The sequence below is a fragment of the Triturus cristatus genome, chromosome 11, assembly GCF_964204655.1.
Source record: "Triturus cristatus chromosome 11, aTriCri1.1, whole genome shotgun sequence".
Lineage (NCBI taxonomy): Eukaryota > Metazoa > Chordata > Amphibia > Caudata > Salamandridae > Triturus > Triturus cristatus.
Genome location: NC_140594.1, coordinates 38,838,794 through 38,982,972, shown reverse-complemented (window position 1 = coordinate 38,982,972; position 144,179 = coordinate 38,838,794).

Below are 144,179 nucleotides of genomic sequence, written 5' to 3'. Positions count from 1 at the left end.
GACGGAACAGGTATACCTTTTAAAACACAAGCAATATTCGGGTCGTAAGGTTACACGCGCCATGCAACTGGATGTTTTTACAAACAAGGGAATTACCTATTGTGGTGTCACATAATTCCCCAGTAAGGTATACTTCTTTGTCATCCCTAAGGCATCTGTATGTGAAAGGTAATGACCAAACTTCGTGTAGAAATGCACTGCCTAAGGGATGAAAGCGGCCAAGTGGAGAGTGTTTCATGCATGATGTAAATTTAAACAAAAAAAACAGGAGAGTTATCACCCCTTGGATGAGTCAGACACCTGAGTCTGTTTCCGCCACAGAGAATGGTAATGGGTCTAACCTTTCAATATGCAAAAGAGAATACGTAGCATCTTTCATGGACATAATTGTTGTTTTGTTGTCAAATTAAATGGCAAAAATAAAGATGACGCGTTCAAGTAATCCCATGGAACTTTACCCATCTTCAGAGTCTGTAAAGTCCATGCAAATTGCATAACTGAACGCAATTGATTCTGACCATGATACAAAACAGAAACATCCTCTTGCACGATGTCAACAACAGACGAAACAATATTGGCCAATGTGTAAATGTGGGAAGAAAGGGTGTGAATACAATTTTCAATAACAGCAAGCATTTTTTCAAGATTAGCCTGATCTATTGCGCTTAAACGTGAAGCTTCAATTTGGGATAGCTTCCACATTTCATTTTAAGCTGCATAAATAAATCTTTTTGATCTAGGACCAGCAGGTCCCTTTACAAAATCTGTCAAATCAATGTCACCTGATAATAACGACAAATGTTGTTTAACTGAAGCTAGTGTCAAGTGTTGTAACCAATTTTGACAAAGTTTTCCAACGGAATATGAAGTAACTGAATGGGTATTAGAAAAACGAGGATCAGGCCTATCCTATGTGTAACCAGGAGCCTTGTCATGGAAACGAAGTTGGCAAGCATCTGAACTAGTCTGCCAAAATAACCGACCTAGGGGGTCCAGACTAGACAAATTAAAGGTGTCATTTTTAAAAAGTGATTGTAATTCGGCCATGGAATAATTAGTAAAACTGCTCCCGTTCTGATATGCTGCCAGAGCAGGGATTGCAGGGGCATTCATTTGCTTAGAAGTTGCCAAACCAAAACAGGTATTTTGATAAAATGAGTCATTTAAAAATAAAATCTGTGTTGGGATGAGGCATGCACGGTGTAACGCCTCTGTGCCTCGCACCTGCCAAGATTTAGAACCCCAGACAGATTTAAGATCAATTGTTGACTTCCACAGCTCATAGCCCCCAACTGTTAAATCATCTATAAAGTATTTAGAATATAACAATTTAGTGTGGGTGAGCATCACTTTAGAATTAGAAGAAACATTTAATTTAAAATAGAACGACCCAGAGTTTGATGTGTCAAAATCTGTAAAATAGGTGACATTTTTCCAAAAACGTTTTAGCGCTGCCTCCCAAAGGAGCTGGGCAATGTTCTCATTGTGTGTAATTAAAAACATTTCTAAATGTGTTAGCTTTACGCAGATAATTAATGATGACCATAGTGCTGATAGCAAAACAAATCGGCATAATTTGCAGTATTCAAATACAAATCTTCAGAATCAAAAGCAGCATACTATTTCAAAACTGAGAACAAGGATTGGACAACTTGTACGTCACAATCATCTGATCTTATGTTATGTTTCACTACATCACCCATTGAAACACGAAGTACATTTGGGACATTAATGATCTCTGTAGGGCCATGGATTTGAAAATCTACAGCATCCCAAACTATGCAGTCGACAACTGGCCAGGCAGTGATGTTGACAAAAGTCTGGTCTCTTTTCATGATGTTAGAAGAAGAGTGCGGAGCCAAAGTTCCATCAGCCAGTTTAACAGCAAAGAGTTCCGGGAGATAGTGCCCATTGATCAGAAGGAAAAAGAATGTTACAAAACCAACGGACATGAACAAAAAAATTGAGATGAGCACCAACCAGATGTAAGTCCAAGGTGGAAATAAATAAGTGCTTTTAAACCAGGCGACAAAAATGAAAAATTTGGAAGGGGCCTTTGATGCTGTGGAATGTGAGCCAAAGGAAACACGTGATTAATTAATGGCCTCAGGTCGCAAGCCAGGCAATGACATTGTAGTGGGATATGCATATTCAGTTTCTTCATTGATAGTGGAAGCAGTCGGTAACAGCAAAGGATTCTTTTTTTTTTTGGGAAACATTTTATTATCATTAACAAAATAAAATAATACAAAAGAAATAGCATGGTACAGTAGGTATTGCCTTCGTCGCATGAATCCAATTCGGGTCAGTTACACAGGAATAATAATGTCACAAAGTGTTGTAAGTTACATACTGGGATGTATCAAAAGAAAACTTTTGGTGCGCCGATCCCGGCCATTGTTTCGCCTCCTTGTTGGACCCTATGGGTTAATCGCTCAGGTCAAGGTCCGAGTCTGGTGTTGGAGGAGCACAGATGTTACCACAAAATGAGTTCCATCTTCCCCATACCCATTCCCACTTTTTGGGACACCCTCTGTGTATAAAAACTGCTTTTTCGGCCACCATTGAACTATCCATGTCCTGACACCATCGTCGCCTCTGGGGAGCTGTCGGTACCCCCCAGTGTTGTGCAATATTGCGTTTTGCCAGCATGATCCCCAAAGTTGCCCAGTCTTGTGCTGCATGATTCAGGTCTGTTGGTTCCCATATATTGAGGAGGCACCGCTTTGGTTAGGGAGGAACCGGGAAACCACTCACCCGCGTAATTGTGTCCATCACCTACTCCCAAAAGATTGCTATGTGTGGGCATTCCCAGAATGTATGGTAGAATGTACCCATTGCCCCACAGCCGCGCAGACAAAGTGGTGTTGTAGCTCGGCCGATTTTGTGGAGCATAGCCCTAATGTATTATGTCCTGTGTAAGACCTTCAGCTGTACCAGCCGTAGCCGGGACGGGATCGCCACCTCCCTCGGGGACGCTAGTGCTTCCTGCCAGTCCTGTTCATCTATGTCTCCAAGTTCTGCCCGGCATTTACCCCGCAGAGCTAGTGTGGGGTCTTTTTGGTTATTAATAAGTTTACGATAGGTGAGGGAAATGGCTTTCTTAGTAAGGTGGTCTGTAAGGAGACGGTCATCGAGGGGGGATGATTCGGGATGAGCCGTGCCTCTAGCTATTTCCCTTGTAAGTGCATGCTTAATTTGTGTATAACGGAAGAGTTCTGTATCGGCCATTTGATATGTCGTCTGTAGTTGAGTAAAACTCACCAAATCTCCTTTTTTCCACAGGTCCCCAACTTTGGAGATTCCAATCAAGTCCCATTGTGCAAACCCCTTGCTGTTGCGGAGGGTACCATGTTTTGGTGTATCCCACAATGGTGTGTGTTGTGTCATGACTCCTTCCCACCCGATCGCTCGTTGCGCTATGAACCATGTGTGTATTGTATGTGTGGTGGGACCCCTCCATATATCTTTTTTGTTCTTGTGGTAAAGTGCCCTCAGCGGTCCCCCAGTCCCAAGAGCATGCCGGTCGAGCCGGAGAGCCGGCTCATCCCAAGGGGCGTGAAGCCATTGGTTCACTATAATAAGTTGTGAGGCCCAGTAGTACTGTCGTATACTAGGCAAGGCTATTCCACCATCATACCAGCTCCTTGTAAGTTTGGACAGAGCTATGCGGGGGGGGTTTTCCACCCCAGAGGAGCAGTCCCACCTCCGCCTCGACTGCCTTAAAATAGGAATCCGGGACAGGGGTGGGTGTATTTTGCAGGGCGTATAGGAATCTCGGGAGAGCCATGATTTTGTATAGGGCTGCCCGGCCCGGCCAATGCTTCACGTCGTCTTTAAATCTCCTGAGTGGGGGCCGGAGGTTTTGCTCATAAAATAGAGTGGGAGCTGGAGTAATGTGGATACCCAGGTATTTAAATCCGTCCCTCCCCAGCTGTATTGACACACCCCCTGGTAGACGTGGAGGGGACCCGTGGAGAGGAAACAGAACCGATTTCTCCCAGTTAATCGCATAACCCGAATATCTGCCATAGGCAGCACATATGTCTAATAGACAGTTGATGGAGCGGCTGGGGGAGGCCATATATAATAATATATCGTCTGCGTACAGTGATATACGGTCCTCCCACCCCTCCGCCCATCGCAGCCCTCGTATCACTGGGTCATTTCGTATCCAGGCCGCCAGGGGCTCGAGTACCAGAGCGAATAGGAGCTGGGACAGAGAACATTCCTGTCTGGTCCCACGCCCCAGAGAGAAGTCCTCTGAGATGTGCCCATTGACCACAACATGCGTTAGGGGTTGTGTGTATAATAATTGGATCCAAGCATGGAAGTTGGGCCCAAAGCCAAAGCGTTGGAGTACTACGAACATAAAGGGCCACTCCACCCGATCAAAAGCCATGCTGACATCTAACGAGAGAATAACTGCGTCCTCTCGGATAGTAGACATTCTAGCCAATACCCCGTGGAGCCTTCGTAAGTTCATTGCCGTGTTGCGGCCAGGCATAAACCCTGACTGATCCGGGTGGATAAGTGACGTGAGGTGTGGTTGAAGCCTAGTGGCCAGCACTTTTGCTAAGATTTTCACATTGAGGAGTGAGATGGGACGGTATGAGGCACACTCCTGAGGGGGTTTGCCAGCTTTTGGGATCGTCACTAGGGTTGCTGTCCTTTGATCTTTTGGCAATATTCCCTTATCTAGGCTATCTTCGTACATTTTCAGTAAGTGGGGTCCCAGTCTTTCTGCCTCTGTTTTATACATTTCTACGGGGATGCCGTTGGGACCGAGAGCTTTGCCGGATTGGAGACCTCTAATTGTGGCGATGATTTCATCTGCCGTAAAGGGCTCGTCTAATGGTTCGGCGTCTCCGGGTGTCAAGGTGGGCAGCCGAATGTCTCTAAGAAATTCTAAATTCTCCGCCACTGTGGCGTTAGTGGATGGTGTGTAGACTGCCTCGTAGTGGCTTGCAAAGGCAGTCACTATATCTTGTGGGTCCGTTACGTCCTCCCCCGAAGATAAGTGCAGATGGGCCACCCAACGACTGGCGCGCTCTTTCTTGTCCAGCCAGGCCAGCAGCTTACTGGCCTTGTCCCCCATCTCATAAATTGTGTGTTGTGTTTTCCGGACTCTCCCCCTGGCTTCCTCCCATGTGTAGTCCCTAAACGCTTGCTTGGCCAGATCTAGTCTATGTGTAGTCTCAACAGTCTGTGTTTTGGTATGTTCTTCTTCAGCCTTGCCAACTGCTCTCTCCAATTCCAGCATGTGGTGGGCCCTGTCATGTTTGGGCAATGTTATTATAGATATTGCTTGCCCTCGTAGGACCGACTTGTACGCCTCTCATAGAATACCAGGGGAGTCAACGGAATGCGTGTTTTCACGGAAGTATTGTTCTGTGGTTTTTCGCAGCTGTTTCTTAATAGTTGGGACTTTGAGGTACCCTGGGTAAATCGGGTAAATGCGTCTACGTGTCGCGTGCCGTGATGCATATGTCACTAATAAGGGGGAATGATCGGATATCCCTCTGGGAAGGTGCTTGATTTCAGAGAAAGCCGCTAGGCTTGTCGGGGATGAGAGGATGTAGTCTATCCTGGACAGACTGTTGTGAACACCTGAATGATATGTGTATTGATGCGCCACCGGGTACCGGGTACGCCAGACGTCTATAAGGCCCATCGCGTCCACAAAGTCCCGTAAATGTGTAGGGGCCTTCCCTTGATCTCGCGTTGGCAACCTATCCTGAGAGGCATCAAGGACTGTGTTGAAGTCCCCCCCTATAATAAGTTCCCCGGGAGGGAGAGTGAGCAGGAACTCGCCTAAAGCGGAGAGGGCCAATGCGTGAAGTGCAGGCGGTATGTATACTGCGACAAAGTTGTAGGTTCGCCCCTTCCATTGACATGACAGTGCAGCAAAACGTCCCTGATCATCCGTCTGAGTCTCTTGTATGATCAGTGGGCAGCCTTTACGTATTAAAATTCCCACCCCTCTGGATCCCGTGATGAATTCGGAGTGTACGACCATTTTGAAACCCCAGCAGTCGAGCGCTTTAGTGGAGGTCCCTACTAAATGGGTTTCTTGTAGGAGGACAACAGATGGGGTGTGTCTCTTAAGGTGGTGTAGCACAAGCCCTCGCTTGATTTTATCGCCTAGGCCGTTGACATTTCCGGATATGAGAGTGAGGGAGGGGCAGGGTTTACGATTGTCGTCCAGACCCACTTGCGTGGGGCCGGGCAACTCGCCCCCCGGACTCTAAGGTCGTTCCGAGGCATTAGATTTGTGTATGTGAGGTGTTGAAATCCACGTGAGTAACCCCAATGTACCTGATGCCAGCCCGTGGCCACTGAACCTATTCAAAAAAAGAAAAATACAAATTCCAACTGTACCGAACTCAAATTCCCCCCACCCTGCCTCCCTGCTGGACGGACTTCCAACTACCCGCCACCCCAACTGTGCAGAGCGCTTTAATCCCATTAACAGTACTTGCGTGTAGGGGGATAGAGTATCCGGAGCATGCCAGACATCCCTTCTCTTCAGGACTTTGCAGAGGTTTAAATTATTATGTCAATCGAGGCATCTCAAACTCAGGTTCAGTAGGTCGTTTTATATCAGTATCTTATCACTGTTGGATCTTCACAGGGCGACTCGCGCAGGGCCAGGTCTCTCAGTAGGAGACGAACCGATGTGGCATTTTGAAAGTCTGAACTTTATTGAAGTGGGGACAGACATCCAGTGAGGGTCAGTCCTCTGCATCCGTGCGGCGGCGGTCGGGTTCCTTGTCCATATGTCTCTGCCCATGTGTCGTTGCTTCCGTTGTTGGACGTTGTTGCTGGCTTTTACCGTTTGTCGGCTTGAGAACTTGTCGCCAGCCTTCTAGCCAGTCATGGGCGTCCTTTGGCCTATTGAAGAAGAGGGTCTTACCATCCGCCACTACTCAGAGTTTTGCTGGGTACAGCATGGAGTATGCCAGTTCTCTACGCTGAAGTTCCTTTTTTACCTCTAGAAAACTCCTCCTCTGCTTGGTGACTGTTGCCGTGAAGTCTGGGAAGAAAGCGAAAACAGAGTTCTCTATGCTCAGAGGCGGAGCCACTCTAGCTGTTTGGAGAATGGCGTCGCGGTCCCTAAAATTGAAGATCCTGGCCAGGATCGGTCGAGGGGGAGCCCCGGGTTTCGGTTTACCTCCTGGAATTCTGTGCGCGCGTTCCATTGAGAAGAAGCCGGAGAGACCCCTTGGGTGGAGGTGATTCTTGATGACGTCTTCCACGTAGAGGTCCATGGCTGGCATCCCTTGAGACTCCAGAACTCCCATGATACGGACGTTGTTGCGTCTCGATCTACCTTCTTGGTCATCTAGTTTGGCTGCCATCATACGGTTCTGTTCTTCCAAGTGATGGACCTTCCGCTGGAGGTCGGCCGTATCCCCGACGAGGGACGTGGTTTTGGTCTCGACTTCCTTCATTCTTGAGGTCCTCTTTTGAAAGTCCGCCCTGAGGAACGAAACATCTGAGGAAATGGAACCCACTGTAGTCTGGACGTTTGTCAGTGTGGACATGATGTCTAGTAATGTGACTTCTGACTGGCCTTCCGAAACGGCGCCTCCGGTCGCAGGCGTCTGCCGAGTCGTCGCCTCCGTCGCATCCTTTGAGAAGGCATATTTGTCGAGCTTTGCTTGTTGAGTCGTCCGGGGTCCCCGGCCCCCCATTGGGCCTCGATCGCGGGGTCGCAGTCCCTGCGCAGTACTCACCGCCGCCTGCCACGGGACTACATGTCACCCTGCGGCCTGTCGGGTTTCCTGCTCAGGTCTGGGGCACCACTGACTCAGGTCAGTGTCAGGCCTTTCCAGCCTGACAGAATTAAAATCTTTGGTGCAGCGTGCCCTGGAAATGTCACCGTCCAGCACGCCGATCCGGGGGGAGGAGTGGCTCTCCGCGCGTGGGTCCCAGGGCCTCCCTCTTGGTGTCTGTACAACTCTGGTACGATCCCCCTTACTGTTTGGAGGTACTCAGGGGGAAATCAGCCGTCTCGTGTTGACCTCTTGTTCACCGCTCCCCTTTCGTTCTCATCCTTTCCTGGATTAACTATGTGGGCGCCTCCCCAACCGACACCATTCACACTCCCTCTGTGCAGGTAGGCGGGGCAGGGTTCTTTAGGATTGCCGGGGGTACTTTAATCTGGGCAATCAGGACCCAGGGTTCTCAGTTGGGCCCATCATTGTTCCACGCACCTCCTCCAGCCCCCATGATCAGCCCTCACCTCAAGAGGGACGGAGGGAAGGGCCGGCCCTCCAGGGCCACTGTCACTTCTCACACCTCTGCCTCCTTACTTCTGAGTATTTCTTCCTTGGGAGGGGAGTACCCCGCACCAGTAATATTGTGCCCTGAGATCCCACAGACTCCTCCACTCAGGTGGCCGTCGCTGTGCCGAGCGTGACCAGGGCGCTCCCGGCGTCCCAGGCTGTTTCCCCGCTGGTGTGCGCAACACTGGCATGGACGGCCCCAACCGTGATGCAGCACGCTGTCTCCCAAGGGCAGCCTCCCAAGCATCGCATCCCCACAGCTCGTCCTCTTGCCAGTCCAGGCGGGCCACAGGTCTTCTAGTAACGCGAGACCCCGGATCCGTTCCCAGCCTCAGGCCCCACGTCGTCACTCGCCCGTAGATTGATGATGCCGCTGCCGCTCCTCTTCAGACTCGACCCGGAGGTTGCCGCTGAGGTCTGATGCCCATAGCAGTCCTGGGGGGTAAGTTTCAGCAGGATATGTGTCCGGATTATTGAGGGATGTGGTTGCGCTGGCCGGAGCTCGGCTAGGTTGCGGCCATTACGTTCGGCTGCAAGCCACGCCCCAGCAAAGGATTAATAACAGAATCCATCTCAATGGCGGATTCATCCTGCGTGGTGTTAGAAGCAGGCAAACCGGGATCTCTAGATACAGTTGTTGTAGACACCGCTGTTGTGATGCTATTCAGGATCAGCCAAATGTTGTAGCTTGACATTGTCAACTGAGATGCATCGGTTGTCTTTTCAACCAGGAAGTGGTCGCAAAATGACTGTATGAGTACCCTGCACTCCAAGCACTGAGACCGGTGCTCGATAAGAGGTGCCAAACTCTTTTTTGTTCTCCACCTTCTCTCGGACCAGTTCTCCGATTTTTGGTAGCCAGCTGACTACCGGAATCTGCAGCGCAGCATCAGTGGGTGAGGGCAAATGTTCATTTGCAAGACTGTCACGGGTCTCTTGTAGTTTCTGTAATACAGCAGAATGATTATCTATGTCAAAGGATGCGGCAGATGCCACTATGTCTGGAGACGAAAATTTGACCTGCAACCCCAAAGACCGCATGGTATCCTTGTATGCCTTAGAGGCAAATGCAGGACCTTGGTCCGAATGGAAGGTGCCACATGCAAAAATTCCCACAAAGACACGCAAATCCCTGATGACAGTTCGGTCATCAACACTGCTTGTGGGCAAACCCAAAGAAAGTGTGTGCACAAATCAACTGAAACTAAGACGAACTTATCTGAAGAAAAAGGACCGCAGTGAACTAAGTAAACACAACCAAAAAGTTTATTAGAAATGCATAGCTGTGTTTGCGGTGGGCGCATTGCCGTTGACGGTTTAATCTGCTGACAAATGTCACAAGAAAGCACGTAATTACGGGTTTGTTTATATAAGCCACGCCACCAGTAACCCTTCTGCAAGATAGAAACATTCGCAGAAACTCCAGCATGTGTCGAGGCCATGCCCTCATGTGCGGCTGTTATCAGTACAGGCCTGCGGTCCGTGTTGGAAATCAACCTGTCACCAACGTCATTAATTCTCATGTAAGGAACATTATCAGGACTTAAATGAAAAGAGTATTTGGATGGGAAACCCTGCGGGTAATTATCACTACTGATTTGGCAGCTTGATCTGCCAATCTGTTGCCAACGGTGTGTACTCCTATGTGCTGATGACCTAGAGTATGAATTACATGTGTGAGGGGCAGACGGTCTTTAAGATCTGCGACTCAAACCCAAAGCATTTTATGTTTAATTGTGCTGCCCTTAGAATCACGATAGTCATTTTGAGACCAAATTAACAAGTTGTCATTGAAAGACTGAACACAGTAGTAAGAATCGCTTACAATTAAAGTAGTCACTTTTGGATCTGCAAACTCCAGAGCAAGTACCAAAGCGCGCAACTCGGCTAATTGAGCGGTACAGTCACCTAGTGCCTGTGTATGAACAACATTGGACTTGAACTCTCCGTTCACTATGGCACCTGCTACTATAGCACGGGTCGCTGAATAAGAATGTTTAGACCCGGTTGCTGGTTGCGCTGAACCATCAGTGTAAATGATACATTGGTACTGTTCAATTGGGCGCATTGACAGAGGAGGAGGATGAACAAATTCATACTGTAAAAACTCCTGCGTCCGCAATGAAGAGTAAAAAATAATCGTGACATCCAGAGAGGTCAACGATGTGGCCCATTGTATCCAACGGGATGCAAAGCCTTTGAGTTTGGTATACTTGCCTTTGTCAACGCTTCAAGCGCGGGTCATGGTGTTACAACCAAAATTGTTTCCCTTGTGCCAGTGTGCGTTCCTTTTGGATCGCCCTCTGGACAGCTGTTAAAACCTTCTCAATATTGGAAAACCTCAATTCTGCTGAAGTGTACAAATGTGACTTGTAAGCAATAGGCACTGTGTCTCCTTCATTAAACATCAAGTATGTGGTACCATTCTTATCATCAGGTTAGTATGGTTATCACGAGTCAATAAGAATTTTGATTCAATAAGATCAGACTGCAAAGCTTGCAGTATAGTGGAATGTTCCAGAAGCCAGCAGGACTTTGAAAAAGAAGGTTGTCATATGAAGAAGTTATATTTTGCCCAAAAAATCCCTTTTATTACAAGTTGTATGTCACCTCCAATAGAAGAACTATGTCATATAATCTGTCAGGCGGGCCACTCGGGTGTCAGCTGTCTCAACTGTGATGAAAGTTTCAGTTGCTGCCACCTCCAGAAACGGACACAGTTCTTGCCACACTATGGTAACTTCCGCTGCGCTGTCTAGCAGCGTTACTGCCCATGTTAAGTTCCGGAGCCGGGTTCTCACCGTCTGTGGCATATCTCACTGTTAGTGCAGCAAATATCTTTTTCTGAAATGGCGGACGCTGGCGAGGAAAATTGTCTTATTTCCCTTTGCCCTCAGTCTGACGAGACTGCTCACGTCCTTGCGGGGCACCTCCACCTCTGCCGCAATCCTGGCGTTTCCATCCACCGGCTTGTGAGCCCGATGTAGCCTGTGAAGAATGAGGAGAATGCTGATCAGGAACATGAAACCTGTCAGGAGACCTAATTCTATTTCTCACACAGTAGCGCAAATCATAAGTGCGCTCAGAAGGTTCGGGAACCGGTGATGCTGCAAGCGACCCCTGTGTCTGTTGTTGCTTCCCCTGTTTCTTATTTTTCCAATTCTTTTTAGGAAAATTGGGACGGTCGTCTTTAGCAGACTGAGCAGTCTGTGTCTGCTGTTGTGCTGGCATTCTAGCGAAAGGCTTAACTCCCAAACTATTGTTCCCAATTGTTCTATAAGGTTCTGCTATAATGTTTGGTAATTCGCGGGATTTCTCTTCATCCCGGACAAGGTGCAAAGCATTAGACACTTGAAAGTTAACTGCATCTCCCTTGACATTTGAAAGGATCAGATCAGCAACTACGTCAAACACTCAGACTAACCTCATCCCTAACTCCACAGCCGCCTCCGGTCCGTGTTCTTCCTGAACACGCTAAATCATGGAGGGGAGCACAGTCATAGATGGTGTGCCAAAACGTTTTGCATACACCGCCGCAAACACTTTACCCCAATTTTCACAATCAGTTACTTTGGGTTTTAAGTCTTTCTGCAAACTAATAGTAAGAATCCTGTGTTTCTCCACATGAGTTGTATTTGGAAATACTGCTTCCAGCTGGTCAAATTTCTCCACAAGCCAATAAGGTAAATCTTCCTTATTCTGTGGATGCTTGCACATAACCGAATTAACCATAACCGGACTAATAGTTAGTCCTACAGGTCCAGCTGGTTGTGCAGAAAACCCAGGTGCTCTCACCTGAAGATTGTGTGAGACGTATTGTACTAGAGCCCTGTGCACCTCAATCAAGGAGGTGTGTAAGATGGGTAACTCGTCTACAGTGACCACTAGATAATGTGGATGTGGTGAGTACCCGGCCAAAACTGGCCAAGTGGCCCCTGAAATTGACAAAGGGCCTAACCAAACCGGTGTCATGGTGTGGGGTAGGGTGCCATTAAACCAAATACAATGTTGCCAAGCTGAAATCGGTACCTCCAGAGTTGTATATGGCCATTACGATATAGGTGTTGCAGTGTGAGTGTAGGTTTGGAACAAGCCATCATCTCCATCCACTGCCGGAAACATAACCCAAGAATAAAACACATCAAAGTGGTGAGCCGGATCAGCTCCTACCACAAAAATGAGTGTGATACCCGCGTTGGGCACTTCATAAGCAGTCAAATGACAATGGAGCACCCGTGGCTATGTGCCGCAATATCTACCTCAGCCATATCGAGTAAAAAGAAGAACAACCTAAATGCATGGCAGCGCAATGGGCAAGTAACTCAAAAGAACTATAAAGCCATTTAATGTATCAAGCTTGAATATAAACCGATAAAAACATCGATATAGGTAGGTTATGCCGTCACAGTTGTTTACCGGAAAACAGAAGTGAGGGTATCATAGACAAGCACAAGTACTACTAAAGCATCTCGTAAGTAAGACCCAGACCAAATGTTAGGTGCGACACTTCTTATGGAGGAGTCGTTGGAAATATAGTGATTGTTTGTAGTTGTATGATGGTACACTAGAACAACTTGTATTTGTTGACTAATCTTTGGTGTACTACCTGGACTACCTCTTAGTGGTCCTTCCAGATCTGTAAGGAGGACACTAGTGAGAATAATTTTCTTAGGGTTATTATGCTACATTGATGTCCTTTTTGGTTTATGTATAGAATGTTGTGATTTATGTCATGTTTTTGTGTATATATGTTTTTTTCTTCTTGATTAGGTGCTATCCTATGTAGATTATAAATACGTTTTGATATAATTCATCAAGAATAATACTTGTGGGGAGGGTAATTAAATGTGCTCTACTCAGAAACCTTCTTGTATTTATTCCTTTATACCATTTGTATAAAAAGGGTTATTTGGGTATACCCCTGTTATTTTTGACATGTTGCAGGGATTCTGCACACATACAGAACTATGCGCAGGAAACCAGAACCTCAGTGTGTAGTGGTGTGCCAAAATACTCACCTCGGTACCCAGATCCCCTATCCGACTAGCTATAGTGTCTCATTCGTTCTCCGTACTACAGCAAAGCTACCAATGATTAGACATCCTAGAACAAGCTACTCCGTCCCTCTTAGGATACGTGGGAACAAGAACACTCTTTCATTCAAACTCTCGTACTTGTCCACACCATGAGTAAATAGAGTTGAAATATAGTTTAAAATGTTTATTTTAACTAACGTGCTCTGTGATGCATTACATGAGCCAATACTAGCAGCAAAATGCATAAGATCAAACAAATCAGCATAGTTACAATTCCATATAGAACAAAAGGGGAAATCATATTATAATGATAGTGGAAACAGGACTATAGCGCCTTGCACCCTCCCCGTGCTAGAAGCTAGTTTATTATAATTACAGAAGACCTCCAGGCTTTGTCAGGGAGACCCCATACCTCCGAGAGCAGATGCAGGAATGTACATCTCCGAACAAGCACAGCTCTTCTATCCTGGAAAGCATTTTCTCCAAGTGTGTTAACATGCATGCAAGGCAATATTAAAAGCACCAGATTTCCAGGGTTGCAGCTGTGTTCTATGTTATGGCTATGGACGTGAGACTGACCAAAGCAATTCAACAGAGCTCATTGTATTTTTACCTTGAACACGCTGTGCAGACGAGAAGCAGAGTGTTCAACTAAATATATTGTGAAGGATGGTATGGAGGGGGGTTGGAAGCAAAGCACCGTGACTCGTTAATGGACTGAGTAATCGGGTTTTATTGAGTTCAAACGCCTTTATTTCTCTCTTTACAAGGGTTCTGAACGTTGCAGGGTCGTCTGGCTTGTGGAAGTCCGGGTCAAGGGTTCCGCCGTAGGGACCGTCTCCTCGTCCGTCCGTTGCCCAGGGAAGAAACACACAGGGACACAAAGGTAAGTAGGGTTGAAGGGGCCGTAGGCGATTTGAGGGGGAAAGGATTGTGAGGGATCACCGGGGCTACCACCAACTGCCGTGTCTCACTTAACACAAAATAAACAACAAGAAGTTCCTAGGCACAGAGGTGTGGTTGTGGGGTGAGTGCTGTTAACCAAAAAGAACACCCAACACTCAGGCTCCCCGCGTCTCCGTGACCTCCCTCGTACTAATCACCCCGTCCCTCCCCGTGATTGTGAGAGGCTCAAGATACGATCACGTACCTTTCCCAGCCACACTCCTCCAGGAACGTGGCGGGGCGAGTAGCGTATCCGTTGGCCTCCTGGCTCCGTCGGCGACGCACCTCGGATTCCGCTCTCCTCTTCCATCGTGGTCTCTCGTTCTCCGCTGCTTTCTCGCTCCTGCTCCGTCTCCTTCTCTCTGCTCTCGCTGCTCCCTTCGGCTTTCGCACTCTCCTCTTCTTCTGGGTTCCCCTTACGAGGGCTCGGGGCCTCTGATTGGACGGCGGCCTCTGACCTACTTTTCATCAACTCCTCCCCGAGGGATTCTCTGGTTGGGTTAAAGGGACTGTACGAGTCTTGTGGCCAGGGCGGAAAGGAACAGTCAGGTATCCCTCCGGCTCGTTCGTCCGTAGCAGTGACCCCGTGACAATTCCCTCCCCTAGGTGTGCCCCGATCGGGGGAACAAGGGAACCGGGAAAGGAAATCGGCATTACCCTGGTTCACCCCTTTTCGATGTCGGATGTCTATCTGATAAGGTTGGAGGGCAAGGAACCATCGGAGGATCCTGTCATTGTGGCCATGATTCCTTTGTAGCCAGGGAAGGGGAGCATGGTCCGTGTAAAGGATAAAGGGTCTGCCTTCCAAATAATACCGAAGTTTCCCAACCCCCCATTTGACCGCGAGGCATTCTTTTTCTATGGTTGAGTAGGCTTGCTCCCTAGGAAACAGCTTCCTGCTGAGGAAAAGAAGGAGGCATTCGTGACCGCCGTCGGGGTCTTGTTGAGAGAGAACCGCCCCGATCCCAATACCTGAGGCATCTGTTTGCAGGATAAAAGTTTTACTGAAGTCCGGGGTCACTAGCACAGGGGAGGTTGTTAAAGCATCCTTCAGGGCTTGAAACGCAGAAGCTTCTTGGTCAGAAGGGGCGTGTAACCTGGGCGATGTGTGTGTTTTGCGTAGCAGGTCAGTGAGGGGGCCCGCTATGGTAGCGAACTGGGCGATGAATCTTCTATAATACAACAATAACTGTAAGAACGCCGTCAAGTCCCTTTTCGTCTTTGGATAAGGAACGGACTGTATGGCGGCCACTTTCTCGGTTTGGGGTGCTATGCGTCCCTCCCCCAGGAGATACCCCAAATACCTAACCTTCTGAAAGGCCACCCGGGTCTTCTTTGCGTTGACGTGCAAACCTGATCGTCTAAGGCTGTCCAGGATGTTCCCTAAGTGTCTTATGTGCTCCTCCCAGGTCTTGCTATAGACCACAATGTCATCTAAATAAGCCCCTGAATATGGTAGGTGAGGGGCCAGGAGTGCGTCCATGGCACGTTGAAAGGTGGCGGGAGCCCCGTGCAACCCAAAGGGAAGGACTGTGAAGTGATAGTGGCCGGAAGGGGTGGAGAACGCTGTCTTTTCCTGGTCTGCGGGGGCCAAAGGGATCTGCCAGTAACCCTTGGTGAGGTCGATAGTGGTAATGTATCGGGCCTCACCAAGGCGTTCTATGAGTTCATCCACCCGGGGAAGAGGATAGGCGTCTTGCTTGGATACCTTGTTCACGGCCCGGAAGTCTATGCAAAACCGGATGCTGCCATCCGGTTTGGGTACAAGCACCACGGGGGAACACCAATTGCTATGTGAGGGCACGATAACCCCTGATGCCAACATTATGGAGACCTCCTCCTGAAAGGCGGCTCGTCGGGCCTCAGGAATCCGATAAGGTTTTTGTTTCACCACAACCCCCGGGGGTGTGGAGATGAAATGCTCGGCTAGGTGGGTCCTACCTGGTTGATCAGAAAATATGTCTGAAAAGTCCATAAGCAGAGACTGTCTCTCTCTGGTTTGGGTGGTGGTGAGATCAGGATTGATAGGGGTCTCTAGGGTAGTATGAGAGGGAGAGGAGATTATGGAGACCGCGTGAACCCCTGAAGGAGGGGGTTCCAACCACTTCTTCAGTAAGTTAATATGGAACATTTGGGTCCTCTTTCCTCTCATCTGTAGTATGTATGTAGTTTTCCCTATCTTTCTTATAATCTTGAAAGGCCCTTGCCACTCTTTTTTTAACTTGTGGGTGGAGGTGGGTAAGAGTATCAGTGCCCAGTCACCTATATCCAACTCCCTCCACTTCGTGCCTCAGTCATAAAATGTTTTCTGTTTGTCCTGTGCAACCGACAACTGTGTATGGGCCAAGGTTCGCAGTTTATGTAGTCGGCTCTGTAACTGTTGAGTGTAATCCAGTAGGGTTTCGGCCTCTTGTAGCCCCTCCCATTCCCAACTGTCTTTAGTGATCTCGAGTAATGTTCGAGGTTTATGCCCAAACAATAATTCAAAGGAAGAGGTCCCTAAACTGGATTGTTTTTGGCTACGCAGTACAAAGAGGGCCAAGGGGAGCAATTGGTCCCAGTGCCGTCCATCCCCAGACAGAAGTTTCTTCAAGGTAAGTTTAAGACTACCATTGTATCGTTCAACTAGCCCATCTGTCTGGGGGTGATACACAGAGGTGGTGATATGTTTAATGCGCAACTGGTCACAGACTTGCCTCATTAAACGGGACACGAACGGGGTGCCTTGATCAGTGATGATCTCTCTCGGAAACCCCATGCGAGAGAACACCTCTACGAGTCATTGTGCGATAGCACTGGAGGTTGCGGCACGAAGTAGGAAGGCCTCTGGGTACCTGGTGGCGTAGTCAATTAACACCAGAGCATACTGGTGACCCCTAGCGGATTTGGGCAAGGGTCCTATAAGGTCCATACCTAGGCGGTCGAAGGGAGTCCCAATGATGAGTAGGGGATTTAAGGGAACAGGAGGGGGAACATAGGGATTGTGTCTCTGGCATATTTGGCACTCCGGGCAGTATTTCTGTATTTGAGCGTACACCCCCGGCCAAAAAAAATGTTGTAAAATGGCTTGACCAGTTTTTTCTGCCCCGGAATGCCCCGCCAAAAGATGAGCATGGGCAAAGAACAGAATTTGGTCTCTGAAACCTACGGGAACCAACAGTTGGGGAATGGCGTCAGGTTTGGCTAGGCGGTAGAGGAGACCGTTTTGTTCCAGGAAGGTAGGATAGGTACAAGCCCCTGAATCCTGTTGGTCTCGGGCTTTTTGCCAAGCATGCGTGAGACTGGCATCGTTCAACTGGGCAAGCCGAAAGTGATTGTCCCTAGCCCAGGGTTCAGGTGTAAGACACACGTTAAATTTTGTGGGGTTTATAGCAGCCTGTAAAAGGGGGGTAAAGGACGGGGTGTCAATCCCTATAATTAGTGATTCGGGGAGATCTTCCACCACCCCCACCACTACCTCTGACTGTATACGGTCATCGACCCCCAGGGCAATTCTAGCCAACGGGTATTCTCTTACGTCCCCATGTATACATCGTATATGTACTGTCTTCCCTGGTAAAAGCCAAGAAGGTGCTATCAGTTCCCGTTTTATGACAGAATGCCTGCATCCCGAGTCAAGAAGAGCCCTTACCCTTCTGCCATTGAGACTCACACTTACGTAGAATATGGGGCCTGTTTCCTGGGCGAACAGGACAGAGCGGGGTGCATAGCTGATATCCATGGGTTCGTCTTCTTTCTCTCTTTTCTTGCGACAGAACCGTGCAATGTGTCCCCACTCTCCACAGTCGTAACACTGGGGGGACGAGTAAGCAGGATTCTCGGGTCGGGAGATATGGGGTCGGTTTCCCTCTGGTGGGGGTCGTAGGGTCTTCCTTTCAAGTTTCACCGGGGCCGGAGGACGGTTGTGTTTCTCTGGTTCTTTTATAGGTGGTCGACCCTGGGCCCTGGAATAAGCAGTCGCCATTTCAATAGCTTGTTCCAATGACAGACCGGCGTGTTGTTTTAACCACCGTTGAGTGGCATATGGGAGAGCCTCCAGAAACTGTTCTAAATAGATTTTATTCATGACCTCGTCCATATTGTCCTCATGTGGTTTGAGCCAGAGGTCAGCGGCTCCCTTTAATTTGAAGAACAAAGTTTTTGGCAGATCACCCGTAGATCCTCGCTCCTGTCTGAACCTCAGGCGGTGGGTCTCGTCATCCACACCCAAGCGATCCAGCACATATTGTTTTACGGCTGTATAGGTGGATGTCCCGTCTTGGTTGATTGTCTGGTATGCTGCCTAGGCTTCTCCCGTTAGGAGGGGGGCGAGATAAAATGGCCACCGTTCAGCCGGCCAGGCACTGGCCCTTGCGGCTCTTTCAAAATTCAGGAAAAACGCCAAGGGGTCCTCTCCTGGTACGAACTTCTGGAGGGGAACCATGGTTCCAGGGGGGTTGCTCGCTCTTCCCTGTCCCAACGCGACCAGGAGTTGGGCATGTCACTCGGCCAATTTTACTAAACTGTCAGCTTGGTTCTGGATTGCTGACGTAAAGACTGCACGGTCTGCCTCCGCCTGACTGGAGGATTTTTCCACCGCCCACTCGAGTTTAGCCTGGCCCTCCTTCATCTGGTGGATGAGGGCCTCCATCCTGTTTCGGATGCCGGTTCCCCAAGGCTCCTATCTGGCTCGCCACTTGTGAAGGATGGTGTGGAGGGGGGTTGGAAGCAAAGCACCGTGACTCATTAATGGACTGAGTAATCGGGTTTTATTGAGTTCAAACGCCTTTATTTCTCTCTTTAGAAGGGTTCTGGACGTTGCAGGGTCGTCTGGCTTGTGGAAGTCCGGGTCAAGGGTTCCGCCGTAGGGACCGTCTCCTCGTCCGTCCGTTGCCCAGGGAAGAAACACACAGGGACACAAAGGTAAGTAGGGTTGAAGGGGCCGTAGGCGATTTGAGGGGGAAAGGATTGTGAGGGATCACCGGGGCTACCACCAACTGCCGTGTCTCACTTAACACAAAAGAAACAACAAGAAGTTCCTAGGCACAGAGGTGTGGTTGTGGGGTGAGTGCTGTTAACCAAAAAGAACACCCAACACTCAGGCTCCCCGCGTCTCCGTGACCTCCCTCGTACTAATCACCCCGTCCCTCCCCGTGATTGTGAAAGGCTCAAGATACGATCACGTACCTTTCCCAGCCACGCTCCTCCAGGAACGGGGCGGGGCGAGTAGCGTATCCGTTGGCCTCCTGGCTCCGTCGGCGACGCACCTCGGATTCCGCTCTCCTCTTCCGTCGTGGTCTCTCGTTCTCCGCTGCTTTCTCGCTCCTGCTCCGTCTCCTTCTCTCTGCTCTCGCTGCTCCCTCCGGCTTTCGCGCTCTCCTCTTCTTCCGGGTTTCCCTTACGAGGGCTCGGGGCCTCTGATTGGACGGCGGCCTCTGACGTACTTTTCGTCAACTCCTCCCCGAGGGATTCTCTGGTTGGGTTAAAGGGACCGTACGAGTCCTGTGGCCAGGGCGGAAAGGAACAGTCAGGTATCCCTCCGGCTCGTTCGTCCGTAGCAGTGACCCCGTGACATATATGAAATACAGACAGTTCTCATGTGAAAGTGAGCAACAAAAATGTTTACGAGAAATGTGCCATGTCGTAACATGAGCAAAAGCAGCAAAATGGCAGGCAAGCATATACTAACTTATGCCAATTTAGCAATGTCCTCAGGTGTGTCCATATCCTCACTACAAAGGTGCGTGGAATGTGAGATGGTCCCTAGGACCCAGCTGCTTGATAACACTAAAAAATACAGTCAGTGGGTGACCATCAATGGCCATAGAGTGGAGGCTCTAAGAGACACCGGGGCCAGTGTGACAGCTGTCAGTTGTTGACTGGTGTCTAAGGAGCAGGTGATCCCCCATGCATTCTTCCCTGTAGTTAACGCGGACAACTCAGAGAGCCAGTGTGAGGTGGCTCAGGTTCCTTTTGAATGGGGGGGATGTCTCAGGTACTCTTCAAGTAGCTGTGAGGCCAGCTATGACTGTTGATTGTCTATTGGGCAATGATTTAGAGAACTCCCCTTGGGCTAAAGTGGAGAGAAGGTCTCATTTGGAGATGTTGCGTCTGCCTGAGTGGGCGTGTGGGACCACTCGGTCTATGGCAGCCAGTCGGGGTGTTCAAGGGGGCCTGGAGCCTGAAAATATGGCCCAGGCACCTGCCTTAAAGAGAAGAGGTAGTGGGCGTGGAAAACCAGCCCCATAGTTCCCATAGTCCAGGAGGAGGCAGACCTTGAGTGGGATGTCCTGGAACCTACAGGGGAACAAGTGGCCGAACTGGGGACCTGCCTGAGCTGACCCATTGGCAGCAAGAAGGAGGACCCTCCAGGGAGGAATTTTGCAGGGAGCAGAAGAAGTTCCCTTCTCTTCAGGGTTTGCGGCAACAGGCCACAAACCAGGCAAAAGGTGATCTGTCTGGATCACATTGGATCTACTGGGAGAATGATCTCCTGTATAGCGAGCCTAAGGTTGCTGAGCCTGGGTCAGCCCGTCTGCTGGTGTTACCCCAGCGCTTCAGAGCCTTCCTACTGGGTTTGGCTCATGGTGTACCTTTGGCAGGGCATCTGGGGCAGAACAAGACCTTTGAAAGGCTTGTTTCCCACTTTCGTTGGCCTCAGATGTGCAAGAGTTCAGATACCTATTGCAGAACCTACCAGACTTGCCAGGCAAGTGGTATAACTGGAAGGAAGCACAAGGCTCCTCTCCAACCTTTCACTGAAGTCAGTACCCCCTTTGAACGGGTGGACATTGACATTGTGGGGCCACTGGACCCCAAGACAGCCATGGGCTACCGGTTTATCCTGGTCTTGGTGGACCATGCTACCCGGTACCCAGAAGCCATCCCACTCAGGACGGTGATGGCCCCTGTGGTGGGACGTGCACTGATAGGGATTTTCTCCCGTGTGGGGTTTCCCAGAGAGGTGTTGTCAGACCACAGTACAAACTTCATATCTAAGTATATGAAGTCCCTGTGGCAGGAGTGTGGTGTGACATACAAGTTTACCACTCCTTACCAACCCCAAGGTAATGGGTTGGTTGAGAGATTCAACAAGACCCTCAAAGGCATGATTATGGGTCTTGAGGAACCTATGAGGTGCAAGTGGGACGTCCTTTTGCCATGTCTTCTCTTCGCTCACCGTGAGGTGCCACAGAAGTCCCTTGAGTTCAGCCCCTTTGAACTGCTGTATGGTCACCGGGTAAGAGGACCTCTGAGTCTGGTCAAGGAAAGCTGGGAGAAAGCTCTCAGGAAACCTCCCCAGGATGAATATAGGTACATCCTAGCCTTCAGGAACCAGACTAGGCGATTCAGACAACTCGCTCAGGTGAATCTGGAAGCCAGACAGGAGGAGATGAAGCAGTGGTACGGCCATAATGTCACTCTGGTTGAGCTTCAGCCTTGTCAGAAAGTTGGTGTCATGTTCCCAGTGGAGCCCTATGTGCTCCAGGATGAGTGGACCGGACCATTTGAGGTAGTGGAGCGCAAGAGTGATATCACCTACTTGGTGGACTTGCGGTCTCCCAGGAACCCTTCTTGGGTCCTGCATTTTAACCGCCTGAAGCCCAACTTAGAGAGGTCCGAAGTGGGCATGCTCTTAGTGACAGATGCTGGAATGGAGGAGGAGACTGAGCTTCTTCCTGACCTCCTGTCTGCAACAGAGCAAGATGGGTCAGTGGATAGTGTTATCCTCTCTGCCACACTGACCCCTGAGCAGCAGAATGATTGTCGCCAACTGTTAGGACAATTCTCTGATTTGTTCTCTCTGGTTCCTGGTGTCACTGAGTGGTGCACCCATGATGTGGACACTGGGGACAGACCTCCTGTTAAACACAAGGCTTACAGAGTGACTGACAGGGTCAGTGCGTACATCAATGAGGAGGTCTCCGAGATGTTTGCCTTAGGGGTGATTGAGTCCTCTAACAGCCCTTGGGCCAGCCCAGTGGTCTTGGTCCCAAATGCTGCAGCGCCTGGTGCCACCACAAACTCCGGTTCTGTGTGGACTACCGAGGACTCAATTCAGTCACCAAGACTGACGCGTCATCATCCCCAGAGCTGATGACCTCATTGATCAGCTAGGGGCTGCACGGTACCTCAGTATGTTTGATTTGACGGCTGGGTACCTGCAGATCACCCTAACTGATGGGGACAAAGAGAGATCAGCATTCTCCACATCAGATGGGCACTACGAATTCCGGGTTATGCCCTATGGGATGAAGAATGCCCCTGCCACCTTTCAGAGGCTGGTCAACCCGGTGTTGGCTGGGCTGGAGGATTTCAGTGCCGCTTACCTTGATTGTTGGGAAGAACATCTGCACCACCTCTGGGAAGTGTTGATGGCACTGCGGAAAGCAGGCTTCACGATCAAGGCAAGTAAGTGCCAGATCGGGCAGGGTTCTGTGGTGAACTTGGGGAACCAGGTAGGAAGTGGCCAGGTGGCGCCCCTACAACCCAAGATCGATACCATCCTGGCATGGGAACCACCCAAAACCCAGACACAGGTGAGAGTCTTTTTAGGACTCACAGGGTACTACAGGAGGTTTGTCAAGGGGTATGGCAGCATTGTTGCACCCTTGACTGAGCTGACTTCCAGGAAGTAGCCCACGAAAGTGAACTGGACTGACACCTGTCAGAAAGCTTTTGATGCCCTGAAGACTGCCATGTGTACAGCGCCCATGCTTCAGGCGCCCAACTTCTCAAAGGAATTCATTGTCCAAACAGACGCTTCAGAGCATGGTGTGGGGGCTGTTTTGTCACAGATCAATGAGGAGGGCATACACTAACCTGCAGCCTTCATCAGTAGGAGGTTACTTCCACAGGAACAGAGGTGGAGTGCAATTGAGCGTGAGGCATTTGCTGTGGTCTGGGCATTGAAGAACTTGAGACCATACCTGTTTGGAACTCACTGCCGGGTTCAGACAGACCAGAGGCCCCTCAGATGGTTGATGCAGATGAGGGGTGAGAATCCAAAGCTGTTGAGGTGGTCCATTTCCCTACAGGGAATGGACTTCATGGTGGAACACTGCCCTGGTACAGAACACGCCAATGCTGATGGTCTGTCCAGATTTTTCTGACTTAGTGAAGAGAACTCCCAAGGGGAAGGGTAGTTCTCCCCGCATTTTAGCTGGAAGGGACACGTGTTAGACCTGGTACCATTGGCGTGAGTCTCCCTCCCATTTTTCGCTGTTGTCTCCTCTGTTTTTGGTATGTTTTGTTGATGTTAGATGCTTTGGGCACTGTGCCACTGCTATTCAGTGTCACAGTGCAAGTGCTCCCTATGTTAAATTGTTGTAATGAATTAGTGACTCCACGATTGGCTTATTTGATTTACTTGTCAGACCCTAGTACAGTGCACCATGTGTGCCCAGGGCCTGTAAATCAAATGCTGCTATTGGGCTTGCAGCACTCCACCCACAGAAGCAGCTTGTAAAGTGTGTCTCAGGCCTGCCATTGCAGAGCCTGTGTGCAGTCTAGTACTAGTGAGCTTGCAGCACTAATTGTGCCACCCACAGAAGCAGCTTGTAAAGTGTCTCCGGCCTGCCATTGCAGAGCCTGTGTGCAGTATAGTACTGCCATGTTGACTTGGTAAGTGCACCCACTTACCAGTCCCTAAACCTTCCCTTTACTACATGTTAACCACCACTAAGGTAGGCCCAAGGTCAGGGTGCATTGTAAGTATAAGGTAGGACATGCCCTGATGTGTGTGGCATGTCCTGATAGTGAATTACAGCCAATTTTGTTTTTCACTATTGCAAGGCTACCTGTCCCCATAGGCCAGAATGGGCAGTTTGATTATAACATCTTATAATCCTAACTTTCCCAGGGAACATGGTAGAAAAACAAATTTAGTATGTCTGAACTCAGAATCTTAAAATACATATTTTAGTGAAGTTGGTTTTAACATTCTGTGTTTGTAAATACCACTTTTATAAAGTAGGTATTTTCTTACCTAACCATGCAGCCTGCCTCTTCTAGGTTGTGTATTGCATGTCTGGTTTGTGAGTGACAGGGGCTGAGGTGGCTCCAGGAGACAGGGTGAGTCAGCCTAAGCTGAATAGACCTATCTGCATTGGAAGTGGTGGGAGGAGTAGCACCTGGGTCTGAAAAGAGCTGTGCCTGCCTTCCACAATGCTGGCTGCACCTCCTGTGGTGCCTCTGATGTCCCTGGCCCACACTGATAAAGGAAGAAGTTGTGCACTGGCAGAATGCACCCAGAACTGGTTTGGACTAGGTACAGGACCCTCTGCCTTCAGAGGACAAAGGATTTACTGGTATAAATATTGGGGCCCAGACCCCAGGACTTTAGATCACTTCTGGGAATCAAGATGGACCTTTTGCCAAGGAGAAGAACCAGAGAATCTGCATGAGTTTTTGACTGCCCCTCTGCCAGTGTGTTGCATGCTGGGGTTGGCCTGCAGTGGTTTCTTTATTGCCAAGGAAAGGAAAAATGACTTTTATTGCAAATTTCATCATCTTGAAGAAGAATCTCCAAGGGCTTGAATTGTGCTTGCCTCCTGCTGATGTCTCAGGGATACAAGACTTCACCACCAGCTCCCCTCTGAATATTCCTTGCTGGGGATTCTGTCTGCAGAAGCCTGCATGTCGCTGGGAGAAGCGTGTCTCCGTCTCAGCTGTTCATCGACGCATCACCGGAGAAGCGTGTCGCCACGACAAGGGTCACCGTCGCATCACCATAGAAGCGTGTCGCAGGGCCTGTTGTGGCTCCAACGTTACAGAGTTCAACACAAAGCCCCCGGGCATGCACGCCTTGTCTTCATGTCGTTGCATCGAATCAAGGGCAGCATCTTATCGCATTGCATCGAGGCGCCATCTTGTCGCATCGTAACCGGAACGCATCTGAGATTGTGGCGTCACCTCCTCTCCGGTAAGGAACAGACGCATAGCCTACTTTGCGCAAGCACTGAGGAACTGATGCATCGCCTCCCCCGAATCAAGGAACCAACACATCGTTCTCCCAGCGAACCTTTTGCTTATTTTGAGTGACGCATCCCAGGTACTTTTGTGAAAAACGTGTTGCATGTACCAGCAACTTGAACTAAGCTAATTCTACCATCTAAAAGCCTATTTTCATTACAGTATTGTGTATCTTTGTTGTTTAGGTCTTGTGTTACGTCTATATAACGAATACTTATTTTTATAAAACCTGTGTGGTATCCATCTGTAGTGTTTCACTGTATTACTGTATGTGTTTACAAATTCTTTACACACTGCCTCTGAGATAAGCCTGCTGTAGTGTAATTCCTTAATACCCTTAGTTCAGTACCTGCGCTGTTTACGGATAACATAAACTGTGGGTCTGGTGGCAGACTGACTCTGTACAACCCCGCCGAGTATGTTAGCCTGTTTTTGCATTAGCTAGCTCGCAGTGCCACTAGAATCTCCTTTTATCAGAGATTAGTTTTTGGCAACCTCAGAACACAACAAACCCTGATTCCTCAGAATCATGGAAACAATATACTTCTTTTCACCCAGTCAATCGTGCTTGCTCGTTTTCTCTCAGAAAGATACACAGGAGAAACAGCCGGGCGTGTTTACAATAAGAATTTATTGTACCGTTGTTCTTCTCATGTAAAATATATGTGCTGCTACAACTGTTACACAGTAGAAGAAATATAGAATCAGCAGCACAGTGAATAAAAAGGAATAGTACAGCTCTATCATTTTTCAATAGACATGAACATATACATGAATATAAAATGCATTTATAAAATAAAGTGCGTACTCCTAGGATGCCTGCCTAGATGTACCTGAGTGTACCTAGCATGTGCGTAGGTTCTAAAGAGCTACTGAGCCTAAGAGCCTAATAGTCTAATAGCCTAATAGTCTATGAGTCTAGAGCCAAGAATCCCACTAGGATTTAGTCGAACCCCATTACCTGAATAGTGAGATTGTGGGACTTCGTCTTGGACTTGAGTTGGACACCCCGCAAGGGATAGTCAGACCACTGTCAGCTGGAGTGATGGCATGTCGGAGCCGCAGCGTCTCCGGTCAGTGTGTTGGCCTTGAAATCTCGGTTCCCTCCTGCTTACTGATAGCAAGAGGTGCTGTATTTATACAGTTGTGGGAGGCTTGGGCGGAAACAGAAGTGAGGAGGCCTTAGGGGGTTAATAATGGATTTTATTTATTGTGGCGCCCAAGTCAAAACAGGAAAATGTTATGGAAGCACGAGGTGTCTATATAGTTCGAAAGATACGGTCGTGTGGCAGAGTATTATGATGTCCACAGTTGCCTCACTGGGCTCTTCTCTCTTCCTCTCTCTTCTTCTGGTTGTTCCTCGTCAGCAAGGAGGGGAGTGAGTAAAACAACAAGAGAGAGATGGGCGGTAAGTATTGTGATCTTTCTTCCTGGCTATCCTTTCACCACACCCAAGGGATAGTGTGTGAGGAGTAGTGAGGGAAAAGGGATCTCCTTGTGCTCTCTTTTGCTTCTTTCTTTGGTGAGGGAAGTCCAGGGTTAGGGTATCTTGTGCAGTGGTAGACAAATAAAGAAAAGGAAAACACATATATATATAGTGCGCACCAGACCCGATAAAAAAAGGGGGGGCGTGAGTAGCGCTAATTTCCAAGCAGCGGACCCTCTTACTCTCACCCTCTCTTTAAATCAGTTTCTCCCTCCCCGGGTCACATCTCCTGAGTTGCGGCGGACTTCTCGCCTCCTCCGGTGACCACCACTCCTCGGATGAGCTGTCTCCCTGGATGAGGCGGTCATCCTTTCTTCTTCTGTTCACCGCGTTCATTCTCTCTGCACCCTCCTGTACATCGGCGTTCTCCTTCCGGCGTCTGTCGTCCCTCGTCGTTGCTCCTACCTCCTTTTCTCCTCCCTCTCCGCCTCCTGATTGGTTCCCGTCTCGTCCCTCATTCTCCTGTGGGGAGGAACAATAGTCCGTCTTCACTTGTGCTCCCATTCCCCAGCCCCTGTTGACGTCATCGGGGCAAGGCAGCAACGCGAACGTCTGTGGCGTGTTTGTAGGTTAGGGAGTAGTTTGGGGGGGAAAACAGGGGTGTCCTCTCACAACAGTCTATGTGCTTGTGTTAGCCATTGTTCAGTATGAGGATTACGTTGAGGATCAAACCTTTGTGCGTAGATAGGAGAGGTGGAGTATGCATCCTGGAGAGTGTTCTCATAAATTATTCATATGTGCTAAGGATGACATCTTAGCAATATCAATTGGGAAAAACCCACCCTCGGCATGGAACTAGGTAAAAGGTTTAAAAGGCGTCAGTCCTTATAAGGCGTTCAGTCCCTATAAGGCATTCTGTCATTATTTGAAGTTATGTCCTTATAAGGCTTGTTCATATGAAATGAAGGGGAGATGATGTAGGGAAAGAGTACGATGTTCTCTAAACCTATATTAGGGTACTGATATAAAATATAACACCCACTCCACCTTATACTTAACGATAATAATTTTTTTACCACAGTTGCTAAGGCACACAACAATTATAATAAACCAGGGAAGCTGGTATCCACAATGTGTTTGAGCATGTCAGAAATTAGAGTCCATCAATAGCTTTGGAATTTCACTTGCACGTTTCTTTAATATATCTTCTTGTAAAATCCAGATATGTGTACACAACAGCCGACACGTGTTTCGTCCTAAACTGACTTTTTCAAGGCTGCAAACAATACATAAAAAGAACAATCACAAACATAAAACAGTCACCCATCCTATAAGATCTCATTGTCACAGCTGTGATCCTATGGGTAAACAGTTAGTGCACTTACAATGTTATGCCTATTTCATTATTTAAGAGAATAAATAAGTCATGTTTTCCATTATATATACCATCCAACACATATTATACATCAAAAAATATAATGTTGTGGCAAACCAAAGTGTTATTAACTCACCCTAGTCAACTGACCAATACCAAAGGAAAAAGTGTGTGTCCCTACTGTCAAAAAGCCGAAACCACCACCAAGGACCAGTGAAGAAAACAAAACAAGAAAAGGGATAGAAAATAGACCCTAATCAAATTGTTCTCACCTAAACGCAATTCGACCGATCCATTGAAGAAATCCATGAATCGTCAAGTATCAATCACGGGCAATGTAGGCCAACCGGGTGTTATAGATCCCTTGAGGTATATTGGTGATCCTTCTCCACGGCACAAATGACTAGCGTAAAAGATGCACGCTATTCTCAGGTCCTGATAAACCTAAGTGTGATAAACATGCATCATATCGTTCTACTATCCCAAAACAAACCATGTTGGCTAATACGAAACAGTTGTACTCTTGAAAAAAAGCCACATGAAATATAATGTGTCCCAGAACTATGCTATCATCAAGATAGTAACTAAAACAAATATTAACATAATCCAAAAAAAGAAAGAGAGAAACACGAACGGAAACATGGCAACAAATATTTAAAAGATGTTTTTTTGTGATATTTACTTATTTTAGTAACCCACAAATACAAGTCTTATGTAGTGCTGCAAGCCAACAGACGCTGATAGCATCCCATTTACTGGCTATTTTCGGAATGAATAATAGCCTTAACAATCAATGGCCAGGCATAATGCCCCAATTATAACTCTGGTTGTGCAAATGAGCATTTGCTGATTTATGGCCTTGATCCCTTGATCCCTTTTTGGGGTTGTTAGAAAAGCGAAGAATTCGGCAATACGGCTGTACAGACTGAGCTCCTGGGAAGGAGGGGAGACTGGGGAGAGAGGAAACGGTTTGACGTGGAGGAGTTTGGCGTGCCGGTAAGCTGGTGAATCGAGTTGGAAAGGCACCGCTCCCGCTTTCTGGTTCATTGTATAAGGGGGAGGGTACAGAGAAACTTTTGTACCTCGGCTCCTGTCTTTACCCTCAGCGTCTGTTAACAACTTGAAGTGTTAACGCGATGATGTCCTCCGTTTAAAGATACGAAGGAGCATAGGGGAGGAGAGACTTTCAATAATAACTCTGTGCAAAGACATTTTCTGGAAGAAATGGACAGTTTTTTTTTGTTGTTTTTTTTTAAGTTGAAAGCAGGAACAGCAGGGAAAACAGGAGAGGTGAAGAGGGACAAAGGATAGAGAGGAGTAGAGGAAAATCGATAGTAAGACAAGAGGAGGGGAGTTTAAAAAAAATGGGAAAACCGTTGAAACAAGGAGGCACGGCGGCGAAATTTGACACGGCGCGGTTAAAGACTAAAACTCGCCGAGCCCAGGCAAAAGAAATTTCACGCTTAGCCACAAAAGGAATTGGAGAAAACAATATCAACCCTCAAGGGCTTGACAGTACTCTGGAGAGCTCAGAAGAAGAACAACCCTCTACTGTATTTTTGGAAACTGAGGGGATAGGGATTGATTCAGACAATGTGGTTTTAGACAGCCCAAGGAGCAACTCTAACGGGTCTAAACAGTTCCCATTATTCCTCAAAAAGGTTATCCCTCCATCGCCCTTGCTAGAGCCAATTTTAGATAAAACTCGGCCAGTTGAACCAGCACCCTCCTCGGCAGCTCCAGTCTCCCTAAATGCAGAAAGAATTCAACTTGACAAGGACATTATCTATCAAGTCACCCCAGAAGCAGTTCAGGGTCAAGTTCAAAGTCAGGCTAGCTATCAAAGCCAAGAGCCTAACACTATACTGACATCTGCAAATTCCTCAGAGCTAGAATTACAGAATGCAATCTCGCTTAAACATCAACCTACTCAGGGAGAAGCTCCAAATGGAGAAATAACTATTGGTACAATCGAAATGCAGAGCCATTCTGATCTGATTATTGATACAGCAAGCACACATCAATTGGATGTCAAGGATATGCTGAATCTAATATTAGAGGAAGTTCGCGAAATAAAAAGGACTCAGAAAATGGAAATCGCGGCCTTACATGCACGCCTGGGGAAGATCGAGGAGGTAATGTCTGGTTTCCCTGTCAGACTTCAGGAGGCAGAAGCTAGGATCTCAGTGCTTGAGGACCAAGTCAACATGGTTATGTGTGAAGTGAAGGTAGCGACAAAAAAAAGGAAATATCTGGAAAATAGACTTGAAGATATCGAGGGACACTCACGGAGGTCAAATCTAAGAATAGTGGGGGTTCCGGAAGGCATTGAAGAATCGCAGACGCTACAATGGGTAAACTCATTCATCAAAAGGGTTTTGCTTCTTGAATTCGAAGGGGATCTCACAATCACCAGGGCCCATCGGGTCCCTGCACATCCCTTCCCGAACTCTACTATACCGCGGACAATCCTGTTGAATTTTGCTGATTTTCGAATCCAGGAGAGAATATTGATGAAAGCTATTCAGCAGAGACAGTTTTCTGTCAATGCAACTTCTAATATTCATATTTGCAGACATGACTGCCTCTGCTGCACGAAGACGGAAAGAATTTGTAAAACTTCTCCAGCTATTTAAAACCCATGGTGCCCAAGCCTCTATAGCACAGCAGTCCACATTAAGAGTGCTAGTAAAGGGCAAGTTTTTTATGTTCTCAGATCTGGAGGAGGCTCAGGCATTATTCAAGGAGATTTCACAGGGTTAATAATTTGAAGAGAAACCGCCCATTATAAAGGAAAAGGGAGAAGAAGGGAGGGGGTTGAGATGAGATTGGGAGGGTGAGGTGAGGAAGGAGGGAGAAGAGAGGGAGAAGAAAAAAAGCATAATGGTATTATATAATTCTGATTTTTGAATATTTTTTTTTTTTTAATTTATTTTTTTCTTTTACGACGCATCCACCTAGTCTACCGACACTCCGTGGCTGGGTTTGGAGACTCTACAGTCAATTGAAGTTTCTTTTTAAAAATCACAAGTGTGTGTCTCACCACAGCACCTGTACATTGTGTTCCTGGCAGGTCTAACCGCTGGTTTTATCCCCTTTCACTTTGTCTCTCTCCAACAGGTCTTGGTACATCCCAGTACCAGTTCTCCTTTAACTTCCTCCAGCTGTAATCAGCAACTAGTGCGATACGGCGGTGCACTTAATTCACACTTATTTGGTCCTGACGAAGTGCCATTGACCCCTTCTGGGGCAGATGGGGCACGAAACATGTTGACCACACTCACTTAAGACTTAGCCCTTAGGGAACATTATTTCCTATACAGGGCTTCTTCACAATTTTAATAAGGTTGGAGCTACCTCAATAATTAAAACTTGAATTTAGTAGGACTGCTCAAAACCTTTTTTATCCACTCCTAGTGCACCACCTGGCCCTCACACCCACACGCACCCATACGGCTTTTTCAAAAGATCCCCGATAAAGAGCCCCGGTTTCGGGAGCCCGTCAGGCATTGCAGCGCCGGCCAGACAAGGGGCAAATGCCCAAATGATGAAGCATGACATCCCTTGGGGTGTGGAGGGCATTTCGAAGAAAGACCTGTGCTTCCCCTTCCCCCCTTTCCCCCTGTCTTAGACAGTACCCCTAGGAACTGCTCATTCCTTATCTACAAGTTTTTTATGTTCTCAGATCTGGAGGAGGCTCAGTTTTTTTGTTCTCCTTTTTTTCTGTTTTCTCTCTGGTCTTGGGGCATATGGGGGGGGTCACAGGGGCAGCAGGGTCACTCAGGGTGTAGCACCATGACACCCATGAGTAGAAGGGAGGGGGGAAATGTGGCTGGCATGGTTGGGGAGGGTGTTTCCACATTTCAAGGGGAGGAAGGGTGGGAGGGGGTAGTGAAAATTGGGGCAAAAAAGAAAAGGAGCAAGAGTAAACGATATAGAAATTACATTATTAGAAACTTAAGGTTATTTGTAATTAGAAATTTTGATGAATTTTAGCAATTGCAGAATCCTATCAGTCAATGCCAATGGCATGTTAAATAAGCAAAAGTATGGCGCTCTCATAAAATGGTTAATATCATCTGACACCCAAATGGTATATTTTCAAGAGACACACGTGAAATCAAATTGTGCCAAACTATTCCTACCTAGATTCTTCTCCCACGCATTTTTTGCATCAGCTGGTCTGGTTCGGAGGGAAGTCGCAATTTATCTTTCCAGAAAAATACCTTGGGAAATCCTACAAGTGCAGAGAGATGCACAGGGGAGATGGATATGGGTAATGGTTAAGTTGCAGGGGAAAATTATAAACTTGGTAAATTATTATGGTCCGGTTACGGACGAGATTGAAAGCCTGGTTAAAATTAGTGAGCTTTTGAGGGGAGTACCAGGGCAGATCATAGTAGGAGGGGACTTTAATTTTTTACAAGATCTGAAGAAGGACACATCGAATAAAAATAAAAAACAACTAAAACCAAATACTTTAAGAATTGTGGAGGCCCTTAAAATAGAATACCAACTGGTAGATCCTTGGCGACTTAGAAATCCCGAAGTAACTAAGTTTACTTGTTATTCATATAGTTTTTCAACGGCATCTCAAATTGATTTTTATCTTATATCAAGATCCTTCCGAATTTTAAAAATTGATTGTGGTTGCAACCCTTTTTCTGATCACACCAGAATTGAACTTAAGATTGCATTAGATGGCGGGAAAGGGGAGTGGCCTAGGTGGCAGCTAGACCGCACTCTTCTCCAAAATCAGGACTGGGTAAAGGATTTTAAGGAATGGATCTTAGAATTTTTTAAGATAAATGAAAACACCGCTGTTAGACCTGTCAGCCCTTTGGGTGGTCCCTCCTCATCATTATTTATTTTGTCCCACTTTTGCCTCAAACCCTGTTTGAATTTTTCCTTTTTGGGAACCATCAGACTTTTTAGTGTTGCTGCAGATTCAGGGAGCCATTTTAGCTACCCCTGAAACTTCTGTCTGAGGGCCTGGAGCACAAAATGGTGGCCACCTGTGACATCACCAGCATCCACTGGAACCTGCTAGCACCTTCCAGAACATTCCAGAACCCTGTGACAGTTGGAGGCGGTTTAGAATGTTGGGAAGCTAAGACAGAGAGTTGGCAGTTGGAGCTGGCAGTTGGCACCTGACTGGTGAAGAGTGAGCAGCAGAAACTTGAAGGAGGAAGGAGTGAAGCAGCAGGGGTGGAAACTTGTGCCTGGAGTGGGGTCCATAAACCCACCCTTGATACTAGTCCCTACTGACTGAGCCCAGCCTGGAGCCCTGTGTGGGAAGAAGCCAGAAAAACCATCCTAAGGACCTGGACAGCAGGAACAGGCCTTAGAAACAGAGAACAGCAAGATCCTGACCTGGAAACTGGTTTCCCTGGAGTCCGACGTCGAGTAGCCTGAGACCTGGAGCCCGAGGTGGAGAAGCGGCGCTGACTGGAAAAGCAGACGTCGTACCCGGAGCCGCCGGAGGTCGAGAGAGGGCGCCGTCAGAGGTCGTGAGGAGTACCAGAGGTCGAGGAGGAAGTCACCCGAGGTCGAGTGAGCGGCGTCATCGGAGGAGTGAAGTCCGCCCTCCGGAGTCGTCGGAGACCGAGGTGAAGTGTAACGGAGGTCGGGAGTGAGGATCGCACTCCGGAGTCGCCGGAACCTGTGAGAATCGTGCCGGAGGTCGGGAGTGGAGGTCGCACTCCGGAGTCGCCGGAAACCTAAGGAGAGGAGCACCGGAGGTCGGGAGTGAGGATCGCACGCCGGAGCCGCCGGAAGTCGACATCGAGTCAAGGCCGGCCGACGTCATCGAAGTTGAGGTCGCCAGCGGACCGGAGCCGCCCGAAGTCGACATCGAGTAAAGACTGCCCGACGCCATCGAATCGGAGGTCGAGATCGAGCCGAGGCCGCCGACATCGAACCGGAACCACCTACCGGCGTCGTCAAGAACTGACATTGTGCCGAGGCCGCCGACATCGAACCAGAATCGCCTCACGGCGTCGACACGACTCCAGCGGCGTCGGAGCATCAGAAAAAGGGCAGTAAGTGGAGTAGAGGGCGCCTAAGGCCCTGTGGAGACCTGAGAGACTGCTCTAAGCGGCTAGGGAGGTGCTGGAACCAACCTGACTGTGCCAGGGGTGAGCTGGGACTAATCTAGAGAAGTTGTGTGGAGGGAGAGAGCCAGGTCTCTGGTATTCCCCCCTTGATCTACCTCAGTTTAGGCCTCAGCCTTGTCCAAGCCAGGGAGTAGACCCCCCCAAGCCTTCCACATCCCCACAAGCTGTGCCTGGGCCAAATCAGCCTTTAGGAATTCAAAAGTGATCTGATTCTATGAGTGTCACTGTCAGCTTTTAAGTATTTATTAGGGGCACTGTATTTATTGTATTTAACCTATTTATTGCTTCACTGTATTTATTGGTCCACAGTATTTATTGATGCACAATATTTATTGGTTTACAGTATTTATTGCCTCAGAATATTTAATTGCCTGTATGTATTTCACTTTTATTTATGCCTTCAGTATTTATGATCACCCCTATTTATTGAATCATTAAGCCAGTATTTATTTGACCCGCCGTATTTAAAAAGTTTGTATATTGTGATTGTTATTTATTTTATCCAATCAGCAACTAAGAGAAAAAGAAGATAAAGAAAGATATTTTCATAATTTTTACGGTGTAGAGTCGTTTTTGGAACGGATGCACGCATGGTTATTGTTTGGGTATGTCGTATGCTTAGCACGGAGCCTGATTCCTGACCACTCGAGCCAAGCTACCACAGTGTGTCCGGTAGACCACCACCACCCTTTCAGAGTGGGAGTGTGGTTTTCCAACATAAATTGGTGTTCAGTGGTGGGATAGAGCTGTGCCTACGTATACTCAACAATAACTGTGGGTAGTCCATAGGCCTACACCGGGAGTTTTCTCAAAGCGGCCTTCCTAATTGTGGGTTTTTGTTTTTTCCAAATTTACTCTGGTGGTGGGAGGAGGTATTATTAAAGGTACCCCCCTGCATAGTTACTGCACAAAACCTGTCCTCTAACCTGAGTGGGCGAGATGGAATTTGTACTAGAAAATCTAGAAACGTACACTGTGGCCCAACTCAGGGAGTTTTGCCAGCGGGAGGGGGTGTACTGTCCCCCAGGAGCAAAGAAGGGTGCACTCCAAACCAGCTTAAGGGCTTGGGGGGAGGCACGCCGAGAAAGCAAGGCTGAGGAGGAGGACAGGGATAGAGAGCCTGACACCGAGGGGGCTGAGATGTACCAACCTGAGGTGGGGAACCTGTCAGCGGGGCCCAGAACCATTTCTAGGAAGGGCAGCAGTGCCTCTAGCGGTGGCTTGTCTGAAGTGGAGTTAACAGACCGGAGGGAGAAAAGACAGCTCACATGGGACTTAGCAAGGCTGGAGAAGGAGAAGGAGGAGCAGAGGATGGCCCATGAATTACGACTGAAAGAAATAGATCTTCAGATCCTGAGAATCGGGGCACAACCTGTTCCTAATGGTGGCAGCCAAACCCAAGAGATCACCAGGGAACCTAAACCATACCTGCCAAAGGACATAGCTAGCTATGGAGTGGGCGACGATATCGCCAAGTGGCTAGCGGCCTATGAGGTCTCGTTGAGGGCCCATGGGGTTCCAGAGAAGTACCGGGGAGGGGGATTGTACAAGTACATGCCTCCAGCTGGTAGGGATGCTTTATTGGCGCTCATCAGAAAGTTTGGACTAACACCTGAAAAGTACAGACAGAAGTTCAGGGGTAGTCACAAACTGGGCACACAGAATTGGGTGGACTTCCTGGACTATGCAAAGAAGGCACTGGAAGGTTGGATTCAGGGCAGTGAAGTGAGGAACTACGAGGGGTTGTTTGACCTAGTACTGAAGGAACACCTGCTCGAGAAATGTTTCCCTGAACTGCGGCAACACCTGGTGGATAGCAAGCTGACCAGTCCCCGGAAGCTTGCTGAGGAGGCGGACATTTGGGCTAGTACCCGGGTGTCCACAAGGGGGACTGGAGGGGATACTCAAAAGGCCGGACAGGGCGCCCCCCAGAAGAAAGAGGGAGGGGAAAAGAAAAAGGAGTTCTCCAAAGGCCCCCAAAATAACTTCCAAGGGAAGGGAACAGGATTCACCCCTAGGGCGAACCCACCCAGAAACCCTAATCCTGGCCAGAGTCAGCAGCCAAGGGTTGTCCATTGTTATGAGTGCGGTGGCGTTGGACACTATAAAGGAGATCCGAAGTGCTTGAAACGACCACCCCCTCCCACTGGAGGAAAGACCCCCGGAGTAGCTAGTGTAGTGCTCGGGGAGGAGATGCCCTTAACTAAGGGAAGGGAGTGGGCGGGTGTCACTTTAGTGTCCCTGGGAGAACGGGAGATGGTTCCCAAGATCCAGGTGCCCGCAAATACCGCAAAGTATGGGCAGTGGGTCACCATCAACGGCCAAAGAGGGGAGGCTCTGAGAGACACAGGAGCCAGTATGACTATGGTGCGTAGCCAACTGGTGTCTCCAGAGCAGGTAATTCCCGATGTACTCCACCCAGCCGCGATGGCTGACGGCAGAACAGGCCACTATCCCGTGGCCGAGGTTCCCTTTGAATGGGGGGGGTTGCAGGTTCACTTCGAGTTGCCGTAAGCCCTGCCGTGCCAGTCGATTGTCTGCTGGGGAATGACATGGAGCACAACGCTTGGAAGGAGGTGGAATACCGGACTCACACCGAGATGCTGGGTACACCTGATTGGGCCTGTGTTAGCACAAGGTCCGCGACTACCCGAAGAGGGAGTTCATTTCGGCTGGAGCCTGGAACAAAGGCCCAGCCAGCTGCCAGTCAAGGGAAGAACCGAGGACAGGAGGAGCCTGCCTCGGCGTCCCCACCCCGTAGGACGGATAGGCCACCGGAGGTGGTGGACCAGGAGTCTGCGGTGGGGGACGTTACCAACCTGGAGGACCTACCCATCCCGGCCGAGTGGCACGTGGAGGGAGGCCCGTCCAGGGAGGAATTCTGCCAGGGCCAGAGGGAGTGCCCTACCCTTGAGGGGCTAAGGCGACAGGCCGAAGCCCAGGCAGCAGGGAACGTTGAAGGGAACTACAGTGTTTACTGGGAGGATGGCCTCCTCTACAGTGAACCCAAGGCACCCCTACATGGATCGTCACGAGCCTTGGTGGTTCCTCAACGTTATCGAGCCTTCCTTCTGGAGTTGGCTCACGAGATACCATTGGCAGGACACCTGGGGCAAGACAAGACCTTCGCCCGTCTTGTCCCACACTTTTATTGGCCTCAGATGAAAGTGTCGTCCGATACCTACTGCCGGACATGTGTGTCTTGCCAAGCCAGTGGGAAAACAGGGGTGAAGCTGAAAGCTCCCCTGGAACCACTTCCTGTCGTTAGCACCCCCTTTGAAAGGGTGGGCATCGACATTGTGGGTCCGTTAGATCCACCGACTACAGCTGGTCACAGGTTTATCCTGGTTCTGGTGGATCATGCCACACGGTACCCAGAGGCAATACCTCTGAGGACCATAACAGCACCTGTTGTGGCTAGGGCCCTGATGGGAATCTTTACCCGAGTGGGTTTTCCCAAGGAAGTTGTGTCCGACAGGGGGACCAACTTCATGTCAGCGTACATGCGGGCCATGTGGAAGGAGTGTGGAGTGACATACCGGTTCACCACTCCTTACCACCCCCAGACAAATGGTCTGGAGGAGAGGTTTAACAAAACCTTGAAGGGCATGATCAGAAGTCTGCCTGAAAGCCTGCGGAGGAAATGGGACGTCCTCCTACCCTGTTTACTTTTTTCCTACAGGGAAGTGCCACAGAAGGGAGTGGGCTTCAGCCCCTTCGAGCTTCTGTATGGGCACCCTGCACGTGGACCTCTCAACCTGGTGAGAGACGGATGGGAAAGAACTCCCAGAAAGCTTCCCCAGGATGTGGTGAGCTACATGCTGGCCTTCCGGAGCCAAATGGCTAAGTTGTGGAAGCAAGCTTCTGACAACTTGGAAGCCAGCCAAGCAGTGATGAAGGCGTGGTATGACCACAATGCTCACCCGGTGGAGTTGGAGCCTGGCCAGAAGGTGTGGGTGATCGAACCAGGAGAGCTTAGCGCCCTCCAGGATCGCTGGTCAGGACCCTTTGAGGTGTTGGAGAAGAAGGGTAAGGCTACCTACTTGGTGGACCTGAAGACCCCTCGTCAGCCCCTGCGGGTGCTGCATGCCAACCGCCTCAAACCCCACCACGAGAGGCCCGAAGTCATCTTGATGATGGTGACTGACGGAGGAGAGGACGTGGAAAGCGAGCCTCTCCCCGATTTGTTTGCGTCTCAAGAGAAGGATGGGTCGGTGGAGGGAGTGATTCTCTCCCCATCTCTAACTCCTGAACAGCAGGAGGACTGTCGCCAGGTCCTGGGGCAGTACTCTTCGTTGTTCTCCCTTGTCCCGGGTAGGACTCACCTGTGCGTCCATGACGTGGACACAGGAGACAGCCCACCTGTGAAGTCCAAGATCTACCGGATGTCAGACAAGGTGAAGGCCAGCATTCACAGTGAAGTCACTAAGATGCTGGAGCTAGGAGTGATCGAACCTTCTAGCAGCCCCTGGTCCAGTCCGGTGGTGTTAGTACCAAAAGCTGCACCACCGGGTGCCCAACCAGAACTGAGGTTCTGTGTGGACTATCGGGGACTGAATTCAGTGACCAAAACTGATGCTCATCCGATCCCTAGGGCGGATGAATTGATTGACCGGCTGGGAGCTGCCCAATATCTAAGTACCTTTGACCTTACTTCAGGGTACTGGCAGATCTCTTTGACTGATGGAGCAAAGGAAAGGTCAGCCTTCTCCACGCCCAATGGCCACTACCAGTTCTGTGTGATGCCCTTTGGGCTCAAGAACGCACCTGCCACGTTTCAGCGCCTGGTAAACCAGATCCTCACCGGAATGGAGAGTTTCTCTGCTGCTTATCTGGATGACATAGCCGTCTTCAGTAACAGCTGGGAGGATCACTTGCGTCACCTGCAAGCTGTTCTCCAGGCCCTGAGACAAGCTGGATTGACGATCAAGGCCAGCAAGTGCCAGATCGGGCAGGGGTCGGTAGTGTACCTTGGACACTTGGTGGGTAGGGGAGCGGTGCAACCCCTCCAGGCGAAGATCGAGGCCATCATGGCCTGGGAACCCCCCAAGACACAGACTGAGGTCCGAGCATTTTTGGGCCTCACGGGATACTACCGCCGCTTCGTGAAGGGATACGGTACCATCGTAGCCCCCCTCACGGAGCTCACGTCCAAGAAACAACCTCGACGGGTAGTCTGGACGGAGGCTTGTCAGCAAGCCTTTGAGAGATTGAAGAAAGCCATGTGCGAGGCCCCGGTCTTAAGGGCCCCAGACTTTTCCAAGGAGTTCATTGTCCAGACAGATGCATCAGAACATGGCATTGGGGCAGTGTTATCGCAACTCAACGAAGAGGGTCTGGATCAACCCGTGGTCTTCCTATCCCGGAGACTACTTCCCAGGGAACAGAAGTGGAGTGCAATAGAGCGTGAAGCCTTTGCAGTGGTATGGGCTCTGAAGAAGTTGCGGCCATACCTGTTTGGCTCGCACTTCCTGGTTCAGACCGACCACAGACCCCTTCGTTGGCTGATGCAAATGAAGGGGGAGAATCCCAAGTTGTTGAGGTGGTCTATTTCCCTACAGGGAATGGACTTTCAGGTGGAACATCGGCCTGGAGTGGACCACGCCAATGCAGACGGTCTCTCAAGGTATTTCCGCCTTAGTGATGAGAACTCCCAAGGGGTTGGGTAGCTCTCCCCACTTTCAGCTGGGGGGGACGCGTGTTAGACCTGTCAGCCCTTTGGGTGGTCCCTCCTCATCATTATTTATTTTGTCCCACTTTTGCCTCAAACCCTGTTTGAATTTTTCCTTTTTGGGAACCATCAGACTTTTTAGTGTTGCTGCAGATTCAGGGAGCCATTTTAGCTACCCCTGAAACTTCTGTCTGAGGGCCTGGAGCACAAAATGGTGGCCACCTGTGACATCACCAGCATCCACTGGAACCTGCTAGCACCTTCCAGAACATTCCAGAACCCTGTGACAGTTGGAGGCGGTTTAGAATGTTGGGAAGCTAAGACAGAGAGTTGGCAGTTGGAGCTGGCAGTTGGCACCTGACTGGTGAAGAGTGAGCAGCAGAAACTTGAAGGAGGAAGGAGTGAAGCAGCAGGGGTGGAAACTTGTGCCTGGAGTGGGGTCCATAAACCCACCCTTGATACTAGTCCCTACTGACTGAGCCCAGCCTGGAGCCCTGTGTGGGAAGAAGCCAGAAAAACCATCCTAAGGACCTGGACAGCAGGAACAGGCCTTAGAAACAGAGAACAGCAAGATCCTGACCTGGAAACTGGTTTCCCTGGAGTCCGACGTCGAGTAGCCTGAGACCTGGAGCCCGAGGTGGAGAAGCGGCGCTGACTGGAAAAGCAGACGTCGTACCCGGAGCCGCCGGAGGTCGAGAGAGGGCGCCGTCAGAGGTCGTGAGGAGTACCAGAGGTCGAGGAGGAAGTCACCCGAGGTCGAGTGAGCGGCGTCATCGGAGGAGTGAAGTCCGCCCTCCGGAGTCGTCGGAGACCGAGGTGAAGTGTAACGGAGGTCGGGAGTGAGGATCGCACTCCGGAGTCGCCGGAACCTGTGAGAATCGTGCCGGAGGTCGGGAGTGGAGGTCGCACTCCGGAGTCGCCGGAAACCTAAGGAGAGGAGCACCGGAGGTCGGGAGTGAGGATCGCACGCCGGAGCCGCCGGAAGTCGACATCGAGTCAAGGCCGGCCGACGTCATCGAAGTTGAGGTCGCCATCGGACCGGAGCCGCCCGAAGTCGACATCGAGTAAAGACTGCCCGACGCCATCGAATCGGAGGTCGAGATCGAGCCGAGGCCGCCGACATCGAACCGGAACCGCCTACCGGCGTCGTCAAGAACTGACATTGTGCCGAGGCCGCCGACATCGAACCAGAATCGCCTCACGGCGTCGACACGACTCCAGCGGCGTCGGAGCATCAGAAAAAGGGCAGTAAGTGGAGTAGAGGGCGCCTAAGGCCCTGTGGAGACCTGAGAGACTGCTCTAAGGGGCTAGGGAGGTGCTGGAACCAACCTGACTGTGCCAGGGGTGAGCTGGGACTAATCTAGAGAAGTTGTGTGGAGGGAGAGAGCCAGGTCTCTGGTATTCCCCCCTTGATCTACCTCAGTTTAGGCCTCAGCCTTGTCCAAGCCAGGGAGTAGACCCCCCCAAGCCTTCCACATCCCCACAAGCTGTGCCTGGGCCAAATCAGCCCTTAGGAATTCAAAAGTGATCTGATTCTATGAGTGTCACTGTCAGCTTTTAAGTATTTATTAGGGGCACTGTATTTATTGTATTTAACCTATTTATTGCTTCACTGTATTTATTGGTCCACAGTATTTATTGATGCACAATATTTATTGGTTTACAGTATTTATTGCCTCAGAATATTTAATTGCCTGTATGTATTTCACTTTTATTTATGCCTTCAGTATTTATGATCACCCCTATTTATTGAATCATTAAGCCAGTATTTATTTGACCCGCCCTATTTAAAAAGTTTGTATATTGTGATTGTTATTTATTTTATCCAATCAGCAACTAAGAGAAAAAGAAGATAAAGAAAGATATTTTCATAATTTTTACGGTGTAGAGTCGTTTTTGGAACGGATGCACGCATGGTTATTGTTTGGGTATGTCGTATGCTTAGCACGGAGCCTGATTCCTGACCACTCGAGCCAAGCTACCACAGTGTGTCCGGTAGACCACCACCACCCTTTCAGAGTGGGAGTGTGGTTTTCCAACAACCGCTGATGTGTTTTCAGTATGGGGTGGGTTTAAAGCGGCAGCCCGTGGCCAGATTATCGCCTTTACGGCGGCCCAGGCAAGAGTAAGATCGCTTAAAATAACTCAACTTCATGCTGCAGTCGAAAAAGAACTTGCCCTTCGGGACCGGCAATGTCCTAATGAATTTGAACAGGCAAAAACTGCCTTGCGGGACTTTTTCGTCTTAGAAGAAATTTGTAGCTCTAAAATGTACCAGCAAAAGGTTTACGAAGAAAATTAGTTAATAGGCAAGTTGCTGGCAAATATAACAAGAAAAAAACAGGAGTCAGCTTTAATTTTAAAAATACAAAACCGTCAGTCTGGACGAAATGAAGTCGATAGGGAAAGGATCTCACAGATTTTTGTCGAACATTATCACTCTATTTATTCAACAGAATATTCAACAAGGGACGATATGATTCTTCAGTATTTCTCTAATGTGGCTATGCCCAAATTTTCAGAGAGTCGGACCTCCCAATTAGAATTGGAGATAGAAACAGCAGAAATATCAACTTCTGTAAAAGAAACAGATGGGGGGAAAGCTTGCGGGCAAGATGGATTTCCCATCGAATTTTATAAATTATTTTTAAATGAATTGCTGACACCTTTGAAACAACTATTGAATCACATTAAAGAGGGAGGTTTTTTACCGGAAACTTTTAAAGAGGCGATAATTGTGTCATTCGTAAAGAAAGATAAAAATCCCGAAGATATTAATTCCTACCGGCCCATAAGTCTTTTAAACTCAGACTATAAGATTTTAATGAAAATATGGGCCAAACGTTTTACATTCGCGGCTCAAGAGGTTATTCACACTGACCAGACTGGATTCATAGCCGGAAGATCTATGGCAGCAAACACCGAGTTTTTAGTACAAGCTTTAGATTATTTTAATATAAACTTAACTCCGGCATGTATTGTTATGGTAGATCCCGAAAAAGCTTTTGACTTAGTTAATTGGAATACCCTGTTTTTTACTTTGGGAAAATTTGGATTCCCCGCCCAGATTGTTGATATGTTACGTAACATTTATCAAGGGGCCTCGGCTCAGGTTTTTATTAACACGAAAATAGCTGGCTCAATAAAAATAAATAGAGGGACTAGGCAGGGATGTCCTCTTTAGCCGTTGCTTTTTACCTTTTTTATTGAACCTTTAGTAATTAAGATAAGAAATAACGCTGCTATTCGATCCCCTGTCCCCCGAATGTCCAAACTAAAATTGTTTGCAGACGATATTATTTTATATTTGATGCCTAATAAAGAAAATATAGAGAATGTGTTGAGAGAATTTAGAGAATTTGAGCAAATCGGCGGCTATAAAATAAATTCTAATAAAACAGAAATATTGGCATTGAATATCGATTTAAATTGTCTGCCATCTGGTTTGAGGACACAAGCAGCCAAAAAAGATCCAATTAGGTATCTAGGAATTTACATCAATTCTCAATACCATCAGTTGTATGAACTAAATTATACCAGAATGAAAGATAAAATTAAGAAACTTTTTGATCAATGGCTCTTATTACCCCTTTCAATAGTGGGCAGGATATCATTAATTAAAATGTCGATACTACCGCTGCTCATCTTTTTATTTTGTAACATTCCTATAAAAATGAATCTCTCCTTTTTTAAAGAAATGGAGATGTTGTTTAGAAGTTTTGTTTGGGGGAGAAAGTTGTCTAGGGTTAAACTCCTAATAGTACAATTAAGTACTGCACAGGGAGGTTTAGCACTACCCAATGTGAAAATATATTATGAGGCCGCCTTCTTAGACATAGTGGCGGGTCTGATGGGATCGACATATAAGCTAGATAGCTTTTTTTTGGATAAAATGTTACAGGAAAATGGCTCCCAACTACAAGTGTTTTTAAAAACTTCCAAATATCCAAAAAAAACTCGATATAAGACTTTAAGGGAATATTCTTTTAGACTTCAGTTTGTTTTTTAAAAACGGACTGCTCCGGCATGCAATATTTGAGCTTGAGGGAATGCTTTGATCTCGGTCTCCAATTGAATAAAAACCATCTAATTAAGTGGGAAAAATGTGGACTAAAAGAATTAAGACACTTTTTTATTCTGAATAGAATGATCTCGTGGCAAGAGGTGATGACCAGGGCAAATAGCTTGAACAGACCTACATTTTTTGAGTATATACAAATTGTATATTTCATAAGGAATATGCATGGCCTTTTCAATTCCCCGTCTGAACTAGCGGTAGCCCTTTATGGGGTCAAAATAAAGGGCATAGGGAATTGGTATAGGTTGCTACATCGACAGAAACAAATGGCACTGGTTGAAAGCCACCTACAAAACATAGACCATGTGACACAATGCAGCTTTTCATGTAAAGACTGGGAAATGATTTGCCATCTAGGTAATAAATCATTACGTGCGGCTAACTTCAAAAGGATGGCTTTTTTATCACGCTGGTTGGCCTATTTAACTCCGGAGGCCCTGGGGAAAAGATACCCGGAAGTTGAAAATAAGTGTTTTAGATGTCTTGCTAATGGTTATGGTGGTTGGCATCATATTTTCTTTTCTTGCCCAAAACTAGAATCAATCTGGAAAGCAATTTTTGTGGACCTAGGAAGGGCAACGGGCAAGTATATTCAGCCCGAGGCCGAATTGGCTTTGTTCGGCATCTCTAAAAATAGAACAATATTGAGTAGGGCCGAAGAGACTTTTGTATTTATTTCTTGTACGGTTGCCCGCTCCTTAATCCTACAGAATTGGAAGTCTACTGATGCTCCCTCTCATTTGAAGTGGTGGAGGAAAATGAGAAGAACTTGTAACTTTGAAAAAGCATATGCAAGCCGGGTGGGGACCATTAAGAAATTTGAAAAAAATTGGAAGTATTTTGGAGATTTGGAAAAAGCAAAAGGGAATTGAACAATGCATTGGTGGTGTTGTTGAAATTGTCATAGCTTCTACAATTAAGAGCACTAGCACTTTTTCTGGGATCATATTTGCGAAATATCAATACTTTGTTTTTTGCGATTTTTGCACATTATTAAAAGATACTATATGTATTACAGTGGTATTTTATGGTAAAGTATGGGAAATTGAATTATATCTTGCTGAAAGCTGAAAATTGTAGCAGTTTTTGCAAATAGACGCACCAGCACTTTCCTCAAGTGATATCTGAGAAGCATTAGCACTTTCTTTTTTTGCAATTGCTGCACATTATCATAGATATTATATCTTTGACAATAGCACTTTATTGTAGCTGATTTGCACATTATGTCTCTTCTTAAATATGGTTGAGATCATTGATTATTACAATATTTAGTAAGATGAAGGAAGGAAAGAAAGATCATAGAAGGGAAGGTGGGGGAAAAAGGCTATTTAATATATATTTCTTTGTAATTTTATGTCAACATAAATTGTATATTGTATATGGATGTTATGTTTATGCTCTGCTCTATCCAATAAAAAGAATTATAAAAAAAAAAAAAAGTAACTCAAATGCTGGCATGATTACGGCAACTGGAGTTCCTTTCATGTGGCAAGATAGATTCACAATTGAACCATTACAAGCTCCGTGCAAAACAATATCTTGGCACATGAGAGAACCGCTTAAAGCGTTCTTGCAGTTAGTACCACTAAGAAACACTTCTTGATCCCCACTCCGGCATCGAAAACTATATGGTAAATCCCAGGATTTCTTAATGTATTCTTTACCCAGTTTTTCATATCTGCCTTTGCTCAAGGCAATAGTGAAACTGAAAGGTCGTGACCGGGAGAGTGATTTGGCCATGAAGTAGACATTCTGTTGATGATAATTCAGCCACTGTGAATCGTAGCCTATCCAGTTTTCCAATTTGCAGCACTGTATATGTAGCTCCCCTTTGTGCCATTTCTATCTGTGTATCACTTAGATTGTATTCTGAAAACAGAGACGTACTGTTTATAAAACGCCAAGGCACTAAGCCTGCACGCAAAGATTGCCGCGCCCAGCTCAATAACATAATAGAACGTAACTGTGATTGGCCGTGTTGTAATTTGGCTAAATCTTGTACCAGTATGTCAATAGCAGAAGATACAATGTTGCCCAATGAATATATTCTGGAGGTCAAAGTTGTTAAACCATTATCTACCACAGCAAAAGCTTTTTCTAAGATTATGCGGCCTATTTCCCGTATTCTCTCTGCGGCTTCTTGTTGGGAAATCTTCCAGATTTCATTATAGGCAGCATAAATGCCTGCATATATGAAACGTTTTTGGCGTTGTTTCTTAGTTTTTAGTAAAAAGTCCCTAAGATCCATGTCATGTGAGAGTAAAGATAAGTGTTGTTTCACTTCTGCAAGTGCTGAGGTTTCTAGCCAATCTAGGCACAACTTCCCAGCACTATAGGATGTCACTACCCCTGGATGTTCTCTCTGTACATAACGTGGGTCTGGCCTATGCATGCTGAGTCCCTTGGTGATGTTCAGGAACTGGTTATGATATGTGTTTGTGTCTAAGGGTCAAACCACCCACTCCTTCCAATTTGGGTCTGATCTATTGTACTTTAGTATGTCATCAATTATTGCCCCTTCCTTTATAGAAGAATTCTGCCCCCCATGTGTTGGTGTTGGTAACCTAGGAGCATTCAGGTCCTTTATCTTGGCTATTCCAAGACAGGAATCACAGTCTCATTTAAAAAGAGCATCTGCTGTGGACTGAGGCATGCTCTAAATAGTGCCTCTGTACCCTGGACTTGCCAGTCCCTTGAAACCCAAATTGATTGCGATTAAATTTCCTCTTTCCATAGGTTGAAACCCTGTTTAGACAATTGGGCCAAAAAGGAAGCAGAGTAAATCTGTTTAGGGTTTGTCAACATAATTTTCAGTGCTGATGTTGGTGCAACCTTATAATAAAATGAGGCTGGATCTGTTGGGTTAAACCCTGAAAAATATGCAAATTCCTGTACAAACGCATGTGAACTAGTTTTTGGTGGTGTTGGGCAATGTTCCCACTGATGGTACTCAAATACATTCCTAGGTGAAATGGATTTGTGCAGGAAATGATTACCATAATGTTGCTAACAGTACAATTTGTCATAGTATGAAGAACCCTCTAACATTTCATTATTAGAAAATGCTGCAGTTTTTTCTAAATCAGACAACATGTTATTTACTGTTTCAGTGTCCAAATCATCAGAAAATGTTATGGAGGTAATGATATCACGTAATGATATTTTAAATACATGATTAATTTTTTTAAGTTCTGTTGGTCCGAATATGTTGAAATGAACCTTGTCCCATACTATACCATCGGGTAAAGGAACTGCTGTAATGTTCACTGATGACAAGTTTTTTTGTTCACTATGTGATGATGTATGTGGCTTCAGCAGGATGTTGAACTTTTGGGCTGTGGAACTTTGTTGAAGATAGTGTCCATTAATAAGCATACTAAAAGTCAATACTAAGACTAGCCAGAAAACAAAAAACAATACCCCAGAAATTACCCAGAGTTCAATCCAAGGTGATACCAGGTTTGTCTTTTGAAGAAAGAGAAGAACGTTCTTTGCTTGCTGCTTGAATGGTGTTTTGGCTGACGTCACTTCCAGCTCACTTGGATCCAGAGAAAACATATCAAAGTTAAAGAAATAGCCAGAAGCAGTTTGATCAATTGTTAGAATTGCATCGGGGTTAGTTGAAATTGTATTTTCCTCTCGATGAGGCAAGTTGATGTAGACGTCTGTATTAGGTCTAATTGCAACTTGTGAATTATTCAGATTTTCATTTTGAATTTGAATGTCTTTTTCAAGTGCAACAAGTTCCATAGCATTGTTGCTTAGTCCTTCATTCTTTACAGGTGGCTCTTCAAACATGATGAATCTTTCTGTTTGAACTTCTTGGATTGTAGCTAGAAGAGGGCGTCTGCTACAGCGGAGTCCACTAGGCCTACTGTTTAGTATCGGCCACATAGTGTGGTTTGATTAAGTCGATTGAGACAAATCTTTTCTCCTTTTTTCCAGCAAGAGGCGGGAGCAGCACAGTTCTTGTTCCTTGTACTGCAAGGACTGGTATAGATTTTCTGTATGATGGTCCAAATTCCTTTTTGTCTGCATTTTTCTCTCTGACCAGATCCCCGACTTTTGGGATCCAGACAGGTCTTGCTGCGACTACCTTGACGTCTTCAGTTGTGGTCTGCCTTAGATGGAAATTGCTTAGTTTTGTCCTGGATTCATTTAGATCCTGTAAAACAGCCAAACGATCATGGATATCAAATGGTTTTTCTTCCGCCACTGTGCCTTCACAATCAAGATCAGGTACCCACATTCATTTCCCAAAGAGGACCTCATATGGAGTGACACCTCCTAGAGAGTTTCTTGGCTGGTTGTTTAATGCCCGCTGAACCCGATAAAGGTGTGTGACCCAACTACTGCCCTTGCTTAATACCCTAGCTGTTAAAGATTGCTTTAAGTCCCGTTTTCTTCTCTCCACAACCGAATTTCCCTCAGGATGGTATGGAGATGAGAACCGCAATGCTACGCCCATTCCTTCCATGGCCTCTTTATAAGCCTGAGAGCTAAATGCAGGGCCGCAGTCAGAATGTAACGTGCTAACTACATATGTATGTACCGATAAAAACTCGCAAATCTTTTATAACAGTTCGAGTGTCAGCCGAATGCTGAGGCCATACCCATAGGAATCTCGAGCAGGAATCCACTGCAACCATGATATATCTTTAAGCCCTGTCCGTTTGTTAGGGGCCACAGTGGTCCAAGTACACACATGCGAGAGGTTTGTCTGATTTTAGTAATGGCGTCTGCCGGGCGTGTAATGGTGGAGCCTTTCATCTGCTGGCAGATGTCGCATTTCAAGACATAGTCTTTAGTTTACTTAGTTAACCCTGGCCACCAATAGCGCTGTTTCAGTAAAGAAATCGTCGCTGTAACGCCTGTGTGTGCAGAGCCCAATCCCTCATGTGCAGCTAGTATTAGACCTTGCCTACGATCCATATTTGGTATTACTCTATCCCCCACTCCAGGAATCTGAGCATATGGAATGTTTTGTGCATCTAACTTGTAGGAGTATTTGAGTGGAAATGTTTTAGGTACTGCTGTGCTGCCTTTGCGTGATGCAATGATAGCTACCATTATATCTCCGTCTATTCTCGTTTTTTAAATAGTCAGCGCAGTTATGGAAGCTGTGCATACAGCCCCCTTTGCGGCTTCATCAGCCAATGAATTCCCTGCAACATGAACGCCATCACGTTGATGACTCAGTGTATGGATCACATGCGTCCTCGGTAGCTCGGTTTTCAACTCTGCTACCTGTTCCCATAGCATTTTATGTTTAATTGTGCCACCTTTTGATCGCTTGTCTTTAGAGTCTTCTCTTTTATTATCCCACTTTTTTTTAGAAGAAGTAGGTGTCTGCTTAGAAGTGTCCTTCTCAGGACTGCCCTGTAGTTGAGGTTTTAAAGCTTTTCTCCCCAAACTATCCCTGACTAATTCTGCATACGCAGTTTAAATTATTTTGGGTAGTTCAGCCTCCTGTATTAACAGGCCGGCCTCCCTTAGGCGTTGGCAGATTGCCACTGATGCTACTTCCCCATTAATGTTAGCTAGTATTATGGCTGATACCTGGTCGTAGTTATTTAATAACTTCATCCCTGAGTTTAGGGCAGGTTCTGCTCCGTAGTTATTTTGTATTTGTCTTAATACATCTGGTATTACTGCTAATGAAGGAATACCATGAGTTCTGGTATATATGGCAGCAAAGACTGTACTCCAGAAGGTGCAATCCTCTATTATGTGGTGTAATCACCATGGGAAACAGATTGTTAACATTCTGTGCTTTTCAAATGGTGTTGTATTTGGGAATACTGCTTCTAACTGGGTTATTTTCTGAGCTACTCAAAAAGGAATTTGTTCACGTTTTGTGGGCACTTTGCCCATTACCACGTGTAATGTTTGTGGAGTAATTTTAGTACCTGAGCTCTGTGTAGGAGCTGCATTTGGTGTAATTACTGTTGGTTGGACCGCTAGTGTCCTCAAGACTAAGGTGCCGATCACGATCCGGTAAAAAATGTCCCCGTACGACTCGTATCGGGTCTTTTTACCGTACGAATCGTACAAGTGCCGTACGAACTGGCAATCACGATTCGCATGGTAAAAAGTCCATACGAACCGCACTGGGAATATTTCCCCACACGTCCTTGGGTCGGAAAATGTGTCCGACACGTCCTCGGACGATTCACCGTACAAACGTGAAAGGTGAACTCCGACCGGGGAATCACGATCCATCCCGGGCGTCCGAATGTACAACCGTATGGTGAAAAGGCCGTCCGCACCGAACTCCCATAACAACCATGGAGACGTCCAAACAGGTGCCCGGTACGTGCCGTACCCCCCCCAGCTCCCGTAGGTACGCGCCGCCCCCCCCCCCAGCCCCCGTAGGTACGCGCCGACCCCCCCCAGCCCCCGTAGGCACGCGCCGACCCCCCCCCAGCCCCCATAGGTACGCGCCGACCCCCCCCAGCCCCCGTAGGTACGCGCCGACCCCCCCCCAGCCCCCGTAGGTACGCGCCGACCCCCCCCAGCCCCCGTAGGTACGCGCCGACCCCCCCCAGCCCCCGTAGGTACGTGCCGACCCCCCCTGTGTGTACACCCGTGTACGGTGCGTACCCCCCGTGTACGCTCGAGTCGAACCCCCCCGTGTACGCTCGAGTCGAACCCCCCCGTGTACGTTCGAGTCGTACCCCCACCCGTGTATGTACGGTGCGTACCCCCCCGTGTACGCTCGAGTCGAACCCCCCCATGTACGCTCGAGTCGGACCCCCCCGTGTACGTTCGAGTCGAACCCCCCCGTGTATGTACGGTGCGTACCCCCCCGTGTACGCTGGGGGTACGCACCGTACATACACGGGTGGGGGTACGACTCGAACGTACACGGGGGGGTCCGACTCGAGCGTACACGGGGGGGTTCGACTCGAGCGTACACGGGGGGGTACGCACCGTACATACACGGGGGGGTTCGACTCGAGCGTACACGGGGGGGTACGCACCGTACATACACGGGGGGGTTCGACTCGAACGTACACGGGGGGGTCCGACTCGAGCGTACACGGGGGGGTTCAACTCGAGCGTACACGGGGGGGGTACGCACCGTACATACACGGGTGGGGGTACGACTCGAACGTACACGGGGGGGTCCGACTCGAGCGTACACGGGGGGTACGCACCGTACACGGGTGTACACACAGGGGGGGTCGGCACGTACCTACGGGGGCTGGGGGGGGGTCGGCGCGTACCTACGGGGGCTGGGGGGGGGTCGGCGCGTACCTACGGGGGCTGGGGGGGGTCGGCGCGTACCTACGGGGGCTGGGGGGGGGTCGGCGCGTACCTACGGGGGCTGGGGGGGGTCGGCGCGTACCTACGGGGGCTGGGGGGGGGGTCGGCGCGTACCGGGCCACCTACTCTGGTCGATTCGCGCCGTACTTCGCTTTTGCGGCACTTTTTGGGTGCCGTGAAAATATTGCCGTCCGGACTGCTGTCGGTTCGAATCGTAATTCCTGGTTCGTGAAACGCTGCCTGAAAGCGTCCCGACGTCACGTCGCAGCATTCCCGGATCACATTCGTATGTATATTTTCGTCGGTCGGTGTTTTTTACGATTCGTACGGAAATGGTGTTTCCGTGCGAATCGTAATTCCATGTTTGTAAAGTTTTACAACCGGGTACGAGTCGGACGGGGAATTCGCTCCGACCGACGGTTCGTACGCGGTTTTTAACGGATCGTGATCGGCACCTTTTTGTTGAACAAGCAGTTCATCACCTGGCATTGTGTCAATGTCAGGATGTGGTGCATAGGTCGCTAATATCGGCCATGTTGCTCCTGTTCTTCCTAAAGGACCAAGCCTTGCTCTTGTTCGTGTGGGGTAGGGCACCATTAAATCAGAAAATATGTTCCTGATAGGTAAGCGGGATCTCAATCTCCTCAAAACGGAGTGTAGGCCGCTGGAACTGCTTCATGTGTGTAATAATGAAAAGTTTTTGTTACAGCATCTGCTTCTGTGAATATAGTAGTAGAATACCTCTGTTTTGAAATCTTCGTGTGCCTTTATCACGAATATTACTACACCTCCTCTGGGTGATAACCCATGTTTGACGAGTTTAACTGTCAGAGTTTGTCTTACTTTGGCTGCAATTTGTATTGCATTTTCATATTCCTCACCAGACTGATTAAGATGGTTTAAGACTTCCTCTTCGTTAGCCCTCATGTATAAAACACAGACTAACTGTCCAAGGAAATTATGAAAAAGGTTTTATGCACAATTTTGGGAATATTTGTCCTTTCAAGCTTGAATAACCAACAGCTGATAAATAGGATATCTCTCCTACTCAGTTGTGGCGGAGTTTTTGCCCACTTACTCCAGACGTCTCTGGGATTTGTAAGTAGGGTCTCTGAGAATAAGCGCGACTGAGCTACTCAGATTCTACTGTTAAATAAGTGCCTAACCACGTGGGGTGCCATGTAGTGTAATTCCTTAATACCAGGGTGATGAACATTATGGGATGATGCGTGTAGGATTGGGTACCAGAGGAGAAACAGGCTTGGCTCACACCCTTAATAGTCACTCCCCTATAGGAGTGCACCACTCAGATCATTTCTTGCACTGTCACTAGTATTGAACTTGACTGCAATTATAATCCTTGGTAAATCAAAAGTTGAGGGTTCTCCTTTAAAGTGCATTGAGGGGCCCCCATGCACGGGACCTAGTCCGGAGATCCCAGGCCTACTCCTGCACAGTGACAGAGGGGGCCCCTGGAGTTTGGGAGCCTTCCCCCACTGCGGGGGCTATTGTTACGCCACTGGATACGTTCCTCCTGCTCTACCCAGAGGTACAGAGCTGTGATTCTTGGCAGGCCTCCCACTAGTGTCCTACTCATGCACCTGTTCCAGCCCACTCCGACTTCACATGCAAGGTAGTGAAGACAGACCCTATACTGCACTTGGACACATTCATCCTTCCTTTTTACAAATCTACTATAATACCTTGACATTGTTAAATAGAAGGAAACTGGTTTTCTCTGGCGCTGTACATTGCAAAGAGCAGGTAACTGCTACTTTTGTATGCATGCAATTGTCCGTTAAAACCTCCCTTCTCTGATTTATTTCTCTATGTTTTGGGGTCCAATGTGTATTCTACCAGTCCATGTTTCTTGTTTTGTATTGCCCTTAAATCCTGTGATTACTTTTTATAAGAACTCGGAAATTTGCCAAGTCAGGGTGCAGGGGCAAAGAGAAAACGGGTGATTTTTTGAAGGTCACATTAACTCTGTAAGAAGGAAAGATTGGATTATAACTCTGAACTTGTGGCTGCACAGCTGGTACAGTACATCCCAGTCCACATTTTTACCAAGTTCCTTTTTTCCCTTTTAATAGTCAATATTTGCCAGGGGCGAGCTCTCGCTCCACACAAGATGTCCCTTGTGTGTCTAGTCATATCTGATGAGAGCTCTAGCATCTTTTAGAGTCCTGATGTGACGTCACACTCTTCTGTACAGGGTGATGCCTTCTCTCAGATTCATTCTATGATTTCACAGTCTTTCTTGGAGTCCAATCTTACCGCCACATATTTCAGGCTTCTCTCAGGTTCCATCTGTGATGTCACAGCCTTACCTCCATAGAGCACTGACTGGTCTCAGATTCCACCTTTGATGTCACAGCCTTTTCTACATGGAGCACTGACTGGTCTCAGATTCCACCTGTGATGTCACAGCTGTACCTGCGTAAAGCACTGACTGGTCTCAGATTCCACCTGTGATGTCACAGCCTTACCTGAATAGAGCACTGACTTGTCTCAGATTCTACCTGTGATGTCACAGCATTACCTGAATAGAGCACTGACTTGTCTCAGATTCTACCTGTGATTTCACAGCCGTACCTCTATACAGCACTCACTGGTCTCAGATTCCACCTGTGATGTCACAGCCTTACCTGCGCAAAGCACTGACTGGTCTCAGATTCTACCTGTGATGTCACAGCCTTTCCTACATGGAACACTGACTGGTCTCAGATTCCACCTGTGATGTCACAGCCGTACCTGCATAGAGCACTGACTGGTCTCAGATTCCACCTGTGATGTCGCAGCCGTACCCGCATACTGCACTGGCTAGTCTTATATTCCACCTGTGATGTCATAGCCTTACATGCATACTGCACTGACTGGTCTCAGATTCCACCTTTGATGTCACAGCCTTTTCTACATGGAGCACTGACTGGTCTCAGATTCCACCTGTGATGTCACAGCCTTACCTGAATAGAGCACTGACTTGTCTCAGATTCTACCTGTGATGTCACAGCCTTACCTGAATAGAGCACTGACTTGTCTCAGATTCCACCTATGATGTCACAGGCTTACCTCCATAGAGCACTGACTGGTCTCAGATTCCACCTGTGATCTCACAGCCTTACCTGCATAGAGAACTGACTGGTCTCAGATTCCACCTGTGATGTCACAGCCGTACCTCCATACAGCACTGACAGGTCTCAGATTCCACCTGTGATATCACAGCCTTACCTGCATAGAGCACTGAATGGTCTTAGATTCCACCTGTGATGTAACAGCCTTACCTGCATAGAGCACTGAATGGTCTTAGATTCCACCTGTGATGTGACAGCCGTACCTCCATACAGCACTGACTGGTCTCAGATTCCACCTGTGATGTCACAGCCTTACCTGAATAGAGCACTGACTTGTCTCAGATTCCACCTGTGATGTCACAGCCTTACCTGCATAGAGCACTGAATGGTCTTAGATTCCACCTGTGATCTCACAGCCTTACCTGCATACAGCACTGACTGGTCTCAGATTCCACCTGTGATGTCACAGCCTTACCTGCATACAGCACTGACTGGTCGTAGATTCCACCTGTGATGTCACAGACTTACCTTTGTGGAGCACTGACTGGTCTCAGATTCCACATGTGACGTCACAGCCTGACATACATGGAACACAACGGCTCAATCCAGCCTCACGTTGCACCATGAGAGTGAGCAGAGTAAGTGAACCGCACAATCTGCAGAGGAATTTGGCGAGTGGGGCTCGCTTCAAGAGTACTGAAAGTCTGAAGTCAAACGGTGCATGAAATTCACTATTTTCAAATAAAAAGGTAATACAGTCACTGGCCATTCAGAAAGGGAGCCAATGACATTTTCTAGTTCTTCAGGCAGAAGTAGTGTGTAAAGCTCTGCATCATGCATGTCCCAGAGCATCACCTGAAGGACAGATGCAAAGCATCCTTGGTGCAGTGTAGGCAAACACGTGTGCCACATTCAGTGCCAGTCTGACAAAGTGATAAATGTGGCTAGGAAAGCCTATGGCAAGAGGACACATCCGTATCAAATTCCGTCTCACGAGTCATGTGCCACGTTAAGAGCCCACCAACACGTGTGTGCAGAACACGATGGTGAATCTGCCACCCTGCAAGGGGTGCCTCTACGAAATTCAAAATGGGTAAAGTGCTTAGTGGTGCTGAGAAAGAACATGCCTGCTCCTTGGCTCCTTGTTCCCTGGGGTAGCCCAGTTTGTCAGGGAGCTGCTGAGATTGTCATGACCTCTAAGGTAATAAATAGAACATATAAAATATAAAGAAGCTGTAAAAATGTATCAAAAAGAAATAAAAGCAGCGCAAGCAACCTATTATGGAGAGATCATTACATCAGCTAATAACGCTCCCAGGGAAATCTTCCGGGTCGCACAGGATCTTCTAGAGCTCCCTACAACTGACAGATCCATTGAGGCCACGCACTCGCAGAGTTCTTCAAGGGAAAAGTTAATAAACTTTATAACACATTCCCTAAGCCTCCTTGCCCTATCGATCTGGCAGACACGGAGATGCCTGTACAAAATACAGAGCATGCACTTAAAGAATTCGCAATGTATCTGGACCAGCTGACAGAAATCTATCCACAAATCAAATCAGGCTCCCCATTAGAGCCTGCTCCCCCACATATTCTACATAAAGTAGGGAAGGTGATCCTACCAACCCTCCTGGAAATGATAAATCTTTGTTTGTCCACAGGATTTGTTGCAGGCCCCTGGAAGCATGCGATGGTCAAGGCTTTATTGAAAAAACCTATCCTAGACCCACGCGACCTAGGAAATTCCCGTCCAATATCACTGCTACCGGTGACTATAAACATTTTGGAGAAATATGTGAACACTCTGCTCTCGAATGTCTTAGAGACCCATGATCTTCTACACGCCCCCCATACGGGGTTTCGTCCTAACCATGGTACCGAGACTGCCCTTCTTACGGTGGTAGAGGACGCCAAGCAGATCCTGGTTCAGGAAGGAGCAGTTGCCATCATCCTCCTTGATCTAAGCTCTGCCTTTGATACGGTTAACCTCTCCACTCTTGCAGAGAGACTTAGAAGACTGGGGATACAAGCTGATGCTATCGCCTGGATACAATCTTACCTAGATAAAAGATCTTTCCAAGTCTTTTCAGGCGTTGCTACATCTCAGAGATTCAAGCTCAACTGTGGAGTCCCACAGGGATCCACGTTCAGCCCTACTGTTTTTAATGTATAAATGCGGCCATTGGCCGATATCATCCTGCCCCATAGAATTAAGATTGTGACCTATGCGGATGTCACGCAGCTGATCATAACTCTTAATGGGGCCGGAAACTTCCCTTCGGACTTTGAATTATGTGTAGAAAAAGTCGCTGCGTGGATGGAGCATTCTTGCCACAGACTCAACGGAGGAAAACTCGAGTTGATGTTTCTAGGTAACCACCCCAGAGTAGGCACCATTCAAACCTGGCCTAAGTGCCTATGCTCGCCCCGATTCCTAAAACCAAGATTAAGCATCTGGGTGTCTGGTTAGACAACTCGCTCAAGTTCGATCATCAAGCAATGAAGGTAACCGGGACTTGCTTTGGTATTCTGAGATCTCTCCGGAAAATCCTCCGTATGCTCCCAATGGCCGCAAGGAGAATTCTTATCCAGGCATTGGTTTTGTCACGTCTGGACTATGGAAACTCCCTCTATTTAGGTGCACCCATGGCAACACTAAGAAAGCTTCAAGTCGCTCAAACTTGCGCAGGAAGGATGTTACTTGGAATCCCAAAAACACAGTCAGCCAAACCAGCCTTAAAAACCCTTCATTGGCTGGCGATCAGCGAGAGAATAAAATTTAACGCCTAGTATATCGCCCACAAGACTATGTGGGGAACAGGAAAACACACAAGATGATGGGCGGAATGTTGCACATTGGCAAAACATTCACCCCCAGTCACAGATCTGGGTCTAATCCATCGTTATTTTGCTCACCACGCCACCCCAGTTCAGACATGGCCATATGCAAATCAGTCTTGACCCTGTGCCTTATGGGAACAGTCCAGCCCGAACTGCCAAGCCATGTCGTCCCTGGACCGGAATCAAGCATCCTAGGACCGGTTTCGAGGTTTCACCCTTCTTCAGCCAGCACGGGACCCATGTCTGGGCATACCCTTCCCACATAGGGCGAACTGCAAAACACATAAGATGATGGACGGAATGTTGCACATTGGCAAAACATTCACCCCCAGTCACAGATCTGGGTTTAATCCATCGTTATTTTGCTCACCACGCCACCCCAGTTCAGACATGGCCATATGCAAATCAGTCTTGACCCTGTGCCTTATGGGAACAGGCCCTGGCAATCAATAAACCACTCATCTCTCGGTCTCACCCCAAGAGAAACCTGCGATCGCTTAACCTTAACCTCGCAGTTGTTCCCAAAGTCAGGCGGACAAGAAGCGGAGGAAGATCTTTCCCCCACAATGTGGCGAAACTGTGGAACATACTTTCATTACACCTCCACTGTGACATGTACATCCTACCATTCTGGAAGCTTTTAAAAACATGGCTATTCCAACAAATAGCTTCTTAAATGTATCGGTCTCTCCACTCAGTTGTCTAGCGCTGGGAGGCCTGAGGGTAGCCATGCGCTCTATAAATGTTTATTAATATTAATAATAATAAACAGGCTGATGCAGGTAACTCTATCGTCCGAGAGTTAGGTCTAAGTCATAAACTAGATTCATTAGATTTCAGGTGGTGCATTGATGCCAGTTTCCACATTGCCTCAGTGTAAGCAGTGTTCCACTGCACACTCTAGATTGACCTGCAATGGAAAGCACGCGTGCATTCCAGGCACCTCTTTGCCTGTGTGTGAAAAGTGCCACTGGGTCTCCACATCACCCAGGGGTGCATCACACTGCTGTAATGCCCCCAAATAGTTGAATCCAGGCATAGATATTGCCCTGGTTCGTACAGTGCCACTCATGGCTGAATCCACCTTGGTCAGGTTTGTTTACCACCACTGGTACTGCTTGGTTCAAGGACCCATCAAAGTTAATACTCGGGACTTGGCTACATATCCCCACCCCTCATCCGGGTGCACCCACTTTGCATGTTGGTACTGATTTCTATGTCACAGAGGTACCGGCGTCTCAGTTCACTCCCTCTTCCTTAACGCTGCTGGCTGCTGGTGTGCAGGCGCAAAAGCAATGTTTGTTTTTGTCTAGGTAGGAAGACAAAATATAAATGCGAATTTTACTTTTGCAAACCACCACTCACCTGCCCAAAAACACTTAAGCGAACGAACGTAGCAAGTTAAGTAAGGACCACGGTGTTAACTGATACCGGCATGCAATCTATCACTTCCTGGTCAGTGTAGATAACTCGGAAGTGCCCACCAGACTGCTGTGATCGTGGAGGCCATTTTCTAGCCTCTAATGTGACACTTTTCTGAGTCATTCACATTTTGTGAGCCATTCAGAAAAGCACATTGTGCTAACCAATCAATTTCTGTGATCTTTGTCAATTAAAACCTTTATGATCATGACAACACTCTTTTTAGGTCTCGCCTGAGCCAGCGCTTTAGCGCTGCTCTGGCGAGAGCTATAGAAGCGGGATTTGGAAGTGCAAACTAGTGCTTTTCAGGCCGCCAACTACAGTGCATGTGCGCCGGGCGCGCGCACCATTTGGTAGCCTGCTGATCACTTTCGCGGCCGCTTTGATGTTCTCAGTGAGCCGCGCGGCCACTAAGAACATCAAAGAGGCCGCTAAAGTGCTTACCATATGCCAGCCTTCCCTGTGTTGCTTTAGCACTCTCTGAAAAACATTGCTGCCCAGTTGACGGCACTGAAAGTTTGGCTCAATATCACCTCCACTGTATGAGAGAATCAAACTGCGGTGTCCCTTGTTGCTTTACCAAGAGGTTCCACGTTACATGCATTTCGCACTGGTGTGATAATAGGAGAAACATGCTCGTTTGGCACCCTTTTAATGCCTGTTTCATATCGAACCAGCCCCATAGCGTCTCCCTCAGTACACACTACACACAGATTGTTTCACCCGTGCAAAAAAAGGAACAAACGTAGCTTTGCTCTGCTTTGGTTTGTTTACATACTAAGGAATGCAACGTGTTTTCCCCACTTCTAAATGATAAAGAACATATTTTTTGGAAACCAAATCAGCTTGCTTCATTTTTTAACAATTGTTAATCACAGGTGGGCTTTTGTGTTGTTAAAAATTGCGTGATGTAACAGTATGGATAGGCAAAAGTTGTGCCGTATATTTTTTGCAATTTTTCCAGATCCGGATAAACGTATTTATAGAATGCCTAGCGAGGCGAAACAGAATTGTGGCCTATTTAAAAACGTTGAAAACTGCAGTTAGGCGATTTCTTTTTGCTCCATTCCGAAGACTAACTGGTGCCCAAATTAGCCTCTTATTTGCTGAGAAATGTTGTTAATTTCATTATATTTTCTTTTCATTTTTGTACTTGCTCCAAAAAGGCCATGTGACCAAAAGTGTAAATAAAGAACAAAACAAGGGAATCATTTTCGTAACCTCGGAAAGGTGAAAGGCTGGGTCAGCACGACTGGACTGAGTAGGGGTTTGAACCGGTGTTGTTTCTGCTGGTACCTCTGGTCTAATCCCACTGTGCCATCCCATCTGGAAAGAGAGACGTTGCAAGGCAGGGATGGGCATTTCATGGTATCTCATGTTTAACGAGTGGGGTCCTTTCTTACGCAGTGATTAGTCGGGCACGCACCACCCCTTTCTACACAATGCCTACTGTTCCAACACGCTCTGAGGGGCATCATTACACCTTTAATTAACCTGCTTGTTCTCCAAGCCACTGAAGTCAAACTCCTGTCTCGATAGGTCAAAACCGCCTATTAAAATCAGTTTTTTTAATGTCATAACAAGTCGGTGCCTCTCAAAGACAAGGGTGAGTAAAGTCAGCCACTCTCTAATTTCTCCCAAAGCAGGGAAAGTTCTTATTTGTGGCGAGGTAAAGCAGCAGCCTTTGGGTGACACCACAAAGCTGCACCAAATTACAAGAAACAGATAGGAAAAAATGCATTTTTATTCGAGGTTGGGGAGCGCTCCAGCAACAAAATGCTATTTTGCATGGAGTGATTAAAGTTCTTTCAGGTCCCAGGCCCACACCCTTGTCCCAACAGCTCTTTGTAGGTTAGAAGTCACTGTACAAACAAGCATTGGCATAGCCAATAGGTCTCGCTTTTGGGACCTTATAAGTATTTAGGTATGCAGCACAATATCCCTGGTGCAACAACATCAACTGTTGCATGGCTAAACACTTATAAGGTCCCAAAAGCGAGACCTATTGGCTATGCCAATGCTTGTTTATAATCTTGGGGATATAGTGTAATTTACATACTTGCAGGTTTTCCTCACTCTGAGTATCTGATTATAACTGTATGTCTGTTACTTAAATTAATGATTGCTGGGCGTTCAGTTTCCATAAGCTTATTTTGCTGTCTTTGTCCCTTCTCTGTATCTTTATACATTTCCTTTTCAAGCGTTACCACTGTGGAATGCACCTCCACTGTTGATGGGCTGATTCTCCATTTTGTATTTTTGTTTAACTATTTATGCATTTGCAGTTTTACATAGCACAAAGCAGACCTTTTGGGGTAGCAGTGAACTTTACACAGCAGTCATTGATATTACTAATAGGAGGCGTGTGAGTAGCAGTGTGGAAGGCACAGCTATGAGGCATGTCTTAATATGTACAGCATACGGGGCAAAGGGATGCTCCCGGGAAGAAAACTCTAGAGTGAGGTGTGGTGGAAGACGAGGGGTAAAGATATGTACCAAGGATGGGTGCCCACCACCCTTTAGAAGCAGTCCTGGACTGAATCAAGGCATCCTATTGGTAGTTGGATTGGTATGTCTCAAAGTATCTTTGGAAGAGCAACGCCTTGAGTTCTTTCATGAAGGGAATGTTTCTTTTTTTGTGTTGCTAACAGAAGTTATACAGCATAGACACCATCTGACACCTAGATCTAATAATTCCGTACAATAATAGACGGGGTGATGCGGTACAGTGCACCGAAGAGAGAAGGGAGGGATAAATGAACATTTGAAGAAGAAAGAAAAAGTTAATATCCGAGAGAGACTAACGCCCAATATTGATAAGCTGGAGGGAGAGACCCACTTTCCCAGTATAAGTCAGTCCCTTAGAGGTCATATGCAGAAAGGGGCTGGTGGTTCTGGGCTCTCGTGTGGGAGAAGAGGGGTGGGAGTACGGAGGGGGGGGGTCTCCTGTGATGAGGAGTGGCGGGTTGATGGGGTGTGTTCGTGTTGCAGACAGCAGGGCAGGGCTGGGTGGAGGCCGGAGTCATGTCGAAGGGGGGGTGAAAGCCTTCCGTGTTTGGTGTGGGTGGGTCCCACGTATATTGCTAGGAGGGTGGGTGAATTCTTGGTGAAGGATGGGATGAGTGGGACTGGTGGCAGTGTAAGGCTGCCCGGGGGGGGGGGGTTGCGCAGCGGCCCGCCCCTTGGAGGGCGGCCGCCTTAGTGCCACAGGAAGGCACAGGGGTGGGAGGTCGAGTCCCTGGGCTAGTCCGGGGGAGACCCCAACTGATAGCGGCTTCCGGCGAGGGCAGGGAGGAGACAGGGGTACATATACTGTCTCCGCCCCCTCCTCGTCCTCTTGTCCGCTCGTTCACCTTGGAAGTCGGTCGTCGCGGATCCGCGTAGTCGTGCTCCCTCCTTCTTCATCTCCTGGTGAGTCCTGCCGGCTACCTTCCTCTCGCCCCGGCCCTGTCCCTGGGCAGCTCCAGGAGACGGGGCCCTGTGGTTGGTGTACCACGGGCGGGGGGGAGGGCCGTGCGCGGAGGGCTGGTTGTGTTCCGCGTTATGGGGGCAGCAGGGGAACTGCGTGGTGGAGAGTTGACCCGGTCGCACACGGTTTGGGTGCGTTACTACGTTGTTGGTGGTTTGCCCCATCGTTCGATCAGCATCGGGCCTGTTTCGGGAGGTAGGCATGATGACCTTTCCATCTTAGGCCTCTGGCCGGTTACTCCCTGTCCTCCCATCCCCTTTGGTTCGTCGCGGGCTACGCGCCAGGAGAGAGCATACGGTCCTGTCCGGAGCTCCTAGTATCGAGGCCAGGCCTTGCTGGTGGCAGCGGGAACTAGAGATATCCGCTCCTCCCGCGGAACGGGCCGAAACGTAGGTGTTGTGTACAGCCACCCTCTGGGTGTGACACGGGAGCTGTTAGGGGCTGGGCCGAAGGTGCTTTCTGAGACTCGGTTCTGCACAGGGCGTGAGAGCACCGTGACATATGATTGGAAAAATAGGATGTACCTGGAAATAATATTTGCGGTAAGGTTTTAATTATTTTGCGGGTCGCGGTGCATTGGGGAGGAGGGGCCTCGGGGTCGCGTCCACATTCTGGGATTCTTGGTCAAATCACTTAATGTCCCCGTGTATGTATGTGCAAGGTAATTACGGTGCTATGCAAAGTGCTACAATACCTTTGGGTACCATGTAACCCTCAGGCTGTTACAATGTGCCAAGTATTGGGGCGCGCCTGACCACAGCCAACGCGCCTGACCACAGCCAACGCGCGCTGGCCTGCCTCCTCCACGGGCTGTTGTGAGGGGGAGCTTGGGACGGCGGGGAAGATATGGTTGTGCGGGCGGAATTCCGGCGTGAGCGGCGGGGGCCTCCCGTGTGATCCTTTATCTTCCTGGAGAGCGAGCAGGTTTTGTATGTGCGGTTTTGACTTCTGTGAAGTTTGTGCTGAGGGTTAATATGCCTGCTGCAAAGAACGTGTGTCAAGTAGATTACAGAGTGCGTCTGATGTAAATAAGGCCACATCCTGTGTTGCTGGCAATACAATTTAATTTTTCAAGATGCTTATTAAATTATGGCCACTACTCCTCTGTCTCGCCTTGTGTGGTCATGCGTCGGCGCCGTGCAGGTTGCTGGCCTGTCTCGTGGTTGATGGCCGGCCTCTTCTGTATTGCGGTGAGTCGGGCCCCTGCCTCACGCATTGGGGGGCCCAGGGTCTGGCGGCGAGGACTGTCGTGCCCACGTCGGGGGCGATGGATCCCATGGGTTTCGGGCATGGTGCGGTCGGGTTAACCGGTGTTGGATGTGGCAGGAGTGTTGAGGCGGATTTGGGTTTCTCGCGCCTTGGAAGGGGCAGGGGTGTGCCTGGGGGACTGGCTCGGAGCAAGTTTCGGACTGTTGTGGTGAGACGGGATCAGGGGTCTGGCAGGGGTGTGTGCCGGGGTGAGCGGCTCCCATTTGGTATTTGGCACGCCGACGTCATGTTTTCGGCTCAGTTAAACAAAATAAAAAAAGGAGAACGAGAGCGGAGCAGGTCCGTCGTCGTCGGGGGTGGCTGCCGTGTCCGTGATGGTCTTCTGTCTTGGGTTTGGCTTGCCATTGCCCTCAGCAGCAGGGTAGCAATCCCGGCGGCCGCATATAGCAAAACAGCCTAAACAGCCTTGGATGTGAGTTTGGGACCGCCTTGTGGCTGAGGTGGCTGTGGGATTAGCCCGGTTTGGCACGGTAGGACGTTGTTTGGCCGCTCAATTCTCAGGTGTTTCCCCGAGGGCCTCGTGCCCGCCTTAGTTTCATGGCATCCCTCCCCAAGGGCCTGGGGCGGACCGCCGTTCTGGCCAGTAGGGGCAGCGGACCTGCCTTGTCCGCCGGCGGGGTGGTGCCGGGCTGCCGCTCTGGTCTCGGCCTCTTGCCATTAGAGCAGCATGTGGGCATCGGCCCTGTTGTGGCACGCCGGTTTCCTTGCCGAAGTCTTTGAATTATTGCCTCTGGGCGATTTCTAGTGTGGAAGGGGTTTCCCTTAACTTGTGTGGCTTGGATGCCGGAGTTACAGGGTGTGGTCACCAAGCGGCACGCGACCCGGAGGCGCTGGGGTTTGCCCCCTCCCGCACGCGACACTATTTTGAAATGTAGCCGCTCGCCAGGGGCATAGCGGCGCGGTCGGTGTTGGGGACACAGCAGGGGCCCCAGTTGGGGGACCCGCGGGTATTGGGATGCTGCGTGTGTATTCTCAATGTGCCAATGGCTTGGTGAATAGCCGTAGTTCTTTATTTCGAGTGTCTCATCTATAGGCCAAATCCTATTTAGAGGCCGCCATATCTTGATTGCAGTAGAATGCCGCGGGTGGGTGCTCCATGGGGGACCTCATCGGCTCTGCGCGCTCGTCATGTTTGGGGGGGCCAGCTGGGCACCTGCTGCCACATGTGGGGATGGCGCGGTGTGCCGGGCCTTTGCTGGTTGTTTCTTGTTTATGAAGTACCAAGGTGTGACGAAGGGCCACTTCGTTCGACAGTGTTTAAATACTTTTAAATAAAGTGCTGCGTTCACTACTCCTTCCCCTATGTGCTCATAAGGGTATAATTATGACGAGTGGACCTTGAGCTACCGGTTCGAGTCCTGCTTTTGGCTGTGCGGTGCGCAGGAACTGGGCCCCATCCTCCGGGCCATGGCGCGGTGGTCAGTGGAGACGGCATCTCAGCGACGTGGGCCGGGACAGATCCCCCACTTGTGCTGTGCTACAGGGAGGAGGGGCACAGATGTAAATGGTTGTAAATTAGGGGTTGCCGCGCCACTGTAAGTCACAAATGACTGTAAGGCCTGCTGGTCTGACCTTCGCCGTGAGGAATGAACTATTATGGCCCTGCTGCAGGGGTGTGAAATGATTTTCATCTGGCAAGGAAATATAGGGAAAGGGCTTTTAGGGGACAAGATAATCTGATTGGCACAAATTAGAAATAACTTTGGTGAGAAAGGTAGGGGCATGTTATCTCTGCCTTGTTTTTGTGAAAGATGGTATATGGCTTAATGAAACATAGGGGCTCCATCACACTAATTATGGGCTGAAGGAGTAGCAACTCAGCACAAACGGTGACCTGCAGCTATATGCAGGGGCTTTGTAGTGGAAGGCATTTGTTTAAATAGCTCACTGTTCAGATCCCTGGGAGAACCCAACATATTTGGAGAGGGAACCTTGTACAAACTTCCATAAAATCCTTACTACTGGGAGAGGGAGAAAGAAGTAGGGGAGGAACTTGTTTATATGCAGCAATAGCTGCAAAGAGAGCTAACAGTTGCACTCAATGAATTACTAAACATGGCCTAGTACTGTCTCTTTTAGGCCCTTTAGTGAATCACCTGACCTCTTGGCAAGCTTGATGCACTGCTTCTTCTATTTGCAGGTGGAGGATGGCCAGATGCTCTTGGGAATTATACGTCAACTATTATGCCCTAACCACTCTCCATAATGAAGGAACTGATTAAGTCCACGGTTCCTCTATTCTAAAATACTGTGCTGGTGGTCAGACTATCTTGTGTATTGCACACTGCATATAGCATTGATTGGAATGGTCACTCAATGAGGTGATTTATCCCATCATTAAAATACCTGAACTTGCTCATACTCTTATTCGTATCGCAGGATTCGTTGAACTGCATTTCCCTGCCTTCCTGCCTAATTTCCCCTTAATGATTGACTTTGGAATACCTCTAATATCCATGGCTTCATACCCTGTGCCATTGGAAGGCAGTGCCCCTGTTCTTTATTAGGATGTTGCATCTTAGCACAGTGACATTTGAAATGTTGGATATGTGTATGGGTATTTTGGCATCCTCTAAATGTTTGCCTCTGTGACAGAACCTGTTTCAGTCGGCCACAGGGCTCTGTTCACTTCAACACCTGCTACCATAGTAAAAGGCTTGTGCTCTCCCACTTAAACCTGGTGAATTCCAAACACCTATTTCGCACACTTAATTTACTATTAAGTACTGATTATATGGTGCTATTTGTACCGAGGACCTGTAAATTAAATGCTACAAGTGGCCTGCAGGACTTATCGCGTCTCCCTACTTCGGAAACCTGAGCCAGTTGGGGAGCCCTGCAGACCAGTTTTTAATTCTTATCCAATACTTGTAGCTCGCGCTGTTGGTGTCTTTCCAAAGAATTAGCTGTTTACTGGTGTGGGGGGACAGCCCAGCTGTCGTACACGCAGGCAGGCTGACATGAGGTAGAATAGCTCTTGGTGGGCCTTGCAACAAAGCTTGATGGTGAATTATTTCACTATATGCAACGAAAAGCACTGACCAACCGATAGATGGGCTTGGGTAGGTAGTGCCCTTCGCGTTGTAAATATAGAGTGCGATGCTAGGGCGCGGTATGTCATGTAACTGGAGCTGCTCCCCACCACTATGGTCGGGAGCAGGGGGAGGTGTCACTTTGCATCCAGCACCTAGGCGAAGCAAAGAGTTACGCCTAGTGTTGAGTGAGTGTTAATGTTACCTGGTCGTTCTTGGCCTCCTGAGGGTAGGATGACCTAGCGGCCGGCAAGGAACAGCTAGGGTGGTTTCCGTGTGCTTCAGTGATCAAAAAAAAAAAAAATGCAACGGGGGCCCCGGCTCACACGGTAGTGGGCAAAGATCACACACGCCACTGGTGCCGAGGCCTGTCCTGATGCCTGACGTTGGGCTCCCAGGTTACTTCTGTAGGGCTAGGCCTTCAGATGCTGAAAGGATGTCCGTTGTTATTTATCCGATTGTTAAACGATGGGTTATTTCCTGGGTCATCCGCGGTGTAGAGCGTTAGGCGCTTGTCTTTCCATTGTGTCGGTTTGTTGCGGGATGGTGGTTTTGGGGCAGGTCACAGGCTGCTTCCTCTCGCTGTGTTTGTTCTTCTAGGTGTGGTCGGGTCAAGTGACGGAGGAGAGCAACCATCGCGTGGGATATCTGGGCATGAAGGCACGCCAGGAAGATTGTAGCGTAGGCAGATAGTGGTACTTATCGGGGACTGGATGTTGGTCTCAATGGCATGCCGCCATGCATGGGGACCATGTACCTAGGTCACGTCGACCAGGCAGTGACAGGTGAACTGGGACCATGTGTACTAGAATATACAGGAGTGGTTCCCACCACGGTCGGTCAGATGGGAAGCTGTCATCTTGATTCTCACTGGATACCCTCACTACATCACGCCTATTGTAAGCTGAGGATGCCTGTTGATGCTGTTAGACCTGCTATTAGTTAGTACACTCACTGTTGTGCCTTGGCCCGGTTTGTCTCGCATCAGGGAGAGTTTGGGGGTTACTGGCGAGTTGTTTGCTCTACGGCTGAAGCGGGCGCTTCTAGAACAGGGCAATATTGATTAGGCCAGGCAGCATGACAAAGGTCTTTTCGGCACTGGCAGAATGGTGCAGGCTGCGAAGTAGTGCCAGTACAGAACATGGATTTGTCAACATTCAGCTAGGAAATGATTAGCGGCAGGAAGGTATTGAACCATGGTGAGCAATTTGTTTTGGGTTCGTGCTCAACAGGAGCAAGGGAATTGCATTCTGTTCCATCAGGTGTCAATGTCATCCAACTTTGCAGCCAGACTCGGAGCAGGCAAAGCAAAGGCATACTTGCGATGGTGCAACAGGCACTCAGCAGTAGAGTTAAATGTGTCATCATACCCCGGTATGACGCAGTGATGAAACATATGTTGTGGCTACACACGACCAGGCACTCGAGGGCAGCTGGGGCGGGGATGTGCCAGTGCCAAGAGGGTGCGGGTTGCCTGGGTAGGGCTGCTGGCTTGGAGGGAGCACTATTCGGATCGCCACTAGGGCACGTTTTGTTTCATAGAAGGCTAAATTGTTACTTTTATGGCATGGTGCAAGTTGCTTTAGTTATGCGCATGTTTCTTGGCAGTGCCAGAAACATTCAGAACGCAATGCTGGTGGTTAGCCTGTTGTCTTGCTGTTCAGAGGTATTTTAGCTCAGGCAGGGCCAAGCATGGGTTATAGGCCGGTGGTCTGCCCTGGGTGTCCTGTTAACAGGCAGGTGAAGCAGCAGAACTTGGAGGGGCTTGGGTTTGACCTCTGGATACTAGGGCGGAGCCTGGTTGCTCACTTAGCAGCCCGCCCTTGAGTTCGACGAAACGGGTACCTTTGATGCGAGTATTGGTTCAGGGCAACTTCTCCCGCCCTCCAGCACTGGCTGGCAGCTATGCAGGTTGTGGAAGGGGCCTTCCAACAGGGGCGTATGGTCCATATGATTAAGGGAAACACCGGGGTAACACTTTTGGGCTACAAATCAGCAGGAGAACAATTGGCTTTCCCAGTATTCAATTAGAGAAGAATTTTACACGTTGTTCTCCTCTGTGGTCACCCTGACCTGTCTCTCCCTGGTATACTAGCAGAATTTTGGGAGGGCAAGGCTTTACATTTGGTGGTGACTGATGGAATACGACGGGCGTACTCCAACGGAGTGAAAGAGGAAGTAAGGCGGGCTTGCCAACTCTTACCTCCTTCCGCATGGGCACTGCCAGGCAGGAGTGTCCTGTCAAAGGGATTGTTCCATGCAAAGGCAACTTTGGACCATCGCCTATTTTAGGTTTAAGGTCATTTCAGTCAAATCCACTGGGGAGTGAGAAAGGATGGGGGAACCTGTCCTGATTGTGCCCGCTGGCCGCCGGCCCGGTTGGGAGTAGACTTGTTTTGGCTGGACCTGGGAGAAGCCCGGTATCAGTATGCTGTAGGTATAAAGGCCTACCGGGAGCCATGCGCAGTTGCGCAGAGCAAAGAGGTCTTAGCTTCATCAGGCATGGTCTTATACACGACAAGTGCACAGGGTGCCAGGAGGGAGAGGGGGTGCACCTCTCTAGTTTAGGCATGGATCTTTTCCTACTGGACCTAGGGGAAGCTTTGGCTGCAGCAGGTTGTAAGTAAATAGGTCTACCTTGGTGGGGGGCCCTGGTAGTGACGGTGGCCACTCCCAAGGCTGTGGAGGAGTTACAGGGCGATCCAGGGTCTGCACATACCAAGGGGTACGTCATGAGGCAGCACCGCGGGGTGGTAAGCCAGGATACCCAGGGATGTTTTAGCGTGTCCCCTGGAAGAACGACGGCGCCCCGTTAACCGAAAGGCGGTTGTGGGTCTGAGCAACCGGGGGCTGCCATGTATGCTCCGCCCACCCATCACGGGGGGGCGTGTGAAGCAAGTGGACTGGTGGTCCACGGATGGGAGGGGTGGACCCTCCCAATATTTGGTATACACCAGTTGGCGTTGCCATGGTGACTCTAGGCTTATCAGACGGGCAGGCGGCATAGGTGCTGGCCTGCCCTGGGATCGCCCGTAAGATAACCCACCTTGTTTGCATATTGGTTATGCTAATAAACCTGCAGCAATATTTCTCCACTTACATTACAGTGTCGTGTGTTTATTTATGTACTTATGTGTTTTGTGATAACTGTTACTGATGTGTTTTGTGATAACTGTTGCCGATATTGGCACTATGTAAGGCTGCATGGGGGGGGTTGCGCAGCGGCCCGCCCCTTGGAGGGCGGCCGCCTTAGTGCCACAGGAAGGCACAGGGGTGGGAGGTCGAGTCCCTGGGCTAGTCCGGGGGAGACCCCAACTGATAGCGGCTTCCGGCGAGGGCAGGGAGGAGACAGGGGTACATATACTGTCTCCGCCCCCTCCTCGTCCTCTTGTCCGCTCGTTCGCCTTGCCCGCCCCTCCGCTTACCCGGCGTCCGGAGGGACAAAGGGGGGGCCAGGTCTTCTAACAATTTTACTTTGTGTTGCAGGAGGAGTTACAGGGCGATCCAGGGTCTGCACATACCAAGGGGTACGTCATGTAGCAGCACCACGGGGTGGTAAGCCAGGATACCCAGGGATGTTTTAGCGTGTCCCCTGGAAGAACGACGGCGCCCCATTAACCGAAAGGCGGTTGTGGGTCTGAGCAACCGGGGGCTGCCATGTATGCTCCGCCCACCCATCACAGGGGGGGTGTGAAGCAAGTGGACTGGTGGTCCACGGATGGGAGGGGTGGACCCTCCCAATATTTGGTATATACCAGTTGGCGTTGCCATGGTGACTCTAGGCTTATCAGACGGGCAGGCGGCATAGGTGCTGGCCTGCCCTGGGATCGCCCGTAAGATAACCCACCTTGTTTGCATATTGGTTATGCTAATAAACCTGCAGCAATATTTCTCCACTTACATTACAGTGTCGTGTGTTTATTTATGTACTTATGTGTTTTGTGATAACTGTTACTGATGTGTTTTGTGATAACTGTTGCCGATATTGGCACTATGTCGGGTACCCTTGGGGAAGTTGGTAGTCCAGTCGCCTTATTGACCTGCGTGTCCGGAGGGAGGGAGGGGGAGAGAATGATTAAAGAAGGGGGTGAGGAGGATGAGGAGGACGGAGGGAAAAGGGATGAGATGGGGAAGAAAAGGATGTAGGAGAGGCTGTAGGGAGAGGTATGTAAATACAAGGGGGGAGGGGGAGGAGCTTGAGGGTGGGGAGAGGGTGTATGGGGGAGTCCGAGAAGGTGGGGAGACAGGATGGGGCAGGGTGGGAGGGAAAGGAGTGGGGTCACCATTGTTACATGGATTGCGAGGGAAGGGGGAGAGGGAGGTAACAATCATTCGGTAAGACAGCAGGAGTTTGTTGTGCGATTCAAGGGGGTGGAGGGCTTGTGGCAGGGTGCCTATCATCGGTTTCATCACCGAGGAAGGACGCCCATGTCTGTAAGAAGAGCTCAGTCTGGTTCTGCAAGTTGTAAATGTCTCATTTGTGTGATGCTGTTGAATCATCGCCACCAACCAAGCTTCCTGAGATCAGGGATTGGCGTCATCCACTGGCGGAGAATACATATTTTGGCTGTAGTCAGGGCTGTATGTAGGAGGTGGTGCTGCAGACGGGAGAGTTCCGGTGAGTCCCCCATATCGTGGAGGAGGATGACTGAGGGGGTGAGTGGGAGACACAGTGGCATGGAGGCACCCAAAACAGTTCTAATGGGCAACCAGAAGTGTTGGATCGAGGAGAATTCGCAGATGATGTGTGCTATATCGCAGTGGGTATTTGTGCATTGCCAGCAGTTTGTGTGGGGGAGGAGGCCTGCTCTGTTCAGTTTTGTTGGTGTCTAATGCCAGTTGGGTAGTGTTTTGAAAAGGCAGAACTTCAGGCTGGCCTGTCTCATTCCCTTATCAGAACTTCCAGGATGACAACCCATTCTTCGTCCTCGTAGGAGGCACATTTGCCATTTGATGCGGAGAGTTAGTGAAAGAGGTTATGAGAAAAGGTGGTTTGAGAGCGTGCCGTAGAAACCCAACATTACTCTCTGGCAGCGCCCCCACACGGTCAGAAAAGTCACTATAGGCGAGGACTGTAAGAGCCAGGGACGAGGGCCCAAGCATATCCTTAGGCAATGCTGTAGTTGCATGTAGCACCAGATTTGACGTAGCTGGAGGCTGAATTCCTCTCTCAACTGGTCAGACGGTTCAAGGTCTCTAGTAAGCAGAAGTTGGTCCTAAGAATGTATACCTCCCTCTCTCTAGTAATTCCAAGATAGGGTCCGGCCTTTAATGCATATACTATCATTGCCCCATAGAGGGGCCTTGTCATTTATTTATGAGTCTGCCCTGAGTAGATGGTGAGTGTGTACCCAGGCCTTGTGCATAATGCGTAACACAGGGTGCGAAGGATAGCCCACGTGCAGGATGGCGAGTATTTTGTCAGCAGAGAGTGGCACCCATTCAACATGAACCCATTGCAGTGAGTCTTAGACGCCGGGGAGCATGTATGCCAACTGGGATAGCTGGAGGACACTAGGGCGTAATGCTCTATAAATGGGAGGACCAGGCCACCTCATGAACAGCGCACCATGAGTTTGGACGCGGCTAGTCTGGGTCTCGACGTCCCCATACAAAGGATCAAATTTGGGAGTCAATAAGGCGCAGTGTGGACAAGGGCACATGTATGGTGAGAATCCCAAGCGTAAATATGGAGCACGGCAAATTAACCATCCTTTCTGCCTGTATCCTGCCCAGTTGGAGAACCCTAGGTTTGACCATTTACTCAAAGGTTCTTTTCATCTGGACTATTAATGGATCCATGTTGTCGGAAACCATCCCCTCCATGCCCCTGTTTACCAGTATCCCTAGGCATTTGAGTCGTGAGGGCTGCCAGCAAAAGGAGCATTCATGTATGGCCGCTTTGGTGGTTCCGGCTGAGATTGGGAGGGACTCGCTCTTGTCCCAATTCACTTTATACCCAGATAGGGTCCCAAAATCAGCAATAACATCCAGCAGGGAGCGGTTAAGATCTGTTAGATAAGCAGGACGTCAGCCACTTAGAGATAGATCTTGGAGTAGGTGTTTACGAGTGGGACTCCCACTATGCTGGCGGAGTTGCATATGGTAGAGTCCGTGGGTTCCATGGGCAGGAGGAATAGGAGTGGTGAGAGGGGCACCCCTGGCATATGTCCCTCCGTATCTGAAAAGAGTCAGAAAGGAATCCCCCACAGTTAAAATGGGCAGTCCTACAGCAACTGCACATTAGCAATGAATTGGTCTCCCAGGACAAAACGATCTATTGCAGCAAAGGTAGTACCATTCGATGCGGTAGAACTCTTTTTTGCCATCAAGGGACAGGGCCATCGCATCTGCTGGGAGGTCTTTGGCCGTCCAAAGGGTGTGTGCCGGGGTGCAAAGGTGGTTTGTGGAGGAGCGGCTCGGCACAAAGTCTACCTGCGTGTGGTGAATCAGGGAGGGGATAACCGTGCCCAGGCATGTTGCCAAAATGCTGGCCAGGATTTTAAAGTCGCAGTTTAGTAGAGAGATGGGCTTGTAACTGCCACACAGTAGAGGGTCTCTCCCAGGTTTGGGTAAAACTGCAATCACTGCTTTGTTAGATAGGGTCCCAGAGAGGTCATCTGCTCCGTCTCCCGAAAGGCGACTTACAGGGTATCAACCGTCTCTTCTCCCGACCACCTGTAGTCCTCCCCAGGGGCTTTGTGATAGGGCAGTTTGAATAAAGCAAGCACCATCTCTTCTTTGCTGATTTTACCCTCTAAAAGTCCCCTGCCGTTGTCCAAGAGACATGCGAGTTCTAACCCCCCCAGGATCCACACCGGCCGATTTCCCTGGTGCATACAATTTCTTGTAGAATGAGGCAAACTTGTTTACAATGTCCTGGGGGTGGGTGTGTACCTTTCATCTTGCTGATTGTATGGCAGGGATGGCCATGGTGGCCTCTCGTTGCTGCAGTTGGGCCGCCAACTGTTGACCAGCCTTTTCCCCCTGCCCATAGTGTTGACCCTTCAGACGTTACAGAGCATACTCTGCCTTAGAGGTACAAAAAAACTGTTAAGGGCCATCCACGCTTGTTCTAGTCATCTGCAGTGGTGCAAGGTGGGATGAGTGGAGTAGATACAGGTGAGCAAAGCAATATCCCTCCCCAATTCCTTCTGGCGGGTAATCGCCTGCCTATTAGCCACAGCAGCATCTTTCATGAGTTGGCCTCTGATGGTGCGTTCACGGCATCCCAGAGTAGTCTGTGAGAGTTCACTGAGCTGTTATTGTCTGAAAGATATATGGAGACATGAGCTTTCAGTTGGGATTTGCCCTGAGGTGTGCGGTATCGCTGTATGTTCATGCGCCATGGTTTGTGTCCTGGGGAGGCCAGTTCCACCTCTAATGACTATAAACTCGGGGAATGATGAGATAGTGCTGCCTCTAGTATTTGAGACTCCCTGACGAGTGCCACCGTTTTCTGGGATATAAGAAAATAGTCCAGTCTGGACAGCATGCTGTGGACCAAGGAGACAAAAGTATACTCTGTCTGTTGGGTGACTGAGGCACCAGTGGTCCACTAGTCCATTGTCTGAAGTCACATCGCCCAGCAGGGCCCTGTCCGCATCATTACCTCTGTCAAGGGGACCTGTTTTGTCCAGGACCAAGTACTGTGCAAGATTCCAGTCCCCACCAATAATATACTGTGAAGCCCCAATCTCGTTGTAACCGGTTCCAATGGAGGAGGACTGGCTGCTGTGCCCCAGTCATTGCATAGATAGATCCCACACATAAGGAGCTGTCTCCGAGGTTTAGTTTGACAAATGCGTATCTGCCGCCAGGGTCGGACCATGCCATTTTATGGTGATGGGCAGCAATTTATGGATAATGATTGCAACTTTTCATTTGCAGGAGGGCCCGCCATCAGAGGGTGGCCTTGTTGCTACACTGCTGTGTAATACTATGATCTATACGGAAAGTTTGATGTGCAAGATATTCAGCGAGATTGCGCCGACAACTGCAGAGAGGAAAGAAGTGACAAGAATAGTGATGGGTCAAGTCCTATTAGAGATATGGGAAGAAAGGTGAGAGCTAATGGGTGCAGCAAATATTGGGAAAGACGGATGGGGAAGGGGAGAGAGGTGATGCACAGGTGGGAAAAGGAGGAGGGAGGGAAAAGAAGGAGAAGCGAGAGGTAAAGATAAGGGGGAGAAACGGTATGGGGAAAAGGTGGGTGTGTCCCTGGATACACAGGGTTGGGGCACCCCAGGGTACCGGTCGATGTGAGAGGGAGGATGGGCACTAGTATCTAGTATGCCGATATCAGGAGAATATATGTATATAGGGGGGCCGGGAGAAAGGGAGATGGAGGAAACTGCTGCTAGAAAGCGCAGCACAGAGAACACTGATCAGTGTACTGTGGGTCTAAGCTTGTGGAGATAGCACGTTGAGAGGGCCCCATGGGGACAGCAGGCCAATGGAAAAGATGAACAAGCGGGGATAGGTCAGGGTAAAGGGAGTAAAGGGGGGACAGCAGGGCAGGAGAGATCATCTGAGGGGAGAGGGCAGGCAGGGTCCTAGGGATGCGGTGGGATGAAGAAGCAGGCACCGTTCCAGCCCCATGGTTGCGGAGGCCAGAGGCAAACGGTCGGGTGTGGGGGATCTAGTCTACGATGGGCATCAGTAGGAGAACAAGGAGCAGAGTGCGGCAGGTAAAAGTAGCCAGCATCTGCGGATGTGGCTGGAGTAGGGAGGGGGAAGTTGACAGAAGTGGCGAGGGATGACCTATTGGTGTCCTTTGCCGTCTATCCCCAGGTGCAACAAACTAAGGTGGTGAGCAGTGCTATCTTATGGGGAAAGAGATGGAGGGGGGCAGGACTCAGAGCACAAAGCATATATCAGACAAAAATAATTCACACAATAATAATCAATGCAATCAAATATGCAAATATTCAAGACAGGCTATGTGATACTCATCTCTCTGACGGGCGTCGTGCCTTTTGATTCTGCAATTATAGGTCCGGTCGCTCCTACTGCAAGATGACAGCTCATATCCCAGGATGGTCACTCCGTTGTGGCTGTGGATTTCAGAAGAGAGCGTGATTTGTCCTGATCTTGGTGAGAAAAGCAACTGCTTGGAGGGCATGCACACTGTTGCCATGGGAATGGGCTGCTCTGTCAGGATCTCTGCCCCGATGTCGGGACCCACTGTTGGTATGCCAACTTCCTCCAGAGGTGGAGGGGGGTGCCAGGGGATGGGACGCCTCGGCTGAGAAGCTAGAGGTGTCCATGTCCTGCATTTGAAGAGTGCCCAAGAAGTGGCGCCAGTACTCGGGATCATAGATGACTTTTAAGATGCCATCCTTGGTGATCCGGAACTGGGCGGTTTAGAAGAGGCCATACTTGATGTCCAGTTGGCGCAGATGGGGCTGGAGGAAGAGAAAAGCCTTGCAGCCATCATTGGTTTCCCTGACGAAATCCGCTGCTATGTGTACTTCATGACCCTCGTATATGATTGGTCCCTGTGAGTGAGCCGCAGAGAGTTGTTGCTGAGCTTGCTAGTGGCGACAGAAGCAGGTGACGTGTTGAAGAGTTCTTGCTCGGAGGGCTGATGCAGTGGGCGTGTTGGGGAGAGTGTCTCAGAGGACGGATTTAATGTCAGGGCCCTCTGCTGATTCCGTACAACTGACAAATCCAACATTGTCCCGTGTGCTGTGATCCTCCAGGTCAATCAGCTAGCTGAAAAGAAAGTCAAGTTCCCGGTCTCTATCCAGCAGAGTATTTAGGCCGCCCTCCATCACTGTTCCCTCTATTTAAGCCCGTCCATGCGGGTCTGGAATCCTGCAAGTCGAACCGATTTGGTCTCCTCTCTTAAGGCTATGTTTGATCCATGCCTTCTAGTCGGCGACCCACTGCCCATAATTCTTGTAGGATTTTCTCCATAGGACTGTCCTGAGCAGTGGTCTCAAGAGGCAGGGGTAAGGCAGTCTCAGGGGGTATGGCCCTCTCTGGCCATGGTGCGGGCTGATTAAAAGCTTCAGTGAAAAGGAGCTGCCTTGCAGGTTTGCCCGTGGTCTTGCCAGGTGACATCCATCTGTATTCATTGTGAAGCACCCGTCACTCTTGTGGTTCAGGTCCAACTGTGACTAGGAGATGGAGGTCGGGTGGTAGCCACTGTCCAGCGCCGGCAATTTCTAGGCTGTAGGCTGGCATTGCTTGGAGGTCCTCCAGTGGCTGTAGTTCATGCAAGAGGGAGAGTGAGCATTGCAGGATGGTTCGCTGTCTGAGGCGGACTATATATATGTAGGTTCCCGGCCGCTGGGAGTTTGCGGCTATCCTTAGGGGGTGCTAGGCCAAAGATGGGGTTGTGACCCCAGAGACAATTGCGTGGACTGGCAAAAGATAGTTGAAAAGTCTCCACTCTAGGCCAGGTAGAGCCGATGCAGCGCACCCAGGCCCTGCTGGGGTATTGCATGCCTAGAAGCAGCCAGAGGGGGACCACTTTGATTCCCAACATCGCGCCTGCTAACGTTGCCGCCGAGCACGGTTGCGGGTGATTATGCTGTGTTGCGGAACTCAGAGATTAAATATGGTGCTGCAAGCTTCAAATTCCTTGACGCGCCTCCACCTGGTGGCGGGACATCCTTAAGGGCTAGGCCACCTTCAGCCGTGATCCGCTGCAGAGGGAGGGGCGAGGCTGCAAGCTGAGAGCCTGGGCTTTGCTCCTGCCTCAAGACTCAGCAGTCTTGAGCAGCTTCGCCCACTCCAGGACAGGCCGGTAGCCACACCGGCTGCCAGGACACTAAAGCTGGTCGTCAGTGAGTCTGCACAGGGCGGAGGGGCAGATTAGTAGGCCCCTGCCATGCCTTGAAGGCCGCTGTCTCTGTCTGGGGTCCGTCTTGGGGCGGAGCTATGTGCTTGAGCGAGCATTTTTCTTCGTGGAAAGACCACACCCCCAAGAAAATGTTTCTTAATAAAGGGAGGGATGAAGTTCCAATCTTTGGGTACACTCCCAAAGAAGGACTTGTTCAAGGCACGTGATTTTTTGAATGATTATCTTTTGAGGGAGACAGAGTGGGCGCTTCAGTAATTAGAATCAGCAAGAGATTGATATTCTGTTAAAGATAGTTTCCTAAACCTTTTAATATTACATTGTGTACAACATATCTCATTAAAAAACACAGAACCTGGGTTAAATAAGCATGGTACAAAACACTGGTTCTTTCAGAAAAAAACCTGAAGATATAGATCCTTTGTTAAAAAAAGAATAGAATAAACTTCTCTCCGAAAGTAGTTTCTTTCAAACAAACAACAAGAAGTTGGGCATAACTTCTTAATAACCAATTTAACTTATACATGTTGGGTTTCTTATCAGCTTTTATCTTGTTCAGATTACATTTGATATATTGTATTTCATGCAAATTCATCAGAGAGGGCAGAGTTAGATAGGGGGGTTAAAAAAGTGATTATTTGATAAACAATTTTGGTATCAGTTAAAGAAGCAGCATGCTCTTTCAATGGCTTTAGCAGGTTGGACCCAGTGCTGGATTCTCAAGTTTCAGGAAGATCTGGTGATCGGCTAAATTAAAGTGGAGGCGCAAATATTCTTTATTTGCTTATATCTTTGGTTCAGTATTATGAATCGGTATTACACCTGGCAGAAACACAGTAGGTTTATGTGCCTCTTACTGCAAGAGATTTCATACAAATCCATCAACAAGGGGGCACAGTTCTGGGAGGGAGAACAAAAAAGTTCATTTGCTAATAAGTTGCTAATGTGCCGCAGATTGCAAAGCACCAAGCCACACGACCCCCACACATGCATAGCATGGGTTGGCAGCAGGGACTCGCCCATATCCTGCCCAGGGATTTATTTGGGGACCTTGTTTCAATGGATTCACATAGCAAACTTTGGCATCACAGACTTGCAATGGACAACAGGAGCTAAACGCTTCTTTGTCAATTAATTTTAAAGGTGTGAGCATTGTCTCCTCACCATCGCTCCTATCAGCTCTATCTTTTAACCTTCTCAAGCAAACTGACCCATCACTATAATGCTCATTTCTTGAAAGCTACTGAACAGCTTAACTCCAAACCAAGCAACAGCATTTGCTCTCAGAAAACTGTTTCTTTTATTCCAAGATTGCTATAATTCCCTCCAGGGGTTTCTCCTGAGCAGAGAACAAAGATTCAAGTGGGAGTCAAACTGGGAACTGCTGCTTCCAGGCCACACCTTTAAGTGCATCCACTCCTGATGGTTTTGCATCCAATTATAAATATGACAAGTGAGCTAAAGATGGTGAAAGTCCGCCGAGCATTGTGCATATCTGCAAAACAATGCCAAAGCAGTCAGAAATGGTGCCTCGTGTTAAACTTTGCCCCTCCCCCACATCGGATCTGCAGGAAACCTGAGATTCCTCTAATGGGCTTAATGTGCTGTGAGCCTTCAAAGTTCATGCATTCTGTTTGCAGAGCAGCAAAGTGATTAGTACATGGAAATGTACCCCTCCCCCCACCGATGGATCTGTATGCAACTTTCAAACCTACAGATGATTGAACATGCGAAATATCTTCCAAATTACATGTGGATTCGTCAAATGATGCCAAAGTTATTAGCAAATGAACACATTTTTTAAGCCCCCTTCTAAGAGTGCTCGACTTGATGAATCTGCCCAAGTTAAAAAAAAAAAAAAAAAAAAAGAGTAAGCCTCACGCGCCACATCAACCAAATCTTGTGCAAAGTTGCCAAACAACACTAAGGTTAGAGGTAAATTAACAATACAGCTTTCAACTATGTCTGCAGCTTAACATCTTCATCACCAACCTGAGCACTATTTTAAATGCTCATTTCGCAAACTACTGAATGAATTTACTCTAAACCAACAAAAGCACAATCCTTGAGTAAAGTTCAAACTTGGAGCCAATTTTGGTGCAATTCCATTCAGCTGTTTTTTTTGCTTTGGTGATCTATTGATCCCATGGAAAATAAAATGGAAATCACATTTTGGGGGCAAAATGAGTGAACTTTTTTCAAAAAGGTTTCATGCAGATTAATAAAAAAAAATGCCTTTGATTTGAAAACTCATGCCTAACTATAAGTACAGTGGTGATGTCTCTACCAGTGTAAAATATATACAAATGTTTTGAGTGTAATATGATATTTATTACCATTATTGAGTGTGGGGAGCGGTCACGACTCACAAGAGGAAAAGGAGTGAAGGGTAAAAATAATAAAACATTTTGCCTTATGCAAACTAGGAAAAAATTGCTTTCATGTTGTGTATTGTGAAATTCAGGAATTACAGAAATTCCAGAAGCATGCAAAAATGTAACACAGGCCTAGTTTGTTTCACTACTGTACATCATCTACATTTGCAATGCCAATGTGACCCTACACACTTTGTAACCTCCAATTTAAACCTGGTGTTGGTCTGTATATCACATCACATATCTACCCTAGGAGTAAGGGCCTGTGAGACTGTTCCCTAAGCCCATACCTACCCGTTCAGGACACACCGGCTGCTGTTCTCTTCACCACAGTACAGTTGACCATATTCAGCCAGCTTGCCCTAGAAAGAAGTATTTTCTGGGCACTGCTCAATGTCTGTAGAGGGGTTCATGCTCAAAATACCTAGGGTCTGGGTCCCACTCTGTGGATATCTGTAGAGGGGTTCATGCTCAAAATACCTAGGGTCTGGGTCCCACTCTGTGGATATCTGTAGAGGGGTTCATGTTCAAAATACCTAGGGTCTGGGTCCCACTCTGTGGATATCAGTAGAGGGGTTCATGCTCAAAATACCTAGGGTCTGGGTCCCACTCTGTGGATATCTGTAGAGGGGTTCATGCTCAATATACCTAGGATCTGGGTCCCACTCTGTGGATATCTGTAGAGGGGATCATGCTCAATATACCCAGGGTCTGGGTCCCACTCTGTGGATGTCTGTAGAGGGGTTCATGCTCAAAATACCTAGGGTCTGGGTCCCACTCTGTGGATATCTGTAGAGGGGTTCATGCTCAAAATACCTAGGGTCTGGGTCCCACTCTGTGGATATCTGTAGAGGGGTTCATGCTCAAAATACCTAGGGTCTGGGTCCCACTCTGTGGATATCTGTAGAGGGGTTCATGCTCAAAATACCTAGGGTCTGGGTCCCACTCTGTGGATATCTGTAGAGGGGTTCATGCTCAATATACCTAGGATCTGGGTCCCACTCTGTGGATATCTGTCGAGGGGATCATGCTCAATATACCCAGGGTCTGGGTCCCACTCTGTGGATATCTGTAGAGGTGTTCATGCTCAAAATACCTAGGGTCTGGGTCCCACTCTGTGGATATCTGTAGAGGGGCTCATGCTCAATATACCCAGGATCTGGGTCCCACTCTGTGGATATCTGTAGAGGGGTTCATGCTCAATATACCCAGGATCTGGGTCCCACTCTGTGGATATCTGTAGAGGGGTTCATGCTCAATATACCGAGCGTCTGGGTCCCACTCTGTGGATATCTGTAGAGGGGATCATGCTCAATATACCTAGGGTCTGGGTCCCACTCTCTGGATATCTGTAGAGGGGATCATGCTCAATATACCTAGGGTCTGGGTCCCACTCTGTGGATATCTGTAGAGGGGATCATGCTCAATATACCTAGGGTCTGGGTCCCACTCTGTGGATATCTGTAGAGTGGTTCAATAGTAGAAAGTGGGTTTGATTTCACCAGTGAGAAATGCCTCCCTGGGGATGTTATTTCAGTGTCTGGATCCCATTTCCAAAGCATTCGACAGGTCGCCTCGGCTTCTGAGAGAACATTGACCTAATGTACTTTCAAGATTGCTTCGAAGAAGAAATTGCATGAGCTGTTGACAAGTTTTTTCCCGCTTGTACATGAACAGACTGCGGACGGCTGTGAGCTCTGCTACTGCTAACAAAATATATATGGAATAAAGTACCTCTGACGTGCCTTGTAAAGATATTGCAAGTCACCAAGGTCATCCTTGGCCAAATAAAGGTAAGAGGCTGAGTTCCTTTTTAAGGTTATGAAACTGCAAGGTGGCTTTATATATCCTTTTCACACCTATTTTGTTTTATTGCTTGTAGTACACGATAACACTATTTCCTTCCAGCAATATATTTTTAAGTCCGTGGGCTCAACTGAGCTCTGTCGAAAGCAGATAATGCATATAATGAAGAGTGAATTTGGAATCCGTACAGTGAAAATAGGACACCAGCAGGCAACTTGTAGTTTCTTGCAGATGCAGATTTTAAGGATGGACGTCAATTCACCAAAATGAGAGGGGTAGTAGAAGTGACATCACATATCCTTTGACCATAATGACATTGTATGACCCTTGACCAAGATTTTTTCCAGGAAGGCATGTCGTATAACCTTAACATCATTCTTTGTCTCTCTCTTACACCCCATTACACTCTTTTTTATTCATTTTCATTCACTCATTATCTCACTTGTACTCACTCATGTTTACTGACACTTAGGCCCAGGTTTACTAATACTTTGCACCATGTTTGAATCACGCTTTGTGACACAAACGCAGTGGGAAGAGTTAGGATGGCATTTACCCTGATCTATGTTAGGTAGTACCCCAAACTAACACAACATTGTGGTACGCACTGCTTTGCATTAGTTTGCACCAAGGGAGTGTTCCATGGGTGGTGCATGGGTGTTCCCAGGTAACCACTCATGGATTTCAATGCAAATCTCTATCTACAAACTTGGTAGAGAGGAATTTGCAGCACAATCTTATGACTCCTCAAAGTTGGCATAACGAGGAGAAATGTTTTAATTTCTTCTTATTTTATTAGGTCAAGACATGTTCTATTGTAATCTATGTGTATTAAAACACTTAAATGCTTTCTATTGGCTGTTGACTGTGCCATTCAAAAATGTAACCTTTGTATTGGTGTTGGGTTGTAAAGGTCCCTCCCTTCTCTCCTTCTGGCGATTTCACGTAGTCAGTATTTAGTTTGGCCATCACACTGTGTAGCGTGTGATGGCCCCTCTTTACAGAGACGTGCATCTGTTAGGAATTATCCTTATCGTAACTGCAGCCTGACTTCCATTCTGCCCTAAAGAAGCTCTGTGGCTTTGTTTCTGTTTCAGCGTGCATCTGTTAGCAATTATCCTTATCTTAACTGCAGTTTCACTTCAATTCTGACCTAAAAAAGCCCTGTGCCTTTGTTTATGTTTTAACGTGCATCTGTTATGAATTATCCTGATGGTAACTGCAATATGACTTTTATTCCAACAATATAACTTAGAAATGATATTAAAAAACCACGGAGCATTTTATTTTACTAATATTAAACACTGCGTGTTAATAATTCAATAATACAGTAGAGCGTTTTTAGTTTCCTTTTCTGTTGACGTTGTTGGGGTTTGTTTTCCGTTTTGGCAGCGGACATGGGCAGAGATGCTGGAGTCATGTAAGGTGTGGCTGGAAGTAAATCACAGTGCATATGCATTTTTTAGAGCGAACGATGGTGAGCACTGGCAGGAACCAGTCCAATTAAAGCTAGTGTTATTAAACAATAAGTTAGAGATTTTTTAGTTTCCTTTTCTGTTGACGTTGTCGGGGTTTGTTTTCTGTTTTGCCAGTGGACATGGGCAGAGTTGCTGGAGTCATGGCAGGTGTGGCTGGAAGTAAATCGCAGTGCATATGCACTTGTTTCGGCACCAGGTTTTTAGAGCTAATGATGGTGAGCACCAGCAGGACTTGGGCCAAATGAAGCTGGTGTTATTAAAAAATGTGTTAGAGCATTTTTAGCTTCTTTTTCTGTTGACATTGTCGGGGTTTATTTTCCGTTTTGCCAGCGGACATGGGCAGAGATGCTGCAGTCATGTAAGGTGTGGCTAATGATGGTGAGCACCGGCAGCACCAGGGCTAATTAAAGCTGGTGTTATTAAAAAATAGGTTAGAACATTTTTAGTTTTCTTTTCTGTTGACGTTGTCAGGGTTTGTTTTCCGTTTTACCAGCGGATATGGGCAGAGATGCTGGAGTCATCTAAGGTGTGGCTGGAAGTAAACCGCAATGCATACAGACTTTTTTCGGCACCAGCTTTTTAGAGCTAACGATGATGAGCACCGGCAGGACCTGGGCCAATTAAACCTGATGTTATTAAAAAATACTGTAGAGCATTTTTACTATCATTTTCTGTTGACGTTGTCGGGGTTTGTTTTCTGTTTTGCTAGGAGACATGGTAAGAGATGCTGGAGTCATGTAAGGTGTGGCTGGAAGTAAACCGCGGTGCATATGCATTTGTTTCGGCACCAGCTTTTTAGAGTTAACAAAGGTGAGCACCGGCAGGACCCGGGCCAATTAAAGCTGGTCTTTTTAAAAAATACATTAGAGAATTTTTTGTTTCTTTTTCTGTTGACGTTGTCGGAGTTTGTTTCCCGTTTTACCAGCGGATATGGGCAAAGATGCTGGATTCATGTAAGGTGTGGCTGGAAGTAAATCGCAATGCATACAGACTTTTTTCGGCACCAGCTTTTTAGAGCTAACGATGATGAGCACCGGCAGGACCTGGGCCAATTAAACCTGATGTTATTAAAAAATACTGTAGAGCATTTTTAGTATCATTTTCTGTTGACGTTGTCGGGGTTTGTTTTCCGTTTTGCTAGGAGACATGGTCAGAGATGCTGGAGTCATGTAAGGTGTGGCTGGAAGTAAATCGCAGTGCATATGGACTTGTTTTGGCACCAGCTTTTCAGAGCTAACGATGGTGAACACTGGCAGGACCCAGGCCAATTACAGCTGGTTCTCTTGGACTCATAAATACAAATATATCAAATAGTCAAACTTAAAAATAATATTAAAAAAACCACAGAGTGTTTTACTTCAGTAATGTTAAGCATTGCGTGTTATTAAAAAATACAGTGGATGATTTTTTTTCCCTTTTCTGTTCACGTTGTTCGGGTTTGTTTTCTGTTTTGCCAGCAAACATGGGCAGAGATGCTGGAGTCATGTAAGGAGTGGCTGGAAGTAAATCGCAGTGCATATGCACCTGTTTCGACACCGGCTTTTTAGAGCTAACGATGGTGGGCACTGGCAGGACCCGGGCCAAATAAAGATAATGTTATTATAAAATATGTTAGAGCATTTTTAGTTTCTATTTCTGTTGATGTTGTCGGTGTTTGTTTTCCGTTTTGCCCTAGACATGGGCAGGGAAGCTGGAATCATGTAAGGTGTGACTGGAAGTAAATCGCAGTGCATATGCACTTTATGGAGTTAACGATGGTGAGCACCGGCAGGACCCGGGCCAATTAATGCTGGTGTTATTAAAAAATACATTAGAGCATTTTTAGTTTCCTTTTCTGTTGACGTTGTCGGGCTTTGTTTTTCATTTTGCCAGCGGACATGGGCAGAGATGCTGGTGTCATCTAAGGTGTGGGTGGAAGTATTTCGCAGTGCATATGCACTTTTTAGAGCTAACGATGGTGAGCACTGGCAGGTCCTGGGTCAATTAAGGCTGGAGTTATTAAAAAATACAGTAGAGCATTTTTAGTTTTCTTTACTGTTGACGTTGTTGGGGTTTGTTTTCCGTTTTGCAAGCGGTAATGGCCAGAGATGCTGGAGTCATGTAAGGTGTGGCTGGAAGTAAATCGCAATGCATATGGACTTGTTTCGGCACCAGTTTTTTAGAGCTAACGATGATGAGCACCGGCAGGACCTGGGCCAATTAAAGCTGGTGTATTAAAAAAAACTGTAGAGCATTTTTAGTTTCATTTTCTGTTGACGTTGTTAGGGTTTGTTTTCCGTTTTGCTAGCAGACATGGTCAGAGATGCTGGAGTCATATAAGGTGTGGCTGGAACTAAATCTCAGTGCATATGGACTTGTTTAGGCACAACCTTTTTAGAGCTAACGATGGTGAGCACTGGCAGGACCTGGGCCAATTAAAGCTAGTGTTAATAAAAAATACGGTAGAGCACTTTTAGTTTTCTTTTCTGTTGACGTTGGCAGGGTTTGTTTTCCGTTTTGCTAGCGAATATGGTCAGAGATGCTGGAGTTATGTAAGGTGTGGCCGGAAATAAATCGCAGTTCATATGCACTTGTTTGGGCACCACCTTTTTAGAGCTAACGATGGTGAGCACCGGCAGGACCCGGACCAATTAATGCTGGTTTTCTTAGGCTCATAAAAACAACTATATCAAATAGTCAAACTTAAAAATGATATTAAAAAGCCACAGAGTACTTTATTTCAGTGATATTAAGCATTGCGTGTTATTAAAAAATACTGTACATGATTTTTTTTCCCTTTTCTGTTCACGTTGTTTGGGTTTGTTTCACGTTTTGCCAGCGGACATGGGCAGAGGTGCCGGAGTCATGTAAGGTGTGGCTGGAAGTAAATAGCAGTGCACATGCAGTTGATTCAGCACCATCTTTTGAGAGCTAACAATGGTGAGCACCGGCTGGACCCGGCCCAATTAAAGCTGTGTTTGTTGGTGTGATTAATACAACTATACCAAACAGTTGAACTTAAAAATAATATTAAAAAACCATGGAGCATTTTATCTTACTTATATTAAGCATTGCGTGTTATTAAACAATACAGTAGATCATTTATTTTTTCCTTTTCTGTTGATGTTGTCAGGGTTTGTTTTCTGTTTTGCTACAACTGTTCTTTAATACTTTTGATCTACTAAACTCCGTTATACGGCAAGACCTATTGGCACTGCCAATGCTTGTTCAACTTGGCATTTGTGCTATATTGTGCAGCACATGTAGAGAGTGGGAGCAGCCTTGAAGCATACTTTTTGTATTGGAAGGTACCCCTTGCATTCCAAAGCTATGCTTCAGAGAACACACACACCCTTGCACTCTGGCGTAACAGTGTGTGCATTGGCGTGTTTCTGCAAAAAGTACACCAGCGCACAGGGAGAAAAACAATGCACTGTATCTTAGTAGGTATGGTGAAGTCTTTCTCTCTACCTTTGACTCAAGGCAGACAATCTCAGTCGTTGCCTGTCAATGACTCTCACTCTTTCATTCACGCACTCAGGCTTATACATAAAGACACATGCTCACAAATACATATGCTCTTATCACACATAAACACACTTTCACCCGCAAGCACACATACAACATTCATTTAAACACATTTTTACTTTCCACAGCTACTACAAAAGCTACGTGTGCTCTATGCTGTATTTCACTAATAGTGAATAATACTATATTATTCACTATTACTATAAAGAAACAAATGTGCTGAAAAGAAGGAATGTGGAGCTGCCCCTGTGTTTTTGGCACTGATTCTGCCACCTCTGAGTCCGGGGCTCACAAAGGCAGTGTCGGGGCTTGCAACAGGCAAGCCAGGGGTTGCAGCTTGCGAAGCCCAAATCCACAGAAACACAGGAGGGAGGCCAGACCGCTGGATCCAAATGCAGGAGGGGCTGCCATTTGAAATATTATTGGGAAGGGTTCAGGGGACTGTGTCAGTTGAGGGCACAATGTAGGCTCCCAGGGAAGATTGTTTCATAGTGTACTTGAAGCTGCCATCTTTAAATGTCCCAGAATGTTGCACAGGAGGGCTTGGACAGTGGTGAAATGATGATGTGGCCTCCTAGTATTGGGCAGAGGAGCCGGCCTTCCAAAACTTTACAGCCTACCTCAAAAGCCCTGAGCAAAGGATAATAACTTGAGTACTCACTGAACCTGGGAGCAATGATGGGGAAAGAATGCCCAACTAGACAACAAAACCCCCTGCGTCCACTGCAAGGATGGACTGAAGGACTTTGACTCCAACTGACACCCAGGACTGGGGTTTACTACCCAGGATTAGAGGCACCAGACCCCTTTTGGCTCCTGAGGAATGGTTGGGAAAATGGACCTGCTGGGTGACCCTGAAGGGTTCCCATGGGACTTCTTTCGACTGGCCCTTGAGTCTGCTGATGCACATGCGTCCTGCAAGTAGCCAGGAGGCTGTGGGACCTGGGAAGTGTGGCAGGGCGGATGTTCTGTTGGTTACCCATGGAGTGGCTGTGGAAGACACCCCCCAAGCAGGGGAGACGGCATGAGGAGTCCAGGCTGGAGAAAGATCTGGCAAGATGGCTGCAAAATCAAGCTCCTCAACACAAAACAACCTTCAGATGCCAAGAGACCTAAAGAAGATGTTCCTGAGGGTTAGAGCCCACAGAAGCAAAATGAGACCAAAATGAGGCAAATCTTCATTACAGGCCTGGAGAAACGAGCCAGAAAGCTTGGTCCCCTGGGGGAACTGGTTGAAGAAGAACAAGCATGTGGTGCTTCGCTACAAAAGCCTAAGATCTCCCAGGTAGGGCCAGCCTCCGAGGATCAGCGCAACTGACTATCTTTAAAATGTTGATGATGATAAGGTTTGAGGTGGTCCTTTTTCACTAACTTCTCTTGGCCCCAGGTACCCCATCACCCAAGGACTGACTCAAAGCAGGATGTCCTGAGGAACTCAATATCCCTGGACACTAAACCTAACCACTAATGGGTGTTTTGCCCACCCCCATACTCATGTCTGGGCGAGAGGGGAGTGCTGGCACACAGCCTCCTGCCCGCCTCCAAGTTGTTCCTACCTCCGGCCAGGAACCACAGACAGGAGGTTTCCTCCTGCCAGATGCCTGAACAGAAAAGTATTGCTGGCTCCCAGGCTCCCTCTCAGTGAAGACATGCTGGGATCTAGCAGGAGGGCTGCATGGACCATGTCGCTCCTGCTGTGGCCCCAACAGATGTGCACCCGTGTGCCTGAAGTGGGTATAGGCATCCAGTAATGAAAACGTTGGGCTAGGCCACATATCAAAGAGAAATGGACTAGTGGAATGTGGTAGAGAGCAGCCAATAGGAAATTCTTGAGAGCGGTTCCAGAAGCCTCTGGTGGGTTTTAAATCTGCACATTTTCTCCTCTGTGATGATGTCCCAAGAAGAGGCAAAGGAACCATCAGCATTTTTAAAAATCTTTTAGTGGGCTGCAAGAAGTGCAGCAGCCCACCAGAGGTGTTTACAAAGGTTGCCTCAGCCTCCTAGGGAGTTGAATGCCTGACCCTGGGAGAGGGTTTTCATCATTGTGAGCACCTCTGGAGCTTGTGCTTTTGTAACTACTCTCAGGAGTGTGGGTATCTCTATTACTCAGTTCTAAAGCTGCAGTAGCAGTGTAGTAAAGGCAGAAACAGAATGATAAGAGATGGCATTTAATGTACTGCTCTATGGGTAAAGTGGATGATAAATGATGAATGATCCTTTATTCAAATTGTACCATTGAATGCTGCGACCTGCCCCACTGATTCCAACTGTGGTGTGTGACATGTTTCTACATTTACTGATGCGGTGACACCCTGAGAAAAGGCAGGAGGCCTGCCTTGTTGATAGTGACACCCCCTTGCACTATGGTACTGAGTCCAGGCAGATGTGCCTGAGTACTGGGATTTACTCTGTTACTGGGTCCCAACAGTTCTGTGGGTGCCCCAAAGGTATTTCCATCTACCTGCGTCTATATATTTGTAATTAATGTGGAGTATTTTCTAGTGTGTGTGTAATCAAAACCTTTTCCGTTTTAAAAGAAAAGGCACTGACTGGACAATTCTTTTTGGGTGTTGTTATTGCGTATCAATGAGATGGAGACACTAGCCCACACAACCTCTCCTGGATTGCTCTGCTTCGGTACCCTGAGAGAGCCAATTCTACACTGGGGTACTTTAATTCCTACTAAAAAAAATATATTGTGAAGTTATTACTTGTACTGGACTCACATGCTTTGCAATAATTCAAATTCTTAAAAAAAATATTTTTGGACTATATATGTGCATGCTTTCATTTTTTAAATTAGAGAACTAGAGCATAGGGAGGCAAACAAATGTGTGCACATTTATACCATTTATGGTAAAAGGGTAGCTGGGCTTGGAAGCCAGGATCATACTTCCAAAGCTGTCCCTTTCTGCACTAGTTCTTTGTGAGATCGCTTCCCACATGGACTAAGGCCAGAGGAGGATAAGCTACAATCCATGAAATGTCCTTAGAGTTTGTCATGCAGATGGCATTGCTCCTTGTGAGTTTTATAAGCAGATGTAAACTTGTTTATGGCCCTGATTCTAATCAGACAGAGTGGAGATAATGCTCACTGAGACCTTTATAGCTCATGCTAAGGACCTGATGGGCTCGTATTTCTTTCCAGAGGTTCTGGGAACAATGTCTGCTCAGCTGAAGTGCTCCAAGCGGCTCATGGACCATCCACTGCCGCGTCAGGTCAATAGAGGTGCTGACGCAGACATGCCTGGTTAGGTACAGCATGAAAAGCTGGCCATTGCCTCTCCTGCAGAGGAAGCTGCCTTCAGAAGGCCAACAGATGCAGCCAAACAACAGAGGCAGACTCGAGAAGTGTGCATGACACACCAAAGCCACACGAGCCATCTGGCATAGTGAGAGGTACTTTTTCAAAGTCTGGCTCTGCGGCTTTCCCCAACTTGAGTTGGGAGCCAGCGTGATAGACAGGGGTCCCTCAGCTCATTGCTATTTTTGTCGCTTCCTTTGAGAGACTGTAGGTTCTCTAGAGTGACAATCACCTTCAATCTCTGTTAAAAAAAGTACACAATTGTTATGGCCATCTTTCAAGGTGCCATGAGGCCATGTCGTTGATAGGCGCTACTGCCTCAGTAGACTCTACAGCACTTTTCACCTGGGACAAGGGTCGGGGTGGGGGTAGGATTCAGACCCTTTCACCTTTGTATTGTCACTTGCTTTCCTGCCCCTTCTCTTTGGGGGATGAGTGCAAACAAACCCACTTTGCCATCTCATAATATTATTATTGGTTCCATGTGTATTCTGTGAAAAACAACAACCTGTAGAAAACCATTTCTGATCAATCATAATAAAGGCCTTAAACAGGCTGTCGGAACCAACCTGGGGAATGCCCTGCTGGTAAAAAATCGTGTTCTTTCTGGCAGGTCTACCCCAATACTTTTTCTTTCAAGGTAGTTATTCAACTTAAACCCCTGCCTCTTTCCCTCCTGCTCTTCCCCCATTCTCTATTAAGCCATCCAGCTTCCACATTCTCTTCACTGGCACCAACTCCTGCACCCTCTTATCTTCTGAATTCATGCTGCTCAGGTTCAACGCTGTCCATATACTCCTGGTTTCTGCACCCTAAGCTCTGGTGCAAGGCCACCCCTAATCTTCAAGTTTGTGGTACAGGAGGTCACCTCTACAATCATAGGGGGCTCCTTGGGCAAGGCACCGGGCCCGATGGGATCCCCATGGACCTTTACAAACACAACTTAGATTTCTGGGTCCCTTGTATTACCAACAACATCAATTCTATATCAGTCAATCAAGACATTTGTAGAGCGTACTACGCACCTGTGTGGGTCTCAAGGCGCTGGGGGGAAAGGGCGAGGGAGGGCGGGAGGGGGAGGGGAGGGGGGGTGCTGCTACATTAATTGTGTCCTCATGGCTCACGGCTATATTAGTGACAATGTTTATAGAAGGTAATAAGCAAGAGCTGCGCTGCTACAGACCCATCTCTTTGCTGGACCCAGTGATTAAAGGGGTTACCTGGTCATCCTACGTAGGATCCAGTGCTGGGCAGTGGACAATATCGTCCTATCTGAGGCCCAATATGGATTCAGAACCAGCCTGGGAAACATAGAGCAGGGCCTCAACTTACACTTTGTAGTCAGAAAATACACCGTCGCCAAGTGGGACCAGCTGCCTTTGTCTTTCATCACTCTAAGCAGGGCCTTTAATCACATACATTGATCAAAGCTTTGGGGCATTTTATTGGACATGGGCATCGATGAGGTTCCTATTGATTTTTTACATATTTTACTTATTAATGCCAATGCTTCAGTGAGATACGGCCTGGGGGGAACTCTCTGATTCATTTGCAGTTGGTCGCGGAGTTCGCCAGGGGTGTGTTCTCAGCTCAGTACTGTTTTTATTGTATATTAACAGCCTCAACTCTTTTTATATCACAGACTCCAGGGACCTGCCTAAGGTAAACTCCAGACCCCTCCCTGCATTGCTACACGGTGATGGCATTGTCGTAATGTCCAGAACATCAAATGGCCCTAAAGCCCTGATCTGGTTTTGATTTTCTTATATTCGTAAGTCGCGAACTGACCAAAGGCTTCTAGGAGCTACTACCAAAATAGGAGTAGAATTTGTAGGAAATAAGAGATAAAGCTAGACATTCAAAAAATAAAAAGATAAGTGCTTATTGATAAAAAGTCAGGGCTTAAGGGTCTTCCTGTTAAAGGGAGCAGTTCAGTGGAATGTTTTAAATTTGGAGCAAGTTACACAGTTTGGCCATCGTGATAACAAAACTTCTGCCTCCACAATTGGCATGCCTAAACCTAGGGACCTCAGCAAGAGTGAAGAGGTCCGGTGGAGGAATACCAGTGGAACCTACAATTAAGATACTCAGGTCCAGATTTGTGCAAGTCCCTAAAGGCGATGCACAGAGCTTTAAAATCAATCCGCTTCTTTATTGGGAGCCAGTGAAGTGAGACAAGTGCCTGTTTGGCTGACTGATGCATGGCGATCCCTACTAGAAGCCGGGCTGCCGCGTTCTGGAGGATCTGCAGTCTGCCCAAGAGTCCTTTCTGAAGACTAACAAAGAGTGTGTTACAATAGTCTAATTTAGACAGAAAAAGATCAGCAACCAACGTTTTTTGGAGCTCATGGGGTATGAATGGAAAATCTTTCCTGAGCAATTTTAGGGTAAGGGAAGTAGAGAAAGTAGGAATCTTTATCTGCATCTTGAAAGATAGAGCAGCATCGAAGATGATTCCTAATTATTTTGCTTAAGTAGAGGGTGTGAGAATCATGCCTAGTTTTTGTGGCCACCACCTGGAAGTCCAGAACGATGTGTTCTTTCAAAGAGAATGACCTCGGTTTTACCTGAGTTCAGTTCCAGGCAGTTCTCAAGCATCCATCTGCTGTCTTATTGAATGCACTTATGGAATCTTGTGGAAAACCAGCTGAAGTCGCTGTTAGCATCTGCTGAAGCCATTTAGTTTGTGGCAGCCATTTTAGTTGGCCATGTGCTCGCCATGTGCTTTCTCCCTCTTCACTGTTGACTGCCCTTGTATTCTGCTTGTGACATGTGATATAGTTAACTCTTTCAGCACTTAGCCAGAGCCTTGCACATGCTCAGAAAGGCCTGGCTTCTAGAATGCACCTGCTCTTAGAGTAACTGTCAGGCTGTTTTAACTGATGTCAGTAACTCTGTTACTCCTCCTACTTTGTCGTCTAAGTATTTTCTGTTTGCCACGTTTCAAAAAATCTAGGATGGGCGGACGCTCTTTCTCAGTGTTGGCAGCTACTCTCTGGAATTCTTTGCCTGCCCCTTTGCGCTCCATTCCTGAGTTGCTTCCTTTCAGAAAGGCACTTAAAACTTTCCTTTTTACCACAATTTAGGCCCATCTTTTCCATCTTTTCTGTCGTGTTGTGTTTATTATTCTCCAAAGTGCCGGGACGCCACTTTGCTGCGGCATCCGTGCGCTATACAAAAATCATATAACATAACATAACATAGTCCTTATATGTAACTAGCTATTCATGTGCACACTTGTACTGCCTCTTTTTGAGTTTTCATGCTCACTCAGCAATAAACTGGCCATAAAAGGCCCCTGTTCTCTGCACTCCTTAGACTGTCTCCTACAGTGGCCTGAGGGTACTGTATGACGCAGTCTCCCTCATGTGAGGTTAATAAATACTTCTTTTTGATATTACAGCTTCCGTGCCAATCTCTTCTTTGTTGGTTTAAAGGACCAGGTGTATCAGTGAACTCCTAAAAAGGTTTTTATTCCTTTAATCTAACTTCTGTGTCCTGTATGTTACTGGTCACGTACACAACAATCTGGGTGTCGTCGCATACAACACCACAGAGGAGCCAAAAGACTTGATAAGGCAGGCCAGGGGGATAACATACACATTAATAAGTGTAGGGCTGAGTGAAGAACCCTGAGGTACACCACATGGCAACTGAAAGGGGGATGAGACAAATTTGTCAAGCTAAACAACTTGCTGTTGTTCAAGTAAGAAAGATTTTAGAAGTGAGAGAGATGAACCTTTAACACCTAGAGAGTAAGGACGGTCAATCAAAAGAACATGATTGACAGTATCAAAAGCCACAAAGAGATCTAACAAAATGAGTGCAGCATTTCCTCTTTGTCTACTACGGTTCTGATATCTTCAGAGACTGCTATCGGAGCCAGCTCAGTGCTGGCATCACTTGTTGAAACTGTACTGAGTAGTGTCTAGAAAGGAGATCATTTTTGATGAAAGAAGTGAGTTCTTGATTCTTAGGTCCATATGTAGGTAAATTACATTTACCGATTCTTAAATACCGAATTTTACCGATTCGGTATTTATGAATCGGTAAATGTAATGTAGGTAAAATATTACCGAATCGGTAAGTGTCGGTATTTTAGAATCAGTATTTACCGATTCGGTAATGGCAACTGGCTTCCCATTCATTCCTATGGGCCTGGAGGCCCATAGGAATGAATGGGAAGCCAGTTGCCATTACGGAATCGGTAAATAACGAATCGGTAATGGGGGAGGCATCATCATGGGTGGCAGGGTGTCACATTGACACCCTGTTGCACCCCTGATTCGTGCATGTGTGCACATGTGGCACACATACATGCCCTAAGGGCATGTATGTCTGCCACATTGCACACTTCAAAGTGCACAAAAATGCTTTTTTACAGCTAATCGTCATTTACCACCAACTTTTAGTTGGTGGTAAATAAAGAATCCCCACACCAACAACACACTCCCCCTACATATCATTTCAGGATTCGGTAATTACCGAATCGGTAAAATTACAGATTCGGTAATTTTACCGATTCGGTAAATTACCGAATCCTGAAATGTGCCCCCTACATACCAAAAGCCTAAATACCGGTCGGTAACGGGATATTTACCGAAAATCGGCCGTTACCGACCGGTATTAGGCTTCCTACATATGGCCCTTAGCCTTTTCTATTAGTTTTGCCATGAAAGGGAGACAGGAAACGGGGCAGAAATGGCTTGGATAGAAGTGTCCAAGTTGGGCTTTTTCAGAAGGGGAAGAATAGACGCCTTTTTCCATTGTCTAGGAAATGCACTGGTCTTAAAGATAATATTTAAAACATCAGTGAGATGAAGGGCTATGATCTCTGGGGCAGGATGGATTATTCTGGGTGGGCAAGGATCAGCTGGTGAACCGGATTTTGCAGTGTGGAGAAGTTGTAGTACTGGTACAAGTTGCAGGAAGGACTATAGTGTCGCTGAACTGGCTTTAGAAGTGCATGTAGGAGAGCACTGATTGGAGTGAGTAAGATTGCCAATAAGGAAAGGACTAGCAGTATTTGAAGACAGAGCCCGCATATTTTACTTGACTGAGAATGCATTATATATGTCGAAAACTGTGTCTTGGAAGGAAGAGGCTAGTAGATTACAGAAAGATTGATCAGTAAATAGATTCTTTTTGTCAGGGAGTTTGGCTAGTTTTGGCATATAGCTCTTTGGATGTGTTTTGTGCTGACTTTCTCTTGCCAGTAAAGTAGCTAGTTTTCTCTTTTAAAATCAGAGTTTTGTAGGTTTCTATCATTTGCCTGTATATCTCTTTCTCTGAGATATTGTAATTCTGTCTCCACCTGCGTTTTTGCCCACGGCAAAGTTGTTTTTGGAGTTTGAGTTTTTCTGAGATCCAAGGCTCCGGAAGGAGTAGCTCTATGATTGTTACAGGTTTTTGAAGGTGCTAGGGTGTTTAGAATGGAAACAATCCAAGCATTAAAGTCAGAGATGCCCAACTGTAGATCATTTGAGACTGTCCGTCTGCTGCGCTCTAAAGGTGACTTGAACTCAATGGCGTCAACAGTGTGCCAAAGGCGTCAAGTGTTACTCTCTGATAAAGGGGTAGTCATTAAGGATTTGATAAGCAATATTAAATGAAATATAACTGCCAAATGGTCGGACCAGGTGAGGTGGAGTGAACTGTAATTTTGATTCAATTGTGGCATTCATGGACAATTTAGCCCTAGAAACCAACTTTAGCAAAACTTACTTCATGGTTAGTGGTAGAACTTACACTAAGGTTAGAACTATATCCATCAAAGGTAAGGTCATGGGCAATGTGATTCACTTTCTGTATCTGAGTATTTGGTTCTTCTGGCTGAGGGGTACAGTGGCTTTCTGCCAAGTGCGTGAAATTCAATCGGACTTTATGCGCTCTATTTAATTTTGTCCAGAAGATTGATAACAAACCGCCCCTTCCTCTCTTAGAAATATACAATCATAGATGTATTTCAATTCTGACCTATGGGGCGGCTATCTGTGGATATTGACTTATCCAAAACATGCCGGCAGCAGAAAATCGTTTTTTGTAGGCTGCTATTGGGGCCCCCACCCAAACTCCCATGGGGCATATCATCAAGGGCATTATCGCCGCTTTAGTGGCAATTTTAACGCCCTATCAACAAGGCGGCGCTAAAATTCCTGACTAAAGCATACCTAACATGGGGGGTGGATTACGGTGATACGACCACAGGGTCGTATCACCAAGACTATCGCCATTTTGAGTGCAACATCGCTGGTTTTCCAGTGATGTTGGCCCATTTCCCTGGATATCGCTGGAATATTATCGCTCTGGAGTAACGCGTTGTTAATAATGCGCTAACCGGGTGATAAATTCCAGCGATAGACGGCGATAAATATAAATGCGCTAAGCACGCTTTGCGATATTTATCGCCGTCTGTTGCTGATATGCCCCCATATTTTTTCCGGCAGGGAGATTTAGGATTGGGTTATGTAGAGGACAGTGTTAAGTTAGCATCCTTTTTATTATGGCTGTCAGTTTGGAATAATCCTTATGCTTCATTGAGCTGCTCTGTTATCAAAGACTGTTCAGCCTTTAGGTCCATGAAACCCAGCACTATCCTTCCTTTGCCCATGTGATGAATCCTCGCCTCAAACACTGTTGTATTTTGCCTTCTTTTGCAACTTTTTCAACCACTTTAACAGATTATATTTGATGCCTGTATTTAAAGACAATGATTTTCTAACATGCAAACCAGCTCTCCTTTATTTAAAGACACAGGGGTAACAAAGTGTTTGTAAAGTCGCCGGGAGCTTTTTCAAATTATCTATAAGAGATCACAAATCCTTGCTTAATTCAGCTTTGTTAGCTTTTAATATGTTTCAGAAATGTGTTTTATTGACCATTTCTCTCACATTTTATTTTTTATTTGTTTGTCATATACCAGAGCTGCAGTGTTACTGTTGTACTTTTATGTTTTTTTATGCCAGTCTGCCCGATGGTTTTCTGTGCACCTGCAGCTAGGAAACAATCAAACTGCAGACTAAGCAGTATAAAAAAAGAAAACAAACCAGAGAGCAGCCCATTTCCATCTTTGAACCCAGGATCTGGAATAACATCCCCATTGCTCTCAGGACCACACCTACTCCAGTTCAGGCTTTCTCTTGTAACCTAAGTTGTGCACTCAACTGACACAGTCCCCTGACCGCTTCCCAACAAAATTTCAAAGGGGAACTCCTCTTGCTTTTGGATCCAGTGGTCTGGCCTCCCTCCTTTGTTCCTGTGGGCTTGGACCTGCCCAGGCCATCTGCAGCATGCAGAGTTTATTAGTACATGCAGATTTCCTCCCTACCTCTATCTTTCTCAAGAACTGGGCCAAGCACTGGTAATGGTTCTATTGTGTTTGGTGGCCTTGATCCTCCTGCTGGCCAGCAGAGTATATAACTTGGCCCGGTAAATTTTGCCAATAAAGAATAATGCAGCGAGCAGAAACCTTTTCATGAAGCTCTAGACCTTTTTGTTGAATGCCTTCTTTGTCAGAGTTGGTCTTCTTGACAACGCTTGGAGAATCTTCTTTGTACGTAAGAAAGGCCTACTATCTCCAGAGGAAATGCCAGATGCCATATTGTAACTTGGATTCTGGTATTGCTTCCAAACATATATCCAGCAGGAAGGGAAACATTGTAGACCAGAAGAAAACCTTCCAGTTGTCCAGGGCAAGCAGCAAGGAGAGAGAACAAATCAAGAGGAACTGGAGAAGGAGGAGATTCCACTGAGGAAAGTGAACGAGCAATCAAGCGGAAACAATTGCGGCACAACTGAACTCAAAATTTGCATTGTCAAAACAGGATGAGCTTGGTGATCTTGGATTGGGCAAAGAAAGCATAGGGCATTTAAAATTAAAGTATCCCATCATAACACAACAATTTGATGCTTTGCAGGAATTTCATAAATACAAATACTTAGTACCGATCTTCTTATTATAAACATCACCAATCGGCATTCTAATAGCGGTGGTATTTAGAATAGAACCGTTTTGCATACGGTGCCAGCATGCAGGAGGAACTTATCCCAGAATTTGGTGCAGGTTTGACTGAGCCTGTGAGCAAGGAAATATGGCACTTGAGGACACTGTTCTGTCCCATACAGGAAGAACCAAAACGCAGGCTAGGGCCCGCAAATGAGAGGAGCTGCGGTGCCTCTGTGGCACCTGCATCAGACCGCAGTGCAAAAGGGTAAGGGTGAAACCATTGCACACCCACATTATAAGGCCTACACCAGATCAGTACCAATCTCTGAAGGTTCCATTCTGTAAAGGGCATCCTGTGCTCAGATACTGGACTGAGCTAGATAGTGGTCTCATGCTCAGCCGCACACGTGTGCACATGATTGTGCTCACCTATTTGTTTGTAGTTACCCCAGAACCTCTTACTCTTGCTGGGCTGAAGCAGCTTTATCTTGCAAGGCTGCATGCTAAGGGCCACATTTATGTGCCGCTTTGCATTGTTCTTGCACCACCCAATGGGGTGCAAGAGTGACACAAACCTTAAGTCAAATTTTTGAAGCCACACACGGTTGCTTTAAATGGCTTTGAGTGGCTCAAACAATTTGGAGTAATGCAATGCAATGCAGCACAAATCTCTGTATTGGGTTACTTTGCCCTGGGTAGGCGTTTCATGGGCATTGCATGGGTGTTCCCAGATTTACAAGATCTTGTACACCTGGGAATGTGCCAAAAGATACACCTCACCAGGAGAGGTATAACAAGGAGAAATATCTTTATTTCTCCTCGTTGCTTCCTCTTTCTAATCAATCAATCAATCAGGACATTTGTATAGCGCGCTACTCACCCGCGAGCGTCTCAAGGCGCTGGGAGGGGGGTGCAGCTACTGCTCAAAAAGCCAGGTCTTGAGGTGCTTCCTGAAGGAGAGATGGTCCTGGGTCAGACGAAGGGGGGTGGGGAGGGAGTTCCACGTCTTGGCTGCCAGGTAGGAGAAAGATCTTCCTCCGGTGGTGGTTCTGCGAATCTGTGGGACGGTGGCGACGGCGAGGCTGGCGGGTAGGTGTATAGAATGTGAGGCGGGTATTGAGGTATTCGGGGCCCGGGTCGTGGAGAGCCTTGTGTGCGTGGTTGAGGAGTCTGAAGGTGATCCTCTTGCTGACGGGGAGCCAGTGCAGGTCTCTCAGGTGAGCAGAGATGTGGCTGTGTCGGGGAATGTCCAGGATGAGTCATGCAGCTGCGTTCTGAATGCGCTGAAGTCTTTGCTGTAGTTTGACGGTGGTCCCAGCGTAGAGGGCGTTCCCGTAGTCTAGTCAGCTGGTGACGAGGGCCTGGGTGACTGTCTTCCTGGTTCCAGTGGGGATCCACCGGAAGATCTTTCGGAGCATGCGGAGGGTGTTGAAGCAGGAAGATGTAACGGCGTTGACTTGCTTGGTCATCGTGAGGGAGGAGTCAAGGATGAAACCCAGGTTGCGTGTGTGGTCCGTGGGCTTGGGGGCGGTGCCCAGAGCAGGGGGCCACCAGGAGTCGTCCCAGGCGGAGGGGGGTGGTCCGAGGATCAGGACTTCCGTTCTGTCTGAGTTCAGCTTCAGACGGCTGAGCTTCATCCATTCCACAACGTCTTTCATTCCTTCCTGGAAGCTGGCTCTGGCGGTGGCGGGGTCGTTGGTGAGGGAGAGGATCAGTTGGGTGTCGTCGGCGTAGGAGATGATGTTGAGGTTGTGTTTGCGTGCGATGGCTGCGAGGGGGCTCATGTAGACATTGAAGAGGGTGGGGCTGAGCGAGGATCCTTGGGGTACGCCGCAGATGATCTTGGTGGCCGCTGCGCGGAAGGGCGGGAGACGGACTCTCTGAGTTCTGTCATAGAGGAAGGAGGTGATCCATTCCAGGGCCTTCCCTTGGATCCCGGCGTGGTGGAGGCGGGTGGTCAGGGTGCGATGGCAGACAGTGTCGAATGCGGCCGACAAGTCGAGGAGGATGAGGGCGCCAGGTTCACCGTTGTCGAGCAGGGTCCTGATGTCGTCGGTGGCTGCGATAAAGGCGGTCTCGGTGCTGTGGTTCACTCGGAATCCGGACTGCGATGGATCGAGGGAGCCGTTCGTCTCGAGGAAGGTGGCCAGCTGTTTGTTGCGGTTTTCTCGATGACTTTAGCGGAGAAGGGGAGGAGCGAAATGGGACGGAAGTTCTTGAGGTCTGTGGGGTCCGCGGTGGGTTTCTTCAGGAGGGTGCTGATCTCTGCATGCTTCCAGCTCTCCGGGAATGTGGCGGATGTGAAGGAGTTGTTAATGATGTCCCGCAGATGGGGTGCGATGATGGAGTCGGCTTTGTTGAAGATGTGGTGTGGGCAGGGGTCGGCTGGGGAGCCGGAGTGGATGGTGTTCATCATGAGGGTGGTGTCTTCCGTGCTGACGGGGTTCCACGGCACAGGGTGGTGGTGGGGGGCGTTGGTTCGGTGGCTGGGTATGTAGTCTGAGCGCTGAAGCTGTTGTGTATATCGGCGATCTTGCGGTGGAAGAACGTGGCGAGTGAGTCGCAGAGTTCTTGCGATGGAGTGATGTCGTTGTTGCTGGCGCTGGGGTTGGAGAGCTCTTTGACGATGCTGAAGAGTTCTTTGCTGTTGTGGGTGTTGTTGTCCAGTCGGTCTCTGAATGATGTCCTTTTGGTGGTGCGGACCAGCTGGTGGTGTTTGCGGATGGCGTTCTTGAGGGCTGTCATGTTTTCTGTTGACTGGTCGTGGCGCCAGGCTTTTTCGAGGGTACGGCAGGATTTCTTGGAGTCTTTGAGATCGTCGGTGAACCATGAGGCTTTCTTGCTGTCGGGATTGCTTGGAGGGTTGTGGAAATATGGATTTTTATGATCAGTTATGTCCCCTATCTTGGACCCCAACGGTTTCATGTATAAATCACAAGTACATGTATGTTCCCTCCAGTTCCAGTTATGAAGACGCAAACACTTGTGCGTCCACCGTCAACATGTCCTCTTTCAGATCCGCCATGAATGGGCCGGATATTCCATTCCTAAGTATGAAAGGCCACCGGCTTTATATGGTTCATTTATCCCATTTTACAGTTCAGACGAGTAGGCCCTGATTCTGCCATCAAGTCTTTTCTGCCTTCTGCCTCTGAAAGCTCCAGTCTGAGCTCGCATCTGTACCCATGAACTTTGTCCTACTCCCTGCGCGGCTAACGGTGCCTGACTCCAGCCTGTTGCCTGCCAAAAACTGTATTTCACCTTCAAGATTATCTGTTTTGCTCCGCTCCCTATCCAATACATTCCTGTCTAGTAGTTTAAGTAAACATTCTCCCAGCTACCGAGCAAAGGGCCCGGCTTCTCTGTCTTTATGCAAGTAATTCATAGCCCTGTTACTATGGAAGATTTCTGCCCTCGCATCTAGTGTAGACACTTAGACGCTTGTACACGCACTCACAGTCAGTATAGAATAGATTTTGTTCGAGAGACCTTTCTTTTTGGATAACACAGTTCTTTAAACATAGGATATTAGATATGATTTGGGATTAGGTTGACATAACCCCAGACTTTTGTCTCCACATGTAGAGCTAAATGTCAAGTCCCTTTCTCCCTCTAGTTGCACGTCAATCACACGTCATGCGACTGTGCACGCATCTCTGCCAAATATTTCTGCTGACATTGCAGGATTCTCCAGGTATCCACCCACACATGACAAATTACCCATTATCATCAAGTGGACGCCCACATGGACGCCCACCTTCACGCCTACTTACACGCCCACATGCACTTATCTCATTCTCTCTTGCTCTTTTGCTTACGTACAATTGAGAAATGTATATATACTGTACTCTGTGAATAATTTTTTGAGAATATTGAGAATACTTTTGAGCCCCTTTCCAGATCCAATTTTGGTGATGGAAATATTCTCCCTTTGACTCGAGTTATTGGAATAAATCCCTTTATGAACCTGATACCACAGACTCAGCCTCTTGCTTTATGCATGATCCTATTGATATTCTGAAATACATAGAGCGTAATATTTTATTTACCACATAATGGCGCCCGAATAGTTTAATCTCTTTCCCCACACGCCGGAGATGAAGGTCCAGTTTTGCCCCCTTCCATAGCCATGACGGACTTCAAGCGCGCACGTCGCGGGTCTTCCCGCCAACTCCCTCAGGCCAACGAAGGGGACAGACTGCGACCAGGCATCCATACGAGGCGGTGAGGAACGCAGATTGTCCTACCCAGAGCCCACCTGCGAGAGAGCTGTGTCCGAGGTATACAGAGGCCCACCAGATTCCGAAGTTCCGAAGTTCCGCGTCGAGTCCAGTCCGGTCCAGTCCAGTCCAGTTCAGTTCCGAGGCCTTCCGTTCCGAGCTACCCGGTGAGTACCATTGCCGGGGAGGCGTTCTGACGTGCACATAGGTTGTGCCGGTCAAGACGGGTTTGGGTACACAAATCCGGTCTGCACTGTTTCAGCAGTGTATCTGTACTGTTTAGCAGTATATCTAGTATGTCTAGTATATAATTCAGAATTACCTAGTTAGTGTCGAGTATTATGCTAAGTGATTAGTTCCCTAATGGCCATTGTTGTTCGTTAAATGTTAAATGTTTTAAATACGTTCTACATATTGTGGTGTAAATGACTGTTCATTATTGTGTTTATTGTATTAAGTGTGTTCAAGTAATAAGGTCTAAAAATGCCGCTCTTTTCAAAATTAAGACAGATCAAAACTAGAAAGGGGGTACTCGAAGAAGCTGTTCCCATTCAACCTAGGGACACTCCAGGGTACTTTATGTATCATAAGCATGGCCTATATGCCGTATTATTTCTTGATTTATGGGTGAACTACACCAAGGATTTACCAGAAAGTCAGAGGTGGCCCGCAGTTGGGACATGGGATGCAGATTGCATCATGAGAGTAGAAGAAGAATTATGGAAAAAGATAGCCAGACAGTAACAGAAAGATGCCATTGAATTATGGCGTAAAGAATAGCATAGACGCACAGAGTAAGCACTCAGAAAAGAAGAGAAAAGTAGGGAGGATTCAGACAAAGCCCGAGAGAACGTGTTAGTTGAGGAAGGTATCCGAGTAAAAGCAGAACAAGTAGATAGACAACGAAACACTCTTATGAAAGAGAAAATGTAGACCAGCTTGGAAGGATGCCATTGAGTTTTGGCGCAAGGAGTCACATAGGAGGTCAGAGTAAGTGTTTCACGAAGCAGAGAGAAGTAGACTGGAGTCTGGAAAAGCCAAGGAAAAGATGTTACAGGAGGAAGTGGAGCAGGTAAAATGAGCGCAGGCTGACAGAGAAAGAAATACTGACGTTGCTGGTATTTATCCCGTCCTTTCAGAGGACCTAGCAAGAGTGGCCCCAGTAGAAAGACCAGTTAGAGTGCCACCGCAAGTACCACGATACATATAATAATGATATAGTAGCCCAAAGGTTCTTGAGACACCCACCAAATGAACAGTGCATAGCTGGTGTTTTCATGGTCCAACATTTGATTACGTTGTCAAAAGAAAATTGAGAGGGGTGTAGCTGGAGAAGGAGCAACACCTGTGATTTGATGACACCCCTAATGTACAAAGTGTTAATGAAAAATAATTAGTGAAAAGTTTAGCTTGAAAAGAATTGTGGGTATTTCGAATTTGCAAATTGTTCAAGAATACAGGTTTGTGTTCTTGGTGGTCCAGTGAGCCAATGTACTGGGTCAAGTCGGTGAGATTATGACCCCCTGAGTGCAAATTGTATGTAAAAATAATTTTTCAATTTAGCGAATTATTGCAGTTTTTATGGAATTGAGTAGTCTTTTTGTCTTTGACAGCTTCAGAGTGAGGAGAAGGTGGGGGCTGTGTAGAGCAGTATGTGATACAGAAATCGGAGACAGATTCTGACCTTGTAGCCAGTGTAGGTGGGGGCCGGTGAGAGGAGCAGAACAGAGGCACTGCTTAGAAAGCTTCTCTGACATCGCATCTGTGTAATGCCTGCAGCCGGAACAACAAAAAAGTTGGCTGGCAGCCCAGGCTCAGGCCGCGCTGAGGGGCTATTTTTAGCTTCTCTGATAAGACAGGGCAGCTGAGAAATGTAAGTCGAGAAAGATTCCCTTGGTCTATTCTGTGCTAAACCAGTGCCCCGGGGAAATGTCTATGGAGAAGATTTGTTTTATTTTTTAGCAATTGTTATATTGCTTCTGGCCGAAAAATAAAATGTTGCTCTTGCTTGGAATTTTAAGGGCTATGTGCCTATATAAAAACGATTTTCAAATTCAGACATTTTTGAATTGTGTCCACAAGCTGCCACCAGTTGCATTGGATAAATGATCCAGTGGTTAAAAGTCTGTGAGGAGAGATGAGAGGTGCGTCTTCGTCTGGGACATTAGGGTACATTGTGTTGACGAAGATGCATAGCTAATTTTTATAAAAGAAAACAAACAGGTTCGTGTGTTCTTCGTTTTTGATTATTATTGCTGATTCTGTTTTTATAAAAGAAAACTAACAGGTTCGTGTGTTCTTCGTTTTTGATTATTATTGCTGATTCTGTGTGTCAGACTTGACACGGTGATTTCAGATGGGGGTGTATAGGGCAGGTAAATAAGTTATTGATTATAAGCCTGACAAATTAAGCAGGCCAGAGTGTTCGCCTCTGAGCTGTAGGTACTATAATTGCGCATCACTGCTCATTTATATATGTTAGTGTAATTGTCTATGCTTTCTGTGCTTGGTATACTGATGGCTTGGCATATGTATTTTATATATGTTTTGTTTTTGTGTTGTATTGACCAGTCTGTTTAGCGTTTAATACAAAGTTCTCCTGTGCAAGTACAGAGATGGTCGTGACGACGGCAATCTTTGCACAGCGCTTGGCTGGAACTTGTTCACAATTACTAAAATTCACAGACATGATATTACCATTATCATGCTGTCAAAATAGCAGACAACACGTTATCAGTGTATGTCTAATTGGTGTTGGAGATGAATGAAATACAAGTAAAACGTTATGCAAGACTAAAATATTTTTCACATGACTGCCTTTCTCTTATAGACAGGCAGCCTCGGTCATATGTTTCCAGATTGGACATTGAGGAACCATTATGATCTGTGCACTCGCATCTTACCTCTTGAAAGGCCTGTTTTAAATAAGGACTGCCACCCCAGAGTGACAAATGAGGCTCGGTATTTAGGGTAATGAGAAAATATCTGACAGGATTTCCTTTTTAAAGTTTGCTTTAGTAAGCTCATTCTTGTAAGTGGTGGCCCCAAAAGTTGACTTGTTTTTAAATTAGGCTGTTTATTGTATAGGTGGAAATTATTGCAGAATTACTGATTTTTTTTTAGCAGATGAATTATTAATTATCAACATTAACAACTGTTCTTAAACTTGGTTTTCCGAATATTTAGGTAATTTAGCATTCCTATTAGGGCCTACTAGCATTAATATTGACTTCAGGTTGGTGTAGGTTCATGTAATAGGGACATTTGCATATGAGATGTCATTTGGCCAGCCTATGAGCTAACACAATGAGGTTTGTACATTAATTTGAAGGATTTCTCGCCGTTTCAAATACGCTGTGTATCTCCTATAATTTTTGCTTACGCCCAGTAGCTACACACAGGGATTAATAGTGTTGACAAGACACAGGGTTTGATAGTGTTTGACAGCAGTGAAATCTGTTTCAGATTTCCTCCTGTCAAAAAGGGGGGGAAGGAGGAGAATATTGGCTTTCTGCTGGCCCCTGAGGAGGTTCGCTTCTCGCAAGCCCCTTAGAAATTAGCCCCCTTAGAAATTAAGCCGAGGAAATAGGTATGGTGCTTTCCCCTTTTTCTCATGTTTTATTGTGATCTTTCAGGGGAAGTAGTTGTGGACACCGGAACGTATTCAATTGATTTCTGGTTTTTCACAGCCCAAGACACAAAAAGACTAAAGTCCTCAAGAACACACTGTGGCATTTGAAGAATTAAAGAGAGCTTTATGTCAAGCACCAGTTTTAGCAAACCCTGATTACAACAAATCGTTTATGCTTTTTGTGACAGAGCGGGATGGAACAGCACTATCTGTCCTAACACAAGATCATGCAGGAAAACACGAGCCCTGTGCTTATTTTTCTAGTACATTAGACCCAGTAGCACAGGCTTTGCCTGCGTGCCTAAAATCAGTTGCAGCAACGGCCTTAGCCATAAGACAAAGTGACTTGATAGTGCTGGGCCACCCTCTGACAGTACAAGTACCACGCGCAGTAGAGGTTCTCTTGAACCGGACACAAACACAACACCTGACTGTAGCTAGACTGACAGGCTATGAGCCAACGTTATTTCAACCACACATAGAGATCAGACGATGCAACATACTGAATCCTGCTACCCTTTTGCCCTCCAGTACAGAAAGCGTTTCACCACACGACTGTGTTGATGTAATACATACCGTGACTAAACCAAGACAAGACTTGACAGACGTTGCACTCCCAGACCCCGACCTAACACTATAAGTTGACGGCTCATGCATGAGGACAGGGGCGGGAGAATTAGTGGCAGCATATGCAGTGACTACTGATACTGTAATAATAGAGACTAAAAGAATAGACATATTGTCAGCACAAGCAGCAGAGCTCATCGCCCTGACACAAGCGTGCATAAGAGCTAAGCACCTGAGAGTAAACATTTACACCGATTCTCTGGCGAGAAAGAGGTTTCTTGACCTCTCATGGGGCCAAGATACAGCATGGCCCCCATATTCAAGCCCTACTGGAAGCAATACATTTACCAACAGCCATAGCTATCCTAAAATGTAAAGCACATACTAGAGCCACAGATACCATTTCCCAAGGCAATGATCTAGCAGACCGAACAGCTAAACAGACAACTCAGACCCCACTAGACATGACAAAATCACAGATACTATCACTGTCCAAAGCCATGACAGTTAGGGATCCTTCCAAGGATGTACAAGACATACAGACACATGCTACTATGGACGAATTAAAGAAATGGTCGGAACAAGGAGGGGTGCTGACTGATCAGGGTTGGATGACAAAGGGCAAATCCACATGGCTTCTTCCTGATTCGATGGTACAAGTGATTATAAATACCGCACATAGTCCTGCACACTTAGGAGAGAAAGCAATGATAGATAACTTACAGAATATATGGTTCAACAAGCACCTGCGTGCAGCAGCGAAACAAAAGGTCAGAACATGTATGATCTGTTGCCAATTCAATCCAGGTAAAGGCATTCCGATGGAACAAGGTGGATTCCATCCACCTGACCACCCTTTTGAAGTGCTCCAAATGGATTATATCCAAATAAACAGATGTAGAGGTTACAAATATGTCCTGGTACTAATGAAGCAGGTGTCCCTTGTGTTAGGGTATACCTGGAAATTCCATTGTGTGCGACATCCTGAAGCAGCAGGCCTTGTAGAAAGACATAATCGGACATTAAAAATTTGCGCAGACAAAGGTGTAGATTGGATGGTAGCCCTGCCGGTTGCCCTCTTTTACATGCGAATGGTAGCTCATTCTAGAACAGGCTTATCTCCCTATGAAGTGGTCTTTGGTAGACCACCAAATATGTGGGGCACTCCAATGCCTAAAAGATTACTTATGTTGATAGTAACATGCTGACAGATTACCTGGCTTCCTTGATGTCTGCACTACTCTCTTGTTGTTCGCAGGTTGCTGCCGCCTTCCCTGACAACACCCAGGTCAAAGAATACTCCATCGCTCCTGGATGGAAGGCGCCAAAGTCAGTGCTCTGGACCACGGGGACGGCCGTTAAAGTCAAAGGGCGGAAAAGATGGTTGCACCTTCACCACTCTTTTACAAAGGAAAAAGACTTTGAACTTGGATTTTGGATTTTGAACACCGTTTTCTAGAGGAGACTCCCCAGCAGTTTCCACAAAGCTAAACTTAGATCTAAAAAGTCAGAACCCGTTTGATCAATTAAGTCCACTAGGTGGTGAAGCGGTTGAACATGTATTCTGGCTTGCATAAGATCTTGGACAATAATATTGATAAAAAAAGAGCAAGATGTGCATCACGATAATATGTATCAGCTTAATACTACATGCTATTTTTCCTCCTATTGCCTCACTCTTATACTCCTCCACTAATGATACCATAAAGCACACATTTAGTGATCTGCCATCCTATGAGCTATCATATCGACTTGCCTTACGCAACAATACCTTTATTCAGATGCTGCACCATTCACATCAGACTAGCAATGCTACAGACTGCTGGGTCTGTGGCCGACTCCCCCCCTATCAGAACTATAAGGGAGTTTTGCCCCTCTTTCTCTATCCGTTCACACACAATGGCTCCTGTGGAGCATGGTTTAGTTTGATTAATTCCCTAGATTCGAATTCCGCAGTTTATCAAGACAACTGGGTATGGGGAAACCTGAACTTAGTTTTGCTTAAAGTCTGCTACCCTAACAAGGAGGGACTTCCCAAAAGAACAGGAACTGATCTAGAAAATGAAGTATATGGATTAGGTAATTTTACACTTAACCTCATGATCCTGAACGTTGAATCTGAAGCTACACCAATCTTGCCCGCCATGTCCGTATTCCCAGTAAAAGGGGAATTATGTATAAGAAAGAATGGCTCCATACACATGGGCCATAGTAAATGCACCACTGTAATAAAATTCAGTGATCAAGGCAAGTCTACATTTAGAGCTTCTCGTCATTCCTACTTTATATGTGGCCAGACCGCATATGTACGCCTACCTCTAGATTGGGATGGTACCTGCTACATCGGATTCCTTTTGCCACCTGTTTTCCTAGCTCCTCCTGATTATCATAGAAATACTCATTTAGTACACAATAGACAGCAGAGAGATCTCCCAATTGTCGATTACACTGAGACAGCATGGGAAAAATACACAGATTTCAATAAAGGTCTCTTTCCCTATATAGGTACAGTTACCAATAGTAAGCTGATACGTAGATTAACCAGAACCCTTGAAGCAGTAGTGAACGAAACTATTTCCGCCTTAGGCAATTTAACAGAAGAGCAGTCTGCTATGCGGATTGTTGTGCTTCAAAATCGTCTTGTCCTTGACGTTATCCTGGCCGATAGGGGCGGACCTTGTAGGGTCATCGGATCAAGCTATTGCATTTTCATACAAGAAAATTCGCCATCTGTATATAAAGCCATAACTCGCCTTCATAAGATTGTAAGCCAGATACACCAGAATCCAGGCACCTGGACTTGGTCCGGTTGGTTTTGGAGTGTATTATCTACCTTTGGATGGAGGGTCCTATCCTTCCTAGGTATTGGCTTTCTCATACTATTCAGTTGCTGCTTATGCCTACAATGTGGACCAGCGATTTGTGGTCTGTGTGCCACATCGTGTATTCCACCACCAAAATTTCGTTCATCCCAGAAGAAAAAAGAAGAGCAAATGATGCTATATGAACAGATCAACGGATTGATGAAGATTGATATCTCTTAACGGGCAAGTAGGGGACAAGGAGGGAATGTGGAAATATGGATTTTTATGATCAGTTATGTCCCCTATCTTGGACCCCAACGGTTTCATGTATAAATCACAAGTACATGTATGTTCCCTCCAGTTCCAGTTATGAAGACGCAAACACTTGTGCGTCCACCGTCAACATGTCCTCTTTCAGATCCGCCATGAATGGGCCGGATATTCCATTCCTAAGTATGAAAGGCCACCGGCTTTATATGGTTCATTTATCCCATTTTACAGTTCAGACGAGTAGGCCCTGATTCTGCCATCAAGTCTTTTCTGCCTTCTGCCTCTGAAAGCTCCAGTCTGAGCTCGCATCTGTACCCATGAACTTTGTCCTACTCCCTGCGCGGCTAACGGTGCCTGACTCCAGCCTGTTGCCTGCCAAAAACTGTATTTCACCTTCAAGATTATCTGTTTTGCTCCGCTTCCTATCCAATACATTCCTGTCTAGTAGTTTAAGTAAACATTCTCCCAGCTACCGAGCAAAGGGCCCGGCTTCTCTGTCTTTATGCAAGTAATTCATAGCCCTGTTACTATGGAAGATTTCTGCCCTCGCATCTAGTGTAGACACTTAGACGCTTGTACACGCACTCACAGTCAGTATAGAATAGATTTTGTTCGAGAGACCTTTCTTTTTGGATAACACAGTTCTTTAAACATAGGATATTAGATATGATTTGGGATTAGGTTGACATAACCCCAGACTTTTGTCTCCACATGTAGAGCTAAATGTCAAGTCCCTTTCTCCCTCTAGTTGCACGTCAATCACACGTCATGCGACTGTGCACGCATCTCTGCCAAATATTTCTGCTGACATTGCAGGATTCTCCAGGTATCCACCCACACATGACAAATTACCCATTATCATCAAGTGGACGCCCACATGGACGCCCACCTTCACGCCTACTTACACGCCCACATGCTCTTATCTCATTCTCTCTTGCTCTTTTGCTTACGTACAATTGAGAAATGTATATATACTGTACTCTGTGAATAATTTTTTGAGAATATTGAGAATACTTTTGAGCCCCTTTCCAGATCCAATTTTGGTGATGGAAATATTCTCCCTTTGACTCGAGTTATTGGAATAAATCCCTTTATGAACCTGATACCACAGACTCAGCCTCTTGCTTTATGCATGATCCTATTGATATTCTGAAATACATAGAGCGTAATATTTTATTTACCACAGGGTTCTTCAGTGGTGCATTTTGCAGCTCACATACAAAAGGAGGGAAATGCCTCTAAGGTATGTTTTTATGCAGGAATGTATCTCTTTCTGAGTAAAAACAATCCAGCATGCAACGCAGGAACCCTTGCACCATGCTGCAAGGGTGGCTGTGTTGGTGCTAGACAGACCATTGTGCGCCAGCACAGGGGGAAAAGTCAGGAATGCGCTGTATGCCTTAAATATGGTATAATCTTCCTCTTTCCCAGTGACGCAGTGTGCGCAGCAAGGTGACTTGCTGCGCTTCACGGCACCACAAATTTCATAAATAAGACTGTACGTCCATTTCCACAGAATTTACTGTGAGTGAGACTCAGGTAGTGAGACTTCCTCACAGTAAAAGTGCAAATTCCAATAATCCAGCGGATATAAAATGTGCAGAACCCAGTTTGCTACAGCTTTATAACAGTGTGGTAGCAGGGGTGCCATGAGTCCTGATCGAATAAAAGACAATGGTGCACATGCATCAACATTCTGAAAAGCGATTCCTTATTAGCAAGAAATAAGGAATCGCTAATAAGGAATCGCATTCCGGAATGCATGAACAGATTCGGTATAATTTAGCGTTTCCTAAAAAATCGCTAAAAATCACCGAAAACTCAATAGCGATTCTTTAAAATAAAGAATAGCAATTTCCGATTTCGGTATTACCGAATTCGGTATTAGCGAGTTCGGAAATAGCGAATTCGCAAAAAACGGGTCGCACAAGAAGCGGGCTTATGACATCACAACCAGGAAGTCATCCAGCCCATCCCTCATTCACTGCCCTGAGGAGCTCACAGGAGGAGGCAGAGCATACAAGCTGAGGCAAGAGACTTCACCCTCTGAACTCATCCACTCTACCTTCATCCAGGATGGACAAGGATGCACCTGCCACTTCAGACACGCCCAGGAAGAGGAAGAGAAAGTTCTCTGACAGGGAACTTGAGCATTTGATCAAGGGGGTGAGCAGCAAGCATGACAAGCTGTTTGGGAAGCTGTCACTCAAGGTGCCCGAAGCTGAGAAGCGGAAGATTTGGCTTCGCATCAGGGAGAGGGTGAATGCTGCCGGAGTGACGCACCGCAGCATCGACGACCTAATGAAGAGGTGGAATGACCTCAGGAAGAAGGGCAAAGGAACGCATTGCCGAAAGAGTCAAGGAGGCAGCTGGCACAGGAGGGGGGCCATCCAGAGTACCTGCCAACACTGCCCTGGAGGAGCTGGTTGAGGGGACCATTGAGCCAGAGGCAGTCGTTGGAGTAACACAGATGGACACCTCCGGCGCAGCAACCACAGAACAAGGTAAGATGCATGCCTGCGCCTATACGCTGCGTATTGTATACCCATGCCCATGCCCATCCCCCCAGGTCAATCACAGTGTGCAGGGAGAAGTGCATAACACATATGCCCTCACATTAGTATTGCATCATGGGAGTCGTAGTCATGTTAGCCATGTGTGCAGGTATGATCACCAATGCACAATAAATGAGATCAGCAGTACAGGCCCAACAGAGTGTCAACTTATGTAATTTATTGTAGGAAATAAATGCTGAATGACAAACAGATGTAGTCACAAAATAAACTAACAATGCACTGTTTCACACACAGATGCATCTCCTGGGGAATCTGATGACAGTGAGCGCCTCATCATCTCCGAGACACCGGCAGATACTGATGGCGAGACTCCGCAGGAAGGTCAATCCCCACCACCACCAGCGACAATACCACCACCACCACCACCACTGACAACACTACCAAGACGCAGGGCACATGTCCCCTCCCTGCAGGTGATGGATACAGATCCGAGTCCAGCACCCACAAATTCCCACAGTCAGACACGTGTCACACCGCAAGCCCCAGCACGTGGCTGAGTCACACAGCGGCGCAGGTCCATGCGCAGTACTACCGAACAAGCTAAACAACCAAGGACCATCTATGGTGGTGTAGAGGCCCAGATGCTGCGTGTTCAGCGCCTGCAGGGGAGACACATGGGACAATGTACCTCAACATCTCCAAACTCGCCAAACACATGTGCACTCTGACAGACGCTGTGCGGCACATGACCACAGTTGTGGCTGAGGGCAATCGGGACATCAGTCAAAACCTCCAGGAGCTCACCCATGCCATCCGAGCAGGACAACACAGCGAGCGCAGGAGGCATAGGCAGAACTTGCTCCATACCACTGCATCGACCAGGGCCATCACAAAGCTCTGCAATAGCACAGCAGTTTTGTCCCGCCGCTCCATGTCACTGCAGGTGGACCTCAGCCATTACTGTGGGGATGTGGTGAAGGTCTTAGGCCAGGTGACCACTGCAGTGGAACACTTGCAGTCAGGGACATTCAGTGGCAGCAACTTGGGAGCGTGTCGGTGCCGGAGACCTGCACCAGGAGGCCCAGTTCGCGCTGCTCCGCAGCCACAGAGACACAGCGTGGTGAGGTAGAGGAGACACGCGACAGGAGGCTGGGGGTACTTGGGAAGCGGCACTAGACATTCAGTTCTGCATCTCTGTCCATGGTGATGTAACCATGGGCCACTTTAATTTTGCCTTACCACTCCCGTGATGCCAACGGTTATGTTGTTTGCCACAATGTGTGGAAGCACTGTAATTTTGTATAGTAATGTTACATCACTTTTGCAAGTGCTCATGTGAAGTAAACAGTAGCACTCCAAAATATATAGTCATGGCTCATTCTTACCTGGCTCTGAAATGATGTTGTGTGATGTATGTCTGCCTCCTTTGACCTTCAGCCGTGTTTGGCACGTGTGACTGTCGGTGTTGTGCGGGTGGTTGGTCATCCCGATAGTTGTCATTTCTGTCCACCTCTATGGGTATCCCCCTTCTGGTAGCAATGTTGTGCAGAATGGCACATACTGCTACAATCCTGCAGCAGGTGTCTGGTTTATATTGCAAAGCACCACCAGTCTTATGTAAGATCCGGAAGCGACTCTTCAGGATCCCGAATGTTCTCTCAATCACATTTCTTGTGCTAATATGTGCCGCGTTGTAGCGTTGCTCCTGTGATGTTGCTGGGTTGATGTAGGGGGTGAGGATATATTCCCGCAGGGCATATGCACTGTCACCTACAGGGGGGAAGCAAAGGCTTAGCGGCAGTAATGATGATACATGTGTGATACTGATGTAATGAATAGGTATGAGTATGTACCAAGTAGGAGTCCCTCTCCGAATTCTCCATTGAGCAGACGCCTGTGGATGCCACTGTGTCTGAATATATATGAGTCGTGTGTGCTCCCTGGAAATTGTGCCACTATGTCCGTGATGATGTGCTTGGCATCGCACACGACCTGCACGTTGATGGAGTGATAGGGCTTCCTGTTACAGAAGATGTACTCATTGGCTGAGGGGGGACAGATGGGGACATGCGTGCAGTCAATGCATCCTATGACATGGGGGAATAGGGCCACCTGATAGAATTCCTGTTTGGTGTGGTCCATCTGCTGTGGGGTTGTGGGGAAGCTGATGTGGGTATGTATTATTGTCAGCATTGCATCAATGAATTTACGGAAGAAGCGTGAAAGTGCGCTTTGTGATACGCCTCCCGCTACCTCTATGACCCCCTGGAAACTTCCAGACGCCAGTAGGTGCAGGCTGCATAGGACCTGGACGTGCGCAGGAATGGCATTGGTACTACGTGTCTGGTGCTGCAGTAGTGGTTCCAGGTCAGCAATTAGGCGCACTATCATGGCACGATTGAGACGGTACTTGTCATATACTTCCTCCTCATTTTAGCCCAGCAATGTAATGCACACTCTGAATACCCACGCCTGGATCCTCCTCCTGCGCTGTGCTGCTGCATTTATTCTCATCCTCCTTGCAAGCACGTAGAGGGCTGCCATTTTGTAAAAGGGAACGGAGTCTCCAGGCCCCTTTTTTAAGGCTTTCGGATTGATTACACCTGTGGTACACTTTGGGCCCGATTCACAGAACTAACTTAAGACAAAATCCTAAACTTACTACCATTTTTGTATTCACAGAAGTCACTTACTCATTTCGGTATTCACAGAAGTTAGGAGTCCTAACTTTAGGACTCCTAAATGCCTTCTGTGAATACCAAAAGTCTTAAAATTTTGGATTTTCCTCAGTTTAGTAGTAGTATAGTTAGGACTCCTAACTTTAGGACTCCTAAATGCCTTCTGTGAATACCAAAAGTCTTAAAATTAGGATTTTTCTCAATTTAGTAGTAGTAAAGTTAGGACTCCTAACTTTAGGACTCCTAAATGACTTCTGTGAATACCGAAAGCCTTAAAATTAGGATTTTTCTCAGTTTAGTAGTAGTAAAATTAGGAGTCCCAACTTTAGGACTCCTAAACTGAGAAAAATCCTAATTTTAAGACTTTTGGTATTCACATAAGGCATTTAGGAGTCCTAAAGTTAGGACTCCTAAGTGCCTTCTGTGAATACCAAAATGGTAGTAAGTTTAGGATTTTGTCTTAAGTTAGTTCTGTGAATCGGGCCCTTTGACTTTTTTTTTTTGTGTGTCTGCAACTTTACCTCCTGGTTCTGATTCCGGATGTATGACGTTACAACGCACACTTTTACAACGCATGCACTTACAACGCATTTTTTACAACGCATAATCCATTACAACGCATGACATTACAACGCATGACACTACAACGCATTTTTAAAAAATACCTTTACAACGCATTACCATTACAATGCATACTACCTTTACAACGCATACCATTACAACGCATAATATTAAATTACATTTAAGGTAAGTATTAGATAGTATAGGGGTAAAAATTACTATTCTAACTCCAGGGGGTGCAACAGTAGGGTAAGTGTTGGATAGTATAGGGGTAAAAATTACTATTCTAACTCCAGGGGGTGCATCAGTAGGGTAAGTGTTGGATAGTATAGGGGTAAAAATTACTATTCTAACTCCAGGAGGTGCAACAGTAGGGTAAGTGTTGGATAGTATAGGGGTAAAAATTACTATTCTAACTCCAGGGGGTGCATCAGTAGGGTAAGTGTTGGATAGTATAGGGGTAAAAATTACTATTCTAACTCCAGGGGGTGCATCAGTAGGGTAAGTGTTGGATAGTATAGGGGTAAAAATTACTATTCTAACTCCAGGGGGTGCATCAGTAGGGTAAGTGTTGGATAGTATAGGGGTAAAAATTACTATTCTAACTCCAGGGGGTGCATCAGTAGGGTAAGTGTTGGATAGTATAGGGGTAAAAATTACTATTCTAACTCCAGGGGGTGCATCAGTAGGGTAAGTGTTGGATAGTATAGGGGTAAACATTACTATTCTAACTCCAGGGGATGCATCAGTAGGGTAAGTGTTGGATAGTATAGGGGTAAAAATTACTATTCTAACTCCAGGGGGTGCATCAGTAGGGTAAGTGTTGGATAGTATAGTGTAATATTATGCGTTGTAATGGTATGCGTTGTAATGGTAGTATGCGTTGTAATGGAATGCGTTGTAAAGGTAGTTTTTAAAAATGCGTTGTAGTGTCATGCGTTGTAATGTCATGCGTTGTAATGGATTATGCGTTGTAAAAAATGCGTTGTAATGGTAGTGCGTTGTAAAAGTTGCGTTGTAAAGGTTGTTCCCCTCTGATTCCCCTTATTCTGCTCATGCTAAATACCGATTTTGAAGCTTTTCGGTATTTGCGATTTTTGATGCATTCTTTAGCGATTCTTTATTTGCTAATCGCTAATGCCAGGCGCAATTTGTGTTTTCGGTATTACCAATTCTTTATTTTGCGATTCTTTAATTTAACTGGGATTATTTTAGCGATTCTTTAATCCAACGGGGATTATTTTAGCGATTCTTTATTTTTTCGCTATTGGTGTTGATGCATTGGAATTGGTTTTTTGCCACTCGCTAACGGACGATTTTAGGGATTCGGTATTTTTGCGAGGAGATTTTTGCTTGATGCATGTGCCAGATAGTCCCTCTCCCATTTCCTGCATTAGTAGTAGAAAACAGCTGTAATGTGGTTGCCCATGGGCCCCTCACATCCTTGGGCCTGAAGCCACTGCACCTGATGTACCACTGATGACTAAATCCCATGCTTCATAAACAAACACCAACAGACACAAATCGAAGGTCATTCAAAGGCACGCAAAAAACGTGTCACAAGCACCTATGTTCACAGACATGCACAAATATAGGCACCATACATATATTACAACCAAAATACTGACAAACCTCCACACAGAACAACTGACTCACAAGCCTATAACGAGAAGCTTGTCACCTTCGCGACTAGAGTAAGGTGCTGTGAAATAATATGTCAATGCCATCCGCAAGAATTCAACTATAGGTTATTATATGACAGTAAAAAAGACAAGAACGCATATTAAGCAGACAGCACCACACAGCAAAAAGCAATGTTAGAGGGAATATTTGTCGTCTTCCACGAGCTTGCCAGCACAGAAGGGGAGAGAAATGCCTTTGTGAAAGCCTTCCTTCATTTTTCAAAGCCAAACGCAATAAAGCATAGAAAAGCATTTACAAGTCAGTGAGGCAAGGGTGTGGGAAACCACCAGTGTTTTTGGCAGCCTTCAGCTAGATTGAGGGGAAGCTTGTGAAGATCTGGCAACCTTCAGCTAGATTGAGGGGAAGTTTATGAAAATGTCTGCTTTGCCATTTGCAAGTGAGGGTTTATGTCGCATGCACCCTCGTTTCATGCCGACAATAAGATACTGCAGGGGTTTCCTGCTGTGCATTGCCCTTGTGCAGAAACATTCTGCAAAAGATAAACTGGCAGGAAAAAATCTTGCACACATGTTCTAGCTTGACTGGGTTCGGTTACAGGGAAAATAATCTTCGTAGCAGTGAAAATTACCCCAAAATGTAGAAAAGCAATTGCTGGTACGGAGGTGAAGGTCAGCCAGGAAACTTATCAAAAAAATGGAATTTCACAAATGACTACCACTGGAATAAAGTCAAGTGCTGACAAACAGACTCCATGCTTTACAAAGTGCTCCGTCTTCGGATCTCATTGTGCGGCTCCATAACTTGCCATGCCTGCACAAACACCTGCCGGAGCAAGGTATACAAATGAAAGTGCTGCAGGGTTTATTGCACCTGTTATCGGGTGCAATAAAGTCCACACCCTTCCTTACATTTTGGTCGGTGAAACTTGCCAGACCTTAAAAAGCGAAAAAGTTGTGAAAGAAACGAGACATGTAGAATTGAGTGTGGTAGGCACCAACAATCCACATACTATGCCCCCATTTCAGGGCATGATTCATAATAGGTAACTTACCCCTCTGTGTTTAAATGTCCAGTATTTGTAAAGCGCAAACAATTACCCGAAGATGTCAAGGCGCTGAGGGCCGTCGGGAAGATTAAGGGCCTCATGTAGGTAAATAAAATTTACCGATTCCAAAATACCGAACCGTACCGAATCGGTATTTAAGAATCGGTAAGTTATATGTAGGTAATAATTCGGTAATATTTACCGAATCGGTAACATTCGGTATTCAAGAATCGGAATTTACCGAATCGGTAAATACCGAGGTGGTATTTACCGATTCGGTAAATACCGAAGTGTTATTTTCCGACTCGGTAAATACCGATTCGGTATTTACCGAATCGGGAAAAAAAATCACATGACTGGATGAAACAACCAATCCTGTGCAACCACACCCCACCCAACCAGGAAGTGGCCACACCCAGGCAGGTGCACACAATTACCAGACTCTGGAGAGGCTTGGAGTGCAGAGGAGAGGCAGGGAGCCGGTGCCTGTTTGTGCAGCACAAAATCATCATGTCCACGCAGGGGACACTGAGAGATGGAGGGGAAAGGAGGAGGAAGATGAAATTCAGCCCCAAGGAATTCCAGGTGCTGGTGGAGGAGGTGGTGAAGCAGCACCAGAAGCTGTTTGGGAGGCAGTCCCTGCAAGTACCGGAGTCAGAAAAGCGCAATATATGGCTGGGTATCCAGGCGCAGGTCAATGCTGTGGGAGTGACCCACAGGGACATAGAGGTACTCAAAAAGCGCTGGTATGACCTGAGGATTGTAACCAAGAGGAAGATGGGGGAAATCCAGAAGGAGGCCAGCCAGACTGGAGGTGGAACCAACAGGGCACCTGCCCTCACCGAACTGGAGGAGCTGCTGGAGGCCACAATAGAGGACGAGAGCGTCGTGGGGCTTGGGGATGCCGACAGCTCTGCCAGAGCCGCCACCCAACAAGGTAAGACGAATGCACAGCAATGTAGCCCCCCCTACCCCTATCCCACATCCCCCATTGTGAAATGAGTATCCCACTCCAGTCCATGTGTTAGTGCAGACAGGCAATGCATTCTGGGAGATGTAGTCAGGGAACCCCCAACCATGAAGTAAATAGCACAGGACAACAATGCATGGTACACACATTACCTAAAAGCAGGCAGAGGACAATGTGAGAGTGTTACATGAATTTATTGTGATGCTTGCAATGCAGCCCTTCAGGTACACTGAGCTGATGTTGCATTTCTGTCCACAGATGTGACATTGCGCAGGACAGGACATGCTGCAGGAGAGAGGGCACACCGGCCAGACAGATCAGCTCTGGCCAGCACAAGTTCAGCCCAGGGAGCATTGCCACAGGCAGCCACACCACTACCACAGGCAGCCTCACCACTACCACAGGCAGCCTCACCTCAACCAGAGCCAGCCTCACCTCAACCAGAGCCAGCATCACCTCACCCAGAGCCAGCATCACCTCACCCAGAGCCAGCATCGCCACTCATGTTTGAGTCACCGGCCACATCACCGCCTGCATGTGTGAGGTCGAGGAGGCGTGCCGCCGCCAGGCTGCGAGCCTTAGACACCTCGTCTGACGACAGCAGGGGCCCGGAGCAAAATACTATGCCCCAGGATGGGAGCCATGCCACTGTGCCCTACACCTCACAGGTAGAACACACGGGTGCAAGACGGCGCCGCAGGTCGCGTGTGCAGAGTCCACCAGCAAACATTGACAGCCATGGGGTCTTCTCGAGGCTCGAGTGCAACATGTTAAAGCAACAGCGCCTGCAAACAAAGGCTGTCATGTCAGTCCAGAGGCATATACGGGGCATGAAATCAACTTTTGTCAACATGGACAAGAACATCAGCACAATGGCAGTGGGGATGGGTGAAATGGCAGCGGGAATTCGGGACATGTCCCAGTCAATCCAGCTGTTGTGCAGCAAATTAGATGCTGACAGAGATGCACGGCGCCGGGAACGGCAGAGGAGGGACAGTCACACCAGGGCACTCAACCGTCTGGCAACTGCCACTTCTCTACTCTGCCGGCGCTCTGTGTCGATGCAGGAGGGCCTGACACACTGCTGGAGCGACGTGTCTCGGGGGATGGTGCAGGTCACAAGTGCACTAGAGGTGCTATTAACAAGTCAGGCGGCCACAACTGCTGCAGGGGATGCTGCGGAGAGCATCGACTCCAGCAGCAGGAGCAGCATCACACCCCCCGTCCCAGATACACGCAGGAGCAGCAGGCGGCTTAGGGTTGGCAGTAGTGAGGATGCTCAATCCGTGCCATCCCACACTGCAGCGCGTGTGCGCAAACATTGATGCAGCCCTGCGTAGCCAATTCCTAATGGGTGACGTAACCCTGGACTTACTCCTTGTAAATATGCAATGTTGCCAGATTGGCTTGATATTGTTGTAATGGCGTAGTGGCGCATTATTAAACTACGTCATGACATACAACAACTGGCTGTGTCCCCTTACTTACTCAGAAATAGTTGCATGTGATCTCTGCCCGTCTCTCTCTCCCATCTATTGCAGTTGGCACTCCAGCTGCGTTGGCCTCTGGCTGGCCTGACTCATCCTCATTGTCCTCAAATTCTGTTAGTTCCACCTCTGTACCTCTCTTCGTGGCAAGGTTGTGCAGCATTGCACAAGTGGCAATGATCTTGCAGCAGATGATGGGTGTGTACTGGCGTGCGCCTCCGCTCTTGTGGAGGCAGCGGAACCTGCTTTTCAGTAGTCCAAACGTGCGCTCCACCACATTGCGTGTAGATTTATGTGCCACGTTATATCGTCTCTCACTCTGGGTTGATAGGTGTAGGTAGGGAGTGAGGATGAATGACCGGCAGGCATATGCACTGTCGCCTAGGTGAGTAAAAGGGAACCATCAGTCACATGCCTCAATACACTATGATTTGCAGGTTTCATGGGGCGTCACTGTTACTTACCTAGCAGGTATCCCTCTCCAAATTCTCCGGCAAGCAGTCGTGTGTAGATCCCACTGTTCTGGAAGATGTAGGATTCGTGGGTGCTCCCAGGAAACTTCGCAACAATATCAGTGATGATGTTCCCTGCATCACAGATTACCTGCACATTGATGGAGTGGGTGGATTTTCTGTTCCTGTAGATGTGCTCAGTGGCAGCTAGTGGGCAGATTGGGATGTGTGTGCCATCAATACAGCCAATGACATGGGGGAACTGTGCCATGTGATAAAAGTCAGTTTTAGTTTTCTGCAGTTCAGCCTGTGTGTTTGGGAAGCTGATGTAGTGGTGCATTCTCTGCATCATGGCATCCAGGAACTTCCTGAAGAAACGGGACAGGCAACTCTGGGATACACCACCCACCGCAGCTATCACCACCTGGTAACTTCCAGATGCGAGTAGATGTAGGCTGCAGAGCACCTGCACATGTGGTGGTATGGCATGCGCCCTTCTTGTTGGCTGGTCCAGGAGTGGGTGCAGGTCCCTTATCAGGTCCATGATGGTTTGTGGGTGTAGCCTGTACCTTTCATGTATCTCTGCGTCAGTCAGTTGGAAGAGTGTGATGCGCTGTCTGTAAATGCGCTCCTCCCGTCTCCAAATCCGCAGACCTGCTGCCTGTAGACGTAGGCGCCTTGCAATGACATACAGAGCGGCCATGTTGTCCACGCTGTTGCATTTTGGGATTGCTTATATGCACTGTTGATGCTTACCACCTGCTTTCAATCAGTGTTAATTACCGACTCTTAATTACCGATTTTCATGGATTTCTTAATTACCGAATTTACCTACATGTCTTTTTCAGTTTTACCACTTCATATTTACCACTTCATATTTACCGATTTGGTAAATATGTATTCGGTAAATATGAATCGGTATTTAAGAATTCGGTAATTATGAATCGGTATTTACCGCTTTATATTTACCGAAAACTGGTTTTTGGCCTCCTACATCTCACTTGACTAAATACCGGTCGGTAACGGGATATTTACCGAATTTCGCCCGTTACCGACCGGTATTTAGCTACCTACATGAGGCCCCAAGTGAGCTATTGCCCAGAGTCACATGGTGCTGGGACAACCTGCCGCCGGCAATCGAACTGTGAGCCCCCGGGTTCCAGAGTCAGACGCCCTGGCGGCTGTGCTACACCTCTTTCACAAGTAGTTGACTATTTTTGGGGTATTTATATAATAAAGGTTTAATTTTAATAATCAAAATGTTACGACTGCGGAGATTCCGTACACGGGGAATAGAACTCCACAAGTAAAAAGACAGACCATATCTTTTTATCGAGCACGCCAGGAGTGTGGAGTTCCCTCAGTCATAACATTACTATTAGTAAAACTAAACAAGTAGTCTGTGGATATAAAAAAATATACAAACCTGCACAAAAGTATTAGTCTACTTTTGTGAATCAGGCCCATAGGTGATTGACGAAAGGGCAGACTCCATTTTGAGTAGACCCTGACATCATCTTATGTAATGGGAGTAGCCATATTCCCAATTTTTTTGCAAAATCATTGGCATGTCTACAACTGTCACATATGTCGTCTGACCTTATTTGTATAGGAACCATGAAAATGCACGTGAGTTGGCTAATTTACATAGATATAACAGCTGATGCAGCATCATTCGGGGACAAGTGTCTACTATCGCCATGTCAAGGTCAAATTGGAACAAATATAGACATTTAACCAAAATAGTGTAGTCTGAATTGAAGTCCATTCACCTTATATGTTTATATGGAAACATTAGGACGTACACCTTGAAGCACATAATCTATGTCAGACATTCCTAAACTTATGTGAAAAATGTCAATCTCCGATAAGATTTATTATCTATAAAGACTAACACTTGACCACTTGAGAGAGAGGTTCCTCACTTGGATTATCACATGTGATTCTGCCAGAGATAGTCTCACCCACATCCAGGGCACTTTTAAGTTGCTGCATCTCGCCTATGCTGATAAAGCCGAGTCCGGGAGGAAGAACGGGATCACAGTGCATGTTTGCCCCTCACAGGAACACTGCCTTCACGTCTCCACTGATCACGCTAGCACTTGCTATCAGCAAGGTATGCAGTATTAGCAGCGGCCAGTGCCGGTAAGCAGGGTGGGGAAGGGGTGGAGCAGGACAGGAGGTGGGGAAGTCAACAGATGACAGAATTGGGAAAATAAATACATAAATCCTATTCCATCGTCTGTCAACTCCCCCCCCGCCCAGCCCCACAGCGCTACCTGCACTGGCCGTTACTGTGCAGTATGCTGCTTCTCCATAAGAAACTCCAGACTGCAAGTTGCTCTACTCTCCATGCTCTCCTAGTGTAGCTCACAGAAGTAGGTTTTAGGGTGTTAAGTTTTATAGGACATTTTAACAATGTTAGAAATTTTCATGTTATTCTTGTTGTTCACAATGTGCCTTCTTGCTGTTCTTATCGTAGACTGTGTAGTTATTTTAGATGTGATGAAAAACAGATTCACCCTGTTGTGTAATAAATGCTTTTAGTTAAAGTGTTTATCCTTCTTAGTGCAATGTGGGTGTGATATTGTGAATAACAAAATAGGTTTGTTACCACAGTTCCCCTAATCCCGTTGGAGGGATTGTTAGTTGAACCCGGAAGCAATAGCTCTACTTCATCTATGTATTGACTGGGGTTCTGCAGGGCTATAATAATCTGTCTTTCACATTCAGTGCTGGTGCACTGAACAAATTTCACCTGTGTCACCCTGGTGTGTAGCTTCCACTTTCCAGTAGGAACCACAAGTTTGTGGACAGCATAAACGTTGGGGTGGTGCCAGACTGATTCCAAGCAACCCCTTCAGGATATGTTGTCCTATCGGCCAGCTAGCTCACAGTGCCACCATAAGCACCCCTAAACCGAAACAGGTAGCAAATGGTTCTAGTAACCACAGAACATGACAACCCTGACTCCCCCAGGAATTGTGGTAACAGATCTAGAACCGTTTTGCTGACTCACTCGTGCTCTCTCTTGGAGAAATATACAAAGAATACACAGAGGGGCATTTTCAATATTTATTGAACCATTGTGATCCTTGTATAAAATCTATATGCTGCAATGATGAATAGACCGAAGCAGACAGAAGTAATTAGCAGTACAAGGACAGTGAACAGAATGAACAGTTCCCATATCTTGCTAAAACAATGTATATTTGCAAGGATATAAAACGATAGATAGATATAGCGCACCCCTACTATGCGTTCTGTAACCTAAGTGCCTAGGGTATATGTGTATGTTCTGCCATGAATCCCCTTCTGGAATGATCCAACCCCTGGTACCTGATGGGAAAGTATGTAGGTCCCTGTCTTGGTCACAAGTTGGACATCTCTCCTTGCAGAGGGATCAGCAAGCAGCTGGGCTGAGGCTTCAGCGTGTAGTGACCTCGCAATGACAGCAAGTGCTCCTCTTCCTCCACCTAGAAATGCTTGTTTATTTATAACAAAAAACATCTTTTAGGGCCGGGTTTCTCTCTCCTAATTTTTGCGTGGGAAACCTTGGCCAATGGATCTTTGTTACCTGTTGAGAAGTGTAGAGGGGAGAAATAACTCAACTATACATTTTAAGAACCATGACTCTAAAGAATCACAAACTCCGAATTCCAAGTTAGGGAATTTATTACAAAGCCAAAATTAGCTGGACATACAGACACCTCAAGACGAGAAATACATTGGAACTAACACAAATCCAAACCTACGGGCAAGTTTTAGGCGCTGGAACATAAAAAGGATGATGAATTTCCAAAAATAGGACGCAGGCAATGATTGCACCTACATCAAGTTCAGTCTTCATTGGGAACTGAAAAAGTGAAAAATATTAGTCTGTCCCGACACTACAACTAACATGACATCCCAACTTAGCATTCCCCAGGGAAGATTAGGAAAAGGTGTCAGCGTGTAAAGACTTCCTAAGAAGTGCACTCACATTGTATGGGTCAAGTAGCCAAAGTGACAGAGCTCATTCTAAGACGCTCCTTTCCTCTCCTTCGATCTCCTCACCTCTTCTCCTAACTCAACCCCCGGGGCACTGTCCCTAATACAAAACACAAAAATGTAGAACACGCCCACAGATCACCTCATCTCACTGGGCACTTCTCATAGGTGATTTTCCATTTAGTTTCGATACTCCCAGCTCCTGGCTCGATGACCTTGATTCCCAGGCCTCCTTCAGTGAGAAAAAAAAGTCTCCCAATTATCAACGTTCTTTGCATAAAAGTATCCTCTCCTCCTGAGCCTAACTCCTAAAACAATAGGCGTTATTCTAACTAACAAAGAAGACTTTCTCCAACTGCAACAGAAACGTGAGAACAGAACATATCCAACATGCCCATGAAATTCACTAACAAGCCTAATACGAGAGCTTCCAGGGAAAATATATTTCAGGCCTACAGAAATCGGCCAAACATAAGAATAAGGAACATAGGCCCTTTGAATACACACATAAGTGAACATTTCATTTAGGCCTTTCCAAACCATCATGTTGCATAAGCACATCAAATGCATTTTTCATTGCAAGCGATCTAAGAAATCCTGCATGTTAAGCACATTTAGCCACATCTACGTCCAAACTTTAATATGGTGCACGTTTAAATCCAATGCATTACAATATAATTAGCAAACTTTGTTAGACGATTGCTAGCAAATTCTACGGGTTATATAATTTCAGAATATAAATGCCACGATGTTTCTTTACATGGCACGAAACATTTCAATAATTTCACTTTCAAATGTTATTAGCCAGTGTTAGAACTGGGGGTCTCTAGTTGGATGAGGTAGGTACCTTAGTCAAAATAGGGACCCTTGCTTCTAGTCAGGGTAAGGAGGGACACACCTTTAGATAACCCCTGCTCACCCCCTGATAGCTTGGCATGAGCAGCCAGGCTTATCTCCAAGGAAATGTGTAAAGTATTTGCAACCACACTACCAGTAACATGGTGATTACACCACAAATGGACGCCACACTGGTTTCATAAAAATAACAGTATCTTTATAATAAAGGAATACGATGAGACCAAACGATAGAAGTCCAACATATGCGTATACGTAGTAATTCACTTGGCTGGTTACTAGGCCAGCAATCACTTGTAGGTTCTTGCGGTATTAATGAGCAATTTACGATCTCTAATGCAGTCCTAATGCAATGCTATGCAGTTTGTAATGCAATGCTAGGACAGTCCTTAATGCAAGAATCAGGCAGTTCGTAATGCAATATTAATGCGATTTATAATGCAAGAATCAGGCAGTTCGTAATGCAATAATAATGCAGTTTGTGATGCAAGAATCAGGCAGTTCGTAATGCAATAATCATGCGATTCGCAATGCAAGAATCAGGCAGTTCGTAATGCAATAATAATGCGGTTCGTGATGCAATCTGCGCGGTCAACTCGGGCCCCCACTATGCCTCAACGGCAGAGACAATGGTCATAGACTTACAGGGGCGGGCCCGGTCCAGCTGGGCAGGTCCTGGCCGCTCGGGGACTCAGAGCATCTAACGCGGTGCAGTGAGAGAGAACTTGTAGCACTCCTGTACTCCTCCTGCATGCCTCTCCAAGCCACACACGCTTTCGGCTCCCAACCGGAGTCAAAGGCTTACCTGGGGGGGTGCGCTGCCTCGCTCTCTCTCTCTCCCCACTCGTCAGATGTCCTGCTGGGCGATCCTGATCACACTGCGGCTCTGTTGCTAGGCGGCGCTGTAGCCAGACAGGTTAAGGCACTGCCTTCTCCGTCACTGATGATCTTGGGCAGATTCCTCGGCTCGGGCCACAACAGCAAGGCAGTAGCGTGGACGATGTTTCACACTACGGGGGCAATGCGATCACAGGGCACCTCGTAAACAGTACCACGGACCACATGGCAGTCTCAGGCGTGCAAGAGCAGCACGCACTTGCGTTCCTGAGTTTCCACAACATGGAACCAGCTCTCTTTGGGCCCTTGGAGACACTCTACTTCAGGACACAGCACACAGCAAAGTCCTCACAAGCAGGGGGACACAGCACACAGCAAAGTCCCTTGTCTTCTCCTTAGTCAAACCAGCAAACTGCAGGCCAGTGCCAGAACGCACAGCAAGGGCAGTGCTTCGCTTCAGTCTCTGTTTTTTCTTGGCAGAGGTTCCTCTTGATCACAAAGTAGGTTCAATCCTTTTTCAGTATGGATTGCAGTCTTGAGTTCAGGGGTTTAAGCTCTTACATTTATACCCCTAAATGCCTTTGAAGTCTTTGTGTTCAGGGGGCACTGAGCCCAGTCCAAACCAGTTTTGCGTGCCTTCCTGCCAGGGCACACCTTCTGAGGAACTTCGATTTTCGATCGCGATCGAATCGACCCGCCATTTTGTGGCCCGCCGCCATTTTGTGTTGCCATCACTCAGGCAGCACGGCGAACAAAGTCTATTCTGCTTTTTCTGTAGCCTGGTGTCGAAATACGCCTTCTGCCTCTATTTGCAAAACTGGTGTTAGAACTAGCCGAGTACACTAATCCCTGTCTGGCTTGCCTAATTCCCGTCTCAACTATCTGTTGGCTCACACTATTCTTTCTTGATCTTATCTTATCGACTGGCCTTCACTGTCTCCTGCTAGCATTCTCTCGTTTCACGACTGCCCTCCAACACACACAAACGTATCTCGCCACCTGCAAGTTAGTTATGAGTCTGTTAATAAATTAGATTGAGGGTGGGGTGACAAACATAGGTGGAGGAGAGGTCTCTTCGAGTCATCTGACACTTTTGTTTTCCAACTCTTCCCATTGGTTTCATCCTGTTTTCTAACTTTCCTTATTGGCTCTTTCTTGTATGTTCTGGGAGGGCTTTGGGTCAATATGTCTGAACCTTGTATGGTATTTAACGCTGTGCGCCACAGAGTGAAGTGGCAGTCTCCTGAGAACCTACTTTGTGTACTTCTAGGATAACTGTACTAGCTGCAGCTAAATAAATCTGATCTTCTAACGCCGACAGAGTGTCCCGTGTCTCTGTGTAGCGAAGCAGGAGAACTCCGGAGACTTTGGGCGTACCCTGCGCCGCCAGGCCCAAAGGGTTCTGGTTCTTCAACTGGCGCCCAACGTGGGGCGGCTTCAGTGGTACCGGTTGTGCTCGAAGGTCGTGAGGAACCCCGCAAGAAAATTCCGGAGGGTTCGCGAGCCACACTAAGCGACCCCTGTATGTCGAAAGTGGTCCGAAGGTCTTTTGCAGCGCGGTTACTCCTTCCAGACGGCTACTGACGACCGCTGCCCTGACTGCCACCCTGCTTTGGCCCTTCCTTTGATGATGTATGGTAAGGCGAGACGATAGACGGGCCTCTGTTGGTGGAAGAAGACGTCCTTAGTTAAGTATTTCCGTGGGTCGCGCCCACAAGTTTGGTTCTTTGATTGATTTCTTTGGGTTCTTAGATTTATCTCTTGCAATAGATAAAGCCGAGGGTCAGTGCATTTGTGCTGCGTAAACTGAGTTTTACTCCCTTGAAGTTTGTGAACAGACAGGAGAAATCGCGAGATGCCTGGTCTGACTAAGTTTGGAAGAATTTGTTGTCTTGGTTGTAATAGGGATTCCCGACTTGAGGACTCTTGTCCGATTCCTTCGGTTGGAACTCCCATATATGAGCTCTATTCAAAACAAGGTATCGGCCCCATTGCCTTTAATGAGACATGGACCCGATACACGAAGAAAGATGGTGTTCTCAAATGGCCAGAAAATGGTAGTTTTTATCCTGATGTGTTAGATAATTTGGAAGCAGTTTTGTTCAAAAGAAAAGCCCGGCCGGCAATGTTTGACTCTTTCCGCCTTTGGCGTAAGGAAGCCAAACAGAAGGAAATTAAACAAGCAAAACGAGATAGGAAAGCACAGGGTATGACAATTATACAGGCTGCCCAACAGTTCAAAGATGATGAAATTGATAATGCGACTGAAATTTCAGAAAGACAGCATCGTATGGCGATAGATAAATGCTATCCGGTGTTGCCTGTTTCTCCTTCTGATAATAAGAAAGATATAGAAGAAGATCCCCTAATGTCCCATTTATTAAGGTTGCCTCCGCCCTATGCGCAAAGTGCCAATGTACCTCAGCCGTTACAGCCTGTTCAGCCGTCAGCGGTACTTCCGCCTGTTCCGGCTCTTCCGCATTTGCCTCCTCCAGTATTACCGCCCTTGCCGGTTTTACCGTTAGTCTCAATTTCTTTACCCTCATCTCCTGATCTTAGATCTCCTTTGCCTTCTGCTCCTCCTGCAGTTATCCATTCTTCTCCTGTCAGTTCCTCTAATACTCTGTCTCCAATTCTTATGTCTAATTCTCCGTCTGTGCGTAAGCGTCTCACAGACTCTGTCACTAGTATTCTACCTCCTTTCTTTGAAGCTTTAAATGTGTCTCCGGCTTTTGTTCGAAGACAATCTCGTAGTCAGTTCCCAGATTTTGAGGAACGAGAGAAGTTAGACTCTCTTGCACGAAGATGGATCAAGAAGGGTCCACAATACAGTGTGCTTGATATTATGCCTACCTTTTTGCAATGGAATGCGCCTACGCAAAGATAGGTTTTCAATGTAATGTGCGACACTCTCATTAAAGAATGGGAAGATGTGAGTTCGAGTCCGATCCCACAGGATCTGTTAAATGTTCAGATTGATTTTGAAAAAGGACTTATTGTGGATTCTAAGGTTGAGGAAGCTGTAAGGACGCTTATCTCTTAAAGATCCTTATTGTTTTCTCAGATTTTCCTTGATTCCGATCCGTCGGTTAGACTGACGTTGAAAAATTATCCCATGAGAGAGGTTCCTCCAGTATGGAAGGAAGAGGTTCCAGCAGCAGGTACTAATTCTCTTATTCCTGCTCATTTCCAACGTTTATGGGTACATGTCCCTTGGAAGCGATCTGAAGTTTTGGCCCTTAAGCAGACTCTACCAGATCCTCGTAAGAACCCTGCAGGTTACTACAAATAATTATCACAGACAGTTGATGCTTGTATTATGAACCTAGCAGATATTGACTTGCTAATGGGAAATGTAGTCCCACAGACAATATGGGCTAAGATTCGTAGAGAGGATCACGCGCAGGAACTAGGTGCTACTTGGGATGTTATAACTGATACAGATAGAGACCAAGTGGGTGGCGCAAAGCCTGACGCTCTGATCTCGGAACTCCCTGGTAGAATCATTACGTTAATGAAAACTATGATGCCTGCATTGAGAGTTAATTGGGATAAACTAGCAGCATGCAAACAAAAGAAAGATGTAAGTGTCTTTGACTTCTTTACTCGTTTCGAGGAGACATTTATCGATCACAGTGGTCAAGACATGTCTACAGAGGGTGGACAGCGATTATTCGTGGACAAATTTGTATTCAATTTGCTTCCCAAGCTGTCACACAAATTAAAAGATTCAGAAAGTTCATGGGCTGTTTCTTCTTCGGCCCAGATATTGGCTACTGCGCAATATTATGAGAATAGAGATAAGGAAGAAAAAGAAAAGCAAGAGAAAAAGACGAAAGAATTAAAAACGAAGGTTCTCTTTCAACAAGCCTATCCGCCACGTTATGCTCAGCCTCAAATTCAGCAGCCCCCGCAGTTTTAGAGGTTGTATCAAAAACCTGAGCCATACATTCCGCGACCTTTGTTAGGTCCTAATCAATGTGCCTATTGTAGAGAGGAAGGTCATTTTAAGAATAGTTGTCCGGTTTTATTGCAGCGCAATGGAGCGTTACCTGCTCCACGAGGTCGTGCTGGCCTCCAGTCAGCAAACAGAGGTAGAGGTCGGGGTGTGTTGACTCAAGAACAGCGTGCCCTACCTTCTCCCAATTCCATGAACTACTTTGATCAGCAAAATGTAAGATCTGCACAGTATTACAATGAAGACCATTATGTCGAAGGCGAGAATGAGAGTCTTCATGCTAACTAGGACAGCCATGGACAAAGTAAGGGATTTGTGCCAATCCCAGTATATCAAAATGGACCTTATGTTAACATCACTACAATGGGTGTTTCAGAGCCATTTCTTCTAGATACTGGAGCAATGAGAAGTTCTATCATTCATTCTAAACTCCCTGGGGCACCTTTGTCTGGCTTAACGAATGTTTCCGTAGGATTTTCTGGCGCCCCTGTTCGCAATCCAGTTTCTTGCCCTTTGCCCATTTCAGTTGCTCCTTATGATTTGGAAGCTCCACTTCTGTTGACAAATGGTTGCGGTGAGAATCTGTTGGGTCTAGACCTATTGAAAAGAATGCATGCTACAATATATTGTTCTCCTTCTGGCGTACATCTTACTTTAGGACAGAAACTGGTCTCCCCAATGTATTTGTCCAAAGATCAGTTTCCACCTGAATTACTTTCTCTTCCAACAGCACTTTGGGCCACGGGTCCGAACGATGTGGGTTGTCTTGAGATTCCGCCTTATGTTGTCACTCTCAAGCCTAATGTTAAATTACCGCGCATCCCACAATATAGAATTTCTGCTGAAGGTGAGAAAGCGCTTTTAAGAATTATTCATGACTTGATTCGGAAGGGTGTGGTTGAAGAAACAAGAGGTAACACATGTAATAGTCATATTCTTCCTGTTCTTAAACACACTGATCCTTCTCAGCCTCCTGTGTACCGTTTCGTAATTGATTTTCGGGAGGTAAACAAAATTGTTGTCCCACAATTCCCTGTTGTTCCAGATATCACTGCTTTGTTGACAATGATACCTTCCACAGCAACTTGGTTCTCTGTTACTTATATGGGGTTGGATGCCCAGCACTACCAGTACCCCCTACTCATAGGGGGCTGGATGCCCATCACTACCAGTACCCCCTACTCATAGGGGGCTGGATGCCCATCACTACTACCATCCCCACTCATAGGGGGCTGGATGCCCATCACTACCAGTATCCCCTACGCATAGGGGGCTGGATGTCTAGCACTACCAGCATTCACACACAGAGGGTGACTAAGCAACCCTCCCCCCACCATCTTAGCAAGATTGTATGTTTTTGTGTGTAAAATGCTCACAACACAGATTCTGACAGTGAACATACAATGTGACTCCCATCACGTGTGCCCAAAAGGTGAAAGTGGGGTTGTCAGGCATTGGTGTCCTGTTGTTTGTTTGAGCACAGGTCCCAGCAGGGCCTTGTGCTCCCCACAGCAGGGCCTAGTGGCAGCCATCTTGTCAGTACTTTTGCACTCCCTGTAAGGTGAGCATGGTTCAGTGTTAGCTTGTTGGGACATGTGGGTGGGGGGCTGTTGACTGTGACTGCAACTCCCATCATGCTTTTGGCTTCACCCACCTTCCCACAATACCTAACCTTCCTTCCTGTGATTCATTTTCCCTGTGTGGTGGTGTTCCTGTGCTGACACGATGGCAGATAGTGGTGTCCTGGTGTTTGTTTGTACACAAGTCCCAACAAGCCCATGTGCTTCACACAGCAGAACCCAGTGTGGTAAATCTTTGTGAGATATTTTAATTGAGTCTGAGGGAATTCATTATCCCAGGTGAGTTGTGTGGAGTGTGTGTTAAGTAGGGGTGGGCGGAATTTGCGAAATTAACTTTCGTAAATTATCGCGAAAATGTTTAAAATTATCGCAAACAAGCAGAAATATCGTGAAGATGCGGAAGTTTTTGTCCGGCATGTTCGCGAGATTTTCTGCATGGTTGCGGGTCGCCAACTTACCCATGTGGTTGCTTGCGGGCGCGGCCATCTTGTTTTGAGTTGTCTCGCGGTGCATGATCGCGAGAAGAAAGACGTGATCGCGCGACGCATGACGTCACTGCGGGCGCGAACTGTCGCGAGACAGCGCAAATGGCTAAAAACAATACAACATCTCATGGAGAACGCGACCAGATCAAGAAAACTTGTCGGCGAACGCAGGGATTCAGGTAAGGCGATCGCGCGCACACGAGAATGTATTATTTTACAGCGCAAGCAAGAAACAAATTATTGCCAAGCTGCGGAAACCGGAATGTTTGACATTCTCGCGCTCTCCGCGTAACGCGAAAATGTCAAATTATCGCAATTTCCGCGAACGGAACAAAATTTCGCCCAGGCCTAGTGTTAAGGGGTGTGTGTGTGTGTGTGCAATAACCTGCTGGTAGATGTAGTCAGAGCTGGCAGTACTCCTTCCCACTAGGCCAGATATCCCACCATGAGGCATGCTTCCATTGCAGGGAGTGCAAGTTACCTTTCAGGCTCTCAGGCATTGGTGCCCTGTTGTTTGTTTGAGCGCAGGTCCCAGCAGGGCCTTGTGCTCCCCACAGCAGCGCCTAGTGTCAGCCATCTTGTCAGTACTTTTGCACTCCCTGTGAGTTGAGCATGGTTTAGTGTGGGCTTGATGGACCATGTGGGTGGGGGACTGTTGGCTGTGGCTGCAACTCCCATCATGCTTTTGGCTACACCCCCATCTCAGAATACCCAACCTTCCTTCCTTTTGACTCTGCTTCCCAGTGAGTGAGTGAGACAGCAATGGCAAGATAACTGACAGTGGTGTCCTCTTGTTTGTTTGAGCACAATTCCCAGCAGGGCCTTATGCTCCCCACAGCGGAGCCCATTGTCAGAGATCTTGGAAGTGGCTTTTCACTCACTCTCATGTGGAGCATGATCCCAGGTGTGTATTTTGGTGTTGGTGGGAGGGGTGTGTGTGACGGGGCTGCTGGTAGGTTGTAGTCAGAGCTGGCGATCCTCCTCCCCCCCAGGCTAGATATCCCACCATGCAGCATGCTTTCATTGCAGGGAGTGGAAGTTAACACTCAGGATGTGAGGCTGTGGTGTCCTGTTGTTTGTTTGGGTACAAGTCTCACCAGGGCCTTGGGCTCCCCACAGCAGAGCCCATTCTCAGCCATCTTGTCAGTTTTTTTCAACTCCCTGTGAGATGTGCATGGTTTGGGGTGGAGCTTGTGGGACCATGTGTGAGGGGGTCTGTTGGCTGTGACTGCAACTGCCATCATGCTTTCTACTACAAGCATATTACCAGCAGACCCAACCGTCCTTCCTTTTGACTCTGCTTCCCTGTGAGCTAGTGTGACAGTGGTGGCAAAATGGATGACAGTGTTTGATGGTGATTTATTCCAATGCCTTGCAGTATTTGTTGTTAAGTTTTTACATGTTATGACACAGTTCCATATTACTATGAGATGGCAGGTATTGTGTTTGTGTAACTGGCATACACATCACAGGATACTTGCCTTTCTGTTGCTATGGCTTTGCTAACAGTACTTGGTTTCATTGTCCCCTTGACAGTAGTATATTTGTATTGCCGCACAATATTGAGCATATTGGTTGTGTACTCACCAGGCTCTGGTATTCCTGTTAATCCATGGATGCTCTCCGGTGGGAGGATGGCCCGCACCTTCTCCTCCCAGGACCTGAAGTGTGTTGGTTTGGCAGGAGGGCCACCGCCAGTCTGCTTGCTCAAGGCATGCTCCCTGTCAATTAACTTCTTGACCCTCCTGTGCACATCACAGTACCTGTTCTGAATATCGTCCTTTGTGCGCAAACAAGGTGCTTGTGCGTTGACCTTGTCGACAATCCTCTCCCACATCTTTGTTTTCTGTGACATGGGGGTCTGTTGGACCAATGTGCCAAACAACTGTGGCTCTACTCTGAGGATTTCATCAATCATGACTTCCAACTCACTATCTGTGAACTTTGGATTCTTCTTGGGGGGCATGGTGCTGGGTGGTTGTGGGGATTGATGTGTGTGTGAGGGTGTAAGTGAGTGTGGTGGGTGTGAGTTTATCTGTGAATCTGTGATTGATTTTTTGAGAGGTGCAACTGGTGTAGATGTTGTGTGGTGTGTGAGTTGTGGTGTGTCTCTGGAGTGTGGTGGTGGTGTCTGCTGTCCTATGTCTGTAGTTCAGAAAGGATCATGGTAGGGATTTATGGCCTTTATGTAGGTGGAGTTGTGGGTGTGTCTTTGTTCCATTTATTTATTTATTTTTATTTATTGGCTTTGTCATTGCTTATTTGGTCCTTTTTTTTGTCATTTTCCTTTGGTTTTGTTGGGCATGATGGAGACGTTCATTTGACCGGGACGGACGCTGCCAGTGGCTCTTGCATGGTAACCCTGTGTTTCTACGTTGGCATACGTGTCGGTCGCAAAGGAGTCTATTGTTTGCTAGTCACTGTTTTCTGTACGACCAGGTCTTCCAATTGTGCTCCGTGCGAGTCAGTCTCGTTTCACACGCATTGCATCGTACTACGCGGGTCGTACAGCGCGGGTACGTGTCGGTCGGGTCCATTCCTGAGGCACGTCGGTCAGTACGATTCCTGGTCCATTTACGGGTGAATCACTGATTTCCGTACGGTTCTGTCGTGCGGCTTGTGTTCCGTGCGAGGGGGTTGTAATTCACACATGTTGCATCGTACTACGTAGGTTGTAAGGTGCCGGTACGTGTCAGTCGGTCTCCATTCCCGGTCCGTGTCGGTCGGTACGTTTTACAACCGGAATCGGCTCCCATGTAGTAAACTTACATGTGTGTGGATCTCCCCATAGAGAAGATAGAAGAGAAATTTTCATTCACAGGTTTGTGGATTGTATTTTATAGTAAGTAAGTAAGTAGTACTACTCCAGTAGTACTTAACATAGTAAAAGAATGTGGTTTCTGAATCAGACCCAAGGTGAGAGGGTGCCTGCTTCCTTCCATTTGCTATAAACATGTTTTCCAAATATGTTTAGGCGTTGTGAGTACCTCTGGGGATGGTTTTGTAGCACACTTTAATTTATTGCTGTAAGTCGGGGCAACCTGTGTCAAGAGGAAAAGACATCTACAAAGGTTCTGGAGCATTCCTTGCACCGTCCATTCCACATCATACATAGAAACCCTATACTCCAGGGGTAAGGGTAGCCCCTTTCACTGGAGAACTATTTCCCAAAATATTGCATTTTGGGAAATATTCACCCTTCCAGAAGGTTATCACTTTGGCCTGAATTTTGACATCCGCCATATAACTCTCTACGACTGTATCGGACACAGGCGTAGCTTCCATTGGTGCAGTACGCTGGGTCCCAGAGGGGATCACTGAACCCTTATTATTGCTGTATTTCACAGTTCAACCAGGGGCTAGGAGGAACTTTCCTTCTGTTAGAAACTGGGTTTCTGGTTGGCAGAGGTATGTACCCTATCCAAGCAGGAACCACAATTCTAGTCAGGTTAAGGCACAACACACCCATTCAACTTAGAGCCCATGGCAGAGTGTCTATGCCACCGATCAGACTTTGCCCGAATAATTTTTTACCGCATAAATCTGTGGCAGATGTTGCCTTACCTTTGTGACTGATTGAAAGTCAAGGATAAAATGTGGCATAAAGTTCATCCGGTCAAACACTTTGATTTATTAGATGCATTGAGGGACATGTACAGCTCTTGACTCCAAAAATACGTAAGCGTCCGCATGATTCCGGAAATATCTTGAACAATCCACTGTAGCCACATGCTTACACTTATGTCAGATCGATGCATTTGGGATGTATTGATGGACACTTGCAGAAAATTGCAAGATGTACTGGACCCACTTGCAGCATTCTGCAAATCCATTAAACTAGAAACTACAAACTTTTATTGACATGTGTGTAAAAACACACATTCCCTATGTCAATAAAATGTTTTCAGTTGAAGTTGTCCCAAACCTGCTGTCAATAACAGCTTGGATGTATGTATCACATATATGCCTTACCTTAAAGGCCACCATTCAAGTATCAAGTAATATTTGTATAGCGCAGCTAATTACCCCGGGGGATATCCAAGCACTGTGCTGGAGGTATCAGTCGAAGAGCCAGGTATTGAGTGCCTTTCTGAAGTGGGTCCTTGAGGGTGAATTTCAGAGGGGGAGGGTGTTCCAGGCTTTGCCTGTGATGTGGAAGGAGGAGCGTCCTCCAGAGTTGTGGATACATGGTGTCTGAGCGAGGGTGAGGTGTTCGGAGTGTAGGTTTCTGGTAGGTTGGTGGAAGATCAGGCAGTGGTTCATGTAGTGTGGTCCTTCGTTGTGAAGGGCTTTGTATGCGTGGGTCAAGAGCTTGAAATGGTATCTCTTCTGGACAGGGACACAGTGGAGGTCTTTTGAGTGATGGATGTCCTATTGGGCAGTTTGAGTTAGCTTGATACTGTGCACTAGTTTTTTTTTACTTGTTTGTAAATCTAAAAGTTAGGATTCTGAGCACGGTTGAACGTTCACGGTTACACACACTTGTACAACAAAACTCTATCACACCATTAAGGACATACCAAGGTAAGTATCTTTAGAGCTGTATGGAATAACTGCCTTTGTTCAACAGCCCTGGACAGGTGCCATTACATGGCCATTTTACACTGCATGTGCATCAGTGCTGCCGTCCTCATTTACAACCACAGGTTTAGGACACTCTGTCCTTCTGGACTTTGAAGGGGACAAGGTCCATTGGAAGCCCACAGCCTCTGGAGATTCTCTGGAGAAGGAGGAGAGCATGGGGATTCTAAAATGCATTCCCAGAAAAAATTCTAGGCAGCACATTACAATCCATGAGAAGTATATGGAGGCCTTCTCGGCAAGCAATCCAGAAAGTCTCTGAACACCCACATCATCATCTTCCACCATAGCTGGTCCTTCACTCAAGCAGCGTACCTGGTCTCTGGACCATGGGCAGGGGCCAGGGAGCCCCGCACTGAGGCTGCCTCATGATGGAGCTGGTTTTATTGCTTCAAATATATAATCAGTGGCAGAGAGTCCTTCAGCCAAGGCTTCCTCTACACTTGGAGCCAGTTACATGGGGAAGAGTTGTGCACACTCATCCAACCTGAGGGGAAGCAAGTACCAGCTGTTTCAAGGTGTGTCATCTGGAAAAGGGAGACTTACCTGCGGTATCAGGAGGCTCACGTAAACCAATTACACTCCCCAAAAATGGAGTGACAAACTTGCCAAGGTAGTAAGATGCCCACAAAGGGTGCTGGTGGATTCATTCACATTTGACTGATGAAAGGGACTACAGAAACACAGGGAACTACATTTTACTGCATACAAACACATACGGTGCATTGAACATTGTCAAACTGTGAGAACCCATACTGGGTGTACAGGAGGTACAGACACTACTCTCTCTCAGAAATGCTGTCCTTTTGATGATGTGTCACTAACACACAGGTCACCCTTGGTCACCCAGAAAGGCGGCTCTATTGATGACGTATCACCAACACAAACTTCACCCTTAGTCACCCAGAAATGCTGTCCTGTCACCAACACAAAGGTCACCCTTGGTGACCCAAAAAGCATGCTCTATTGATGACGTGTCACCAACACAAACTTCAACCTTGGTCACCCAGAAAGGTAGCTCTGTTGATGACATTTCACTAACACACAGGTCACCCTTAGTCACCCAGAAAGACTGCTCTATTGATGATGTGTCACCAACACAAAAGTCACCCTTGGTCACCCAGAAAGACTATTCTGTTGATGACGTGTCACCAACACACATGTCACTCTTGGTCACCCAGAAAGGCTGCTCTCTTGATGACGTGTCACCAACACAAAGATCACCCTTGTTGACCCAGAAATGCTGTCCTGTTGATGACGTGTCACCAACACAAAAGTCACCCTTGGTGACCCAGAAATGCTGTCCTGTTGATGACGTGTCACCAACACAAAAGTCACCCTTGGTCACCCAGAAAGGCTACTCTGTTGATGATGTGTCACCAACACACAGGTCACCCTTGGTCGCCCAGAAAGGCTGCTCTTTTGATGACGTGTCACCAACACAAAGGTCACCCTTGGTGACCCAGAAATGCTGTCCTGTTGATGACGTGTCACCAACACAAAAGTCACCCTTGGTCACCCAGAAAGGCTACTCTGTTGATGATGTGTTACCAACACACAAGTCACCCTTGGTCACCCAGAAAGGCTGCTCTGTTGTTGACATGTCACCAACAGAAACTGTACCCTTGTTCACCCAGAAAAGCTGCTCTGTTGATGATGTGTCACCAACACACAGGTAATCCCTGGTCACCCAGAAAGGCTGCTCTGACAGATGACATGAGCAGAGATTTCTTGATGAGGAACAATCAAAGGTAGTTAGAAACCCTAGTGAAAGGGAACAATTCAGAGGAGAAATCAAAACACAGAAATAAGGAGCTGCCTCAACAAGGACTTACCAAATGTCATCCTTGGTCTGTCCATCAACACATCTATTGGGAGCACGTCTTTACACAACAACTGCTGGGTCAGCCATTTGAAGCATGTGAGGAATAGTCCTGTCAATCAGTGAGGTATCAACTGCTATAATTACTTCTTAATACATCTGTTGGGCATTAATTTGAGACAAGCGTAAACGTGGGCCACCAGTGCTGGGTCCTATGAATTTGCAAAATGTGTCTTATTATGTATGTTTAATCTCTCAAATGTGACAACTGGTCACAAAAACATGTCTTTCATCACAGACTCTCTCCACAAAGGTTAATGGAATGTTTTAAAGTAGCTAACTGGTCTCTGCGTGGTCTTCCTAGACTGGTCACCTTTCCATGGACTGGATTTTTGGTGGTATTGTTGCTCTGAGCACTGTGATGATACCAGCCAGTGCACAGTGTGTGTTTGTGTTCTGTCCTAGAGAATAAGAAAATATTGGTGACACCTATCTCATGACTTACGTTTCACTAAGGCCATGGCAAGTTGGCGCCGGCAATTCACTCATGGCATGGAAGTCATCATCATCGTCAAGTAAATATTTATTCGATTGTAAATACAATCATAAAATAACATAAAACCATAAATACATTCATATAAATATGGAACCTCATCCCCACCTCTTCAGAACACATCTGGACTTGGAAGCAGCATATGAAGAAGTGATATCATATCTCTACATTGTTGTGGAAAGTCTTCTGATCGTGACCCCCAGGCTAGAACCGTTCTCCAAGGGTGAGCTGGCTGGGCCCTAATTTATCTGCCACAGGGATACGTAACCATGAAGAAGTCCATCCAGTGCGAAGCAAACAGCTGTCCAATTATTATTATTATTATTAGTTCGATTTATAGCGCGCATGGCTGCCCCAGCAACGGGGCGTCAGAATGGACAGCACGCAACACTGTGAGAACCAAGGATGGCGACAGAGACAGTGTCTAGATGCTTGTCTTGATGTCGGAGGAGCTAGAGGAAGGTTCAAGACTAACCTTCACAGCATTAAGAAATGTTAGGACTTAGGGCTGGATTACGGTCTTGGCAAACAGGGTTACACCATCAAAAACGCGACGGATATCCTGTCCGCTGTGTTACCAGTCCATTATATCCTATGGAAGTTATAGTACAGTGGACGGGATATCTGTCACATTTGTGATGGAGTAACCAATCAACCAAGATCGTAATCATGCCCTTAGTCATTTTTGGAACCTCTGGAGAACCGAAACAAGGCACCAAAGCAACACAATAGTGGTGCATCCTCAGCAGATAGGGTTTTGAGGTGCATTCCAATCTGAGATTTTTGCTGCAAAGAAAATGGCTTTAATAGGTCCTCGTAGTGAAAGTATCTGGCCTCCGGGAGTCTGTTGCTGGTATAGTGTTTTGCCATACTCCGCAGGAGGATCCAGAGATACAAAAAGGTTACTATGTCTGAATATAGGACTTGAGACTGGGGCAAGACAAAGAATCTGTCCGAGAGGCAAAGCATCCTCGCTGGATATGACATGCAGCTTCATCCTGCATGAAATGTAACATAGAAAAATAACATAAAATAATGTAACACAGGACATGGCCATCTGTCCCTTTTGCCAGTCACATTTGATGAACACTGTGGGCCTCAATTATGAGTTTTTGCCGTAAGGCAGTGCTGCAGGCCTTCCTGCTGCGCTGCTTTATGGCAGAAGAAAAGGGCAGGGGAGTGCTGTTTCCATCAGATACGGCATATTCCTTTCCTTTTCCCTGTGCTGGTGCCCAATGGGCTGCAATGCTCTAACAGGCACCTTTGCATCATGGTTCAAGGGTGCCTGTGTTGAGGGGATGAATATCAACAATAACAAGAGGCTTTTTCCTCTTTCTATGTGTGCTGCATTTTGCAGCACATATAGAAAAAGGAAAAAAGGGGGGAAAAATAAATATATTTCTCCTCGTTGTGCATCCCCTGCGCCTGCCCTGGGGAGGCGTGAGGTTTTGGCGCTGCCTCAGAGTTACAATTTCACTTAAATCTGAGGCAAAATCAAAAAGCCATGGATGTTGCTGGGAACGCCCCCAGCAACACCCATTGCACGTCCCTTAAATGTAGAAAACTGTATTGAAGGGAACGATATTTACAAGGCAGCATTAAGCCAAAAAAAGTAGCTTAGTGCTGCCTTGTAAATATAGAGCAGGCTTCTGTGCCATCGGAGCGTCACAATACGTGAGGAACCGGCGGTGCAAGGGGCTTATAAATAAGCCTCTCTGTTCCCACTTCAGTGCCATATAATGAAAATAGAAAAAGGTAGCATAAGGAGTTAAGTCATAGGGAATGTCAAGTAGCAGCTTACTTTCTTGGCTATTCCCCTCGAACATTAAAAAAGGATTTTACTTGGTGAAGACTATAGCTTGTAAATCACATCCATGCACCCCCACTAAAGGGTCGGCCACACATCACTACACTGACTGCTGCTCCTTTCATTCAAGCCTGGATAAAGGTCCCTGAAGGACTACAGGGAAAGACTCAAACTCAAGGCTTGCTAACCCATGGCCATAAACATAGAAAAGAGATAAGCAATCCTGGCACGCGGGGAGATGGTGATTTGTGTCTCTCGTAAGAAAGCTGACAACTTCCAGACAATGGGCAATAACATCCAGCACATACCGCGACGGAGGATATCCCTTTCTGAGCCGCTGTTGTCACAGATGATTCTTTGAGGCAGACGGTTAAAATCATCCCACAGAGGCAAAGACGCTTTAGGACTGTGAGAGTGTGCCAGTAGCAGCCGGCATGTTCACGGGTGGTGTTGTGGGTAACGGGGCGGGGGGGGGAGGCGCAAGAGGCCGCAAGGGGTAGAAAAGGTAAAAAAAAAAGAAACACTTACCTTGTCGCGCAGGTCCCGCGTCTCTGCTCCTGCTCTCCTAGGCACAGGAAGCACAGAAAAGGCTACCCTGACCAATTTCAATGCTGCAATGTAGCATTGTGATTGGTTGGCACCTAGACTCCCTGACCAATCACAACGCTGTTTAGAGTGTCCTGGTTCGATGCTCAACCAGGGAATGGGGACCTGGGCTTATTCTCCAAGCAGGCTGTAGCAGCCTGCATGGAGAAAGGGGAAAGTGCACATGACTGGTTTTGGCGGCCCAAGATTGCCGCCCAAACAGTCATTCCGCACTTAGGAGTAGGTAAACCACACCTCCCTTGCCCTGCTCGGAGAGCAGAGCAGCCCTGCCCACCCACAAAGCAGCACGATCCATGAAATTATACTAATTCAAAGTTATTATCATTTTATGTTTTGTACTTTGCACTGCTTTAAAAGCAGTGGGGCAACGCTCCTCCGCCATAGTGGAGGAGCTACCCCTGTAAATAAGCCTGTTTCAAGGTGCTATTTCAGGTTCCACTCGTACAACCCACAGCGCTTGGATGCAGTGGGGGCAGAGTTCCTAGTTAAAGCAAATACATGGAGATGTTTTTGGAGAATTGTAAATGAGCATCACTTTGTGATCACAAGATGCGACCAAGTCAATTAAATATGACATCAGCAATAGCAGATGTGCTGCATTACCATTAAGCTGCAGTTTCTGAGATTTATTTACAGTCCTTTCAGTGCAGGGACAGAATATCGAATCAAAAATATCGATTTACACAAATATTGAGTTAAAAACATCGTGAGTCAGAAATATCGACAGACAAATTCTCGTGGTCAAGAATATCGAATTTAGGTAAGTAATATCGATGTTAAAAACTATTAAAGTGTAAAATATCGCTAGCGATAATATAGTTGTTAAAAATAATTTTTTATTAATTTTATGTATTTTAGTATATATTTTATATGAATGTGATGTATGGTTTTTTGTGTAAGATTTTTTGTATTTTTAATACATGTGTTACATTTTTAGTAGTTATTAATTATTATTTATATGATTTTTGCGTTTTTAGTTACGTAGCGGGTTGTGGGGTTATAAGGGAATAGGGTGGGAAGTCATTTATTTAATTAAAATTCAATGATTATTTTTAGTAGTTATTAATTTTTTTATTTGAATTTTGCGTTTTTAGTTCCGTAGTGGATTTTGGGTTTACAGGGGAATAGGGTGGGAATTAATTTAGTTATATTAAATTTATTGAATATTTTCTATTTATTATTAGTTGTTTAATTGATATGTTATAGTGTTAAATGGGTAAAGTAATTTATTAATATAATAATTGGTTGTTACATAATTTTTATTAGTTAATTGTAATTATTTATGGTAATTGTGTAATTAATTGTAGGTGTGTGTTGTGGTGTTTATAGGGGTAGAGGGTGGTAAGTGTTTTGTGTTTAGGTAATTATTATATAGTTGTTACTTATTGTTAATTATTTGATATTTATTTTGTGTAATCGTTTATTTTTTTCTGTGTTGTTTTTACCTTTAAAGGGGTAAAAGGTGGGTATTAAACAAATTGTTGTGGTGTTTATAGGTGTAAAGCATGGGAAGGGCGGGAAGTAATTTATTTTTAATTGATTAATTAATATTTCGTTAATTAATTTTAAGCAATTAATTTGTATTTAATTATGGTAATTTTGTAATTTATTTTAGGTGTGTGTTGTGGTGTTTATAGGAGTAAAGGGTGGTTAAGTATTTTGTGTTCAATTAATTATTATATAGTTGTTATTTAATGTTAATTATTTGATATTTATTTTGTGTAATTGTTTATTTTTTGTTTGTTGTTTTTACCTTTAAAGGGGTAAAAGGTGGGTATTAAATACATTTTCAAATATGTAATTATTAGTTGTTAATAGTAATAGTTTTTCTTTTAAAAATAATATTTAATTGTGTTTTATTATTTTATAGTTTAATTTAGGTGTGTGTTGTGGATAATATAGTTTTAAAGCATGTGTGCTCAATGAATGTTGATTATTATTTTTTATTTATAAGGTTTTTTAATTGATTATTAATTATGTGAATTATGGAAATACATTTGAATAAAAATGTTGAAGTGTTTTGTTATTGGTGTGGTTTCATAGGATAGGAAATAAAATAAATACATTTATGTTTTAATACATTTGTTTGTTTGTTATTATTTGTTATTTTAAATAATTATTGTTTATAAATGAATTTATTAACTTATTTTATATATTATTTGTAGGTTTTTGTTATATGTTACTCATGTTATAATATGTGTTATATATTTTTTTTAAATGATTTTTTTAAATTTTGTAATATTTTTTTGTTTTATTCAGTTGTTTAAGGGTTAGTAGTAATTTTAGTTTCTCTGTTATCCAACACTTTCCCTAATGTTGTAAGCACTGGAGTGGGAATAGTAATGTTTACCTCTGCTATTCAGCACTTTCCTTACTGTTGCATTTAATGGAGTGGAAATCGTAATTTTTACCCCTCCGCTATCCAACATTTTCCCTACTGTTGCACTCACAGGAGTTGGAATGGTAAATTGGGGGCCATAATATCAAGGAACGGCGATAACATTATCGTCGCTTTAGCGGCGAGAAACTGCTGCCAAAGCGGCGATAATGGGCTTGATAATATGCCTTTGTGAATTCCCATAGAAGCCCAGGTTCTGGTGTGAACGTATCTAGCACTCAGAAACCTTCATAATCACAATTGACCTCTCCATCCCTGAAAACCGAGGCTGTAACCCCAACACATTCACCCTAAAAGAGGTCCCATACATGTACTGCATGAAGCTGGCATTTGAGAGAGTAGCAGTGAAATCAGATGAAGTATCATGCAC